We start from the raw sequence: 144,179 nt of genomic DNA, 5'->3' as shown, positions 1-144,179 counted from the left end.
GTTCTGAAACATAAAAGTCTGAAAACAAAGCGTTGGGAGGGAGAGTCATGCTTTCTCTGCTAGTTCTAGAGGGGAGAATCCCTCTCAGACACTTCAGACTTCTGGCAGGAGCAATATTTGGCCTTCCTGAGTTTGTAGATGGACCCCTCTCGACACGCAGCTGTCCCCTCCCTGCTCATCTCCACCTCATCTTCCTTCTGTACTTGTCCGTCTCTGTTTCCAAAGTTCCCCTTTTCTCATGATACCACTTCTACTGGATTAGAGCCCACTGTGATGTTCTCATCTTACATTGATTACCTCTTTTCAAACCCTGTTTACAGATAACATCACATTCTGAGGTACTAGGGGTTAGCACTTTGATGCTCCTTTGGGGGGATACAATTCACTTGATAACGTTTAGCTACTTTTGATACTACCTCTTAAAGGAGCCAAGTAACTTCAAATCCATCAAGCCAGAAGAGGTGTGTAAAAAGCTCATTTCTGAGAACCGTCCCTTGTACGTCCTACTTTTCTTTACCTAACTTCTCATCAAGCTACTGGCAGCCTCAATTGAGTTGCCTCTTGGGACTGGCTTAGTTGTTTTTCCTGGTCTAATTAGGGGACCACATGATGACCTGCAGCTTCTGTCCCCAGTAGGCTCCAAGTTCTGCTTTTCTTGCATCAATTTCTGCCTCGGGTGATATGACAGCTTCCCCTGGAGACTGACCTTGTCCTCATTTTACCTATATTAATCCTCTATTGACATAAATAATAGTAGTAATAGCTCATATTTATTGAAAGCTCTTTAGAGTTATATCATATATACCATAGGCATTGCCTCGTTTAATCCTCACTATAGTCCTTTATGGCCATTTTGCAGAATAGGTTCAGAGAGTTTAAGTTTTCCCACAGAGCACAACTGGGAAGATATAGCAGGGTCTTTCTGACCACACATGGCTTTCCTCAAGAGCATCAGGGACTTTTCCCTTTCCAATGACCCTCCTTTTTGCAGAATATGCACTGGTTGGCTTCCTGTTCTCTAGGGTCCTCAGGATCCCCCTGATCATGAGGTTAAGTGACTTATAAGAGTTGAAGGGCCTTTAGAAGGGTTCAGTCACTCCTTGTATTCTGGCTGACCTTACATGGCAAGGGCCAAAATATTGACTGCTTTCCCCTGGGCCCTTTTATTTCCTTGGTTTTCGTCTCAAAGATTTGGTTTTAAACATCCAGTAGGCCAGTTTCACTGGTCTTGAAGTAGGAATACTGGGTTTTAACTTTAATGTCTATAATTTTATAGTTACCTTTTTTATTTACTTGGTGTCAGTATTAGTACTGAAAGCATTATATCCTATCTGTCCTATAATTGATGATTTATTTTCTTAAATTAACTCAGGTTATTGTGTTAGAAGTAGTAGTTTTTCAAAATACTAACAAGCAATTGTTATAAAGTTGTATGAGGATTTAGTTTGTATAATAGCTTTGAACCAAGAAATGTTACAGTAATATTTACAACAAAAATCTATCTTTTGAACATAACTTTAAATAAGCTTGATCTTAGCCTATTTTGGAGCCATTTTAATGTATACTAAGGTGAAAGGCAGAGCCTTATCTAACGTGAGGCTGGTCTCTTAACAAATCTTTTTTTTTTTAATCTTCTTATTTCCAGCTTTATTGCATTTCATTTTATTTTTTTTTTAATTTTTTATTGTGGGTTGTTCAAAACATTACAAATTTCTTCACATATCATATTCCACACTTTGATTCAAGTGGGTTATGAACTCCCACCTTCACCCCATACACAGATTGCAGAATCACATCAGTTACACATCCATTGATTTACAAATTGCCATACTAGTGTCTGTTGTGCTCCGCTGCCTTTCCCATCCTCCACCCTCCCCCCTCCCCACCTCTCCCCTCCCCTCCCCTCCTCTCTCTCTACCTCCTCCACTGTATAACCCTGAGGGTCTCCTTCCATTACCATGCAATTTCCCTTCTCTCTCCCTTTCCCTCCCACCTCTCACCCCTGTTAAATGTTAATCTTCTTCTCCTTCACTTCGTCCCTACTCTGTTCTTAGTTACTCTCCTTATATCAAAGAAGACATTTGGCATTTGTTTTTTAGGGATTGGCTAGCTTCACTTAGCATAATCTGCTCTAATGCCATCCATTTCCCTGTAAATTCTATGATTTTGTCATTTTTTAATGCAGAGTAATACTCCATTGTGTATAAATGCCACATTTTTTTTATCCATTCATCTATTGAAGGGCATCTAGGTTGGTTCCACAGTCTTGCTATTGTGAACTGTGCTGCTATGAACATCGATGTAGCAGTGTCCCTGTAGCATGCTCTTTTTAGGTCTTTAGGGAATAGACCAAGAAGGGGAATAGCTGGGTCAAATGGTGGCTCCATTCCCAGCTTTCCAAGAAATCTCCATACTGCTTTCCAAATTGGCTGCACCAATCTGCAGTCCCACCAGCAATGTACAAGTGTACCCTTTTCCCCACATCCTCGCCAGCACTTGTTGTTGTTTGACTTCATAATGGCTGCCAATCTTACTGGAGTGAGATGGTATCTTAGGGTGGTTTTGATTTGCATTTCTCTGACAGCTAGAGATGGTGAGCATTTTTTCATGTACTTGTTGATTGACTGTATGTCCTCCTCTGAGAAGTGTCTGTTCAGGTCCTTGGCCCATTTGTTGATTGGGTTGTTTGTTTTCTTATTGTTTAATTTTTTGAGTTCTTTGTATACTCTGGATATTAGGGCTCTATCTGAAGTGTGAGGAGTAAAGATTTGTTCCCAGGGTGTAGGCTCCCTATTTACCTCTCTTATTGTTTCTTTTGCTGAGAAAAAACTTTTTAGTTTGAGTAAGTCCCATTTGTTGATTCTAGTTATTAACTTTTGTGCTATGGGTGTCCTATTGAGGAATTTGGAGCCCGACCCCACCGACTGTAGATCGTAGCCAACTTTTTCTTCTATCAGATGGCGCGTCTCTGATTTGATATCAAGCTCCTTGATCCATTTTGAATTCACTTTTGTGCATGGCAAGAGAAAGGGATTCAGTTTCATTTTGTTGCATATGGATTTCCAGTTTTCCCAGCACCATTTGTTGAAGATGCTATCCTTCCTCCATTGCATGCTTTTAGCCCCTTTATCAAATATAAGATAGTTGTAGTTTTGTGGATTGGTTTCTGTGTCCTCTATTCTGTACCATTGGTCCACCCGCCTATTTTGGTACCAGTACCATGCTGTTTTTGTTACTATTGCTCTGTAGTATAGTTTGAAGTCTGGTATCGCTATACCGCCTGATTCACACTTCTTGCTTAGCATTGTTTTTGCTATTCTGGGTCTTTTATTTTTCCATATGAATTTCATGATAGCTTTCTCTATTTCTACAAGAAATGCCATTGGGATTTTGATTGGCATTGCATTAAACCTATAGAGAACTTTTGGTAATATCGCCATTTTGATGATGTTAGTTGTGCCTATCCATAAACAGGGTATATTTTTCCATCTTCTAAGGTCTTCTTCTATTTCTCTCTTTAGGGTTCTGTAGTTTTCATTGTATAAGTCTTTCACCTCTTTTGTTAGGTTGATTCCCAAGTATTTTATTTTTTTGAAGATATTTTGAATGGAGTGGTTGTCCTCATTTCCATTTCAGAGGATTTGTCGCTGATATACAGGAATGCCTTTGATTTATGCATGTTGATTTTATATCCTGCCACTTTGCTGAATTCATTTATTAGCTCTAACAGTTTCTTTGTAGACCCTTTTGGGTCTGCTAGGTATAGAATCATATCATCTGCAAATAGTGATAATTTAAGTTCTTCTTTTCCTATTTTTATGCCTTTAATTTCTTTCGTCTGTCTAATTGCTCTGGCCAGTGTTTCGAGAACTATGTTGAACAGAAGTGGAGAGAGAAGGCATCCCTGTCTTGTTCCAGATTTTAGAGGGAATGCCTTCAGTTTTTCTCCATTCAGAATGATGCTAGCCTGAGGCTTAGCATAGATTGCTTTTACAATATTGAGGTATGTTCCTGTTATCCCTAGTTTTTCTAGAGTTTTGAACATAAAGGGATGCTGTACTTTGTCGAATGCTTTTTCCGCATCTATCGAGATGATCATATGGTTCTTATTTTTAAGTCTATTGATGTGGTGAATAACATTTATTGATTTCCGTATATTGAACCAGCCTTGCATCCCAGGGATGAATCCTACTTGATCATGGTGTACAATTTTTTTGATATGTTTTTGTATCCGATTCACCAGAATTTTATTGAGGATTTTTGCATCTAGGTTCATTAGAGATATTGGTCTGTAGTTTTCTTTCTTTGAAGTGTCTTTGTCTGGTTTAGGTATCAGGGTGATGTTGGCCTCATAGAATGAATTTGGAAGTTCTCCCTCCTTTTCTATTTCCTGAAGTAGCTTGAAAAGTATTGGTATTAGTTCTTCTTTAAAGGTTTTGTAAAATTCTGCTGTATACCCATCCGGACCTGGGCTTTTCTTAGTTGGTAGTCTTTTTATGGTTTCTTCTATTTCCTCAATTGATATTGGTCTGTTTAGGTTTTCTATATCCTCCTGACTCAATCTGGGCAGATCATATGACTTAAGAAATTTATCTATGCCTTCACTATCTTCTAATTTATTGGAGTATAAGGATTCAAAATAGTTTTTGATTATCTTCTGTATTTCTGAAGTGTCTGTTGTGATATTGCCTATTTCATCCCGTATGCTAGTAATTTGAGTTCTCTCTCTTCTTCTCTTCGCTAGCATCGCTAAGGGTCTGTCGATTTTGTTTATTTTTTCAAAGAACCAACTTTTAGTTTTGTCAATTTTTTCAATTGTTTCTTTTGTTTCGATTTCATTAGTTTCAGCTCTGATTTTCATTATTTCTTGCCTTCTACTTCTTTTGCTGTTGTTTTGCTCTTCTTTTTCAAGGATTTTGAGATGAAGTATGAGATCATTTATTTGTTGGTTTTTTCTTTTTTTAAGGAATGAACTCCAAGCAATGAATTTTCCTCTTAGAACTGCTTTCAATGTGTCCCATAGATTCCGATATGTTGTGTCTGTGTTTTCATTAGTCTCTAAGAATTTTTTAATTTCTTCCTTGATGTCTTCTATAACCCATTGATCATTCAGTAACCTATTGTTCATTCTCCAAGTGATGTATGCTTTTTCTTTCCTTCTTTTATCGTTGATTTTCAGTTTCATTCCATTATGATCAGATAAGATGCATGGTATTATCTCTACTCCTTTATATTGTCTAAGAGTTGCCCTGTGACATAATATATGATCTATTTTTGAGAAGGATCCATGTGCTGCTGAGAAAAAAGTATAACTGCTTGATGTTGGGTGGTATACTCTATATATGTCAATTAGGTCTAGGTTATTAATTGTGTTATTGAGTTCTATAGTTTCCTTATTCAACTTTTGTTTGGAAGGTCTGTCCAGTGGTGAGAGAGGTGTGTTGAAGTCTCCCATGATTATGGTGTGGTGGTCTATTAGACTCTTGAACTTGAGAAGAGTTTGTTTGATGAACATAGCTGCACCATTGTTTGGGGCATAAATATTTATGATTGTTATGTCTTGTTGGTGTATGGTTCCCTTAAGCAGTATGTAGTGTCCCTCTTTATCTCTTTTGATTAACTTTGGCTTGAAATCTATTTTATTTGATATGAGTATGGACACGCCTGCTTGTTTCCGAAGTCCATATGAGTGATATGATTTTTCCCAACCTTTCACCTTCAGCCTATGTATGTCTTTTCCTATCAAGTGCGTCTCCTGTAGGCAGCATATTGTTGGGTCTTGTTTTGTGATCCATTCTACTAGCCTGTGTCTCTTAATTGGTGAGTTTAAGCCATTAACATTTAGGGTTATTATTGAGATATGGGTTGTTCTTCCAGCCATATTTGTTTATTTCTGTTACTAAACATGGTTTGTTTTCCTCTTTGATTACCCCCCCCCTTTACTGTCCTACCTCCCACTGTTGGTTTTCATTGTTATTTTCCATTTCCTCTTCCTGTAATGCTTTGGCAAGGATGTTTTGAAGAGATGGTTTTCTAGCTGCGAATTCTTTAAACTTTTGTTTATCGTGGAAGGTTTTAATTTCATCTTCCATCCTGAAGCTTAATTTCGCTGGATACACAATTCTTGGTTGGAACCCATTTTCTTTCAGTGTTTGAAATATGTTATTCCAGGATCTTCAAGCTTTCAGAGTCTGTGTTGAAAGATCAGCTGTTATCCTGATTGGCTTACCCCTAAATGTTCTTAACAAATCTTATGTATTTTATTTTTGAAGCAAAAGGAGGAATCCAGATGGGTTTGTATAGCATACAGGAGTTTGAAATGTTAAAGGTGACAGGTAGTGGAAATTAGACCAAGAGACTATTCTCATTAACCAGGGAAAGGACCCAATCTGTCCTCATTATGAAATTCACTCTGAAAGCAACATGGAGAGATTAGAGGGATATTCATCAAGAGAAAGGGATGTATCAGAGTCTATTGCCTGAAGTAGAAGGAATGAGACTTGACTGGAGATGGTGGCAGAGGGGACAGAGAGGAGGGAGAAGATTCAGGGAACAGATACAGTCATTGCACTGGGGACTGACTGAATGAGCGTGAAAAGGAGGAAACAAGAAAATGATCCCAGGCTTCCAGTAAAACACTTCATGCAATGATGATTTTCACACAATTTGGGGACAAGATGGAAAACCAGTCATGGGGAAGGCAGAAGAAAACATGGCTTCCATTTTGAATGTGTTGAGGTTGAGGTGCTGCAGGTCAGGTCAAGTGGTGGCATCCATCCAGCAGTTGGAAGCAGCCCTAGAGGCCAAGGGATTGTGGTAGTCACTTGGAACTGATCACCTTGCTTCTGCCTCTCCTCTCCAGGCCCCTGCAGTCTATTCTTTACATAGTAACTCCATGCTACTGCCCTGTTTCCTAACAGGGGCTTTGCATCTCAAGTAAAAACCCAAGTCTTGACCATGATCTACCAGAGGAGAGATAATTTGACCTGAGTCTCTGTCCGACCTCAACTCCTTCTACTCTCCCTCTCCACCCTAGCCACACCAGCCTCTCCATTCTTTGTCAAGTTAGAGGAGTTCTTCCTTCAGGGTTTCACTTGTTGGTTCTTCTGCCTGGAACATTCTTTTTCCCAGATATAACCTATGGTGAGTTTTCTTGCTTCCTCTAGATATTTACTCAAATGTCATCTTTCTCGGTGGGGCCTTCCTTGACTGTTGTATCTAAAATTTTAAATCTAAAACTTCAATCCTCACTTGGATTTCAAATCTCCCTTCTCAGCTTTATTTTTCTTCTTTGTGTTTATCTCTATGTAACCTATGCTAAATTTTACTTACAAATCAACTCCATAGGGGCCGACATTTGGTCTGCTTTACTCATTGCTCTATCCTGCGTGTCTAGATACAGGTACATGGTAGGCAGACTATGACTGCTTATGATTAAATGAATGAATGGAAAATTCTGATCAGCTAAGGGGTAGAGCACTTGAATAGCATGGGTGAGGCACTGGGTTTGATTCTCAGCACCCACATATAAACAAATAAAATAAAGGTCCATCAACAACTAAAAAATTAATTTTTTTAAAATTTAAAGAATTTCAAACAAATGAAAATGCATCAACCTTGGGGAAAAAACCCACAATAAAAATGTTTAGCTCTTTTCAGTGGTGGGCTGGTGATATAGCTTAGTGGTAGAATATTTACCTGCATGCCGGAGGCTCTCTGGGTTCCATGCCAGTAACACACACACACCAAGAAATAAATAAATAAATAAAAACCTGACTCTTCAGTGGTTATGTTATTTGTGTTAGTACTGATGTTTTTAGCTGCTGTTGTGCAATGCATAATAAAAACAGATGTGTAATTATGTTGGTGTTCTTGTATAGCATAATTCTCAGCAACTAAGAAATTATAGATATAAGACCAAAGAAATCTAGTATTCCTGACTTTGATTTAGAATGCCATTGTAAACTCATGACATGTTTTCTCTAAAAGAAAAAAAAATCTAGTTCTTACCACTAAAAAGGCCTACAAATGATAACCAACTGATAGCATCTGGCAACCTTTATTGGCCAGATTCGGCGAATAAAGATACATTTCCTCCTAAAAGGAACCAAAGCACCTTGGAAAGTTAGTGGGCTCTATGGGAAAAGCATGAAAAAGATGATTGTGGGACATCTTATACTGGAAGTAAGGAAGCTAGCTGTGATAGAGAGATGTGAAAAATGATCCAAGAACCAATGTGAAGAGGCTCTGAGTAGCTAAAAACAGGATGATTGGGGTATCTATCAATAAGAAAAACACTTTAAATACCTTTAAATTTTAAACTTGTAATTATATATATTATAACTAATAATAGTTATTATATTGTTGATAATTATAATAAATATATAATATATTTAAATATAATATTTTATATTAATGACTTAATTCTTATATTAATATTATATATTTAACATTTAATATTGTAATATTAAAATCTCACTGTTGGAGATTTATTGCCTAACAAATCTAGGCAATAATCACCAAGGGTTGATAATATTACTAATAGAGAAAAGCAAGTCAAAATCTTTTTAAATGCTGTTAACAGAATATATGCCAGTTGTTATATATATCCTAATGGAAGTAAATACGATGCCTGTGAAGTATTATTGTCAGAAAAACCAAATCTAGACTTGATCTTTTGATGCACAGAAATATAGGAGATGGGGAATATGTTAGTTGTCTGTATAGGGTTGCAATTACCAAAGTCTAGATTATGGGAACTCCATACTTCAAATGACTCATTCCTTCAATAAATGAGTCATTTGAATTATATAATGTTTGAAAAATTGAATGTTTGAAATATTAAATAATAATTCAAAGGAAAAACTTATAGATGGGGAACCTATAAATTAATGTAGCAATGAAACATAATAAAATTTGCATCTTTTTGAATACTTATTTGAACAACCTGTTAAAAAGACAATGGGAAAATTTGAATATTGAGCAATATTAATATTAGATTATTAAATAGTTAATATCAATTATTAAGTATAATTATTGTGTTATCTATATAAAAACACCTATTTAGAGATATGGTAAATTATTTATGAAGGAAATGACCAGTTGAATGTTTGCTTTCAATAAATCTGAGAGGAATGAAAGGGAAGAAGAAAGAGAAAATAAGACTGATGGTGAGGATATAATAACCAAAGGTGAATAATATGGACAGAAGGGTTTGCTTATCCTTTTTAGGTATGCTTTTGAAACTATAATTTAAAAAAAAATCTGGTGGGTTCAGACATGTCCAAAAATATCATTTCTGCACTTTTCTGAATGTTTAAAATGTTAAATAATAATACAAAAAAGTTGGATGATTAGGACAATACCTACCACATAAGAGATCTACAATTGCTAGTGCTATTCTTTTTAGCACACACTGAAAGTAACCAGCATCTCTCTATAACTCAATTTATTCATGCTTTTATGTTAAGAAGTTTATTTTAAGTTGATATTAATTTGTTGATTCAGGGAAAATTGTTGAATTCTCTTTCTCCTTTTGAACATCCATTTTTTTATGGGACAAATGGAAATTGATAATTAATATAGTTTATTTTTCTGTTCTTCAAGTTCCCTGTAAAAATAATTATTAAAATATAATTATTTTGAAACAAAAATTATATGTTATATATACACATATATAATCATTTTAAACATAGCCAATTTTGCCAGTGGTTGCTTTTGCCTTTTGTTTGTAAAACCAAAACTTTTTTACTCTATATTTGAAATGTTTTCACCTTTCTCATTGAAATAGGGGCAGGAAGCATAATAGAGTACTTATTTTCATTGATGAATGCTAGTTCTAGCTTTTCACTTGAAAACCCCATGAGATTTTCTCTTCGCCTTTCCCATGCCTTTCTGATTTGATGTGTCCCATGACTCAGTTCAGCCCCAGAACGTGGCACTGGATCAATCGGTGGATTTGGCACAACTTGAGCTGCTCTGATATAGGATTCTTTATACAGGAGCCATATTCATAAAATAGTTTAACTACTAAAAGAGAAAAATAGAAGTGTTTTGTGTCCTTGCTATTTTTCCCAAAGTGAAGGGAAAAAAAGGTGGTATGGGGGCTAGAGTGTGTCAAGAGAGCAGAGGATGTGTTTCCTAGAGACAGGATCTTGAAGTCTGCATTGTGAGTTTAGGATTAAACTTTTCTCTCATGGACACAATATTTTTATTTTATTTTATTTATTTTTGTGTGGTGTTGAGGATTGAACCCAGAACTTGCAAGGCAAGTGCTCTACCACTGAGCCCCTATCTTATACTTTAATTATAAAACTTTCTATAATCTTGGACTCTAGTGGAATAAAGCATGATATGTCTTAATTCCTTTGCATCATTTTGAACTAATCGAAGACAATCAGATATAGGAGATTAGAAGATGGATAGTCACTGTTTCTATTAATCCATGACCAGAAAGGGATGCCAATGTTCTCTGCCTTTCCACTCAATCCCCATATTTGAGGTTGAAAAGACCTATTCAATGAAAAATATTTTTATCCAGAATAGCTGCCTCCATTACCAAAAAGAGAGCTGAATCTGCAGACTTTTTCAGTATTTAAGTAGATAACATCTTCCCAGTGGAGAAAGGTGTCATTACCACTCAGGTAAATCACTGCTTTCACTTGAGCAGAAATGAGTAATATGCATGGTGAGTATTCCTTTGGTGGAAGTACCTCTGCAAGGAACTCTGAAGCTATATATACACACAATATAGGGTAATTTTCCTCTTTATTGTTTCAATTGTCATCATTTTTGTAGATAATTCCAAAGTCTGCATGTCCAAATCATTTGCATGTCTAAACTCTACAATGTTAAAATTATCCATTTCCTCCTCCCCCAGCCCCATGGCGTCCTCTGTTATAGTCCATGATACCACTACTCTCTGGTAATCATCTTTGATATCATCTTTTATTCGTCACTCTTCTTTTTTCCTACTGGTTCTTAAAATGTCTTTCATATTCATCCTTTCTGATTTGTACCTCTACCACCTTATTCCATACTTTATTTATTATGCATTTATTTAAAAGCTACCAATGCAGTGTAGACCAGTTGCTGGGAAATTATTTAGGAAGTGGAAATATAAAAATAAAGCATCCCTTCATTCCTCACAGGGCTTAGAAGAATAACTAAAGAGATATCAAATAGTAACCCAAACAATGATATCATCCCAATAGAGATGACTGCAATGCCTCAAAGGCACTTGGTGCCATATGTACTGATAAGAGGAACAGGGACATGGGAGACAACTTCTGAGGGAAGTGACACTTAAGTTCAAATGTAAAGTGTGAGTAGTCAGACAATGAGGGCCAGGAGGAGCACTCCACTAATCCACCACATGTGCAAATGCATTATGATCAGAGGGAGCATGGTGAACGGAGGCTGCAAGAAGCTAAGTGCAGAGTTGGGGGATACGGTAAGGTCAAAGCACTACAGAGGTAGGTAGGCACCATTTAGAGCCTTGAATCTCATGTTAAGGAACGTCGTCTCTGTGGTCAAAGAAAGCCATTGAAATGTTTAAACAATGGGGTAACATGATTTGATTAAATTTTGAAGATAATCTTGCATTTTTGGACCACTTTCTTTGTTTCCTAATTGATTGTATATGTCTCCTGTCCCTCTACCTTGTGAGTTATTATATAAAGCAATGTCAAGTCAGCCTTATGACATGTTGTTTGAACATTATTTCTTTTCTGATCAAACAGATGACTTCTTACTGTTTCTAGGATAAAGCTTAAACTATTGCATCTGTTTTGCTAAGGGTTACTACCAAATGGATCCATCTGCCTGTCTTAAATAATTCGCTACTTCTCCCCAGCACCCACTCTCTTCTTTGGCTAAACTGATCTTCTACTAACCGCCCCCCAAAAAAAACATCTGTCTCATTTCTGTCCTCCACTTTATTGTTTGAGACTCTTAAGTTTTTGAAACTCTCACCAACATCTTTCCTTTTACTAGAATTTAAAAATATTTGAGGTTCCACTCAGATGCTATCTCCTCTGTGAAATGTTCCCTAACCACTCTAGACCACTGTATGAGCTCACTTGTATTAAACTCCGAGAGAGGGGAGCATGAGGCAGTGGGAGGAGAGAAGGTGGGATACAATTTAGGCACCATCAACTTGGCTTCATGTGTCAATTTAGACATACAGTATGGACCTTTAGAGCAATTTTGTTTTTTGTTTCGTTTTGTTTATCTTTTCTAAATGCCATATTTTTTTCTAAAGAAAATTTTGGAAGATAGGGAAAAGGGCAGGTAGAATGAAAGAATTATAGTCCAACATAATAGAAAATTTTCAATGTTCTTAAAAATTCTTTCAAAATGCTTTTTTTTGCTATATGAGATATTATTGAGTTGCTCTTCTGTAATTTATTCAACCACATCTTGTTACTGGACATATAAAATTTTTCATTTTGTTGTGGCATAGATAATGTGATTAACCCATCATTTCTCTTCAAGTGTCAATTATTTTCATAGGATAGGCTTAGAAATATGCAGCTACTGCATCAAGTGGCCAATTATTATTACTTATCACCTAATAACTTTCCAACAAAGTCTTCCTACAAAGAGTGTAGTAAAATGTTTATTTCATCACATTCTCAGTAGCATATGTTCTTATCATTGCATATAACTTTTGTAATTTAATTTTTAAAGAAACAACATGGTATTATTTTGATTTGAATATGTATAATTAATGTGGTTTAACATTTGTCTTTACATTATCTGAGTGAGTGTTGGGAAAATTGTTATCACAAAGGGTTCAGTGAACCCCAGTAGCAAGAAGAGTTCTGGGTCTGAGACCGGATTCTTTCATGTAGGCTACAAATACATGTGATGTGAATTGCATCCCAGTCACTATGCTCAGTATCAGACCGACTTTTGAAATTTTGCTGCATGTTTGAATTGCATGGGAATTTTTTTAAAAATTATGACTCTCTTGTTCTCCACTCTAGAAATTCTGATTTAATTGGTATTGGGTGTGACCTGGTCAGCAAGAGGTTTAAACCTCCCCAGGTGATTCCAATGTGCATCAAAGTTTGGAAACCCTGTCAGGGTAAGAAAGGACAGACAGTGTCTCAGAATTGTCAGGGATGCAGGTCCTTTGTGGGGCATTTTAAGAGTGTGGTAGACTTCCTCTCCACTGGGTTATTCTAACAGTACCTTTGGACAGGTCTTCTGGGATGACTTCAAAAGGATAAGACTAAGATTTCACAGAATGAGACACTGATGATACATCAAAGAGCTATTTACTATCTGAATCTTAGTTTTTATTTGAGAAGCCTGATGGCCACAGATGCTCAAACATGACATCCTTTGTGTCATTTGTGAATCAGCTGGGAGGAGGGGAACTTATGCCTGAGAAAGTCATTGCTAAAACAGAATTCAGACCTTTACCAGCATGCCTGGGAAAAAGATATTCTATTCATGTAATGTTGTTGATGTACTTAATATTTTGATATATGTGAATTATGTTATTTCAAAATAGTCTATGCTTCCTTATTTCCCCTGTGAATTGCTTATTATAAAGTATCTCTCAAATATATGTAAAGTATGTGCAAAGAATTTTATCCATCTCATTTTGATTTAGTTATCAGAACATAAAACATCTGCTAAAGATGAAGCCCATAGTCTTAGGAATTTTTCTTTCGTTGCATTCTCAGTATGAGCATCATTAGTACAATTCAGATGGAAATTCTGTAGGGATGCAATATTGCTAGCAGATTGTACTTCCCCGGAAAATTTGACCCCAAAATTTGATTTACTTAACATATTTGCATTTTAATGGATTTTCCTGAAAGGGTAATCTCATCAAGATGGGATGCTATGGTTTTACTGAGTAATTCACAATTTTCAGCTCATTTATATCTTTATTAATGTGCAGTATGAATATTTACACAATGTGCAGACACATGGATTATGTTTACCTGAAATGCATGTTTAAACATTTGAAAGATGAGCATTTGGTATTTTGGTTACCTTACAGATGTTAATCCTCTAGTTTAATATATTCCATTGAGGTAGGCTCCCAGTTTCAAGGTTAATAATAAGTAATACCTCTATGTTACCCTACCACTCATAGGACTCTTTTCACATATATTAAAAACATGCAGAACTCTTGGAAAAGCTCCATTTGAACCATTTGAAGCTAGAAAACCACTTAAAGAGACAGTTCCTTCCTCCCCAACCTTTGTCACTAACCTTTAATGATACAAGTTCCTAAGTCAATCCTCACTAACCTATCAGATTTAGGTTTGACAAGTGGACATGCTCAATGGTGTAGTCGGATGGTAACCACTTTTTGATACTACCAGATAGAATTCTGGCACTCCCTCCTTCCTGCTGCCCCAGCCCCCTCCCAAACTCCATTTTTCTAGGCTCAAGTGGCACAAATCTGTTTGTTTGTTTTCCCCAATGTCTCAATGATTATTCCCAATCCTCTAGTTCTCTACAGGAATTAGTATACTTCTTCCTATTCTCTGGTCTTATTCCTGCTGTCAGAAGGAGGGAAAGTTAGGAGAAGGAAGGGCCTTCTCTACATTCTCTCCAAATGTTGGATGGAATTTTCTGTTTTGTGCATTGCTTCTTTTTCTGAGATATCCACAATACTTCTTATATTCCTTAGGATTAAAGAAATGTATGTATATTTTACCTGTGGTGCATCATTCAGTCCAGCTGGAGGGAAGAAGGCAAAACTTAAACTTAGAAGAGGTGTGAGTAGTTTGCACAGCTTTGCCAAAGCTCTCAGATGGAGCTGATTTTTGAGCATCTTTATCTCACTTGATACTGGACTCTATTACTTGTCAGTGATTGATTTGTTGTGATTCCTGGAGCATAGCACATAGTTTCTTATTCTGATGAGCTAGACAGAGCAACTAAATTTCTTATGCAAAGATTAAAAAAAATATGTGTGTGCTTATCCAAAATTCCAAATATGCATTCATTCTATACTTCTGGCTACATGAGTAAAATGGCCTTTCAGTCACCAACATTTATAGGATCAAAATCATGTTGTTGAGGAGGGCTTTAGTGTAGTTGCACTGCCAAGTAAATTGTTAAGGTTATGTGCCATTGACTCAGTTTTAACTCATGCTTTCTGACTTTTACAATGAGGTAATAAAATTAAATTCATTTGAAACATTAAGTAGTTCTACTGGAAATCTTTCAGATTGGAAGGTATAGACACCAATGAAAAGGAGTAAACAATCAATTGTTCTCCAGTTTTATAATTTATGAGATCATCAGCTGGATATTCCAGCAATAAAGAAATAATCAGTGACCTTGTGTGGGTTGATCCACTTGAAATTGCCAGCTGATGGAGAGAAAAAAATTGTTTTTCTCCTTCAGAAATGGCAATTTCCTATGGTTCAACCTAATAAAAACATTCATATATTGACTTGGGAGAGCACTTGGTGCTGTTGTGGATTGAATTGTACCCCAAATCCACATGTCAAAGCCCTAATGCCTCATTTGATTGTATTTGAAGATAGGGCCTTTAGAGAGGTAATTAAGTTTAAATTAGGTAATAAGAACATAGCCCTTGATGAGGTAGGATAAGAAGAGGAGGAGACACTCGAGTTCCTTTTCTCTGTACATGTGCAGAAGAAAGACTATATGACAACACAGCAACAAGGCAGGCATGTATAAACCAGGAAGAAAGGCCTTAACAGGAACCAGCCGAGTGGCCCTTGATCTGGGCTTCTAGGCTTCAATGCTGTGAGAAAATAAATTTCTGCTGTTTAATTCACCCAGTTTGCAGTATTTGGTTAGGGCAGCCCAAGTGGAACAATATGGGTCTCTATTCCCAGTCCTTTCCTAATTTCCTGGTTCAGTAACCAAGGCTGATTATCCAAAGTTGAAGGAATATGGGGAAACTATCCTTCAAGCCTATGGCTTCATCTCTAAATCCACTAAAAACCAAAGTGAGAACTCTGTCAGCAAAGACAGTTTCTATTTATGCTTCTGTAGAATTACAAACAGATTTTTACCATCAAAAGTCTACAGACTCAAGCTTCAAATTAACTGAGACCTCTGGACTGTATGATGTAACAACACTTAAAAGTCCTATGCCTATCCTGAATTTTGCCCTTTTTTTTCCCAAAACTCATTCTGTCACTGCCTGAAATGCCTTCATTAGTGATTTGGTGTTTGGAAGTTAGCAAGTCTTGAATGTGAAACTTCAAATGTGTCTTTGGTGGATCCCTTTGTGACATAAGTCGTAGTGTATATTTGTATAGCTTCACTTATATATTTCTCTCTACCCAACCACATGATTATTAGGCCCATTAGGCAAACTGAACTTCCCCACATAAATTCTTGTTCTGTAATATTTGTCTTTATATTAATCAGATAAACATGTAAAGAAGCATGTTTTATACTAGAAAATATTCAGCCTGAGATTCAGAAAACCTGGATTAAGGACATGGCTAAGTCCTTTTTAACAGGATGTCATTCAGAGTTAAAGATAAGAGGTATGAATGATAAAAGATCTAGATACTCTCAGTCAAAAAAAATAAGCCAGTTGATTATGATGAAACCATGACTTTGTCTCAGTGTGAAAAAAATAACAGGACCAAAATGGAATGGGAATCAGAAAACTGAGGTTTTCTTCCTTGCTCTGAAGCTATGTGACCTCAGAGAGTTCATAATTTGGGGGTTTGGTTTAATATGAATGGAATTCAAATCGTAGAATAATCTCAAGAGATGAGATTTAAAGAGCAGATCACTTCTGGCTCTTCTTGAGAATGAGAAAGGATTCAGGAGAAACAGGCTCCATTCATGAATTTTCTACTGTGTTCACCCTCAATTTCCAACAAGACACCATGCCATGAGGTGTATAAAGATGGGCAAATCACAATTGTTTCAGGTGTGTGTTTCCATGAACATTTCGGGTGATTTATCAGAACATGATTTTAGTGAAGGTGCAAAAGATATGGCTCTATTTCCCTGGCCTGTAATTCACTAGACTTGGATGGATTATTAAATTTCCTGAGCTTCTCTCCACATCCACCACTAAGTTACAATTATAAGAAAAACAGTTCTGTGTCAATGAAAAAGAAAATACCTTCATTGCTGAATTGAAAGATACTAAGTGGTAAAAACGTATAACCTTAAAAATGTGCATATTTATACTCTGTAAATAATATTTTTGAAAGAAAGGGAAAATATTTTGAAATGTGCATATTGTTTTGTTGCTTTTCTGAGGATCATTTTATTATTAAGTCAGTATTATTGATCATATTTGATTACTATCCATGCCATTGTTATAATCAATGCTTCAATGTGGAATGATATTTTCAATCAAATGCAATGGATGAGAATAAAATATTTTAGTTTGTTTTTTACTCACAATTTTTGCTTTAATACTTCTTTTGGTTCATATACATGTACAATAAAAATAGAAGTACATGAATAGTAAAATCTTAATTAACTTTCTAAAATAGGGTATCCTGGGGAATTATGGCTTTTATTAATAGAAATCTTTCACTTTCTCATCAGAACTTTTAAATTAATAACCAAACCAAAGAGTGCTGAATATACAGTATTTTTCTTTGATCTGGCATAGGGTCATTATTTTGAAGCTCAGCTCTTACAGTTCATTACTATAGGGATACACGGTATAGTAGACTGATTTTTCTAAGTGTTGATGGTAGGATAAACACTTGACATTTTGTGGGGGGAAAAATGCCTGAAGTAGATTTTGCAACAACACTATTTTTTAAATTGACTACTATAGGCCAGAAACAGAGGGAAGTGCTTTACTCACATTTATGATCCTCACTACTACCTCTAGTTTACTGAAGAAATATGTCAGCATCAGTCTTTGCTTCTCTTTCACAAAATGATGTGCAAAACCCTATGACTGAAAGGATTCTACCTAACTGAGGTCTTCAGTGTGAGTGGAGTATGGTTATGAATAACTCAGGCTTTTACTAATCAAGGTTATGAACTTGGACTTGTTCCTTTGCTCTTGATCCCAGTTTTTAAAGATGCTAAATTAATAGTTGATTGTAGTCTGGCTATGAACATAAGGAATCATTTTGAGTGTCTAGTTTCTGCCATGCTTTCATTTCAATCATTTATCTAGCACACGGAAAGGCAAGCAAACTTAGCTGATTAGCATTCACAATCTTTGTCTTTGACAATGGAGTTGCAGCTGTCATCAGCTTAATTTGTTGCACATGTTCCACATCACTGCTAAAGACCCTTTGTTTCTCAAAGTATTAGGATTTGCCATTTAGTTTAGGGTGGTCCTCATTTAGCACAGCACAAATAATGACTTTCAGGTATCTTCAAGGGACATGAAGTTACAAAGACAATTCAGCAAGATTTTATGCAGGCACATGTCCAAATGGATCAATGAAAGTTCTGCTGATCTAGCAGTGGCAGAATTATACTGGTGTAGTGAAGAATTATAATAGCAGTGATGATGATGGATTGTTGTAGATGGCTTGGGACCTGTTTCTTGGTTAAGGGGCAATATTATCCAAGGTTTAGGATACTATAGAAACTGAGAAATTAAAATGACTTGGCCAAGGCCAAGTAATCATGATTCTGCAGAAACAGACAGAAAGACAGGTCTGTGGAGTCCCCAGTCCTTGGGTTAAAACGCCACTCTTTCCTGTCTTACTCCTATGTCCATTTCCTTAATATTGCATGAAATTATTCTTAGGGAACATGTACACTTAGAAATTTCACTTAGCATTATGAATCTGTGAGTTGATATTTAACAAAACAGTGTGTTTTTTTATGAGTAAAACATATGATAAACAATACAATACCCACAGCCATGGCATGGAAACAGGCAGGCAGCGATTAATCTGAGGGGTTTTTTTTGTTTGTTTTTTGAGTTGGAACTCAGTGATGGGGAGGAGACCCCGGACCCACTTGGATGAGGTGTTCTCTATAACTGATCATTTGTTTTCCAATGTAGATTTCCCCAGTTCCTTAATATTTATAAATAATTTTACAAATATAAGCCTTCTAACATATTCTTATAGTTAAGATTCATTAACCTAGATGATAGATGAGGAAACTGAGACTCAGAGAAGCTTTCTAATTGCTGGGGCTACACATTGAATATGAATAGCATATTATTAAATTGAAATTTTTTACTTTAATCTGGAAATGTTCAGGTAATGATATTGATTAAATATTTCCATTCTTTCCTGGCCTTGATATTTTAAAACTATTTTGGATTTTTATACTCAGTCCATAAATTTCACATATGTACTTTTAGTTAGAAATAACTAATTTCACTAATATGTGCTTCATTGTGATAACTGTAGAAAGTGAAAATTGGCAATTTTGGAAATGTAGAAAAATAGAACAAGCTATAATATAGTCATGGAATGAGGCAGTTTAAAGACATCTCAGTGGTCCCAGCTGAAGAAAAGTATTGCTTGTCCAGTCAGAAGCATCTGGCCTTTGAGATAAACCTCCCATTATAGCTGGAATGTCAGAGATGGACACTTAAATTACCATTCTAGCTGCTTTTCTTTCTGTTTTCTTGAGAAAGCAGCTATCTCCTAAATCAAACACTGGAAAGTAGCATTTTGTGGGGATGCAGTATTCTATAACATCAACAGTAAGAATCAAATGTTCTGAACTCTTTCTTTTTTGATGTCACATCTCTGAATTATATTAATAGTTTTAAACAGCTCTATGCCTTTTTTCTCATTGAAACTTCAAGGTGTTCCCTGTACCAAGTAGTAGATGAGTTAGTATATTCGTGTATTTATTCATTCTCTAGATCCAGTTAACAATGAGCTGCTGGATACTACCTTTTGTAGTATACATTCAATAACTTTTTAATGAATTACCAGATGCCCTTATTTATTTTGAAAGCAGTTACATAATCTATTCTTTTTTTTTTTTTTTTTTTTGGTGCTGGGGATTGAACCCAGGGACTTGTACATGTAAGGCAAGCACTCTATCAACTGAGCTATATCCCCAGCCCCCATAATCTATTCTTTAAAAAAAAAATCTTTCCAAGTCTATTCTCATGAGATCTTAAATATGTGCTCATATTAAACTTCCTCATTAGTGAAAAGTGCAAAACTTTTCACACTCTCTCTTTAAAACATTTTAATTCAATTTTAGCATTATGAACATAAGCCTTGTTGTTTAAAGAAGAAATCCATTTTTCTTTTGGAGAAACATCTCTAATTTGTCTTATGTAAAGTATTCTGAGTCCTTCATATTTTACCACAAAGGACAGAATATGTATTGAGGGTCATGTGTTTCTTCCTCTCTCTCTCTCTTTCACATGAAATGTAAAAGTGTAAGGAAAATGACTGGATTTACACATTATTTACGTCAAATGGGTGGAAATGAACATTTAACATTCTGTATTTTGTTTGCAAATGCTATGTCTTTGACAAAAACATTTGGTCCACAAGCCTTTAGGATCAAATTCTTAGCCCTTGGCAGAAAATATCAATCTGACCCTTTCAGTAATAAAATATTTGTTTTATTGAACCCAATGGGTCAAAATCTTGAGGAGTCAGGAATAGTCTCCTGTACTTGTATTAATGAATGAGGAGAATACACTCACATATCTAGTCTTCCACAGGCATTCAATGCTTGTCTACCCAAGGACTAGGCAATTTATTCTTCCACTTTTTTTTTTTTTACCAACATAAATGTCCTCTCAACTTGACATTTTGTACACTTGTCTTCTATCTGTAGAAGAATAGTTATAAACCACAAGGACAAGGACTGTATCTTTGTGTGTGTGTGTGTGGTGCTGGGGATTGAACCTACGGCCTTGTGCATGCTACGCAAACAGTCTACCAATTGAGCTATATCTCCAGCCCCAAGGACTATATCTGTATGCTGGTATAGAACCTTACTCATTCTTACTAGAGCATATGGTATTGAGGTGGAAAGAAGGCAGGTAATGGTCTTGATAAATGATTCCCCCAAGATTTGTTTCAGTATTTTGTCATAGAGAAACACAGTAGAGGTATGAATGGTTGTTAAGTCATATGCATCTAAATATAATATGAATACTGGAAGTTGGAAGGAGCTGAGATGGGGAGAGTTCCAACAGTACAATGTTTTGTTAAGAAAGGCTGATTGCTCACTGGGTGCAGTGGTGCCGCCTGTAATCTCAGCGGCTCTGGAGGCTGAGACAGGAGGATCCTGAGTTCAAAGCAAGCCTCAGCAAAAGTAAGGCACTAAGCAACTCAGTGAGACCCTGTCTCTAAATAAAATACAAAGTAAGGCTGGGATGTGGCTCAGTAGTTGAGTGTCCCTGAGTTCAATCCCTGATACCAAAAAAAAAAAAAGACTGATTGTTGTAATAGATTTGAAAACACAATGATATCCTTAAGATTCAAATTAAATTAAGAATTAAGTCTTTGTTCCACAAGATTACACAGCAACAGGATGTTTTTAATCTAGAAAAAGCCAGAAACTTAAATAAAAATTGAGGAAGGATTTCAAAGGATTCTTTGCAGATGAAAAGATGTATTCTGGGAAAGAATTAGCTTAAATGATTTAAAACAAAATTAAGAAATACACTAAATAAGTTCCTTCTTTTGATCAGCTAATTTATATATTCTCATTTAATTGCCAAAATCAGCCCAGAGGTAAGAAAATTGAGTTCATTTTAGCTTAGAAGAAGCTCAAGCTTAGGAAGACAAAGTAAGTAGCCCAGGGGCATATAACTCATTCTCTCTCATCCACCTCAAACCATTTTCTATGAATATCCAGTCTACTCAAATATTTATGGAAGGTAAATTTAATGTTGATTTCCTTATAATGCATGTTAAGATTCAATATTAACTTTGAATTTCAGCACTGGATGTTCAATCAACCACGAATCAGTCAACAATGCCCTTTGACCATTTAAAATGACAAAATAATGGGGATATTAGATTCTGAAAAAAAAAAAAAAAACTTTAATGGTTTGGATCTGGAATATTTCTAAAGGTTCATGGTGTTGGAGACTTGGTCCCAAGTGCAGCAGTATTCTGAGGTGGAGCTTTTCTGAAGATGACTGGATCATGGACTCAAATCTCATCAGTGGATTAATCCACTGAGGGACCCATAATTTTATGGCAGTATTGAAAGGTGGTGGAAACTGTAGGAGGTGGACCTAGCTGGAGGAAGTAAGTCACTAAGAGTGTGTCCTGGAAGGGTATTTCTTGCCCTTGGTGTCCCTTCTGCATTTTTTCTTTCTTATTCATTCTCCTCCCCTCTCTCCTTGGTTCACCACCAACATGAAGTGAGCATGTCTCTGCTCCTCCATGCCGGTCCACCATGGTGTTCTGCCTCATCACAGGCCTGCAGCAATGGAGCCAGCTGATAATGTACTGAAACTTCTGAAACCATGAGCCAAAATAAATCTTTCTTCCTCTCAGTTAATTTCCCCAGGTATTTACTTACAGTGATAAAAAGCTCATACATATCTTGTTCCTGAGATTGACTGCATTTAAATAAAATATAGAATGAATACAATACTATAGGAAAGAAACGTGCACAACTACAAAAATATGAGCACACCCAGAGTCACGCTGTAAGCAATAATATGAGAAGGAAGTGACTAGTGATAGGTGTTGGGATTTCCCAAGTTACTTAAGGTAGGCTAGATAGTTGATTTTTGTAGAATCTAAACACTATTTATATATTCATTATGTGCCATATATAGTGAGCTGAGCATCATGTAATACTTATATCAACTGTGTATAGTGGTTACTCATATCATCTCAATTTTTCTGGTGATGAAACTAAAGCAGAAAACAGTCATGCATCTTGCTTAGGTTCACAGTTGTTAAGTGGCAGAGCTGGCATATGAACTATTGCAGTATCAGAGTGATGCTCTTATACTGAACTTCTATGTCGGTGTGACCATGCCAGTAGATGGGCTGTATTTATCTAGGGACATAAAGACTGTGATTTCCTAAACCTTGACAAATTTTATAAATGAAAACACTTTCCTGTTGTTGTTAGGGTAGTAACCTCATTAATTTATTCAATAAATATTAATTAAATATCCACCATGTGTCATACCCTGCTCATTCAGGAAATAGAGCAATGAAAGAAAATAAGGACTCCACTGCATTACATGTACAGTATGAAGCATTCAATACACATTAACAGTGAATTATAATATATTTCAATTTTGAAAATAATGCTTGTTTTTATTAGGTGGAACAAATGAGTTGACCTTAGTGATTAACATCGTTCTTCTAAAAATTATATTAAGTGGGAAATTTTGCACGATACCCTTTAGAACCAAAGAAGTGGTTTAAATTCCCTTATACTACAGTGATTGCAGTATAATGATTTTTCTGAATGAAACCTTAACCCATGCATTGTTATAATAGTTACATTTTTATAATACGGAAAATCACTTTTGTCCACCTAGGAACTATTTACTCCCACAGCCCCAAATTGCTTGTTATACACATCTCTTAGTGCACACTCTGAGAAATAAGTTTCTGAATGGTTTTTGTATAATGTGGAGGTATATGTGATATCCATTCAACATTAAATAAACCCACACTGTCTTTACTATCCCATTCCCAAACTACCAATCATTTGAACTGCTTGTTTTTTTTTAGCCTAACAATGTTGAATTTTCTTGATGATAAAGGCCCACCTTTTAAAAATCATTTACACCCATTAAAATGAATCAAGTTAGAAATTTGCGGAGGTAATTCTACATTTTAATGAGAAGGGCAGAGCTCTAAGAATATTCTCCTATCTTGCTTTGTATAAATGCTTTCTTACCTGCAGTGTCAGGTTTCCAAAGGGCCCTTTAGGAGTCTACTACATAAGCTTGCACAGAGGGACCTGCATGGCATCACAGAATCCATTCCTTGCATAAACGAATTCCATAGCACCCTACCTCCACGCACACGCGTGGACACCCACGTATGGGTGTACTTTGCATGTACTGTGAGCCTGCACTGGTCTGCCTCTCCTTTCACCTGAGCCTAGAGGAATTCCTGCAGATTCCTAAACTAGGGGAATACAGAGATGAATCAAATAGCCTTTTTTCTTTTCCTGGTGGCTGGTACCGCTGACTCCCAAGAATCTGCAAAGCCCCCTCTCACAAGCAGCTAATAAAAGGAGACTGAGAAGATGAGCAAAAGAATACATGGAAGAAGGAAGGAACCGGTGTACAAGAGATGATGCTTCTGGAGCTTCGAGCAATGATTTCTGTATTTTTACACACAAAGCCCTAGGAAGCTGCAGGGGAGGCAAAGAAACCCCGAAGCTAAAATCCTCTGAGATCATTTTTCTAATCGAACCTAGAAACCACTGCTCTGCTGGGGTCCTGTGCAGGGTTAAGGAATCCAAGGGAGCGCGGCTAAAGGCACACGCTGAAACTCGCGCCGCTTCGGACACTTTGCGCTTTGGTGGGATTTGCGCTCTGAAGACGTGTCCACGCACCATTTTCCCAGGCGTTGTGCGGGTTTCTTAAACAGCCCAGCTGGTGCCTAGAAAGGGAGTTTCTAGAAGCTCCATCTCTATTGCCTCTCCTCCCCTTTTTATTTTGGTTTCCCCCCCCGCCAGGAGCTCTCCAGCTCCACAGCCTCTGCCCTCAGAAGGGGGTACAGGTGCCGCTGTCCCGCTTGCTGCCGCCCGGTCCGCCGACACGGCTTTCTGCCTGCTGGCCCAAGGGCTTGACCCAGAACAGCGGTTTCGCGAATGGTCTCCTGCCAGGGTGCAGCGGCCACAGCCAGTCCCCGGGGACTCCCCGCCCTTCCGCGCGACCCCGCGCCGGGGCGGGCGGCGCTAGCATCGGGCAGGGGGCGGGCAGGGGAGCAGGGACTCGTCCGGGGGTAGCCGCCTCCTCTGCAGCCTGCTCGCGCCTCAAAACCCGGACTGCCTCCGCCTCTTCCTCCAGCGGCTCCATCCCTCCTCCCGCTCCGCGTCCTCCAGCCTCCCCCGCCGCCGCGCCCCCGGTGGCTGACTCGGCGGACCCGGGAGGGGGCCTGCCGCGTCGGCCGCCCGCTCGGCTTGGCTCGGCCCGGAGGCGTGCATGCCCCTGCTGCCCGCGGCGCTCACCAGCAGCATGCTCTATTTCCAGATGGTGATCATGGCAGGGACGGTGATGCTGGCTTACTACTTCGAATACACCGACACGTTCACCGTGAACGTGCAGGGCTTCTTCTGCCACGACAGTGCCTACCGCAAGCCCTACCCGGGCCCGGAGGATAGCAGCGCCGTGCCCCCCGTGCTCCTCTACTCTCTGGCCGCCGGGGTCCCCGTGCTCGTGGTAAGCCCGGGGGTGCTCGCCCTCGCCGCGGACTCTCTTCTTTCGCCCTCGCCTTCGGGGTTGCGGCCCCACCAAGGGTCGGGGCGCGGCAGCTTTGGCTTTCTAAGTTCCTCCAAGTTGTTGGCAGCCCCTTCCCCAGAGGACAGTCTTCTCTGGGTGCGTGAGGGGTGGGTGCGAAGGAAGCCCCCTCTCTCCCCACACGCCACCCCCGCACCCCCTGCGGTGGCTGCAGTGTTGGGTGACGCGGAGGCAACAGAAGGGAAGGGGGCTGTAGGAGGTAATGGGTGGGTGTCGGGGATGGGGAAGGGGCTTGCTTTTTTGGGTGAATCTGGACTTGATGGATTCTGTGGCCTTGCTTCACTGATCTCCTCTGTGCTCCTGGAAGATGAGCAGCAGCCAAGCTAGTGAGGACAGAGGGGGTCAATTGCTGGGGTGTGGAAGGTACCCCTGCTTCCCCAGTCGGGGCACACCGATAGTTTTACTACCTCCTTCCGTTTCAGATGAAAAAGCCAAGTGGACTAAGCTGACTAGAGACCAAATATCTAAAAAAAGAAATTGGGAATTTGTTAATGAAGAGGATTGGGCAACAGGGCTTTGCTGAGAAGGAGCTGTGCCTAAATCACAAGAGCACTTCAGATTTATTTAAGGCTGCTCCTTCCCTGGGGGGCTCAAATCCTTGTCTCTTTAAATCTGGCTGAGAATGCCTTCTGGATTTATAGACTGGGTGTGTGTGTGTGTGTCTGAGAGTGGGAAAGAGAGAGAGAGAGAGAGAGAGAGAGAGAGAGAGAGAGAGAGAGAGAGAGAGAGAGAGAGAGAGAAGGATAGGGACTATAAAGATACACTCACAAGTGTATATATACCCTTATATATAATTATTGGAATAATAATTACATCACAGTTTACATATGTGAATACAATGCAGACGTGTTTTTTTTTTGTATGAGAATAGATGGGATTTCTTTAGAAAACCTGACACATTATGGTTTCTTTAGACTGACAAAGTAGTAGAGATTCCCTTCCTATGATGTAGTCTCCCTCTCCCTCCCCCTCCCATCCCCCCTTTTCAGATAAAGAATGAAGAGGAAATTGGAAAATCAAGAGGACAGGGAAAGTGAAGTTTTATTTTCAATAGCTGAATGTATAAATTGCAATTATGACTGTTAAGAACATCTGCTGAATCCATTTGGCTTTGATATTCATCTTGGATTTTAAAGAACATGATTTTGTGATTTACAAAATAATGAAATGTTCCTGAAACACAAAATGGAATTTTGTGAACAAACCAAGCATCTTCTGATAACTTCAAAGTAACTTTATCACATACTGTGATAGTTGACTTCAAATTCAGTTCTAGCATAGTGGTTTGAAATGGGATATACCTTGCTCCAGAAAAATGCTTTGCCTTGTGTTTTGACATTTTAATTTGCTAATACATCAGAAGTCCCAATACAACTTCATGTTTGTGATCTTTCTCCTCCATTTCAAAAACTGGCAGAGGAAGCAATGGTCTGTTTCTTGGGGTCTTTTGACTTTGGGTGGAGTCTGGGTTTCCAGCCACCTGTTTTCCAGGGGACTAGCTCAGGGATTTTCTAAGGATAAAAAAAAAAAAAAAAAAAAAACAGTTAATTTCATGTCATTTATTTGGTCGCAACCATCATAAATACAGTAAACACTGTCTGTAACTTGTCTTGTGGTAAATGACATTCTGTGTCTTACTGAAATGAGGTAGCACCTTTTATCTGAACCAACCATCCATGGTGGCAGGTGGCAGTGAGAGAAAAAAACACATTGGTCCAAAGATTTTGATAATTCTCCACTTACGCAGAACCTAGGAAGGAGAAAGGGAATTAATTAGTCTCTACTGAGTGCCCACTGTGTTGGGTACTGAATAGTTGTAGTCACATATATTTTGTACAGCAGCCCTTCTAGGGGATCCAATTAACATTTGAGGAAACTTGAGATTCAGATAGTAAGTTGGGAACATCTGAAAAAAATTTTAAAAACTGACTATTGTGTTTATATGTTCATAGGACTGATGCCAAATGCCATATTCCTATTGCTTCCAAAGAACACGTTCTCTGAATGTTGGGGGTTGACTGATGGAGCAGGCATTGAGGATATAGTAGTCAGACTTTTTAAAGGGATGATCCAATTTGGGTTTCAGGTTTTGACCTTTAGTTCTTTAGGTTTAAGAGAATGGGTTTGTTTGCTGGTTTAAAGAGAAGTACTGGATTTTGGAGGAAAGATGTGATGCTGGCCTTTGTTTCTCTTGTGCTGGTAGGAATAATAGAGTATTCTGTCCTTACACGAGGAATTGAAATAGGAGTGGCAGCTGTACCTCTGCATCTTCTCAAGAAAACTGGAAAGGTTTTTTTTTATACTTTACCCAGGAAAATGTTTTGCTTTGTCTTTTGACTCTATAATTTGCTAAAATACATCAGAAGTCCCAATCCAGCTTCATGTATGTGTTCTTTCAAAAATAATCTATTCCCTATTAAAATAGGAAGTTTAAGTAGTGTGCCCAAAGACAAGAGCTACAATGTTACACTCAGAATTTTAACTCTAGTCCATCAAGCTTCTAAGCCTATGCTTTATTCTTTGTGCAAATTCAATTTATTCATAATCATTATTCTGAACGAATACCTCACACAAGAATATTTTCTCTCATCTCTTATAGTTCTTATACTGCAATGATAAAGGTTCTTTTTAATAAATATATTTTTAAGTTTTTAAACTCATTACTCTTGAGAGGTGCAGATTTGTTTCATACTCATTAAATTAATTTATCCAAAACTTAAAAACCATATATCTTATGCATTGTATCACTTTCATATAGAGTTCCCTTGGGCTCAGATTGAGAATCTTAACAAATTGGATTTTTGATTGAAGATATATTTGAGATGTTGAGTTGGGAACTCCACATGTTATGTAAACTTGAACAATTAATGTAAGCCTTAATTCCCTTGGTCACAGGATTTTGAATTTTAAATTAGTTATGTTAATGTCACTTTTGGCATGGTTGATGCTCCATAAGAGGTTCTATATCACTAGCATTATTTAATTTTTTGCAGTGTTTGATTGAACCCAGAAACTTGTGCATGCCAGGCAAGTGTTCTACTACAAAACCACACCCTCCATCCATCATTATTATTAATAAAATAGCAGTTCAGTAAGTGTTTATTGAATCCTTGTAGTGAAAATGGTTTCCTGGCAAAAGAGAGGTAATTGAGGCAACTGGAGAAATAAACCATGGTCACCAATCCTAAGAAATTTGCAGCCTAATTTGGGAAATTAGATAAACACATTGAAGATCATAATTCAAATAATAATGATAAAAGTTTTATGTATGTGTGTGTGTGTATATATATATATATATATATATATATATATATATATATTTCCTTCTGCATATATATACTTGTAGGTACCACAGAGCACAGACTCTGGTGATTCAGAAAAGGATAAGATCACTTTTGTTTGGTAGGATGGGGAGAGGATTCCTAGACGGGATGGTAGCATTTGAGATTTGTTTGAAAGGTGAGTCCAATTGGCAGTTGAGTTAAGACATCACAGCAGCAGCTTCCTTTACCAGCCCATGAGGGCAGAAAATGCTGAATTCACTCCTCAAACAACTATTGTTTTTTTTTTTTTTTTCATTTCAGAGAGTCATGTTTGGGGAAATGGGGGTTCATAGCTAAAGACAAAGGCTGGGATTGCATGAATAAGACTTGGAAGGCCAGACTGAGAGTTTAAATTAGTTTTCTAAGAACTGAGCAGGACATGGTCTGAGAGGTAGTGTCTAAGGACATATTTATTCATATATTTATTTATTTGCTTGGAGTGTAGAGGGATCTTCTGTTATCAAAATATCTACATAAGATCAACTTAAAGTCTGTCCCCAATATTTTATAATAATTATTTTAATTGTGCTTTCATTTTTACATGGATGATATGATTTATAAACCCTTTGAAAATAGGTAGTGTTCAGTTTGATCTGTATGGCATTTATCAAAGTGTCACATAAAGCATACACAGATAGAAATTTAATTACTGACCTTTGATTTTCATTGATTAAAAGAACTGGTGATGATAATAGCTTCTGCTCCCCAAATTTGGATTCATTAGTCATAGGACCTATTGTCCTTTAGATCTCTGAGCAGTCCAGATGATTCAAAGGAGTTTAAACTAGTCCATCCATCTTCATAGAGCCAGAATCAAGATAAAGAAAATCAGCACCAACCAAGGTAGCTACTGACACTACATGGGGAAGGTGGGAAGTTTATGCACATCTCAGATTCTTTATGTTTGCATCCTCAGGAAGCTCTCTGGACCTTGAGATCCAGAGTTGAGGAATGTAGCCACAGCTGCCATCCCATGGCTGCTGGCATCACTGAATGGAGTGAAGGTAGATGGTGACAGGAAGGCATCTTGTACCCAATGCTTTCCCATAAGACCTCTTCTCCTCCTAACCTTGCCTTGGGTATTCCCTCTCATCCTCATTCCTGGAACCCACTACTGGGGCTGGAATAGGAGATGAAGCACAGATATGGGTGTCAGACGTGTCTGGATTCTTATCCTGTTCTCCTCACTAGCCATATGCTTTTGCCAAAATCTTTTTCAAAAACTGGAGATAAAAACACCTGGCTCTTGGAGAGTCAGTGGTTGTAGAGGTAAAGATCACAAGCCTTAGAATCTGACTGCCTGGGTTGAATCCCATATCTGCCAGTTTTTTCACCTGTGAAATTTGAACCCATTTATCTCTCTATTTTTCTATGTCTTTGACTATTAAATGGAGATAATAAGGATACACTGTGAGTGTGAAATGAGTCAATACATATAAGTATCAGAGTAGTGCCCAGCTATGTATGTGACAGCTATCATTACTCCTTTTGAGGTTGGGATGATTAATCAAGCTAACCTCTATAAAGCACTTAGCAAAATACCTTTGTTAGTGGATTCCAAAGCTGAAAACCTATTTGAGAGAGGCAGAAGCCACTGAGTTCACTCCAACCTTCATAAATTAAGAGTCTGAATAGTAAGAAAAGTGCAGCAATCAGAATTCCATTCTTAAAACCAAGTTAATGATTCCTACCTTTGATGACACTTCAATTTCTTAAAGTACACTAACACTAATATTTATTATTCATTTCCTATGCACCAGATCCTATGTTAGATATATTTTATGCACTGCTTCATTTAATGCCCACAAAGATAGTACTTTCCTGAAATATACCATCATTAAATCTATTTCATTGATGAAATGTAATAAGTTCAGTAAGATTATTATGTCAGACTTAAGTTATTTAAATTCATTAATATTATTAATTTCCACGGTAAATTTATGGAAGAGACTTGGATGTAGAGAGGTTAGATGACCAGTTCAATGTCCACAATTACAGTGCCAGTTGTCAAAGCCTGTGCATTTAATTATTTTATCAAATATCTGAATCCTAACATGTTAACTGGTCTTTAAAGATTTTTAGTAATAGTAATTCAGTACAGGAAATTAAAAATTTTCTCAAACACTGTGTCCTTGATTTCAGTTTTCTTGGTTTGATGGGAAACTTTGTGTTCCACTGAAGTTAATGGTCTCAATGTGTGGTGTAGGATATTGTTTTGTTTCCTATTAAACTTGGAAATGTCGTGGAGAGGTGGGTGGCAGCAGAAGGGATTGAGAGTTCTGTTCTGATATGAAGGCATGTCTCTTGTCTCGGCAGCACACACAGTCATGGTGCTGCAGGCATCCACATTTCTGTAGAACCACCCTCTGGTTCTGGATGTGCAAACCACAGTACTCAGAGAGGTGAAGCTACCTCTGCTTTTAAGGCATGTTTCTTAAACTTGAACTTAGCACTAGATTTTGAAGTGCAGTGAATGAATGGAAATCGTGCATAAAATATTATGTGTGTACATGTACCATTTTTTTTTTAGTATGCCTCCATGGTTTAATCATACTGTCAAAGATGTCCAGATCCTCTAAAAAGCTACTCTTTGGGACTGTTTGAACCTCTCTTGGTGTCTCTTGGGACCTTGTTTTACTTGATGTTCTTATTCTTATTCATTTTTTCACATTGACACTTTTCCCCTTCTTTTCTCTTCCTCCGTTTAACATTCATTGTCGCTGTTTTTCCATTTGTCCTTCTTCTTTGTATTCTGATAAGGAGATGGTGATGCTGAGGGGAAACGAAAGACCCAGGAATCAGAACACTAACTAGCTTTTCCTCCTCCCTCTTCTCTTCCACTGCCCTCTCTTCTTTCCCTTTTTACTCTCTCCCTCCACCCGTCATCACTCATACCCATGTAGCTTCTCTGAGAGAGTTACTTTATCCAATAAATTTTGGCTTCCTCCTTCCCACATTGAAGAGATGTTGTGAGAATCAAATAGATGAGAAAGCACATTGGACACAGTAAATCACTTCATACCTGTAAGGGAAACATAAGATGAGGAGTTACGTGGATTGTGCAGCCACCTTCATCAGAGATGGTTAACACTACTGGCAGCAGTACTTTGCCAGCCTTATGTATTTACTCTGTGGTGTGGAAAAATAAGTATGATTTCTTTAACTTATTTTCTGATTTTCCTATAGAAAGAGTAGCAAAAATAGAAAGCCAACAGTATAAAATGGCCTCCTGATTATTACAGACCATTACTCTAATATTCAATTCTATTTTTCAATTTCTATTATTTCAACAAGCTTTGAGTATTGTAAACATTATTATAAAGAATCATTTCATTCCTTTCCATAATTTGAAGTAAATCATATTTCCAGGGAGCTCTGCTGATGCCATTTGTTAAGTATGTATTGTATCATGTTGATTTTTAAATTTTCACTGTGCTAAAAATACATTATTTGTTGAAGTTTTGAATGATACTATTGCATCTACTATGTACTAGGTAGCACTGCCATTGAATGGGCTTCTAAAATGAATAAGGCATATTTCAGAAGCTTCAACAGTTCAGATAATATGCATAAAATTATATCTCCAAACCTCAGATCTTATCTTTGTAAGACAGATAATAATAGTTAACATGATATCTTACAACAATTAAATACATGTCTGCACTCAGTGTTCAATAAGTGATAGCTGTTCTTTTAACATAAATGCTAATAATTTTTATTGATAGTGCAGAGTCAAATGACATCATGTGTACTTAATCATTTTGTTGAATGAATGAGGTAAGCCACTTACTGTTCACATTAATTCTTTCAGATAGTGCATGCAATAACAAATCTAGAGAGCTTTTGCAATTTGCTCCAGTTGGTAAATGACACATTGAGAATGTGAACTTATTACTTCAAGTCCAATGGTCTGTTGGCTACATGCAGTTGTTCACTAATTTGCTTCACAGCATAAATGATGGCATTCCTAGTAGGCAGGGGAGAGCTAAAGCATATTGATTATGTATCAGTATGCTATTTGTAGTGTCCATATGCTTCTTAGTCTTTAGGCTTAGTTATAAAAGAACATGAAAAAAGGAGTTTTAAGATCTTTGTGCAAACATAAAACTTCACTGGTTCGTAACACAGGTGGAATAGTCAATAGAACTTGATATTCTTATCCATGCAAGTTGAGAGGGCAAATTCTGATTTCAGAATTATGAACTTAACCTGTGGTTAGGAGGACTTGTTAATGGACTTTGGAAAACTAAGGACTATTATTTTGATGGAAGATATTTTAGAATATGTGAAATGGAGTTCTATATTCAGTGCTATTTAAACTATTTCTGAGAATGCCAGTTTCCACTCAGCAGGCTAGTTACATTTTTAGTCCTATTATGACAGATGTAGCTTGAGAATCACTGTCAGTAAAATTACCATATGGGGTAGGGGGTAAAAACACAACTCCAGAGATTGTTTTCCCAACCCAGGTACATTTAAAACGCTAATAACAGTTTTTTTGGTAGACATTTCTCAAATGAGAGAACATGTGTGAGTGAAAGTGTGTGTGTGTGTGTGTGTATGTATGTGTGTTTAGTGTATACATGCACACACATACATCTATAAACATTACTACATTTGTGATTTCTTGTATAAATCCATTTTTATCTTTCTGGATTCTAACCTCTATAAATTGCCCCCCCCACTTTCCCTTCCCCCCAAATTCACAGCTTTCTGGAATATTCTGACATATCCTTCTAGACCTAACACAAACTTTGCTAAATACACCACTTATATTTTCCCAGTTGAAATAGCTACATTGTTCTCTATGACCCTTTTGCCTCATATACAAATTTCAGCATTTAAATAACTTTATAGGTTTCTTTAGATTGCATTTTTATCTATGTTTCAATCACTAGACTTGAACGTCTCAATGTTAGGGCATTGTAAACTGACTTGACTTTTAGATTATTATTTTTTAGTTGTTTATGAACCTTTATTTTATTCATTTATTTACATGCAGTGGTGAGAATCAAATCCAGTGCCTCACACATGCTAGGCAAGTGCTCTACCACTGAGCCACAACCCCAGCCCTAGATTATTTTTGATAGACATGCTATCCAGGCACCCACTGAAGGTTTTTTTGATGAAGGTAAGGTGAATTTGAATTCAAGTATCAGACAAAATTTCGTTGAGCCCACCATTATTTAATAACCTTTCAATAAAACAAGTAGAGTAGTCCTGTGCTGTAAATTTAATAACTTCAAACATTCTGGTTTTTATAGCATTTTAGGTTTATGAAATTCTTCGTGAAGAGATATTCTGTGATCTCAGGTTGAGATACTTGAAGCTAAAATTCTCCCAAACCAACAATGGCTGGAATCTGGATCCGTCAAGAACAAGCCATTGAGTGTATGCTACTGGCCTTGCCAGAGTCTTGTACCTTGTTCATTCAGGCATGGGAAGTGTCTCAGAACTCTCTTAGATAATCCACGTAACTGGAAAATCTTTCCTTTCTCCAATAGGAGTCCATTTTTAGCATTCATCATGCTAATTAAAAGCCACTACTTATATCAATAAAAAAATCCTCTTTTTATATTCACAATGCTAATTAAGTCAGTTGTTAATTAACATGGGCATAGCAAAAAGACTTTTGGCAGCCTGTATGGAATGGTATATTTCTGATAAAATGTTAATGACGGCCTAAGACTTTGCATTTTAGTAGCATTTAGCAGATTATTCCTAGAATTGGAGCATGAACAAAGTGGTACATATATATCACACAGAATACATTGAAATAGCTTAAAGAAAATTGTAGACTTCTTAATTTAGGAACTGGGACTTCTATATCCTCATTACTTTGAGACTATACACCCAAAATATGTTAACTAAATTGATGACCTAAAATTTTTTTTGCCCTATTGTCAGATTCATGTTTTGCTAGTCTATTGAATTTTTTTATTAAGGGTGTACTTTGTGTTTGGTGTGGTATAAAAATATTCAAAACATTTGGAACTGGAACACTATAGAAAGAATGAATGTTTAAAAATTCCCTCCATTCTCTTCTGTACTCCTTCCATTCCTCCATCCCTCCTTCTCTGCTTTCCTCCTCTCATACTTTTTTTTCTCAACAAATATTTGGTGAGCACATTCCTTGTGCAGTATACCTTGAAATTAAGATTTAAAGAGGTTAAGTGACATGCTCAAAATCTCAAAACCCTTCCCCCACATTTCAAAGCAATGTTGGGAAATAAAAGGATGTGAAATTATACGGCAGCTAAGCATAAATGTACTCCTAACACATCTGCATATTATCAAAATATCGTGTGCTATTTTCTCTCTAAAGAAATTTGAAACCAGAACCTCTATGTGTTTCCTATGCAAGGATCCCATTTTTTAAAAGGGTGCTTTCAATAGCAACAGAAAAAACTGTACTTTTTTTTTATCTCCATTTCAGATTTAGTTTTTTCTCACACTGGGGTGCATAGAAGCACTTTTCACACTGAGAAACATCTTGTATTTCCAGAGACCTCATCAAAGCAGAATGCCATGTTCTCACAGACACCCAAATTGAGCAGCCTTGGATAGAGATAGTGCACCTGGGGATTCATCTTATAATTTAAAATGAACTCCTGACATTTCCAATTGATGTAAAAACTAAAAGAAAACAGTATCCTTGGGTTGGTGATAATGACCTCTTCCTTTGCATGTGCCTGGGCAGTGTTGGGTGTACTCAGTTTCTAAAATGAATGAAGAGACTTAATCAAAGCTACAACCCTGTTTGTCTTTCACAAAGAGACCTTTGTTTCCTCTTCTCTGACTCCTCACCACATGATTACTTGGGGTCCCCTTTTCATTCATTTATTTTTGGGGGCAAAGTCTAGAATACAGATATGGGATTCCAGTAGACACTTTATTCAAGCCATTCTATCAGCCTCACTCTGCCATTCCATTTTTGGAAATGATTTGTAAATTCATTATGAAAGAGAACATGCTTCTTCATAGCTAAAACTTTTTAATAATGAAAGAGGACCAAGGGTTCATATAGGTTTATCTTTTAATCTGTGCCCTGTGAGTTAAATGACTTGTCTGAGGCCATACAACTAGTGAGAAACCACACAGATCTTCACTTGGCATGGACTTGAATTTGTTCTACCATTTTGGCTGCCCAAGTCTGACTGAATTTGAAATATCTTACATTCTTATATTTAATGCTCACCACTGAAGAGGATATCTCAGGCATACTTTCAACTTTGGCAAGTTAGATCAGGCATTTTCCCTAGTTTGCACACTATTTTGTTCATTGAAGCATTAGTCTTAGTGGGTATTAAACCACCTTGTGGTCAGTTACCTCATCTATAAAGGGAATATTTTCCACCTCTTCCCACGTAGATACATCTTCCCACAGCAAGAAGATGTCCACTGGCTCCTCCAGTGACCACAATATACACTGCTGAGAGATCACAGAATTTTCCCTCTGTTTGAAACTGGTCTTGTCTTGGCTTCTTAATCCTAAAGACTGAACTCCAGGCAACTTCTTCTAATTGGATTTGTCATCTTGGAGTCTGATGATTATTAAACACTTTTAGTTATATGTAGCATATACATGTAGCATATTTCTGAATTGTTATGCAGTATCATTAATTGTGTACAAATATTTTGCCTATCAAAGGATCAAAAATTTATGTAGATTAGCAAATATGTCTTGTGTATCTTTGCCTCTTTCTCAGCGTATACTCCCAAATGTATTGCCTTCCATATGGTAGATATAAATGATAATTTGTGTATCTTAAAAGAATTAATAGAAATTAAAATAATTTTAGGTACTTTTACTTATTTAAGACTGTTATTAATTTCCTAGGCACTCTATTTTTTTATGAAAAAATATATTTATGTCACTTTCCATTCATAGATACTTAAGTTATAGAGTTTAAGTTATTTTTTCCCAAACCTGGGTATTTAATATTCTACTTTATCTTCTAGTCATCAATAATTTCAAGTGTTTTTTCAAGTATATTTACTTAATTTTTCATGTAGTCAGAGTTATACAGAATGTAGTGCAAAATAAGTCTCATTGATTTCAAATAGACACTCTTTCAAACGCCTGAAGTTTTGTGTAAAAAATCTTTAACATCATTATATTCGTAGTCTGTAATTATTTTTTCATTTTCTGTATCTTATCTTTACACAGCATATCTTTTTATAATTTTCTAACATCACTACTTTAACATTTGTATAGTATGTATTCTTTCTTCAACAAGTGTGACATTTTATATATTTCAATATCATTAGATTTTTTCCCCCAAATAAATCAGGTGACTTAAGAGCAAATCACTTTTCTTTCAGCTTTGTAAATTAAACCATCAGTGCATTTTACATGTGAAATGTGTATGGTAAAATTAGAAGACTTTTTTTATGTTGTTCTGATGTTGCATTCAGAGAGTTGGCAGTTTCTAAATGAGATGAGTCATGATTTTATTGTCACTCAGGATCTCTGAATCATTCTCTATACACTTTCATTAGTAATCATGGATCAAGAGTTGAAACGCTTGACTCAATACATGGGAATGTTCTTGAGAAGGGTTTCTTCCCACTGAGAGTGATAAAAATTAGTTGTAGTTTAGAGAATGACATTAATGAATAGAGGAAAGATTCAGGGCTGCTTGGGCAAGCAAATCACTTACAAGTTCAATTAACTTCAGGCAGAACAGGGAAATGAAATTAGGATTTTATTGTTTATGGATACTTTTCAATGAAATTCAAGATTTCCCAATTAGAGTGACATATCAAACAAGTGCAAATTAGCTCTTCACCTTATCAAATGGGTGCAAATGAAACAGCCCACTGAAGATCAAATTAAAGTAGGATGATCTTGTATTCAGGAATTCATCCCTTCATATGTTTATTAGGGAACATTTGCTGAGACCTTCCTAGAAAAACCAGTGTGTGTGATGGGTTCTAGATATTCCAAAGTGAATCATGATAAGAAGTGGGGGTGGGGTGGAGGAGTGAATCATGAAAATATGTTCCTAAAGGAGGGGTGTCAGCAAGTCAGGGAGGAAAGGAAAGGTGTTCCAGTCAAATAGCATGCAAAGTCTTTTAGGCTGGAGAAACCTTGTAGGTTGAAGGAACTACAAGAATGTCTGGAATGGGAAGTTGCAGAGCACAGAATTAGAGCACAGAGGAACTTACACTCTGTTGATACTCAGACTGATGTCCTGATTTCTTACCCTCTTGCAGAGGTAAAGCTATGATTCACATTCTAACCTTTCAGCTTCACTTTTTCTGCATTTTAAATCTGCCTTTCTCACTCAAATAATTTTATTTCTGCATTGATTTCAATTTAGTAAACTAGAGAAAAATAAAAAAATATTATTTCAGAGTTTTAAGCAGTGTAGGGCAGTTTAGCACACAGTTTGTCTGTCTCAGAATTCTTAAAGTTTTTCTCACTTTCAAATTAAAGTAGAATGATCTTGTACTCAGATTACTTTATTTTATTCAATTTGTTTCACCACTGTGAATTAGTTGGTTATTAATAAGTTAACTTCTGTGACACACATGCTAAGTGATTTGAAGTCATTTCAGGTATCCTGGACAATGCGAAGAGACCAATATTTGTACAACAATTTATGTTGAAAGTTTACGTGGGACATGCATAACTAAAATTCAAGTTGGAAAGGTTATTTTTATTACTTTTGCTGTTTTGCTCCTATAATTGAGTCATCTTGCCTTGCATTTTCTATATTGTATAACAGGTATGCTCACCTGTATAATATATGTTTTAGTCTTCTCATTATAAATTGGAAATTGAATGGAAATGCATACGTGAATTTGTTGCTCTAGAAATTGAAGATATTGCAGTTCTTTCTGAAAAAAAACCTGATTGAAATTAATGTGAAATTGAAAAGTACTATTCTTGGAAGGTGAAACTCATATTTTTCAGTTTGTAGTACCAAGGATTAAATGTGCTTGGTTTTCTTGCAAGAAGCACTATACTCCTAAATTTAGTCATCTCATTAAGATTTTCATTCATGGAAAATGACTTCAAAGAACACATAAGACAGGCTTTTCACAAACAAGCTTTGATTGGATTAATTGGATTTGCATAAATTTTATGATGTGAAAGTGTTTGCATCTTGGCTTCTTTCACTTAGAAGGGAGAACTTCAAGGAATTCGAAAGAGGAAACACATTAAAGTTTGCAAAGGAAGTATGTAAAAGCAGTCAGATTAATGACATGGCAAGAACAAACCAAAAGAAGCTAAAGTTATAGAAGCTTTAACAATCTGCAGGCAGGTAAAGCCAGGAAGACTGGGCATGGGAAAAAAGAGAGGCGAGAATTAGACCACAAGATTTTGATGTTTCTTTCAATGGAAAATGGGACTAGGGCAGCCCTGATACCTCAGATGGGTTTGATTACACACTGGGGGGAACCATGATACATTTAATACCAGAAAGACCAAGAGAACGATGGCTGCTTGGATGGTGGACAGGCAGGCTTCAGGCAAGCAGTTCTAAAAAAGGGTTTAATGGACAACAGACACCAGTGCTGAGCCAGAATTACAATGTATAATTATAATTCACTAAAAAAAAAACAACAAAGAAACAACAAAAAAGAATTAGAATCAAGAGGAGGCAAAGGATACAACAGGCAATGAGATGAGGTCCCAGGCGTACAGTCTGGGGTGCAAGGCTTGAGAGCCCACATTAGGATCGCCAGCAGCCAGGGATCAGAAACCATCCCATGAGGCAGAAATCAACAATCCAGGTGGTCAGAACTTGAATGTGGGCAAGTGGAAACAACAAATGAGAGATAACGTAACGACGGAAGTTTTGTATGGATCCACAGTTCTGATCTCACAGTTGCTAGTGCAGAAGCTATCTGTAGAATGAACATTCATTCTGACATCCATGTATTATGTAATGACTGATATTGACAGTACAATAACATGGCTTCTTACATTTATGTAGTCCTAAATCACTCAGAGAATGGTTCCCAATAATCACATGACATGGGTACTATAGTCATTTAAAGATGATAAACTGAGGCTCAGAGAAATTAGGATTGCTTAGTGTCATGCAGTTAAAATATTGGAAGAGCTTAAATTATATATATATATATATATATATATATACACATATATATATATACATATATATATATATATACATATATATATACATATATATATATATATATATATATATATATATATATTGGTACCAAGGTTTGAACTCGGGGGCACTCAACCACTGAGCCACATCCCCAGCCCTATTTTGTATTGTATTTAAAGACAGGGTCTCACTGAGTTGCTTAGTGACTCGCTTTTGCTGAGGTTGGCTTTGAACTCCTGATCCTCCTACCTCAGCCTTCTAAGCCGCTGAGCTTACAGGTGTGTGCCACCATGCCTGGCTTTTTTTCTGGCTTTTTAAACCTTTGCTAGGTATTTTGCAGTGAGTACAGAAAAGGGTAGTTGGGGTCAAGACAAATGACTGTTCTAACAGTAGGAAGTCACAGTAAGGATCCAGATGCATACAGAAAACCTTCAGAAGCTAAAATCTCAAAAACTTATTCCAGAACCTGGAGAGTACCTAGGACCTGGAAGGCAGCCATCCGCTGGTTAATGTATAAATGAATCCCATGTGCCATGCTCTTAGATCCTAGTGAACTCAGGCATGGAGAAGGTGTCTCTAGGAAGATGGCATTTTAGCCATATCAGGTGTATCTGGATTTGATTAGGAGGATATAAAAATTAATATTTACTGAGGCAAATTTAGAATCAGATATAGATGGGTTTGGATCTTGCCTCTGCCACTAATCAACTTGGTGTGGAAACTGTCCTCATTCATTCCTCATTCATTCTCAGTTTCCTCATAATAGGCGTTCATTGTATAACAGCTACTTCTTTTCAACATGTTAATTTTAGGGGGCAATTTAATTTTCATAACAGTTCTATCATTTTGTATTTTTATTACTCTTTTGAAGAAGAAACTGCAATTCAAATAACATTAAGTAATTTGCATAAAGTTAAGTAATTTGAAACCAATAGGTCTGCTAGGCTCCAAAATCCATTATTTTTCCATACTCTTCAGTGACAGCAAGGGATGTGTTCCTGGGGTCCAGGAGGATTTCTGGGAAAAGAAGTATTCTTGCTCCACTTAGTGCCTTTGATTGTACCACACTGGAAGTTTATAAAAGGAGAGAATTTTGAACAAGTCAAGAAAGCAATAATTTATGTGTTAATTGAAACAAGTCCCAAAGCAACATCAGATCATCACTAATAGAGAAGAAGATTAGAGGGTGGGATAAAAAAATCTATATTAAAATCAAGTGACTGATGCCATTTGGAAAATGCAGCTCTTATAAAGTAATGTGATAGGTCTTATCGATATAAACATATTCGACTCATGGTCTGAAATGAGAGTGAGTTGAAATAAACAGCCAGAGTATTTGTTCTGTGACTATTTTAAACTAGAAGAAAATAGCTTAATTTACTAACATTAAGTAGGATGGAGGTGACAGAAATAGTGGTTGTTAGTTCCTTCACAGAGCATTGTCCAGGATGTTTGTATTTAAATATCTCTTCATATGTCCTTTGTGAAGCCTACTTTTCCGAGTTACTCTCAGTTGATGTAGGATCCCAGATAAGTACAGATGATAAATATATAAGTATGAGGATTTGTGGATTCCAATAATACTGTAAAACAGGAGACCGTCCTGTGATGGGGCAGATGGAATGAATAAAGTTTCTTTAAGTATATTAATGTATTATTAAAAATATGAGCCACAGATTGTCTATATGTGGAAGGATGATGAAATACTGTCACTGGTGTTTTGTGCTTAGTATTGCATGGCTATAGTGTCAGGTATCCAAGTGAATCCAAGTAGATCCTGAATGTACCATAGCTAACACCATTCATTCAGGTGGCAGGTATTTAGTTTGATTATCAATACAACTAAAATGCTTTTCCTTTTTCTTATATTGGCCTTCCTTCCTTCCTTCCTTCCTTCCATCCATCCATCCATCCATCCTTCTTTCCCTTCCCTTCTTCCTTCCTTCCTTCCTTCCTTCCTGTCTTATCTTTCTTAAGCAATTCTTTGTTAATTGCCTTCACCATGCCAGGATTTGTGCAAAGTTCTAGTGATAAATAAAAACACCAGTAACTCATCACACCTTGTAGGGAAAAACTAACCTGATTAAAAGCATGCCAAGAAGGTACACTCAAATGATGTCAGCATGAGAAACTAGACAGTTCATAGAGAATTTATTGAACTTGCTGCATTCACATAACTTGTGTTTCTCAAAAGATGACTTAAGAATCCTAGGTTATAAGCAAAAAAAAAAAAAAAATCAGCATCAAGAAAAAGCAGGTTAGAAATTCTGGATACATTAGCATTTACCATAGAAACAGTGACAACCTTTGTTCAGGCAGTAGAAAAAAATCAGAGTACAAATTCTGTGAGTTCATTCCACAGTGATCTATTTGTTTTAGTTGGAACATAAAAGAATAATGAATGGCATATTGATTGTTGTACGTTAGACCTTAGATGTGATTGATATGGCAGAACTGGATCTAATTCAGAATCAAGACAGATGTCAGGAAAGTTGATTAAAATACCTGTCTGAGATTCTAGGGTTGGACATATCTTTTTTAAGATATCCACAAATGTATGCCCAGTTGCTTAGTGGAGTCAACATCATAGGGCCTTTTTATCTTTCAAAGACTAAGACATTGTAATAAAGAAACATGATGGATGGATAGTCTTCCAAAGCTCTTCTCATATTTAATTTTAGATTTATACCTTTGAAAATCAATCAAATATGCACACTAAATAAAGCCTCAAAAATCTATGTCCATGATACCCATGAACTCTCTCTCCTTAGTTCTTATTCCTTTCAAAACACAGAATCCATTAAATAACTGTGATTGTTGACCAATTACCTGCAGCTTTGGGTGTACCAGGGGCCATAAAAATAGAATCAAGACTCATGAGACACAATAGAAATATAATGCAAAGCATTTTAAATTTTATGGGAGCCACATTGAAAAATAAAAAGAGAAACAGGTAAAGTTAATATAAGTTATTTTCCATTCTTGTTTGTACTAAGTCTTCTAAATCCACTTAGACTTTTACACTTTTACTGAACTTCTCAATTTGGACCAGCTGTCTTCTGAGTGCTTAATAGGCAAGGGCTCAAGGCTAGATCCAATTACATTGGGTAGGGCAAATCTGGAATAATTTTTTCCCTGTGTTTTAAAGAAGCAGTAGTTTTGTGGCTACATTTTTTAAGAGTTTAGCAAATATCATTTCATTGATATGCACCTTTTGGATATGTATTGCCGAAGATGCCTGAATAGGTTTTTACAATTTCATCAAATTAATAGACATTTGATTTACCGTTTCAAGTATGATTTTTAAATCATGTTTTTAAAAATAAAATACACTTTTTTTCATCAAGCAGAAAAAATAGAGAAGTATGAGAAAATACTTGAATATTTTTGTAGTTCATACTTGGATCAGAGCATATCCTTTTTATGTGTTAAAGAAGTTGTGAAGAAAGGCTAATCATGGCATCATTTAGGCCTTCTTGCACTCTCTCTCTCTTTAAAGGAGATTATCTTGCTTTCAGTACACATCATGGCAGCAAGTGGCCTGAAGATTGTAGAACCTGTATATTTTCTGGATCCACAGCTGAGACTCTGGGCACAGTCCATTTAATGTAAGAATTAATTCATACAATTCTAATATGCCAGGAAGTTTGCAAGGCATAGGATTAAACAATGAAAAAAAAAATCCTCAAGGATCTCACACCATAATGGGAGAATAGTGTTTAAGAATATCACAAACATTGACCTCTATTGTGCAGCACTACCCTCAGCAAGACATATCATTTATTCTTTGTTAGTGTGGTAGAGCATGGGTCCAGATGTCCTGATATGCTGGAAATAGGAACTGTTCCTTGCTTCCTCACTTTTATTCAACGTCCCACTTATGTTAATGTTTAGGAGTTCCAGCCTCCCCATTTTCAAAGCAAATACCCCTATCAGAAGTTTATTTCTGTGTACTTAATTATCAGAGGCATCAGGTCAGGTGGGATAGATATAAGAAGTCACTACTTTATTATCTCTAAACACATATGTGGGGTATATTCATATTATTTAGATATTATCACAGAAATATCATTGCTGACAGCTTTATTCACAGTGCAAGTACTGGCAACAAAGATGGTACTGCGACCTTAAAAGACTTCAGTTCATCTGTATGCATGGATTAGTGCCTTTCACTGCTTTCTATAGATTTCCAAGTATATGAATCACATGCTGTGATTTTTTTTTTTTTTTTGTCAATGAAGGGACAATGCAAAATCTGTTTTCTTGTGCTTCCAATTTGCAAGTGCTCTTTTTGCCTGGATGCTTTTTTTGGCAAAGATGGGAATTAGATTTAAAAAAAAAAAGAAAAGAAAAACTATTCTACATCAGAACACGGTGAGGCAGAGACCCACTCTGTAACTTGGTGAAGTGAATTAATTTAGAAGGAGTTGGTGTAGGACATATCTGAGGAATGGACACAGTAAAGGAATGGAAAGTAGACTCCTTTGGAGGTGCTCAGGGGCTCTAGTCCTGCAACAAAACATGGGTTCTAGAAAGCACAGTTTCAGAAGACAGGTATTCCAGAAAATAGCCTGCATGGGTGGGGATCATGGTCTTCATGAGTAGTAATTGTATGTCTGGGAGGTGGTCACAACATAGCTCCCATGAATCCAGGAATAGGGGTGCACTGTTGAGAACATCCATCACAAAGCAAGAAAATAAGTGTCTAGGTCACCATATAGCTTAGCAGCAAAATCCTGGAGCTTGGAAAACATAAACACACAGTTTCAACCTTAGAGGAACTAGAGTGGTCAAAGCAGAAACTCAGGAACGGGGACACATTAACAGAAATCAGATGCAAAATAGAAACTGCATTTCAGGAATGATGCATAAATCTTATTATCAAATATGGGTCAGAATGTTCAACCTGAATTAGCAGAAATGAGACTTGATTCCCAAGCACAGAGCTGGGGTGATAGTGACATATCATGTCTTTCACAGTATCAGGGTTTTCAGTGATTAGGGAAGGCTGAGCTTATAGTTTGGGGAGAACTGGGAAAGGAATACCTTCAAGCGCCCTAACTTTGTGAAGAGGGTGGTACAGACGGGAAAAGGAAACTCTTACAGTCTGGCTTCAGAGCTTTCCCCTCCTCTACTCCTCACCTAATGGATTTAATCATTTAGTCAAACCTACTGTCCGGTCTTTTAAGGTCAGATTGTTTGTGTGGGGGGAGTTATTCTGTTGAGTCAATGATCCTGGTTTTCTGAAAGGCAAATGCAATGTGAAAAGAGGTTTTCTGTTTCTGTCATGTCAAGCTGCTTCCTGGAGCTCACCACCAACAACCTCCCTGCTTCCATTTGCTTCTTCTCCTTTGCTGCACTGAAGGTGGCTGGTCATGGTCCCTCCTCTTGAATTCTGTCTCCTCCTGGTGTCCATGGCACAATAATTTCCTTCCATCTCACTGCTTAGTGTCTTCTGTTGGCTTCTTTTTTATTTCCCACTCCCCAAATGTGGGTGATCTCTGAATTTGCCCTTGAGCCTCTCCCTCTGCCCTCCCCTCCTCAGTATCTGTATATATTCATTTGCTTTCCTATTGCTGCATCCCTGGTTCATCAGCTGGAAAATATTACTGCAGTAGCTACTTTCTGGGTTTTCCTCCTCTTGTCTCCCCTGCTTCCTTCCACTTTGATTTTTCTAAAGTGTAGTTGTGAGCTGCCCCCTTCCTTGCAAGGAAATTTCATGGCCTTCCACTGTGAATAGAATTAAATACTAGCTTCTCACCTGGATCCTAAAGCATTTTCATCATAGTCCCAAGGTAATCTCCCATCAGGTCCCCATATCAGGCTGCATGGCAGCCAAATCCAGACACTCCCTGTTTCTCAGGGACAACTTATACCTCACTTCCTCAGAGACTATTTCTCTTCTGTGCTATAATTGTGGTGACCCTATGTCCTGGTTTACCTGGGGCAGTCCCTGCTTGATCCTGTTGTCTTGTATCAGTAACACTAAGCTTGCCATTTCACACTTTAGTATAGGTTGCATGATCAATTATATGGTCATCCTGTCTAGAAAGCTGTCTCTCCTGCTCCTTTTCTCAGTCTTATTCCTCAGTCTCTAGTCTGTTTAATTAGCTTGTAAGCTTAGCTCTCTTTACAAATCATATGCCATATAAAAACCATGAACTTTCATGATGCTTACTCCCTCCCCCAACTATCACCAATTGAATATGTTCTCTTCCTACTTTCAATCTTACATTTACCAGCATGGTATTGCAGTAATTTGTACTCACATACAGTTATTCGTGTCTTTTAAATTTATCTTCATGGTACTGCCCCAATTCAGGGTCTTACTCTTTTTATCAATGAAAACTCTTTCATCTGCAAAGGACAGAAAACTCTGACTTAAACATTTAAACAATAAGAAAAATCTATTACTTCATGTAACAAGAATTAGCAAATCAGGGTTGCTCAAACACAAAATATCTGAGCATCAGATCGATGATCCAAGTGTCTTTTCCGTCTCCTCTTCTGTAATACATGTCTCCTCTACTCTTGGTGGCCCCCGCCCATTGTACAATGCCACCCTTGCTCTAGAAATCTTACCCAAATGTGATGATAACTAGCAGAAAAATAACATTTCTCTTATGCATCCTTTTTTTTAAAAAAAAAAAAAAAGCAAGAGCCCCTATTTCAGAAGTACCCATCTCTAGCAAAAATCCCATGCTTCATTGGACAAAGCTTCTTCACATATTCAGGACTAAAATAGCCACAGGTCTGGTGGACAGGGCCATTAGGACTTGACAAATAATTCATCCTTTGAGCCTGAGAATGGTCCTAAATCCCCTGACAATCATGCTCTTATGAAAAGGTTGACAACTGAACAAAACTAAAGCTCTTTTAGGAAGAGGGAGAGAGATCATTGTTTAGAAAAATGCATGTCTACTAATATAAGTTTTGGATCAATCAATAATTATTAAGTGGAATTTTAATTTTAAGTCAGGATATTAAGAATTTCAATTTATGTCAGTTTTTTAGTGGTACCCTGAGTTATAAAAGCTGATGTTAAATCTACTTAAAATTGTTTCAATACTGCCTATACTAGTTTCATTTTAATACCGTTTTGCTTAAGTTTATATGGAGAGATGATAATTACAATTTTGAAAGAAAACTTGATTGAGATTTTAATGGCCATCTAAAACTGCTGGCCAGCAAACTATGCTCAGAATTGCTCATTAAGGGGATTTGTTTCCTGTTTCTTTTTTTTTTGTTGTGTGTTTGTTTTTTTTATTGGATTGTTTCCTGTTTGTTTTTTCGTTTTTGAGGGAATGTTCATCCCCAGTATTTGAGTCCTCTAGGACTTAAATGTTCATAGGATTTCAAATATCTGTTATAAATTTACCTTTTGATAGTGAATTGCAGAATCCTCAAAATGTCTGCCGACTGTGAAATATGACAAACCATAGGTCAAAAAATCATGATTTTGAAATGTACTGTTGCACTCAGGGGAGCTTGTAGGGAAAGGCTGCTAAATGAGAATGCAGTCTGTCATGCCCCTTTAGGGACTCTCTCTCTTCCCATCCACTGTCAGTTTGGGCCCCACATCACTCAAGATCCTCCACAGTTAAGTCAGAGGTGGAGCCAGAGAATTTTTAGCCTTCCCACATTTCTTGCAAAGCATTTGCTACTATATAGTACAGATGGGGATCTGCTCAATCTTCTGAATTGTCGCCACCAGGCATCCACAAAGGCGTCCTAGTGGGGAGACCACAGGGGCTCAGCACCCTCTGGGCAGACATGAGAAGAACCCAATGCTATGAAGGTGAAAATATTCCACACAGTAAGAGCATAAGAGAAGTTTCTGTTTAGTTCTTTTGCCCATGTCCTCATTGGGTTACGTGTGTGCTCACACATGTGTATTATGTGTTTTGAGTTCTTTGCATATTCTGGATTTTAATCCCCTATCAGAACAGTATATCACCAAGATTTTCGTCCATTCTGTAGGCTCTCTTCATGCTCTTAATTGTTTTCTTCATGCTATGTAGAAACTTTTTAGTTTCATGGCATCCAACTTATTGATTCTTGGTTTTATTTCTTGTCCTTTTGGGGGTCTTGTTAAGGAAGTTGGTGCCAGAACCTATATGATGGAGTATTGACCCCATATCTTGTTCTAGCAGTTTTAAAATTTCTGGTCTAATTTCTAAGCCTTTAATGGATTTCAATTTGAGTTTTGTGTGGAGTGAGAAATAGGGTTCTAGTTTCATTTTTCTACATATAGCTATTCAGTTTTCCCAGCACCATTTGTTTAAAAGGCTGTATTTTGGGGTTTGTCTCTGTGTCTTCTATTCAGTTCTGTTGGTCTTCATGTCGAATTTGATACTAATATCATGCTGCTTTTATTACTACAGTTCTGTAGTATAATTTCAGATCCAGGATTGTGATGCCTCCTGTTTCACTTTTCTTTCTTACTTATCAAAGGAAGAAACACAAATGGCCAATAAATATATGAAAAAAATGTTGAACAACTCTAGCAATCAGGGAAATGCAAATTAAAACAACACTAAGATTTCATCTCACTCCAGTTAGAATGACAGTGATCAAGAATATGAATAAGAATAAATGGTGGTAAGGTTGTGGGGAAAAAGGTACACTTGTACACTATTGATGGAACTGCAGACTAGTACAATCACTCTGGAAGGCACTATGGAGACTTCTCAAAAAAACTAGGAATGGAACCACCATATGAACCAGCTATCCCACTCCTTGGTATTTTCCTAAAAGATCTAAAATCTGCTTACTACAGTGACCTAGCACATCAATTTTTATAGCAGCACAATTCTCAGTAGCTAAATTATGGAATCAACTCAAATGCCCATCATCAGATGAATGCATTAAGAAACTGTGGTATGTGTATACACACACACACACACACACACACACACAATGAAGTTCTACTCAGCTGCTAAAAGAGTTATGACACTTGCTGGCAAATGGATGAAAATGGAGAATATCATGCTAAGTGAAATTAGCCAAACTCAGAAACTCAAAGGTCATATGCAGAAACTAGAGTAAAGTATAGGAAAGGGGGACGGAAGGGTAGGATAACAAAAACACAAACAAATATAAATTAATAGATGAGCAAAAGAAAGTCTAGTAGACTAGAGGAAGGAAATGGAAGAGGGCAGGTAGGATGGAAGAGAAAAGGAGAGGGAAAAGGGGGAAATCATAAACTCCATGTATGTATAAGTTTGTCATAACTATGTATAACTATGTATAACTATGAAGCTCTAATAAAAAAAAATGAAAGGATAAGGTAGATGAATTTTTTCCCTGAATGATATAGAAAGAACAGACAGAGGAAAATCACATCTAAAACCTTCATTTGGTATTGCTGTACAAAATTATGAACCTGATGTCAGAGGGCTTAGAGTTGGTACTTTATGTTCTCAGCACACACTTGCTAACTGCTGAGTTATGATGACTCTAAATATTTTGACAACCCATAATATAGCTCAATAGACAAGCAGACACTAAGATTATGTATGATTGGGACATTTGGAGGGATATTCTGAAGGTTCGAAGGAGCTGCATAAGATTGATTTCCTTCCAAGTATAAAAGTCATGGAATCTTAGCAGAGGGTAATTTTCACATGTGTGTTCAAATGGAAATGCTAATCAGAATCTTGTCAGCAAGAGTTGTGGGGAAAATAGCATAGAAACTAAGTAATATATGAAAGAGATAATGGGCTTCAAAGATATCTTTTTCCCCTTAAAAATTAGAATTAAATCTTCTATATCACTTCTGTAATCTTCTGCTATGCTAGTCAACATCTGTAAAAAAATATTATTTGGGGAAATAGTATTAATTTATAACTTTTCTTCAAATTTTTCTTTTCCTTAAATGAATTTTCTGTTAACGTAATCTGAAATCATGTTAATTTCTTTACCTCCTACCAAACTGCCCCATCACCAACATTTTAAAAGGCATTTCAGAAGAATAGGCTGATTCTCAAAATAAGATGCAGTAGTCTAGGGACACATTGCAGAAATCAGTATTCTGAGCCCCATTATACTCTGCCCACAAATACAGACTCTGTCCTACTCTTTGTTTGATGAAATGCAACTTTTTGTTAGAGCCTCTTGTCAGATTTATTTAGCTTATTTAGAGAACATATTTCTTTGCCTTTGTTTGTAATTTATCCCAATTACAAGATAGGTAATTGGGGGAAACAATAAGTGCAAAGGGTGAGAAAATTTTTTTTCCCACATGTCTTCCTAAAAGAAAGCAAAATAATAAAATATTACAAGTCAAGTTTTTGGCATTTAGTAATAAAGTAGGTTAATTTGTATCTTATAAAGTTCTTTGACTCCATTATTACAAAAGTCCTTTATGATGAATATAACATTCACATTGGAGTCCTACTACCTGGGTTTGAATCTCAAGTCTGCCATTTACTACTAGTTATGAGAATTCAGGAAAATTCCTCTTTGTGTGTCAGTTTTCTTATCTGTGAATGAGGTAGTAATACTTACCTCATAGGGTAGTTGTGGGGACCAAATCAAATTGATACACATATGATGTTAGAACAGTAGCTCGTTTTTTTTTTTTTTTTTTTGATCCACGGCAAGTGTTTAATGCCACTTTTTTAAATGACAAAGGGAATATATTTATGAATTTATATAATAAATAAGTATATAGCACAAGCTGGTATTCAAAGTATTTGGGATAATAAATAATCATCTTTTAAAAATACATTTACCATTATCTATTGGAAAGACTTAAATGGCTTGCTTAATAAATTCAACTGATTCAGAGCTGGCAGGGTTTCGCATTTAAATTATAATTATACCTTTTCCTAATACACTGTGAGCAGTAATCTGGAATGTTGCACTTACACCAAATACAAATGAGTCCAGACGGCAAAATGAGTTGATGTTCCAAGATTCATCTCATTCATTTATTTTTGGGTTTCAATCATGCTCTTCTTTGTACATTCTCATCAAACATTTTTAATGACTTGGTAAGTATAAGGATTTCCTATGTAATCATCATTTACTGTTCTCGTGAAAGCATTTTAAAAATAAAGTCCTTCAAATGTCTGGTCCTTTTTTCAGTAAAATTGAATGGCCTTAAAAGACATTTGTTCTGGCAGTCTGTTTAAAGGCAGGAGAGATGAAAGCCAAGAAAACCGGAAGAAGATGGCCTCCAGGGAACGATCTGTATGATGAATTTGAAATTACAAGGAACAGTGTCTCTGCTTTCCCAGGCAGAGCTGTCACCTCGTAAGCCTATTTCCATGAAAAGGAGAGTGTTATTTGGGGGATCATGGATTAGTCTATTGAATACATATTGCCATGATGCTGCGGTAGGGCACTTGAAGGTGACCCCTAATAATTCAGTCCCCTTATACAACAGAAACCTGTATTTTGGTACAAAAGAAATCTCAACCGCACAGCAACATAAATTGAACCAGTAAAGAGAACAACAGAAATGCAGTTAAAGAAAAAGGGATAGAATTATGGTCTGCTACCAGGCAATAATAAAGAGCCGGCACACTGGCTCCAGTCCCTGATAATTCTCCCCAGATACAGTTGTCAGCAGACATCCCAAGAAGTCAAGTGGGGAAAAGTATAGCTCTCTGTGCTGTAAGAAAATAAAGTTGCTCTTTGTAAACCATGAATCTGAAAAGTAAGGTAAATCCCAGTGTGTTCCCCTGGCCACTTCCCACAGCACATCAATCTCAAAACACTACTCAAATGCCTTTTTATTTCCCACCTGTGTCACCTTTAGAGTAATATTTTTCCTTCCCATTGTGTTAGTTAATACTTGTTCTCTTTTGTGTTAAACTTTCCTCTCTCCTCTTTCTAATATCCAAGGAGGTGGTGAAGGAGTTCATTGCCACTTTTTTCCGCTTTACTTTTTCTTTCTCAAAAGCTCTGATTCTCTTTCTCCACTTGTCATATAATAGCTACACTAGCTGATCACCCTTCTTCAAATTTCTCTCCCCCAAGAAGGAAGATGACTTTTGCTCTTACCTATTCTCACTAGAGTTTTTGAGATACAAGCTCTACTAGATGCTTTAAGAAAGATGGTCCCTAGAATATAGATTTCCAAGATGAAATAAATTTGGAAAACAATGAGCAGTAACATTGACAATTTTCTTTAGCAGATTGTCAATCTTTTGGTTCATGCAGAAAAGTTAATTAGTAGGAAATTATACTCATAAACTAAGAAGGCCAGACAAGAAAACTTTAACTTGCTAGAGTTTTCTTCCTAACTAAAGTACAATAATAAAATATCACAGGATCAAGTAGAACCCCAGAACTCGATTGCATGGAATTAAGTCCTGGCTTAATGTCTCACTAGCTGAATAACCTTAGATACATGCCTCAGTTCTGGAGTGGTTTGAGTATGCCCCTCGAGGGTTCATGAGTTGGAAGCTTGGTCCTCAGTGTGCCAATCTTAATAGGTGTTGGGACCCTTAAGAGGTGGGGCCTAGTGGGAGGGGATCTTTGTTAAAAGCATTGCCCTTGGAAGGGATTAAGGTAGTTCCCATGAGACCCCTGAGTTAATTCTTCTGTGAGGGTTCTCAGGAAAGAACAAGCTTAGCCATTCCCCAGCCTCTTTGGCCTCCCTTCTTGCCTGTCTGAGCATGTGATATCTCCCTCTTTCTGGACTTGCCCTATGGTTCCATCTACCATGATGTGACATTAAAGCCAAAATGCTCAGTGGTTTTTTATACCTTTAGCTTCTAAAACTGTGAGCTAAACAAATCTTTCTTTTTTTTTTTTTAAGTTATCCAGCCTTAGGTATTTTGGTATAGCAATAGAAAATAGACTAATACAATAAGGCAGGCAGTATCTCTAAGCTTTGTATTCTTATCTATAAGATGAATATGATAAAATAGTGCCATTATGGAGCTTTTGGAAATTATGACTCTTGATGAGCTCATATGCATTTGAACTTTCAGGCGGTTATAGATGATTTTTGCTGCTTTTTCTTGACCGATAATCTATTTTTCCCCTTCAAAATATCATTTAACATCCTGCTAAGTATAGTTTGAGGAGCACTAACTAAGGACATTTAATTTTTTCCTGTGATTCAGACATTTCTAAAATTCTCCATCATCCCAAAGTCCCAAAGAATATTTACATTTTATAATGTTGCTCTTTTATTTTGATAAAGAAGAGAGGAAATGAATTCTAAAGTGTATTTTAGAAAAGATTGTTAATAGACTATCTATCAATTTTGCTTAATTATGAGGGAACTTTTTTGAGGACCTAATGGGTTCATGATAACAGTGTTGGCCTCCAGCAGATTTGTGAACATGGAGAAGTCAACCTCATATATTAAAATAATAATCATAATACTATAAGCATACAAAATGAGTTTGTATTACAGTGTTCTCATAATTCATTTTTCTTATTGCTTGTGCTCACCACATGTGTAAGAATGGTTGAGCAAAGCATAAAAATCATGTGAAGTTTAATCATCAACATTTATTTTAGCTAGGAAAGTATTTTAATGCTTTACATAAGTTATTGTCATTTTAAGAAAGGATTGTGCATAGTGTGTAAATGTATGCCTTCTTGTTAACAGAACACACCTCTTTTTTCTGTATCCTCTTACCTTCACTTCACCCACACATGCACCAAAATATTAGTGTCTGAACTTTAACAATATCCAAAAGTATCAAAGTACTCTAAGATTACCTATTCCTGGTATCCCAGCATAAAACTTGTATCTCATTGCAGATACAAGTTGGAGAGAATCTTCAAGGTCATCATCTAATGATGGCCAAAATTTACATAGGGCTTGCTCTGTGCCATCTCTTGGTCTAATAATTTTGACAATTAACTTATGTAATCCCCACAGCAGCCCCATGATGGCATCGTTTCTCCATCTTACAGGTGTGAACAGTAAGGTGAAGAGAGATTTTATGACTTACCCTTGGTCCTTCCTCTAGTGAGATGAGGCCAGTCCTCAGCCATGCTGGTTCTCAAGTTCTTGACAGTATTGCATGGGAGAAAGTAAGCCTTTCCAGTGTGGGCAAACATTCTAGGAAGCAAGTATTCTGTGCTCATATCCTCAGGCTCTGGAGGGTTACTGCTGACAACTCTATTTACATAGGGTTGAAGAATACTGGATGCATTTCTGCAAGGAATGTTCCAGAAAGGAATACCAAATTCCATTTTGTGCAGGTTTGGTCCCTTACATACCCGGTTCTCAGACATCACTTACCTCTGATGTCATCCTTTATTTATTTTCCAGCATTATCTGCACATTTGTCTACACTGGCAAATAAGTTGTTTCTTTGTGCCTTCTCCATTTTAGACAAAATGAACTGTGCAGTAAGTTCTGAGGCCATGGACATGAGTGAACTGGTCTGGTGCTGAGCATTGACTGAGTCTTTCTGGTTAGGAATCTTCTTCTCTTCAAGTCTCACTTAAAATATCTGGAAATTGAGTGTTTAATTTCTTTATACTTTAGAATCTATTTAACCTGTCTTTGTAGCATAGCTAGCACAAGTATATATAATACTTATTTGTTCAAATAAATATCTAAAATTCCTTTGAATATCTCCCTGACAAATTAAAAATGTGTGGTAATCAAGAGTTATAGACTCTTTGAAATATCCTGCTGCACTGAGAACCTAGATGGCTAGACCCCACCCCCAGAGTTGCTGAGTCAGTAGGACTGGGGTGGGTCCTGAGAGATACAAGTCCCAGGAACTGCTGCTGCTGCTGGTTCATAGACCACATTTGAGAACCACTGCCTGTGGAGCTCTGGAAATAGACAAATATTGTTCCACTGGTTTCCCAGTTAAGAAAAGAGTTAATAGGCTTATCTGACCTAGTGGTTGGGATGACAGTTTCATATATTTCTTATCCCCTAGTAGCTCCATTTTAGGGATGTTGATCTTTAAGACTGCCAGCCTAACTCAAAGGAATAAATTCAATTCTTGACTTCATCTTGTTCTATCTAAACTGGCTTTTTGATTCACCACTCCACTTAAACTGTCCTCTCCCCAGGACAATAGCCAGTAACGTATTGATTGTGCTTTATTTTCTTCTTATGTATCTGAATTTTAATAACACTGTTTACCTAATAAGTTTGAAGATTAAGTAGGTAAATACTTGAAAAGCAGCTAGAATACTGCATGAAACCTAGCAAATTCCAGTAATTTTATTTTTATTGTATGTTATATGTTTCCCAAATTCCCCCCTTAGAGTATCTCCTTCAGGATTTCTATCATGGACGCATACCACTCAGCTCTAATTTACTTTTCTTTATCCCATTTTCTGGCAAATTTTAATGAAAAGGATCTTTCATATCATTATGACTAATTAAAAACCAATACCACTTGATAAGCAGAGGGGAGTCTAGAATAAATACAATAAAAGCCAGTATTTTTCAACTCTAGCCAGTTATTTTTTTCTGCTAAAAACTATAAAACTGAGACTTACTCCATCTTAAAAAAAATAGTATAAAAATTAGCAAGTTCTAGATGCCATAACAAAAACTTCACATTTCACTGACATCATACATAAGAGTTATCTTTTACTTATCTAGGAGTCCAGTGCAGGTCTTATGACTGAGGGACCTCAGCCGCTTCCAACTTGTGGCAGCAGCAATTGCTGGAGCCCAAAGATCTCTGCTTCTGGCCAGCATCTGGGGAAGAGAAAATGGATAAAACACTCCCAATTTTTTTTTTTACCTCTTTGATCTGGAATTGACACACACACATCATTTATCCTAAGATTCCTTTGGGGAAAATTCATCTAGATTCAAATGTTCAAGGGATGTTGTTGAGATGAGGTAGCCACTTCCCATGAAGACTTTAGTTTGAAAGCAAGTATCTTTCAAAAAAGTTTGTGAGACTAAACATGTTATTTAGCTCAATTTAGTCATTCTATGATGTATACACTTTTCTGAACGTGTAGTATATAATGAATACATACTTTTGGTCAACTAAATTTGAATGAATTAATTAAAAACAAAGAAAGAATATGTTTTTGGTGGTCCAGTTATGAAATGCAGGTAGTTATAGGAAGATACAACCTCAGTTATTTAACTGCTGGAAAAGACTGTACAACTATTGTATAACCAACTATGTCACTTCTTCAGTTCAATTACTTCTCATCTATCCTCAGAAACCATGCTCAGAGAAATTAGCAACTGTATCGCTCAGCTATAATGATGAAATGTAAGAAGCTTTGGCTTTTCTGTATCAGGACACAAAGTTAATGAGGTAATACGCAGTGCAACTTTTTACCTCAGTATAGCTTAGAACTTTCCTTGGCTAACTTGAACTTGACAATGGGAAATGAGTTCTTTACATATGCCTTTGCCAAGTTGTCAAGAATACAAAATATGTTGGATAGGAACCTAAATTATCATCCACAACTATATTTTTACATATTATCATTATTTCTCAGATATTATTTCACTCACATCTGAAATCTGTGATGAAATATAATGCCAAATACTTACACACTGATGGCATGAGTTCTACTGATTCATTACATGTGAAATGGCTTTCTTGTACCAATTTCAAACCAATAATGCTTGGATATGTTAGAGTCACCCTCAGAGAGGAATTTATAATTGGGGTCTTACTAATGAAATCTTAAAGACTTTTGGTATTTAGCATTTGAAAAGGTCTATAAACATTCCATGTTTTTAAAACATCTTGCTTTGGTATTTTGTCATTAAGCAGTATAGATAGCAAAGGTTGAATGTCCAGGTTTGAGGTATGAGAGCAACATTTTGTGCTCATATTGGTGACACTTATACACTTATATCTGGGGATTTATAATTCATACCTGCAGTTTTGTGGGTTACTATTCATTAGCATGTTTGGGCTTTTTACTCACTGCCAGATGAGATCATGGATAAGAAACAAGGCTGAATGGAAAAATTGTCCTCAAAGACAGGACAGAATTGTAGACAGGTCATTAGAGGGGCAGTAGGTCCAAGATAATAGGCAAGGCAGGGTTAGAAGGACTCCGTAGTGTTTAACACTGAGTTATATAAAATCTAATATAGTGACCCAGCAAGGGGGTGGGGTTTAACAGGGAGCATGATGCTCAAGTTTGCAGAGCTCTGTGAATGTGGAGAATAGCATCTGCCTCTAGCCTGGGTTCAGGAGCAGAAGTCTTGCCTCCAAGGACACAGAGTCACCTCATCCCCAAGGAGAAGATTCTGACTCAAGGATCAATACCTTTGCTCAGACCCAGTCCTGGCTGGATGGGTAAATCAGTGTTGGTCCTGCATTATTAGCTCCTGAGCTGTTAGTGGGCATTTCTCCACATTCTGCATCAGGTAAGCAAGGAACATGAGCAGTCACTAACCTTCTACAGAATTATTCCAGAGTTTCATGCAGAGCTTGGAACAGGGAGGGATTTTGCCTCTCTTGCAAAGGAAGAGGGAGCATAGTTGAGGCTACAGCCCAGATGGGAGCATGGCTGGAAGGCAGATGCAAGGTGAATGAAGTGGGGACTTGACAGCTATGTACATGGTGTGCTAGCCCATGCTCTGTCTACCAGTAGAAACTTTTTCCTCCCTTTTCTTTTACATTCCAGTGCATAAAGAACTCTCATTGAGGTGAGGGAGGACTGCCCCCACAAAAGGCTGACCCTTGGGAGGCTGGTTGATACTCCCCACAAAGGCCACACATGTCCCTCCTGAGGTTCTGCTCCTTTCTCACTCTTGAAGGCAGCTGGTCCTTGTGGCAGCAGGTGAAGGGCCATGGCCCTGAGTTCATCTCAGCCAACATGGTTCATCACTTGAACTCTCTCTGGAAATAGCTTTTATTTGCTAGTTCGTGGAAGAAAGGAAATTTTATCAAAGAAAGCTGACAATGCTGTTAGCATTTTCATTGCTGATTTCTGTGCCCTTGGACTGTTGTGTTTCTAACTTTTTCACTTACAGGGAGAACAAAACTATGGCATTCTGTACCCAAGGCCTGCTTTGGGAACATAATCAGAATGGCAGCCAGTGACTCCAGAACTAAGAACCCCTTCTTTATAAGATAGAAAATGACTCAAAACCAGGTCCTCAGTTCCACATAATAGGCCAGGGTCTGCAGAGAAGATACAGAAGACCTCAAGAAATAACAGTGGAGTTGGGATGGGTGATGTGATGCTCTTTTGGCCTTTGCTAGAAGACCGGCATGTGTAACATGATCAGTAAAGTCATCTTTCTGTACTCAGTTGTCTTATACCTGGACATCTAAAGAATTTTGAAGGTGCTTATGAGATGTTGTGTACCCAAAACCTTCCCTTTAAAACTGTAAAACTGGTAGGATTATGGTGGAACTTCAAGGTGTGGGGAGCCAGGGAGTTGACCTCTCTTGACCTGGAAAAGCTGGAGGAAAAGTTTGCAAGTTCCTAGGTTGAGATTATGTTCAAAATAGCTCTGAACTTGGATTTGGATTCTGACTATGCACTGTGTGACTCAGGCATATATAACTTCCCTATTTACCTTTGAATAGATTTTCTTATATCTAAAATGAGTAGATTAAACTGGATTTCACTCATTGATAAGAGCATTCACATTTATTGTCAATCACTGAGCTTTAAAACTCCAAGTATAAACATTATACAGTCCCTGCCTCAGAGAAACTTCCAGCTGAGTGGAGGAGACAGATGTTACTGATACTTATAAAACCATATGGAAATCACCATAATAAATGTACTATGTGCTGTTGGTACACGGAGAAGGGACAGATGAATTGCACCGGAGATAGACATAAGCTTGCAATAGAGCAGGCAATATTTAAATCACGTCTTGCACACTCAGCAATGTCCTGCTTACCAAGCTATATTGAGCCATGGGCCAAGTATAAAAGCCTGGGTGTATGTAAATGCTGAGCATGTCTGTGGGCTGTGTAAGAAAGCAAAAGCTGAAAAGCATGGGTCTAAGCTCAGCTGTAAATGATCTGTTAGGACAAGTCCTGCTAATCCATAGGCTATAAGGACTTGAAATTATGCATAGGGCATTTGGATTGCACAAATTTTATTTTGAATAAATCAATCTGTCAGTAGACAGTCTGAACAAGGAAGGTGAATTCCAAGGATACTACAATGCAGGATAAAAGTAATGAGGCACTAGGTTTTAAAACAAAAATAGTGATAGAGGTGGAAATGAACAAACATGAAATAGAATTAAGGAATAAATTCATCATAGTTTAAGAATTAATTGAAATTCAGTTGGACCAGAGGAATAACTTTGAAAGATATCTTGCACAATGAGGTGACTATAGTTAATAACAATGTACTGTTTACTTAAAAATTGCCAAGAAAGTAGATTTCAAGTATTCTTGCCACAAAAATAAAATAGAATAAATATGTGAGGCAATACCCATGTTAATTAGCTTGATTTAGGCATTCCACAATGTATACATATTTTAAAAATCATATTGCACATTGCACACCATAAAATATACATTTTTTTTGGTACTTGGGATTAAACCCAGGAGCAGTTAACCACTGAGCCACATCCTCATCCCTTTTTATATTTTATTTTGAAACAGGGTCTCCATAAGTTGCTTAGGACCTCACTAAATTACTGAGACTGGCTTTGAACTTGCAAACCTCTTGCCTCAGCCTCCAGAAGCCACTTGAAAATATACATTTTTCTCAATTAAATGTAATTAAAGTAAAAGTGATTGGTAGAGAGAGGCCAATGAGGGAAGAAGGGTTAGCAGGATATATAATGACAGATAAGTTTATGAGAGAGGTGCTTGAGTGTCCAAGTGGAGGATGAGTGGACTCATTGAGGAGGTGACACGGAAGAGCAGGAGGTTTGGGGTGGGACCCATAGATTTGTTTGGGTGTGAGGACTATGAGGATTTTTAGTAGGTAGATCTGAACTTGTTGAGATATTGCCATTTAGTTGATGCATGAATTCCTGTATCTGGAGTTTAGGGGAGAGGTGAACATTTAGGATTCCCAAGAATAGCAAGGGTGGGAAAGCCTTCAGAGGGATGAAGTCTACCAGAGAGTGATTCTGGAAGGAGAAGAAAAGAGTCATCACAAAATACTGGGGAACATAGAATTTAGGTTTGTAATTCACTGACCAGAGCCTCTAATTCAAATTCAGGAGAGAGAAGTGTATGCGTTAGATTCAAAGTGACTTGATTTTATATCAGTCACAAGGAAGGACAGAAATAGGAGAAAAATAAACACCCAAAAGTCCCCTGTACCTCCTACTGCTGTGCTAAGAGGTTAGGAAGAAAAAGTAGATAAGAACATCAATTATTATTAATAGTAATATTACTAATTACAAATGATTATGTATATATGTCAGACTGAGTACTAATGCTATTGGTGTTAATAGCACTCTTATTGTTGCTAATAGTATTCTTGTTACCAAAAACTATGTCATTGATTATGATCATGGATAACATTTACCAAGTGCTATCTAAGGCCAAGATAATCTATTTGAGCTTCTAGGGGCTCGAACAGAGAGCTACCAGGAAAAGGCAACATCTGGGGACTTCCTGATGCTCTTCTGGTAGGGTTTGTTTCCAAATCCTTGGCTCACTTATCTAACCACCACTCTTCCTGTAAGTGTAGCCAGGATCACACAATGTCTTTCTTAAATGTTGTGTTAATTTACATTTTCTTAGAAGGAGGTAAAAAATAAGATCAAGTATGCAAAAGATCTATTAGAAAAGCAACTGTAAAAGACAAAGTTCGGAGGGTAATCTAGAGAAAACAGAGAAAGTCTCTAACCCAGATGATGATGGAGGCTTCACCTAGATTAGAGAATGGGAGGGGAGGAGAATTATGTGGAAGGTACCCCAGACTGTGAGGCACAATTCCAAGAAAGATTTGTCCAAACTCATGGGGAATCTAACAACCAAAATTGCCTGGTAGAGGTATCCCATGTCACAGAGAAATAGGCATGCCTGAGTGCTCCATTATGCTGTCATTGGTAGGACTAGTCTTTAGGAAGAGTGTCCTCAGCAGAGATACAGTAGTATGTCTAGAGTCGCAAGCCACCACAGATGCCCTCAGTCACTCATGACAATTCTTCCTAAGTGTTCTACTGGCAAATATCACCCAAACCAGTCAGCACGTGCATCCCTGTACCCTATTTAAGGTTTTTGTTTATGTCTTCCTTGAATATCATTGCCTCGCACTGTGTCCTAACTCAGAAGGCCTTTACTTAAATGCATTCATTATAATAATTATTTTATTTTCAACACTTAAATTTATTTAAGAAATATTAACAATGGGAGTTTTCATTCAGGAAGATGGGTGGGTAGATGATGTAAGAGAGAGTTTTATTTTGATGAGGAGTTCCATAGATGTCTCAATGAGTCCTAAAGGAAATGAGAACTAGAGCATATGAATTAGACAGACCCACTGGGTCCAAGAAGACACTAGGGTCCAAACATGTATGTTTGATGAGATGAAGTCCAAGTAGATGGACAGATCACAGTCTCCAGAGAACATGATGGAAAGGGCTGGTGCAGGCCAAGAACTGGCATAGGGATGTCCAGAGAGTATAATGGATATGAAAGCCATCAGGTTACAGTGAATTTCTTCTGAGAACTACCCTCTCTCCCCAGGAAGCTAGATTGTATAAACCATGACACACTTTCTTAACCTTGGTTCATTGAACCAAGGAAGAGCCCTGCCTGAAGCTGAGCCTCCTGGGAATTTGGCATTGGGGTTGAGTAGATGAGTCAGTTGAACCATTTCTTTAAACTAAGCTGAAATGTTCAATATAAGACTCAAGGCTGTTGGAACCATTGCGTAGGTTAGGAATCAGGAGAACTGGCTTGCAGAAAGATAAGAATAAGTCAGGCCCTCTAGGAGCTGATATGTGAGACAGTGTGACTCCAGGGCAACAGCGAGACTGAGACTGAGAGAGACCCTGTGCCTGGACCGCAGAGGACTTTCCATGGGTGGAGCTCATCTCCAAGACCCTTCCCTTGGGTTCTGAGATAATCCACCAACTCTGGAATTCAATTCTCTTTTCTTAATCCAATCTGAGTATCTTTCACTTTATTTATTTATTTATTTGCTTATTTATTTATTTATTTTTGAGTGGGTATCTTATAGTAGCAGCCAAATACCATTGACTGGGGTACTATTGTCGCAAACATTCTCAATACACAAACAAGAAGTTCAAAAAATGAAATGTGCTGAGATGCACCAAGCAAATGATTAGCTTGAGGAAAGAAGTACAATTATGAGGGAAGCATGATTATCAGAACTTCTAGCCAGAGCAGAAGGGAGAGATGGCATCACGCTGGCTCCCAGACAAAGGAGAGAACTAGTTTTATTCATGTGAAAGGGTGGTAGGGGAGGTCTAGAATGTAGGAACGTTTGTTGGCTTTAGGTACATTTCACTTCAACTTCTTGGGAGGCGTAATTAGCCTGTCATTATTCATCCTGGTCAAATGTTATCTCTTGTATTTCATATGGATTTGCATGCTATATAAACATCTTTGCCCTGTGATAAGGATGAGTCGCTATAGCTGTTTAGAGAACACATAGGTAGGGGGTGGAAGGAAACACATATGTGAGTAACAAGCTAAGGACCTTGGGAATTTGCTATTTGAGTGACTCCTCAACAGTTTTTTTTCCTATGTTTGTCTTTGGAGAGTCCTGGCAGGGTATCCTGGTTTTCATGCTATGCCTGGCTTCTGAAGCCCAGAGATTGTTGGAGAGTTAGTGAGCAAGGGGGTAGGGAAAGGCACATAATCCTCTCAATAGCTAGCAAGGTGGGACCCATAGGAAAGCACATACCATGCTTTAAAAGATAAGGAGCCCAGCAGTGCTTCGCCCTTTCCTGGGGATGATAGGTGTCTCATTTCTTCCTGACAGTTGTTATTTTCTTAATCTTAAGAGGTGCTGCTTTTTATGAGAATCCCTGACTGACTCACTGGGAATAGTTGTTTTGGAAAGAGTTGCCCACACAAGACAGTTCTCAATATGAAAGCAATCTTATAATGAAAAAAAATTATCAAGTTAGTGACTGCACATACAAGATCTGGTTATGGGAACTAAGAAATGGGATAAAGCCTTTGTCACAGGAACAAGGGAGAAGTTGGTTATTAGAAGTCAGGCACAAGGTCAAAATCAGACTAGGACATTGTGATCTATTGAACATGAGATCTATTGAAGATTGGATTTATTTAAGCATTCAATAAGAATTTTAGATATCATTCATATATATTTATGAATACACACACACATACATACACACACACACACATACACACACTGTATCATCAGCTTGAGTTGGTGTTCAGGGTGCTACGAGGTGAGGCTAGCCTGGAGTGGACACCCATGACAGCTGCTATGGAGAAGAGAAGGAGGGCTGCAGTTGTGTAGGGAATGGTAAGTCATGAAGTGGAATTCATAGTAGATTGTTAGAATTTGGAACATTCTATGGCAAAACAGATCAGGAAGGAGTGGAAATTGAAAACCCAGAAAGAATCATAGTGATTATTTATTTTGAGGGGCAAAAGAGAGGAGATAGGACATAAATGACTTATTCAGAAAGGAAAATAAGAAGGTGTCAAATATGTAGCTTGTTTATTTGTTAGTTTTTTTCCTAAGGCCCTGGTGACAGCTGATGTACCCATGAAAAATAATGCACCCCCCTCTTTTGACCAGATCATTTCATCACACAGCTGATTTGCTTCACCAAAGTCAAAATTAAAAGTTAGGAGGAACCAGGCACCATGATGCATGCCTGTAATCCCAGCTGTTTGGGAGATTGAGGCATGAGGATCTCGAGTTTAAAGCCAGCCTCAGCAAAAGCAAAACACTAAGCATCTCAGTGAGACCCTGTCTCTAAATAAAATACAAAATAAGGCTGAGGATGTGGCTCAATGGCTGAGTGCCCCTGAGTTCAATCCCTGGTACTAAAAAAAAAAAAAAGTCAGTAGGAATTTGGAAGTTTGAATCTTTCCTATTTCAATTCAGTCTCACCAGAAAGGCAACACCAGACTTTTAAAATATAGTTCAGCTCAATGTCTTCTGGTTTAACCTTGAACTTTGGCCTTCTTGGAAGAAGAGATATGGGTACTGGGGAACAAATGTGACCAAATTATATCATCATATTGTGTACAAGTATGAATATGTATCAATGAATTCCACTAATGTGTATAAGTATAATATACCAATAAAAAGGGTCAAAAATTAAAATAGAGAAAAATGCATATATAGTATATGTAAGAAAAATATAGTAAGAAAAAAGGTATATGTAATAAAAGTATAATATGAAAAGAGGAAAAGGAGATAGAAATAAAAATGAAAATTGGTAGGTGCCACATAATTTTTTGTTCACATTGGGGTAAAAGTAGGTTGAGCACCTAATCTCTATATCCCCCCTCTATTGTCACTTACTATTTTGAATATCTTGTAATCATAGATATTACTTTTTATGTAGACTCCAGAAACTTTTCCCTGATGTTTTAGTCTGTTTTCTACTGCTGTATCAAAATACCGGAGAAAGGGTAACAAATGAAAGTTTATTTAGCTCACAGTTTCAGAGGCTGAGAAGTTCAAGAGCATGATGCTAACATTTGCTCAGCATCTGGTGAGGATCTTCATGCTGCATCCTAACATGGTGGAAAGCATTGCATAACAAGACAGAGCAAGTGTAGCTTGGATCTTTCTTCCCCTTCATATAAAGCTGCTAATGCAATCACAGGGTCCTCAAGTTCATGATCTCATTAAATCCTAGTTATCTCCCAAAGGGCCCACTTCCAAATACCTCTAACAAACCTGACTTTGGGAATTAAATTTCTGCATGAATTCTGGGGAACTCATCGAACCATAGCACCTGGGGAGCGTCAAGGACTCCCTATACAGCATCTTAACAAAACTTACCAAAAACAAACTTAACAATGACAAAATTGCAGGCATTATTATTGACTTCACTTTCCTTTTCTCTTAATCTTATTTCTTATGCTGTTGTTCATGGTATTAAATAGAGTAATAGTTGTAAGGATGAGTGAGAGATTTCTCCTGGATTGACTGGCCTGAAGGGAAGTAAATATTTTTATCTCCTTTAAATTTCTACATCCTCATCTGTAAAATGAGATAATAACACATATTCTAATTATTTTACTGGTGATTTTAAAAGCCATATACAAAACCACTGCAAATGGTACAGAACAAAGTGGAAGATAGCCAGGTCCTTTAAGTCAGAAAATAGAGCAGAGAACCTATACCGGAACGCAGCCCAGCTCTCCTTACTGGCTGTTGAGCATTTCACTTGAGTTCTAAGTCTTGATTTCTTCACTGGTTATATTATTCCCTGTCTCATCTGGTTTTTATGAAGATTAAAATAAAAATTTATACTAAAATATAAAGAATATGTTACTCCTCAATATTTATCCAGAAGAACTAAAATCAGCATACTATAGCAATACAGCCACATCAATGTTTATAGTAACACAATTCACAATAGCCAAGTGACGGTGCCTGTCGTCAGATGAATGGATAAAGAAAATGTGATATATATACACAATGGAGTTTTACTCAGTCATAAAGAAGAATAAAAAATAATGACATTTGCTGGTAAATGGATAGAACTGGAGAACAACATGCTAAGTGAAATAAGCCAGATTCAGAAAGTCAAGGGTCATATATTTTCTTTCATATGCAGAAGCTAGAGAAAAATGAGAGGGAAAAAAGTGGTAGGTTCCTATGAAAATAGAAGAGAGATCAATAAAATAGAGGAAGAGGATTAAGAAGTAGGAAGAAAGGATAGGAAAATGGAGGAATGGTGGAATTAAATTGACCAAACTATCCTATGTACATATATGAATCTATCACAGTGAATTTCATCTTTATGTATATTCATAATTTACTAATTAAAAAAAAACTATAAATAAGTAGAAGGATGACCAGTAGAATAAAGGGAACAGGGGGAAGAAATGAAGAGGGAAAAAGAAATTACTAGGGACCAAGATGGAATAAATTATATTTTGTGCTTATATGATTATATCTAAATGAACCCTACTAGTATATATAGATATAATGTACTAATGAAAAAGAATATGTTAATCATTACAATTCTTAATGATGTATCAGATGAGAACACTCTTAAGGCAAAACATGTGGATTGCTTTTTTTTATTATAAAAGTATTACTGTGATTTCTAATTAGTATGTTTATACCGGATTTTTAAGTTTTTGCGAAAAGAATCTATTTTAATTCTACAGAAGACTTATATTTAAACAAGACACAGTCACTTATAAATCATAAAACTCAGTCACACACCAAAAATAACTGAGTACTTTAAAGATCCTTTCTATATTTCATTTTTAATGAAGGCTTTTAGAAAACAAAATCATTATAGTCTATTTTTATTCATAATTTATCATTTTAATACTCCCTTGAATTGAGAGAAATACGATTTTTATATATAGTGTCAAAGTTATAATGAAAGATATAAACACAAATGTGTCTCAGTTTTACATCAAGATTGTTACAAAAGGAGTGGCTTTTTGCATTTAAAAAAAAACACATTTATAATGGTTCCATTCTAATATCCTTTAATCTTTTATTTCTTTGCAAGATAATAGTTGGAGAAACTGCTGTGTTTTGCCTACAACTAGCCACAAGGGATTTTGAAAACCAGGAGAAAACAATTTTAACTGGAGACTGTTGCTATATAAACCCACTGGTGCGCCGAACTGTCCGATTTCTTGGTATGTGTTCACTGCATTGTTTTTATTCTTGCCAAAACATTGTTGATGTATAAGCTAATTTTTAAAATGACCCATGTCTTAACTGTATAAAAATATTAGGTTTTCTTTCTTGTGAAATATTTCAATTTGGTTTTATAAATGAACATCACATTCTACGTTCTCTCTAATGCTCCAAGATCCCTCTTCTGGGTATCATTTGCACATGAAGGAAGAAAAGAAAAACACTTGGATATTGGATATTTTTAAGAAACTAGCAGTTATATAATTAAATGATTTATTATAAAGTATCAGAAAGTGACTGTGGAGAAATGATATGGAGGTAGATTGTTCAACATCATAAAGGTAAAGACTGGCAACCTGGCAATTTCAAGAAATACTGCATTTCATAAGAAGTATTTCAGGCTCAAATTCTGAACTATTTATATATATATATATATATATATATATATATATATATAAAATATTTTATATTGGTGATCTTATTAGAGGACAAGACTCATTGATGTTTAACTTTCCATCTCAAATGCTAGCTCTAGTAAATATGAATGTTCACTGACGAATTACTGAACATTATTTCAATTCAATAAAAACTTGGCCAAGATCAATTCTTTAACTGACACCATAAAATTTAATATAAATTATTATTTTCTGGATTAATTATATAAAATGAGAATATATTGATATGCTATATATTTTAAGATAAATTCTGTACAGTATTAAGAGATACACTGAGGATAGTATAACACTTAAGTATTTATTAATCTCTCTAGGAGGGGATTGAGATGAAAACTTTGGAGATGTTAGATTAGATGACCTAATCTATATATAAACTCATTAGAGATAAACCAAATGCCATCATGGCTATAGATCTCTTTGAAGACAAAAGGTCTTCATATCCAAAGCTGTTCTTTTAATAACCGTCATACTATGTATCTCTACAGTCCTCATTTATCTTGGTGAAGAATAACTTTTTTATGAAAACTAAAAAGGTATTTTCACATGCATTAATACTGTGTTCTTAACTCATGTCTCTTTGTACAAGAAACACTTAATAATAAAATAAATAAGCAATAATATATGAAAAATGAAAGTATTTGATGGAATTGATGCTTTCCTAAAAACTGTTAAGAAAATTATATTGTGCCTATTTAACCAAATCACATTTGTGCATTTAAATACATGTTTCTCAAGAATTTGTGGCACAAAGTATGCTTTAGAGTCTCTGTAAAACATAGGAGAGCTTCATTTTTTTCTTGTTCCCTTATCATGATACCTGTGTTTCTGGTTTATTTTAATGAAATGAAAGTTTGTAACCAAGCATCACTGCATAAAAGAACCTCAGTTTGTGTAGTGACTTTATCCTTGAGGTCAAATCCCTCATGGGATCCCACTTTAATAATTATCTGTGTAGTCAACTACAACATTGACCTTGGGCGTGATACACTGATATTTCTGAAGGACATTTGGAAACTTCACAAGTATCAAGAGACTTTTCCATATGCTTATCAAATATTTCTATTTTAAACAGGAAGACCTATTACACTAGATAAAAAGAATGATTTAGTCAAATAAAATGAGTACATCTTAGCCTAGATTTCAAAGGAGTAAAGATGAAGAGAGCTTGTAATTTAGACTCCTGTGCTTGGCCCTGAGGTTTTGGAAGGAGAGATTGTGTACATTAGTATCTTATGGAGTTCTCTTATTTCTCTGCCTCTCTCAAAATTCTGCTTTTGATAGCCTTTCCTTTTTGAGATTCATGGAATGCTGATGAGATATAAAGAAAGGTATTCTTATTGTTTCCTTTCAGAAGTTCAGGATAAAAGGAGAACTAATGTCTTTGTGTCATTGACATTTGGATACACATACGAGATTTGCTATGTGCAGATTTTTGTGCATAAATTTTTAAGCATAAATCTTACATAATGTAAAAATTAAAAGGACCCAGCCATGTATCTAATACTGGAAAATTATTTGATCCTGCACAACTTTCATGATTTCCCACATGACAGTTAGTAATGATTAAAAGGTTTTGGAAACAAACAATCCAGAAATATGTGACTAAGAAGAAAAGCATCTAAATTTTATAATAAAATCAGATGACTTCTTAATGAGCCAACTGTTTTAGGAAGAATTTTGTCAAGTTTTAAGAGGTTCTCATGGATTTTATTTCCAAAATTATGAAAGAATGAATTACATCAGCATCACACCTTGAAAGTTGCATCTAAGTTTAATTGAAATAATTAGCAAAAAATTTATCTTGCCTAAGTAGAAAAATAAGTTTTGACAATAATGACGAATGACATTGAATTTAGAAAATGTTTTTGGTAATCAAGTAAATTGGCAAGTTCTTATAACAGGAGGGGAAAAAAATCTATGTACTTAATTTTATACCTCCTGGTGACCAGCGTAAATAAATTTTAATACTGTAAAGATAATTGGAAAATCATTATATTGATTTTTTTATTATTTACTAAATTGCCCCACAATTGATAAGTAGAAAGCCAATCCATAAAAGATAAGCTGTTCTGTACCTCTTAAAGTGTTTCTGAAGGCAATGCAAAGCTTCATCTGAAAGCATTCTGCTTTATTTAAGATTTTCCATGATATTTAAATGAAAACTGATGGCTTTGGATTTTACTGCTAATTGGCACCTCCAGCAGAGTTAATATCAGTTTGAATGGGCTGAAGAGACATAATCAAGGAAGACAACTGCTTTGCTTTATGTTAGTGAGATAAAAAAAAATGTTTTCAAAAGCAGGGAAAATATAAAGATTGGTAACATTAGTAAAACATGATAGACTATACCCTCTCAAGAGATACGTGGCTCCATTTAAAACTAGCATTACTCAAACAGTCTTAGAATATATTTTCTTCTTTTGTATCTTATAAACCTGTGAGGCATCAAAATATAGCCAGTGGTAGACAGCTCAATATGTTAAATAATTTAATACTTCCCACTAGTCCAGAAAGCCAAGGAAGAAACTAAGGAGGAGTGAAATGAATAGAACCAGGTGTATGTATATATGGAGAATTTTACTGTTTCTAAGATATTTCATCTTGGTTTATTGTAAATTGAGGTACAATAACAACAGCAAAAAAAAAAAAAAAAAAAAAAAAAAGCAGAGAGCTAAAATTGTTTGTTTTCTTCCTCAGGAATTTATACCTTTGGATTATTTGCTACAGATATCTTTGTAAATGCTGGACAAGTTGTTACAGGAAATCTGGCTCCACATTTTCTTGCCCTGTGTAAGCCTAACTACACAGCACTTGGATGCCAGCAGTACACACAGTTCATCAGTGGGGAAGAAGCTTGCACTGGCAACCCGGATCTCATCATGAGAGCAAGGAAAACATTCCCATCCAAAGAAGCAGCTCTCAGCGTCTATGCAGCCATGTATCTGACAGTAAGTAAGGATTAAAAACCTGTTTTAGTGTGTATTTCTGTTCATCCTTCCAATGCAGAAATTCTTTTCTTTGCCATAACAAAAGTCACTTAAAGACATTAATAGCTTTCTATTGGCCATTCAATTCATTTCTAATAATTGCTGTTTACACGGTGGATAAAATTAAGTCGGTTGACTCTCATGAGGCTGTGCGTGGGTAGTTGGTTGTATTAAAAAATATAGCCAGTAGCATTTCTATTTGTGCATATATTTGTCTTTGTGTTAAATAGGACTTAATGGAAACAAATTTGCTCTGTAGCACTTCCCATGAACTTGTAACAGTGCAATTAAGAGAACTATCTAGGCTCTTCACTGCCTACTCAAGCTCTCAAATTCCTTGGTTGGGTGAAGAAGGGATGCTTTTTTTTTTTTTAGAAAGCTCTTTTGTTGTTGGTAATTATTTCATCATAGTATCACAATCTGTGTTTTAGTATTTCCTCATAGCACTCACAAAAATATTTTTAGAAATTATGTTTCTCCTTTATTTTTGAGCATTTGCATCATTTTTGTGGTAAGAGCCAAGCCCAAGTGCAGCCATCTTAGGAACTTGAAGCAAAAATAAGTGGTCACAGCTGAGTGTGTTATTGATAGGCAAGATAAGGAAGCAGGAGCATCTTGACCCCCAATATTATTGTCATCTGCCTGTGCCTCTAGCAGCAGGATGTTCCATGCATCTTGCTGTTGGACACAAGGAGTTCTCCAGAGGATTTTCCATGAACTCCAAAAAGAAGTTAAGAGAATTTAAGTGCCTTCTGGTGTTCTTCCCAATGGTGCCATTATCTACTTCCTTCTGCTTTCAGCTTATTAACAAGAGGTTCGTTAAGACTCAGGCCCAATTTGAAACCAAATTTGATTATTTCTAATGATTTGGAAAAATTTAGGATTATTTTTAACCTCCAAGAGCTGTTTGATGATGGAGATGTTTCTAATGCAATCAAGTCAGCTACCACTAAAACAGAGAGAATTATAGCAGTGCCTGTAACATTTCTTCTAGAGATGGAAACAAATAAACAAATGTTGCAAAGCAGAAAGACAATTTAAAGGGGGGAATAAATCATTGAACATAACATTTACAATGGCAAGATAATGTTAGAGGCCATAGAGGATGCATTTTAACATTTTAAGGTTTTTAAATCAAGTTAATTCTATCCCTCACTTCCTGGATTTTTCCAGAGAGAGAGAGAGAGAGAGAGAGAGAGAGAGAGAGAGAGAGAGAGAGAGAGAGAGAGAGAGAAGAGTTGTGGAGATCCACTTCTTCTTCTAGTGCCTACTAACTTGTAAAGTTTGTCTCGCACAATTCCTCTTTTGCCTTCTCACTTCACTCTCTGGGTCTAATTGCTCTCATTGCCCTGGATTTCTCTCTCCTGTAAGCTCAGCTTTCTTCTCATGGTCTAAGGTGACTGTGATTCAATGTGAAATATGCTAACCCATGTACATTCTTTACTATTCACAAAGTTACTTAACTTCATGTTCTACCCCTGCTAGAATATAAAACACCCTGCCTTAAAATGAAGGTTTAAAAAGAAGCAAATCGGAAGTCACAAAATGCTTTTCCCTCATTGCCATCCCATCTAAATCCCATGTTTATATTTGTGTTTGTGCATGAATTGCAAATATATCTCTGCTTATAAATATGTGATCAAGCCAATAATGGAAGACAAATTCCAGAATGCTCTTTGACTCCAACTATTGTTGCATGAATATTTCAGCATGAGTAGAAATTAGATGTTACTGTGTAAACTAGCATTCACCATTGGTGGTTAAAATGTAACAAAAACAAAATACTTGGTATTTTTAGTTCATCAAAATAGTATTTAAAATATGTGATTGTGGGAGAAGACATTATCCTCCTATGTACTGGAAGAATCTTAATATTTTATCTTGCTCATGCCTGTTGCCCACCTGCAAGCATTTGTTTTAGCAACTTATGCATTATAAAACATACTGTTCTAGTCTGTAAGAAGACTTGGAGGTATTCATTGTAATGGTTAATTATAATTATTATAGCAAACATTTATTGAGCATTTACTATGTGTCCGGCATTAATTGCTTCACTGTTACTTTCATACTTTACTAATTCTTACATATTATTAAATTTTAAATTTTATTATTTGTCACTGTTACTTAATAATTGATCATTTATGCTAACTTATTGAATCCACATAAAACTTTCTTGAAACATGTGCTTTTATTACACCTATTTTATAGATGAATATATACCACAATTTTACTTGTGACAATGATTCTGAATGCTCCAGATAGGAAACATTAAATCAAGCTAGTCCTAATGTGTGCATGATCAACTAAGTTCCCTCCTCCTCCTGTACAATCCCAGCATCAGCAAAGTTTAAAGATGAAGGTGCAAAGTAGATGAGTTTAAAGAATAATCATTGAATAAACACTCCAACACTCAGAAACTTCTGTCTTTAAGTGTGGTTCAGATTGAAAGTTAGGATCCCTGCCTGTCATTACATTCATGGGTTCCTCTGTCTTGAACAATAGATTCTGTTCTCGTTTTTTTATTATTATTATTTTTAATTGGTTGTTCAAAACATTACAAAGCTCTTGACATATCATATTTCATACATTTGATTCAAGTGGGTTTTGAACTCCCAATTTTACCCCAAATACAGATTGCAGAATCACGTCGGTTACACATCCACATTTTTACATAATGCCCTATTAGTAACTGTTGTATTCTGCTACCTTTCCTATCCTCTACTATCTCCCCTCCCCTCCCCTCCCATCTTCTCTCTCTACCCAATCTACTGTAATTCATTTCTCTCCTTGTTTATTTTCCCATTCCCCTCACAACCTCTTATATGTAATTTTGTATAACAATGAGGATCTCCCTCCATTACCATGCAATTTCCCTTTTCTCTCCCTTTCCCTCCCACCTCATGTATCTGTTCTCTTCTGTTTTTCTCTCTTCCCTACCGTGTGTGTGTGTGTGTGTGTGTGTGTGTGTGAGAGAGAGAGAGAGAGAGAGAGAGAGAGAGAGAGAGAGAGAGGGAGAGAGGGAGAGAGAAAGAGAGAGAGTGGGTAGGTGGTTGGCTGCTATGGCAACTCTGATTGTAACTCCTGCTGCAAATGTAGGCTTTGTAGTCAGGTTTTGCCATTATATATATATTTTTTGCCATTATATTTGAACTTATACACAAATATATTTCTTCCAAGATTTAGTAGAAATACATTGGGAAAACTTCATAATAAAAATGTTGGGTGTTTCAAACTAATGTAGTTTCATGAAATAAAATTTGCTAGAATTTCGATGGGCAAGTCAATAGGAGAAAATAGCCATGTGGTCAGTATTCTTTGTGGAGATGGTCTTATGACTGTATTTGATATATATTAAATGCTGATGAAAAACGTATATAAACATAAATAAAAACAAATGAAACCTATGAAGATGCATTTGAATAAGAATTGAAGAATATTGTCTGGTGCTTCTGTATATGGATTACTAAATAAAATAAATGAATTGGAACTCTCCCTTAGCATCTGACTTTAATTAAGGCTTTGAGGATAATTTGATTGCAGAGCTTTCTTTTGCTTTCCTGAGAACTTGCAGGAAAATAAATCCCTATTCCTATTTTTGCAAATACTCTTGTTTTCCCAGGGAGAAAAAAAAAAACTTGAAGATTATTTAACCTTCAACTATCAAATTTATAATTCAATGTTAAATTACATTAGAATATTTAAAATTAGCTTTATGATATTTCTTTTCATATGAAACGAGTAATGTGTTTTCTAATTAAGAGCAAATGAATTTCAAAATTGCAAAATAACCCTGTTTGGTGGCTTTCCAGTTGACCCCCTGAATCACTAAGATGGAAAGACATAAAACCATCTCTTGGGTCACTTCCAACTCTGGCATTAGATTTTTTTTTTTAAAATTAAAAGAAAAGAAAGAGAGTCAGCTACATTTGCTGGCCTCTTTCCATTCTATGTCACTTCATTACCAATTGTCCTAAACCTCAAAAAATGGTCTCCTATCTTCAGAATTTTTTGGACAGACAGAATACAGTAATGGTGCTATTGCAGTTTTCCTGGTGGTCTATCTTGGTTTCTCTCCTTGGTCATTTGGCTGGAGTCCGGGTTCAGGTGGGGCAGCTGGAACAGCTGAGTTTCTCCATTCCTAGGAGGTCTTTCTTGCAGGTTGTTTTCCCTGATGGCCTCTCAGAGCTTCCTTAGAAGAGGGCAAAGGCCTAAGATGTAAGGTGTCTTGAGAGTTAGGCTCCTAAACTTCGTGGACAGCACCACTACTCTATTCTGTTTGTCCAAACCAATCTCAAGACTGCCCAAACTGTTTTGGGTGCAGACAGAGACTCCACCTCCAGTCATGACTGATTGTAAAGAGATGAATATACTGAAAGGGGAAGAGTTTATAGACATTAAAGAATTTATTTCAGTGTTTTCTAGAATATCAGTGGGGAGCTAAAACATCATTTCTCTCTGTCCTCCTAGTCACTGGGTAACTACTCATTAGCATCACCATACCTTTACTTCCCACATGGTCATCTTGTACAATAAGCTCTCAGGGTACCCTGTGCAACAACCACTGCTTACAGGCTGCTGAGTCAAGTGGTAAATCAGTACAACCAGCCTGGAGTCAGCTTACCCTTTCCTGTTAGTGATTTTTCCACTTAATTTTGTATAGGAGCATGAATGGCACAGATTCTGGGGCATAGGAATTTGGGGAATGCATGTCAGTTTTCTTGTAGCAATTCATTTCATGAGACTGGTTGGGGATTGTGTTTGGAGGAGAAGGATGGGTTGGTAAAAAGATACACTCTGGGTTACCTTTATGTGTTTGTCTTCCATGGCTAGTGAGATCCAGTGGTTATCACAGAGCCAAACTCTAAGGTTTTCCCACTTAGGAGCAATTCAATACTAAAGTGTATTTCAAATGAGAAAATTTGATTAAGTGTCTAGTAGGTGATCTATCAAAAATATTTATTGTGGGTTTACTCACAATATGACTACTGTACTATTAATGGAACTACTGGTGCTGATACCACTATTATTAGTCAACGAATGTCTCTCATGTCAATCTTTAGCTCAGTGTTATTGTTGGAAGTACAAAAAAGACATCTATGAAGTACCCACTGGTTCCAAATATATTCACTACCATGTACCCCTTTTATTATTCACCCTCCCTTGCCTCACATTCTTCCATGAACTCTTATGTTTTACAATTCTCTATCAAATACATTAGATTCCTACACCAACTTAGGCCTGTATATTACACAGTGACCCATAATAATAAAAATATAATGAGGCTGTTTTGAAATAGTGCACATAGAATTATTAAAATTGTAGAGATAGTAATTGACAGTTAAATTTATAATTAAAGACATATGGATACTCTGCATCTCTAATTTTACCACACTTCCATAAATGACACTTATATTTGGCAATTCTGTGATGGACATGTGACTTTGTAATGATATCAGGTTTTCTAGCTACATCACAGAAATTTCAGCCCTTTAGATAATGTATCAGAACCACTGAACAATCTGAGATAACCAGTGTTGTCAACTGATTTAATAGTCCTAGCTAAAAGCAAAGAGCATTGACATTTTAGTTAGTATATGTGGGCCCATGATGGGTAAATACACTATTCTATTAGGATCTTTGAAGAACTGAAAAATATGTCACAGAATTCCATTAATATGTCTGTATTTTCTTAGGTGTTAGCAAACTCCAGCATGAGGACTACTGGCAGCAACTCACACATTCTTTTTTTTTTAATTTTCTTTAATTGATTTTTTAAAAATAAATGACAGTGGAATGCATTCAATACTTATTACACATATACAGCACAATTTTTCATATCTCTGGTTATGAATAGACAAATTCTAGATAGGGCACACATTCTTTTTCTAACTAGAAAAAGAAGACATACTATTATAGGGCAATATAAGAGAGCCAGGGGGGGTTCATTATAACTTTTGTAGACCCTAGGTATACTATTCCTTCATGCACCCTTCCCTCTTAAAAAAAGAAATTTAAAATTATGTTTTACAATAGCCATGCTATAAAAGCAAATTCGAAATATTATAGAATAGATACTTTCTTCAGCCTAAAAAGTTCACATTTTCTTTCTGATTTTAAAATAATTGAAGACATTTTCAAAGATCCTAGATACTGTCCCTACCATACCCACTGGGTAAGTCTATCCTGAGTATGGTACATAATGAATGCTAGATCAAATGTGATTGCTAGTAGTGTTAGCTTTTTGTTGCTGTGATCTAAATACATGGCAAGAACAACTTAGAGGAGGAAAAGTTTTATTTTGGCTTACAGTTTGGGAGGTCTAGTCCATGGTTGGCAGGTTCCTTCATTTTGGGTGCAAGGTGAGACAGAACAGAATGGCAGAGGAACATGGTGGAGGAACACTGCCCTGTTCATGGCAGCCAGGAAGTGAAAAGAAAGAAAGGGGGAAAGGCCAAAAGGGAAGATGAGCCTTTCTAGAGCATGAGATGAGTCTTTCTCCAGTCATGTCCCACCTGCCCACAGTTGCCATACCTTAGTCCATTCAAAGTTGGATGGACTGATTCTGTTAAAACTCTCATAATCTGATCATTTCATCTCTGAATATTCCTGCATTAACAGGAGCTTTGGGGGGACACTCACAGCCAAACTATACCATTGGCTAATCTAGTGATGACAGTGAGAGCCACACATTGTCCACTATAGACAGGCAGCAGGGGTGAGGGCTAAGGGAATAAGTGGCACTTGGAATGGTTCTGGAAGGTAGATATGACTTGGATGGGTACATTATAGGTGAGGTAGGCCACAGAAGCAAAGGAAGAGAGCAAGAAACATGGAGACAATCAGGAACACACAACTGGGGGGACCTTTACAGTGGAAACGTATGTGGGGAGTTGTGGGATTTATGCATGAGCAAGAGTAGGTAAATGAGGAAGGCCTTGTAAACCACCCTGAGGATCCATGACTTGAGATAATAAGCAATGTGGAGCTGAAAAATGATGTGACAAAAGCTGTGCTTCAGAATGCTGGCATTTAATTCAATTCTGTGGAGAAACTGAATGCTTATAATGCATCAGGCCTCTATGTCCTGACATAAACTCCTAAAGTTTAAAAATCGTCTGCTAGGGAGTAAAGAGGGAATTAAAATGATGGAGAAACTAAAGCTGAAGGGAATCTTTAAGGAGATTGTCACAGAATCTCAAATTTGATAAAGATTTTGATTTAACCAGTTTCTTATAACTAGGAGCCCATGAGACCAGGGTCAGATTAAATTTATAGTTTCTAGGTAGGCAAGGAGCTGGGAATCTATGAACTGCTGAGCCACACCAGAGTGGTTAAAAGTTGGAGCTGTGCACAAATCTCTAGACAATCTCTTTTAAACCACAGAAATAAGAAAGTCAGGCTGACAGCTGGAACCTGTGTTCCCATGTGCACTTCAAGGTCTGAATATCATCACCAGGTGACCCAGACAATGTGGCTACATGTAGCCAAGTACATAGGCCTCATCATCATATTCAGTTCTGTGGCTCTGTTTCAAACCTCTGTCCCACAGCCCCATCTATTGAAAATCAACTGATTGCCTAACATTGTCTTAGGTCCTTTATATATGTGTATCTTCAGGGTGGCCAAAACAAAAGCATGGCTGTCTTTATTGTACAGGTAACAAAATTGAAGATATTAGAGGCTAATTAACTTGTTCAAAGTTGTTCAGGTACTATGCTTTAGACCCAGGAGGGCAACCCAGATCAGTGTGATTCCAAAGTCAACATTTGGTCTCTTACATCACACTACCTCCTGGGATATGCCCCCAGGAAAGAGAAGGCAGCCATATTTTGAGTGATCCTCAGGGGGTAGTGTCTCACACACAGTAGGTAAAGAAAATCTCTTAGTTGATTTTAATTGGATGTTACATAATATAAATGAGGAAGATAGTTATAAAAATGTATGCACTTCAAAAATTCCTGTCTCGTGTCCCACTTTCCAGGTAACCAAGTAGCTCAAGCGCTAAAAGTAATATAAATGATTTGGATTATTGGATTTTAATTGTACTTTGATCTTAAGTGAATGCATATTTTATTTTTATGATCCTTAATTTTTAATGTTCTGCCCATTATTTAAGGAGTTAAAGAAGCTTAATTGCTTTTTAAGATGACAACTAAGATATCTTTAATTTCTTTGCAATGTACAATAATTGGCAGCATAATTTAATTATAACAAGCATTCACAGTGCTTATAGTTAATTAGAGCTTCATGGTAGGTACTACCACTTTAACAGAGTCCAGCAGAACCCATTTTATAATGGGACAGCTCTGAATTCATGATCATTGATTATCTTGGACCAAGCAGCTCAGGTCAGATAGACCCAGTACCATGCTTAAGCCTGCTTTTCAAAAACCATGTAATTCTCTGCTGCAGGTGGCATGACCTTGCTCCTGCATTCCTGGGGCCTGCATTGTAAGTCGCTCCTGTACCATGAGCTACAGGCAGTGTTTTCCCACCACTGAAACCTCAAGTTTCAATGTCTGCTGGGTCACACTGTCTGCAGCAGGGCTGCATGCCTCACAGCCTGAGCCTTCTGCAAAGCCCTACCCTCCTCCAGGTCTCACAGTTCTTCATGTCACCACATATCTTAGCCCATTTGTATTGCCCTAACAAAATACCACACAGGTACCTTAACAACAATGGAAATGTATTTCTTATAGTTCTGAAGGCTGGGATTTCCAAGATCATCTCTGTCAGGCAGTGTCTGTTCAGGGCTGCTTCCTGGTTCATGGCTGTTACCTTCTTGCTGTGTCCTCACATGGCAGAAGGGATAAGCTGATTCTCTGGGGCCTCTTTATAATCAGAGCCTTTATGACCTCATCAAGGAACAACCTGCTAACACCATCATTTTGGGGGTTAGGTTTCAATATCTGAGTTGAGGAGCACAAATATTCAGACCAGAGCACCCAGTATATAGGCCAGAGTAGCATTCATGGCATGGGCTGTTTCCCCAAAAACCCAAAGGCCCTTACCATATGCTGCACTTTCTTCTTTGTGGTTGGGATACAAGATGCAGTCATTGTCTTTTACTTTGGAGGGAATGTCTAGCATGTTCCTGACAACTGGATCCTTAAAAATTTTGCTGAAGTCCTAGGGCCCTGAATACTGTAGGGTTTATCTCCCCAAACCTGACATGCATGTGAATTACCAGGGCCTCCAGTGTGCTAGCCATCATTTATTTATCTTGCCTCCTCAGCATGCTGTCTTCAATATTAAATGTCCAAGACACTCTTTGAGACATGCAAACTTTCATGTCTGTACAGATATATTATGGCAGAGAGTGGAGGAGTTAATATGGTATACACTGTGGCATAGGACCTTCCTCTTTCTGGTGCATCTGAGCTTTATCCCATCTGCTTTCTTTCTTGAGTGGGATACAGAAGACAAATGAGGCCACTATTACCTGACTCAAGATTTGACAGGCTACACTTGTTCTCCAGGACCTGTCCCATGTGGTGAATGGAAATGAGATAGGAACCACCACTGCTACATTCTTGAGACTTTAAACAGTAGCATTTAATAGTCACTGTCCTACCTCCCCTAACACAACATTGTGTTTGATTTATGCTCTTGCAGGGAATGGGAGGCGTCAGATTCAGGGGCTTCCAGTTGAATTTCCTCAATAAGGATTTATTCCATTTACTACTAGAGGTGTATTAACAGATGTGTTAACAAATTCAGTAAGCCCACTGTGAGTCACATGCTGGCCTGGACTCATTTATCACCTAGTCCACATATATTCCTACTCTAACAGGGGATTATGATGACACTGATTTAGGTATCCAGGTATCAATATCCACTTACTCCTTGTGTCCAGTAGTTCTCAAAATATATAGGTATTCTCTTTTACCCTACATATAAATGACTGAGTAAATGGTCATAGGTAATTTTGGGGAAATCATTGCAGTGTGTACCTCTGGGGACCTATTGCCTCTTCAGCTGATGAAGTCATTTGGGTTTGGCAACTGTGCAAAGCCTGAAACATTTTTCTTGAGGCATGTACCCTCAACTCATAAATTCTTATGATGATATATATTCAGTAGTCTTGTTGACTCCCTATATATTAGGAAATGATAATATTCTACAAACCATCTCTAGAACTTTCTATGGTTAACTCCTTTGGCTGTCACACTGGCCTTGGTCTTTCTTATGATGATTGATGACCCTAGTTTTTGGTTTCTGGTGGTTAAGCACTGACACTTGGCTTTCATTTCTTCAGAGACTCTGTAGACCCCATTAGTTTCAAGAAGCTCAGCTCTGTGATAGCCTCTCCTACCATTAGCTCTGACCTGCAGAGAAAAGCCCCCTGTGGACTTCTGAGTGATGCTGGTGTCCCTCTCACCATTATATTCCTGTGGCCTCAGTGAGCAGTGTGTCTACTAGGTATTCCCGTGACACATAATCCTCTGGTGGGTCTTCAAAATTCATGTGATATATACATTGCAGCAATGCACACTTCTCTGAGCCCTTTAATTCCTTCCTCCACCATCTGCCAATGCATTTTAGGCATTTCTACTTCATTCAGATAAAACCCTCTCTTTCCCCAGGCTTCTAGGAACCAGGCCAGCAGGGAGCTTTTACCAACCAAGAGAACTAACTATAGGTGAAAGCTCAGCTTATAGCAGAAGAACACCACTTCCCTTCTTTCCTTCTCTCCTTCTTTCCTTCCTCTTTTTTTTTGACACTATATTTCTAAGACGGAGATCAGAGCAACTTACTTCTGTGGCTGCCACACCATTTTCATCTAATTGTAACTAGAGAGGAGCTAATAAGTTAACGCACAGCAAGAGATTAATAGCATGATGTATTATTTTCTGTGAATCTCCCCATGTCACATACATTTGCATTTTTTAGTACCTTCAATATGTAGGAAACAAATTATAGCATTGTAACTTCAGTTATTAAACTCCTTCTTGGTTGAGGATGTAGTTGAAATCCAGGAGCTTTCTTGGCACCTCTTCTATTATATTACTATAAAGGTTACCTTTGCATGAACAGTCTGCATTGAGCTATTTGTTTGTTTATTCCATTTAAGGAAAATCTTGGAAGGGGAATGGAGAACTTCAAATAACAAGTTAAAATTCGTCTATAATAATACAGCAATTTAGTATATAAAATAATAATCATTATTTAGCACTTTGTGCTGAGCACTTTACAGACAATATTTTTAACTGCTTGCTTTCTTTCTCTTTGTGGGGCTTGTAATATTAGTGGATGCTATAAAGAAATATGTTCTCCTTAAAATTTCCACTGTCAAACACCAAAACAATCATGCAAAATTTTTCTGTTAGTTCAAGCTACTATCTCATCCTGAAAGGAAACCTCTAGAAAGACTAATTTATACTTCCTCACTTTATGAGCCAATTACAGCACAGGTTTATTTCTCTTCCCAAAACACACACTCACACTCTGCTGAAACCAATCCTCAAATTTAATCTACCAGTGATTTTATCAAGGGCCTTTTCAGATTCTTGTTTTGAGGGCCATCTCAATGGTATGAATAATCTGGGCCATTCATCTGCTATCTCTGCTTTTCTCTTTTTAAGATTTTGAAAACATTTTATACTAAAAGAATTTGCTTTCTCTCTCATTTAAATGCTTTGTTTCCATGTCAGAAAGAAAATTATCTACCAGTGTACAGAATTTCTATTCTTGACCTTCTTTTCTTGCCTGAGGACAATCTCATCCATCCCACTTTCATGTCTTTTCAAGTGAACCCTGAAAGTCCTTCACTGGCTTTAGTCTCTTTCCTGAGCTCTAGGCTTTATACCTAACTTGACATATCTATTTGGTTTTCCATCAGCTCTTTAAACCCAGAATTCAAAAACCAAAATTATGATCAAACCAAAATTATGATTTTGCCATTACTCCATGCTAGCCTTGCTTGTGTGTCCTCTGATTGGCATTCCTCCCCTCCCAGTTACCCAACCCTGAGATCTCTGAATCATTCTCAACTCCTCCCTTTTTCACACCCCCACATCCAGATGTCTGACTAATTCTGTTGGTTCCACACTTGAAATCTCTCACTCTCAGATTCTACTATCTCCCATATGTGCTTCTCCTGCTTGAACCCAGCTCTTTTAAATTATTGGCCTTGACTACTGCAGGAGTCTCTGAAATAAACTTCTTGACGTAGTTCTTTCCTCACCCTGCCCAGCCTACAGCCTGTAGCAGGAGTAATACTTTGGAAGAATAAGTTTTAATCACATGACACCTTGCATGAAAAATTCCTATAACCTTTCCTTGCCAGTCTTTCACACTCTGACATGTGGCCTATAAAGCAGGCCTGGCCCTGGATGAAATCTCATTTTGCTCTTGTTTTGGACTGAATTATGATCCCATAATTCATATGTGTGATAGTATTTTTTCAGGTGGGACTTTGTGAGGTAATTAGGATTTGATGAGGTAATGAGGGTGGGACCCTTATTATGGGATTAGTGCACTTATAAAAGAGAAACCAGAGAGCTTGTCTCCTATCTCTCTTTACCTTGAAGGGACATAGCAATAAAGTGGCCATCTGCAAGCCAAGATGGAAGTCTTCACCAGAACCTGACCTTGTTGACACTCTGATTTTGAATTTCCAGTATCCCAAACTATCGGAAAATAAATTTCTGTTGTCAAAGCCAGCCATCATATGGCATTTTTTTCTGGCAACCAGAACTGACTGGAACACCTCCTTTGTTTCAGAATACCCTTTTCAGGGACTCAGTTCTTAGTTCATGTGAACTCAGTTTATACTAAACCTCTACTAGTTCCTAAACACAATATATTTTTTAGATTTCTATACTTTTGCTTTCTCTCAGCCTACAATATTTCTCTTGTCTCCAACTTCTATATTCACCTTGTCAAGATTCTCTTCACTTTTTGCATATTAGTTTAAAGGTCTCTACTATAAATAACTGAAAGTGAATCAGGGTGATTTAGACAAAATTAGATAAGAGGACAAGCTGAAAAATGAGGCTCTGTGAATGAGCAGAAACCAGCAGAATCTAGGCAGAGAGAATCAGCCAGAAGCAAACCACAGGAAGGATGTGGCGAGGATACCCTGCCGTGACTACAGGGCCCTGGTACCTCTTCTCTCCCTGCCAGCATCTGTACTGCTACCACCCTACTGAGGGGAATGGATGCTTCACTTTTATCAACTTTGTGTCAATTGCAGGAGCATGGTTGATAGTGTGGATCACATGCCAGCAGCCTGCCTGCCAGCACTTTGGAGAAGGCCACATCCAGATTTCTTTTTACTTTGGTGGTACAATATATGTTTCCTATGTAGGAGGCATGTGTGTAGGAAATTTGCTAATTGCTGGGATTTTGGATGCTCTGGTATTAAAAAAGAAAAGAAAAAAGAATGTTCTTTTTGAAGAGAGTAAGATTGATCTTCTATTTGAAGTTTTGTCTCATCTTTGTAATTGAAATTAATCTTTCCATGTTCAATGATACAATCTAGTATATTTGACACCAGAGAAAATCGTTTTTAGTACCCCTTCTCTTAGATGAAAAATTTTTTTCAGTAAGTTATGCGATAATAATCATTACTTTATTTCTTCTTTTCAGTCTTAATATAGTTTCAGAATATGTGATCTTTAAAATGTTTCAAATAATAGTTTTTATATTTATATGACATTATAATATATTATAATGTAAAAGATATAAATTTTCAGTACAGAATTTCATGTATGAACTAAATATTGCACTTACTCAACAAAAATACTGTGCATTCACATGATTTCATTTATTTAAGTTTTAGACATAAATAAAAATTCCTTAGTAGTCACATAAATTGAAAGAATTGAAATAATTTGAGTTATCATTCTTTATCTTTACAATCATTATTCTATCCTATTTGTGTATTTCTCCTCAAACCACTGTTTAAATGCAGCTCCAGAGGGTTTGGAGATATTAACTTTATTTTTTTTTTTAATTTTTTATTGTTGGTTGTTCAAAACATTACAAATTTCTTGATATATCATATTTCACACTTTGATTCAAGTGGGTTATGAACTCCCATTTTTACCCCATATACAGATTGCAGAATTACATCAGTTACACATCCATTGATTTACATATTGCCATACTAGTGTCTGTTGTGTTCTGCTGCCTTTCCTATCCTCTACTATCCCCCCTCCCCTCCCCTCCCCTCCCCTCTTCTCTCTCTACCCCCTCTACTGTCATTCATTTCTCCCCCTTGTATTATTTTTGCCTTTCCCCTCACTTCCTCTTGTATGTACTTTTGTATAACCCTGAGGGTCTCCTTCCATTTCCATGCAATTTCCCCTTCTCTCTCCCTTTCCCTCCCACCTCTCATCCCTGTTTAATGTTAATCTTCTTCTCCTGCTCTTCGTCCCTACTCTGTTCTTAGTTACTCTCCTTATATCAAAGAAGACATTTGGCATTTGTTTTTTAGGGATTGGCTAGCTTCACTTAGCATAATCTGCTCTAATGCCATCCATTTCCCTGCAAATTCTATGATTTTGTCATTTTTTAATGCAGAGTAATACTCCATTGTGTATAAATGCCACATTTTTTTTATCCATTTGTCTATTGAAGGGCATCTAGGTTGGTTCCACAGTCTTGCTATTGTGAATTGTGCTGCTATGAACATCGATGTAGCAGTGTCCCTGTAGCATGCTCTTTTTAGGTCTTTAGGGAATAGACCGAGAAGGGGAATAGCTGGGTCAAATGGTGGCTCCATTCCCAGCTTTCCAAGAAATCTCCATACTGCTTTCCAAATTGGCTGCACCAATTTGCAGTCCCACCAGCAATGTACAAGTGTACCCTTTTCCCCACATCCTCGCCAGCACTTGTTGTTGTTTGACTTCCTAATGGCTGCCAATCTTACTGGAGTGAGATGGTATCTTAGGGTGGTTTTGATTTGCATTTCTCTGACAGCTAGAGATGTTGAGCATTTTTTCATGTACTTGTTGATTGACTGTATGTCCTCCTCTGAGAAGTGTCTGTTCAGGTCCTTGGCCCATTTGTTGATTGGGTTGTTTGTTCTCTTATTGTCTAATTTTTTGAGTTCTTTGTATACTCTGGATATTAGGGCTCTATCTGAAGTGTGAGGAGTAAAGATTTGTTCCCAGGGTGTAGGCTCCCTATTTACCTCTCTTATTGTTTCTTTTGCTGAGAAAAAACTTTTTAGTTTGAGTAAGTCCCATTTGTTGATTCTAGTTATTAACTTTTGTGCTATGGGTGTCCTATTGAGGAATTTGGAGCCCAACCCCACCGACTGTAGATCGTAGCCAACTTTTTCTTCTATCAGACGGCGTGTCTCTGATTTGATATCAAGCTCCTTGATCCATTTTGAATTCACTTTTGTGCATGGCGAGAGAAAGGGATTCAGTTTCATTTTGTTGCATATGGATTTCCAGTTTTCCCAGCACCATTTGTTGAAGATGTTATCCTTCCTCCATTGCATGCTTTTAGCCCCTTTATCAAATATAAGATAGTTGTAGTTTTGTGGATTGGTTTCTGTGTCCTCTATTCTGTACCATTGGTCCACCCGCCTGTTTTGGTACCAGTACCATGCTGTTTTTGTTACTATTTCTCTGTAGTATAGTTTGAAGTCTGGTATTGCTATACCGCCTGATTCACACTTCCTGCTTAGCATTGTTTTTGCTATTCTGGGTCTTTTATTTTTCCATATGAATTTCATGATTGCTTTCTCTATTTCTACAAGAAATGCCGTTGGGATTTTGATTGGCATTGCATTAACCCTATAGAGAACTTTTGGTAATATCGCCATTTTGATGATGTTAGCATTCGACAAAGTACAGCATCCCTTTATGTTCAAAACTCTAGAAAAACTAGGGATAACAGGAACATACCTCAATATTGTAAAAGCAATTTATGCTAAGCCTCAGGCTAGCATCATTCTGAATGGAGAAAAATTGAAGGCATTCCCTCTAAAATCTGGAACAAGACAGGGATGCCCTCTCTCTCCACTTCTGTTCAACATAGTTCTCGAAACACTGGCCAGAGCAATTAGACAGACGAAAGAAATTAAAGGCATAAAAATAGGGAAAGAAGAACTTAAATTATCACTATTTGCAGATGACATGATTCTATACCTAGCAGACCCAAAAGGGTCTACAAAGAAACTATTAGAGCTAATAAATGAATTCAGCAAAGTGGCAGGATATAAAATCAACACGCATAAATCAAAGGCATTCCTGTATATCAGCGACAAATCCTCTGAAATGGAAATGAGAACAACCACTCCATTCACAACATCTTCAAAAAAAATAAAATACTTGGGAATCAACCTAACAAAAGAGGTGAAAGACTTATACAATGAAAACTACAGAACCCTAAAGAGAGAAATAGAAGAAGATCTTAGAAGATGGAAAAATATACCCTGTTCATGGATAGGCAGAACTAACATCATCAAAATGGCGAGATATTAACTTTAGCCAAAAACTACTCTAGTGGTTCCCAACCTCTCCATAAACCTGCTCTTAAGACAGATATGCATAGATGAGTCCATGTGCTAAGGACAAATGTATGGTTGGGAGCTCTTTGGATTGACTTCCATGTATAATGCAAAATATATGAAGATTATATATAAAAATATACTAATCTGAATCTTGTAACACTCAGTAATTGCAATAATTATTTCAACTTAAAGTAATGTTCCATTTACTATTACTCCCTAACAAACCACCCCAAAGTTGTCTTGAAACACTATTTTATTATACTCACAGACTCTGTAGGTCAAATAATTGGAAAAGGCACAGTGTGGCTGCATCTCATCTCTGCTCTATGATGTTTCTAGTCTCAATTGAGAAAAGTCAAAAGCTGATTCAAAACAAACAAAAAAGCTAGGGCCGGGCGTCCACTGAAGGATTGGTCATTCACCCTTCCTTCTACATCTGGACTAGGAGGAGGTGAAGACTGAGACTGCCTACACATAACATTTTCATGGCTTTCTTGCAGAATGGCAACCCTAGGGAGTCTGACTTCCTGCAAGACTCCAAGCACAAGTGTTCCAGTGACCTAGACAGAAATTCATTTGCTGTGAGCTCATAGTGTCACATTTACTGCATTTTGTTGGTTACAAAGAGCTCATAAGACTGCACAGTTTGAAAAGAAGGGGTTTAACTCAACCTCTCCCTGGAGGAGTGATAAGGGGTGGGAGTGGGGGCTGTAGCATCTCTCCTCAAAGAATGTGTTCTGCCAAAACCAATGAAAAGGAGGGCAGGAAAGTGTTATCATGAATGGTGTTTAGAATTGCCAACTGTGGTAACAATGGAGAGCAGATATACGTTTAGTAGTTTTTACTACTATGTTTCTTTAGTGCCTGCACCTAGAAAGGAAACCATCTTTAATGTGCCACTACCCTTATTCTGATCCCCAAAGGCCTGGGTAATGTACTACTTTAAAAGGTTAAAAATGAGCCTGATTTTATTAGTATTTGTGCATCCTTATCTCACCTCCATTATAAATCTTATCACATATAAATTTTAGCTACCTCATTGCTATAAAGCATGAACATAATAGGAGTCAAGAAACTGTATTTATTGGTTGAAATGACTACAGCTATATATTAAATGCTTATTATTTAAAGCTAAGAGTTTTAAATAAATGCCTTATTCTTGTCCTTTAATAGATCTATAGTCTCAAAGTACACCTATTCATAAAAAGAAATACTCAAGATTAAGCACTGACTGATGGTTCTGAATAAAAAGCTCTAGTTTGTTAAATAAATCAAGCATGTGTACTGTTTCTGATCATTCTAATAGAACTAAGAGAAATAATGGGGACACACTTTGACATTTAGCTAGAAGCCACCTGACCTCCTTCTAAGCCCCTTCATCACTCTAATATTAACTTGAGAAAATTTTTACTCTTATGGTTGGAGATGCTGCCTGAAGGGGATCCACACACATCCTGAAGATTAGGAAGTCATGCTGCACACCATGAACAAGCCCACGTCCCTGTCATGCATGTGGACATGGAGGCAACTGAGTTGGATTCATAGATGTTGTCTGGTAGGGTCCTGTCCCTAGCTGAGTCTGTGGCTTCTCATGTCCTCAGTATTCTGTATAGCACAGCTGTAGAATCCTGAGCAGCCAACTTCAGTACAATCCTTACATACTTTTTAAAACCCATAAACTCAAGAGACTATTGTTATTTTTCATTAAAAGAGTACACTTTATTTGTGCAAACAGTTGAATATTAATTGATTTCCTTCTACTATATGTGCCAGGACTGAGAACATAGATTACATTTAATCTTCAGAGTTCATAGTTGTATGTCATGGATACTATTATAATTTCCTAAATAAAAGATGAGAAAATGGAAGCTCAGAGAAGTGTAATAACTTGGCCAGAGTCACACAATTGGTATACTGGAGCCAGGGATGCTCCTCAGGTGTACTCTCTGGCCTGCTCTGACTCACTGCCCACCCCACCAGCCCCCCAGTGCAGCCAGCAAATTAAAGAGCATGCCTGGGCTGCCTGACAATGCAGAATTTCAGATCCCGTAACCTAGGCCCTTTGTTTGGGGTATTTGAGATCTCTTTAGTTTCCCAGAAGTGTAATGTTGATTTTCAGCATGGTCCTTTGCCATTCAAGTAGCCATGGCATAATTCAAGTACTAATGGCTTTTTAAGAAGGAAAAGGAAGTCATAGTGCACCCGTCAGACAACAAGCACTACAGGAAGCCACCACACAAAAATCAGGCATATTTCTTATATTTAAGGGTTCCTAATGGTCTCTGTATTCTTATATTTGTTGCTATTAGGTTTAACTTCGTGGCACCCACTAATTCAGTTGGGCTATTTTTAACAGAATTGCAAGCACTTTAACCTATTCTTGTAATTTTTTTTCCTTACCCTATAAAGTTTTCTTATTGGGTCTCTTTTATTTCATGAAGCCTTATGGTGTTTCAAATAAAACTTTAAGATTCTTACAAATACAATTAAAATAGAGAAGATTAAACAGTAAAATTGAATGATCATATGAAGTGTTACTTAAGGATGATAAAACTTTACTCCCATTTACAAGAACTTAGCGCAGGCCCCCATCGTTGCTAGACTGCAGTACTAATAAAAAAATTTCTTATTAACCTCTTATTAAGCCAGTTGTGATCCATTCATTCTTTATGTCATTGCCCAAGTAACTTTCTAAAATGGAGCTCCTACCATGAAGGGCCAGCTTCATGCATGTGTACCTTGTAATCACACAGGGCCCCAGACTGGGTTTTTTACTGCTGTCATGGCCTCGTAAATCTTAATGAATCTTAACATGGAGCTCCATGCATTCATTTTGCACTAGGCTCTAAATTAAGTAACCAGCCCTATAACATACAATCAAATAATGCACTACTGCCTCCACACATTCCTCCCATAAAGGCACTAGAAGCTCTCTGCAATTTCCTAAGAATTCATGGAATATAGTTTAGAAGCAGCTGGGATTTCTGTAAGCTTTCTTCAACTTTTAAAATTCTGTAATTGTATGAACCATGAAGTGCTTTCCTAATAGAGTTATTAAAGTATATCAAAGAGAGAATACCTACACAAGCACCTCAGCATTAATCCAGAGATAATGAACCATGCACTGTGTCACTTCCTGTGTGTTTACTTCTTCATTGATCCTTTGTTTGGTGGTTTGTTTTATCAGGCACATCACACTATTGACTTTTATTGACCTGATGGTTAGACACAAATCCCTGCATTTTTCTTCAGCAGTGACCATAAGCTTCTTCTTTAAAGGCATAAATCTAGATTGGAGTTTTTAGTCATTTTCATGGTCATTAGTTGTCTTAGTGTCCAGTAACATTTCTAGAACATAAAAAATATAAGTTTTTATTTCACTATACTTTTATATTAATTTACAGCTCTTGGACCATGTGCTAGAGAAGAAATGTATGTCATAAAAATAACTATGAATAGGTGAACTTTCAAACATCGAAAATAACAATCAATTCAGACAACTTCACAAACAACTACTGAGCATGTGGGGCACATAGGGGTTCCGAGGATCTGAGACAAAGTTGCTGTCTTTACTGTGAGGGTGCTTAACACTCAGGTGCTGCTTCGAGTGAAGGGCCGAAAACCACCCAATAACATGTTTAGTAAGTGCTTTCACAGACAGGCACAGGGTGATGGGGCGGCCAGTAGGTTGCCAGGAGACAGATGTGGAACGTTGGGAGAGGAAGCCAGGCAAGGATGGCCAGTGGTTAAGGAGTTCATTGATTTCCTAGGGTTGCCATACAATTACTACTAATGTGGTGGCCCCAAATCACAGAAATGTATTCTCTTATAGTTATGGGGGCCAGAAGCCAGCAAGGCTTCCTGAGGGCCAAGCTCCCTCTGAAGACTCGCGGTGAGAATCTTTCTTTGCAACTTTGAGCATCTGGTGATTCTAGATTTTCCTTGGCCTGTGGCAGCAGAACTCCAAGCTCTGTCTCCACGAGGCCACATTTGCAGCGTTCCCTGTGTATTCCCCTCCTTTTCTCTTTCTTCAAAGATACTTTCTATTGGGATTTAGGGCCCACCCCAAATCCAAGACGATCTCATTTTGAGAGTCTTAACTACAACCACAGTGACCCTTTTTCCAAAAAAAGGAATATTTACTTGTTCCAGGGACTAAAACTTGGACATATCCTTTGAAGGGGCACTACTCAACTCACTGCAAGGAACCAGAGAGATGAAGTGACAGAATGTGGGTCTCTTGAAGTAAATTGTAAGCAGTCAGCGTGAATAGAGCATCAATTCTGGGGAGAGAGTGGTAGATTGAGGATGGAGAAATATGAAAGGCCACATCAGGAGGGTGTTTTCTATCATGCTTAGAAGCTGGACCCTTTTCCTGAATGCAGTAGGGACTTGACATTGGCCTTCCTGAGAGCTTTCCACACTCTTGCTCACCCCATAGGGAGGTGAACTGGTGATGCATGCCCAATCCACTAAGCAAATCTGGTAGTATTTGTCTTAACACATTTTAAATTTTAATTAGTTAGCAACCTTTTAAAATTGGTGAATTTTATATTAGAATTTTGTGTGTGCTTATTCTTGAAATGTGAGTACTGTGGCGGCACTGGGTGTATGTTCACTAATGGCAAGACGGTGGGGGCTGAGGACTGCTGTCCCCTCTCTAAAAGCAGTTGTTCCCTCCTGCTGGCCTCATCCTCATTTACTACCTCCTCAACATGAGACTGGGGCCAGTTACATATGTCACCATGCTTTTGCTGTTAGCTTTCTCTACTTAGACTACTTGGCTCATTTATATTACTTTATTTGTCCTTAAAGTAAATGAATTTACACCTCTCTCTTTAAGGTTCTATAAAGGTATTTCCTCTTTTCCCTCTGCCTAAAATCTCCTTCCTGTTCCTCTTCTCCTGCCCCTTCATCTTTCAGCTTTTCATGGAAAGAGCCCCCACAAGAAGCTTTGCCCACCCCTCCCCATGTTTGGGTTGGCTTTTGCTTCAATTTTTTTTTTCTTTTGTTTGAGGCAAGGAGAAGGTCTTTGTATACTTGAGGCCTAGAAAAAAAAAAAAACATTGATCAATCTGACTTCTATTTTCTGAAAATTCTTCCTATGATTTGTGCTCCTGAATATCTATTCACATGTCCCAGGATACACCTTACCCCATGAACCTCAGTGCCCTTGCTGTCTTCACTACATGCGTTGAAGGCAACCCCAGTCCTGGTCACCTCTTCACAAGAAAAGGCTTTCCCAATTCAACCAAAACATTTCTGAATTGATCGATATAGCTTCAGGACTCACTCAGCTCCTCATTATCCATACTTGCTTCTTGAGTGGCATTATCTCATCCTGTCCTCAAAACAGCTGTTTTGCAATTCTTTTCTCTCAATTCTGAAATCTCAAAGCGAACAAAGCATGATGAAACAAAAAATTACCCTCTCAAAGTAGGTCTATTCACTTTTTGTTTGTTTATTTGTAGATAGAAAAGCCTAATCTGACCTGATTTATTTGGTACATTCATGCGAGGCTATTTATCAGTTCTTTGCTGTTTTGGTGTAGAGATATGAGTGGAGTTTATCATGGGGCATATCATGCAATGCCCTGAAGGTGTCATTGAAAGAATGAGCAGTTTGTGGGTTATGATTTGGAGGTGAGATGTCCCCCAAAAGTTCATGTGTGAGACAATGCAAGATGGTTCAGAGGAAAAATTATTGGGTTGTGAGAGTCTTAACCAACTCAGTGATTTAATTCCCTGATGAGGATTAAGTGAGTGGTAACTGAAGTGGTAGAGTGTGGCCGAAGAAGGTGGGAATTAGGGCATGGCTTCGGTGTATATGTTTGTATCTGGAGGGTGGAGTCTCTCTCTGCTTCTTGCTAATCATGATGTGAACTGCTTCCCTCTGCCACACACTCCGCCATGATGTTCAGCCTCATCTTCAGCCCCGAGGAATGGAGCCAGCCTTCTATGGACTAAGACCTCTGAAACCATGAGCCCTCAAATAAACTTTTCCTCCTCTATAATTGTTCTGGTCAGATACTTTAGTCACAGCAGAGAAAAAGCTGACAAAAACAGTGTTCATTATATTACCTCTGAAGATCTGCACATTCTGAATTCTGGAATGCTTCCCAGCTCCAGGGTTCAGGGTTATAGAGCTGTAGCAGAACAAACATTGCTGGTTTCCACATTGACCAATGGGGAAACTAGGGCTCAGTGGACATAAGCCACTCAGCTTACAGCATAACCCTGATGAACCCATATTAGGACTGAGACTTAGATTCTCTGATTCTACCTGGGGCATGATCCACTCCCAACAGGCACTTAATGTGGACGCTTCCTGCAGGGTGGAAAGAGATGAGAAAGTGGATTCCCTTACCCCAAGCCATTAAATTTATTAATTTTTCAAAGAGAAATAGATTCCTGGAAAATATGAAATTTTTTAGAGTGATATACACACATAGATAATAACTTATATAGTACTTAAGGCCCAAAAGCCATGAAATTATATATATTGTGGAATTTGTTATAAATTTTATATATATTTCTGTTCTACTTAGATATTACCCCTCTAACACAGATCCGAGTTGAGTTCTCCAAAGCAGTGTTTCCATTCTTTCATTCAATGAGTGCTTTTTGTATTCCTTAAATGTGCTGGGACTAAACATAGAGTAGGGGACAAGACAATTATCACCCTGCCTTATGGAAGTCCACGCCAGTGTTTTAACTCAGTTATTGGAAACTGGTAACACATCAGACATGAAGATTTGGCACCTGGCTCAGGTTTGAAAAGTCTATTTAACCCATTATGCATTTAAAATGTATTATTAACAGTGCCATGGTTCTACCATGGGTGTACTATTTCAATGAGAAGACAGGTCAGTTCTTAGTATATGTCTGAACATAGTTGTCCATTTGGATGAGAATAGAAATGCCCTGACCAGAAGCTGCTTTTACTAGTTATGAATAGAACTAGGACTAGTCATGCTTTACTTCTCCCTCACCGTGGTACTTTCTTCTTCCACCAATGGTGTCCACTCAGTTCACACTCATGGACACATGCAAGCATACATCCAATTATAAGACAAATCCTAGTGATTCAATTTCTTTAATATTTCAATCTGCTCATAACTGCAGCCATTACTCTAGTTCAGGTTGTGACAACCCAACACTTGGAACCACTTCAGCCAAATTATTATTTTAAAATTCAAGTGTTCTTATCACGCACACCAAAAAATGATAAATTGGTGAGTAGTGGACAGGTCAATTGACTTGACTGAATTTTTGTATAATGTATACATAAATCAAAATATTGCTCTCTACTCCACAAATATACATGATTATTATTTGTTAATTTATTAGAGTGGTTTTTAAAAACTCCCCAATGTCATTTTCTTGTAACCCTTTAATGTTGTCCCACTTTCCTTTTAATGAAAATCCAAACTCCTTCACTCAACACACAAAATCTTTTGAAACCTGGTCCCATCAATCTTCCTGGACTGATTTCCTGCCACTCTTTTCTCTGTATCACCCACAGCCACCTCCCACACAGCCTTCAGTCTGACACACTCAGTTATTTTCGGGTCCCCCAGTTCCTCCTTAGAGCATGCTCTTACCTCTACTCAAGGAGTCCTCATGCCCTTCCTGCCTCAAGACTGAAGCAGAAATGGCTTCTCTGACTTCTGTACTATGTGCAGCATTCTGACAGAGCATGGGCTTTGTCGCCAAACTGCTTGAGTTTGAATCCCTTGTTCACCACCTATTAGCCTTAATTTAATAGGTGAGTTACTTAACCTTCCTGTGACTAGTTGTAAGTACCAACATCATGACATTATTTGGATGACTGAATTGCATACATATAAAGCACTTAGCCCATCCCTGGACTCTTACAAAGCATTCAGAAATATTAATATTTTTAAGGATTAACTAGCTATTGAGAGTGAACCAATTCCATGCTAGGCACATAAACAAAGTGCAAAGGACGTTTCTATCCCTTATAAGCTAGCAAAGGAGAAGGAGATATATTATTAAAATATAAAAATGACAACTCTTTTCATGATAGGAACAAAATACTGGGTAGCAAAATGAGAAGGATCTATCCCTCTGCCCCAACAGCTGGCCTGAGGCTGATTATATGATTTGAGAGGCAGGAAAGCAGAGGTATCTTTTGACTTCTTGACAGCCTGGGTCCTCTGAACCCATAGCTTTTTGGTGTGAGAGGTAGAAGGTGGTGGGTGTAGAAGAAGAGGTTATTGGAGTTCATCCTCTCCCACATTCTCATTCTTAAGAGGAGTAGGAAACTAGGTGAAGGCTCATAGGTGGATCTAAGCAACTTTCAGTTGAATGAAAATTGGGAAATAGAAGAGGGAAATCTCAAGCCCTTAGAGGGAAAGTAGAGCCCCTCCAGAAACCCCAATCAGAAAACCATCTAACCTTTACTTATTACCCAGTTAGGATTAGGAATAAGGTCAGAAATATCTATAAGCAGACTCTCAAATCTGAAGACTTCCTATAAACTGTCACACCATAGTTAATATGTATGATACTTATAGTAATGATTAGAGGATCGATGAAGTACTTCTTGCTGATTTCAAACCTGCATTTGGCACTATTCAGATGTACTCCACAGTAACCATGAGACTCAAAGCCTTGTAGCACACACTTCTCTTCCCTGTTACAATAGTATATTTATCATCTCAAGATTTGATTTTTTCTCATTATTTTATAATTTAAGACAGTATTCAGAATCTAAAATCCAGTTTCTCTGATTCTAGGTGACATATGGATATGTATTATATATTATACAGTATATTTCATTCAAAGATCATGTATAAAGGTAATCACAACATAATTAACTATAGTTTTTTTTCTTAATGACAAACATCTGAGAAATATTTTGAGTCCTAAAGATTTAACTGCAAATTCAAACAATTTTGAGAATTAGTCAGAAGTACTTGAAATATACTTTCCCAGGTTCACCACTAGTTTCTTGTCCTCAACATTCAAATGAAATTTTTGGCTTACATGCTTTAATAGTTTTTCAGGTTCTACTTATTTCATTTGCCTTTATAGTAAGCCAAAACTAATCCCTCAATTCATCCAATTGTCTAGCGCATATTTTTATACTATTTACAGATTTACAGATTGGTTTTTTGCATGTTAATTTTAGTTCCTTACTTGCTAGTCAGGGTATTTAAAATCTCAGAGGTGATAGTCTTGATATCATAGCAATCAAATATATTTTGCTTGCACGTAACTCCTCACATTCACAGAGCTTGCTTTTTATTCCATCAGAAGTAGAAATAAGACAGCAGCCTATTTTTATGTAAATCTCAGCTTACTTTTTATCTGGTGTATGAAAAATGAATGTTAAGTGGTAAATAAGTGTAATTCTTGATTTCATAGATGACAATGTCCAGTGAAAGTGTTTTTGCTCTTCTTCCTGATGAATGAAGTGCCATATACTTATCAGGTGTGCAATATACTTATCAGGGGGTCATGCTGGAGAGAAATGGTCTCCATGTGAAATCAGCTGGGGCTGCACTTCAAGGATAAGGTAAATGAGGCAGTGATGAAGGAGCTGTTATTCACAGCCAAACCATCAATTGGCCATTGTGCTGAGGGCAGCTGAGTTACTGAGCGTATTCTGATCTTAACTGCATGTACCAGCTGGTCCAGAACACTGAGGCTGTTGTTACTTACATCACATTTGTGACTCCCTAATGTTACCCATTCAAGGACGTCAACTACAGGATAAATTCTGTGTTCCTGTTGATGTAATCTTTTGTTGGGTACCCATCAAGGATATTGTAAAGAAAATGGATGTTTGTGCTTCATTTTTCAAATACAATAAGCACCATTATCTCCATGCCCATGTTATGCAATTGAATTTATTATTTCTCTCAGCAAATACCTATTTTTAATACAAATAAATCATTTCAATTCTTTATGTTTATTCTAGTCACAGAGAAAACAAAAGTCTTCACATACCCTATGACAGTAATAAAGTGGACACTCCTTCTATGATTTCTATGCCAAATCCCACAAAGCGAATGTTATGATTATTTTCATTTTACCAATGATATATCTAAGATTCTCAGAAGTTTAGCAATTTGATTAAGGTCTCCATCTAGACCCCTGTGTTGTTCTGCCAGAAAAGGAACAGTGAGAAAAAGAGAAAAACTGAGAATGTATTCGGGATTCTTCCTTTCCCATGCTGTTCCTACTCTGAAAGGTAGGTGCTCACAATGAAGCTTAGATCCACTATGGAAAATAGAGTAGCTTCAGGCTTTATATAATCCAGAATGTAGTAAATTAAATTAATGACTTCTGAGGGGGCAAAAATATGTGATACTTTTCTTCACCTATCGTAAGGCCCATGACAGTGCTCCTATAACAAAGGAGAGGCTCACAAAAAGAAAAGCATAAAAATTGTATTGAACCAAAGTTTTAAGTTACATGGGAGACTTCGGAACTGAGGACCCAGTGATTCAGGGAAAACAGTCTATTTTTATGCTCAGATTCAGTGCAGAATAAACAACCATGTAGATGAGATTGCATAGAGGGGTATGATCTAATGTGACAGACTCTGTTAGATTCTTCTTGGTTTCAGCAGTATTCCTTTCTCTATGGTATTGGCCAGGACCCCTTTGTAAGGAGGGTTTCACAGTATAAGGGGGATAATGACTTTTCTAGGTTTTATGACCCACCTTGAGGAAGAAAAATTCTGATTTCTATGAATTGTTTCAGGGGTAGGGGGAAGCAGAGGGGAGTCGGGAGGGCAGGAAAAGGTCAGAGAGAAATCATGCTTCTGAAACCTTCTAATTTCCTTTACTTCAAAGTATTAAGAATGCCAAAATGCTATGCTTTGGTGTATAATTTTCTGAACCCTAACACTTCAATATACTATCACTTATTATACTACTATCACCACCTCCCCTGAGAGGTCTGAATTATGTGAATATAAATATGTTTTCTAAAATCCTTGGTCTTTCCACTACTGCAGGGCCTTCCATCATAACTGTTATTACATGCACTACCAGATACCTTTGATAGCAGTCTGGAAAACCTAGCAATGTGGATAAGAATATCAGGTATGAATGCAATGATAAGACGTTCAGAACACTGCACATTGGCTTGGTAAATAAACCCCTCATTTTTTTTTTTTTTTACTGTCACTTTACCAAGTTGCATACAGATCTCTTCTGGAGTGCCAGAGGATCACATCCTTGAAGTTGTCTTATTTGGGGGAAATCTGTCTATAAACCAGAAAACTAATATGACAGATATCAATGTAAAAATTGAAAGTGATCTTGACAGGGTGGGATGTTGTTTTGAATGCAATAGGAAATTTCAATTTTTGAAGAGTCTCAGAAGTCCAGGATAAGGGAAAATAGGTAGGCATTGATCCATGTAAACAAGTCATGGAAGACTTAGTTTCTTTTTACCACCATAGATATAAATATAATATGACCAATAATGTTTTGAGGTTATGTTTTAAAAAATAAGTTATGTGCTTTATTAGATTGTATTAATCAAAGTTATCAATTTAAGAGATCAGTATAAAGATAATCCAGTCCTAACCTGGCTAAGATATTGAGTAAAGTACAGAGTGCAATACGGAACAGTCCACCTGACTCTGGGTGGGGTAGAGGATCTGTATTCTGCAGAGCTTAATTTGGGGCTCTGAATTTTTGGAGAAGAATGAGCATATGTTAAAGTCTCTATTTTGCCGAAGAATCTGGCCACTGCATTATTCTCACATCAGTAGATGAAATCTAACTTGTGAATCTGTAGGAAGAAAGAGGTAAATGATAAAAGTGTACATAATAATCACCAGCAAATAAACAATTATGGATAATTTCAGTTGCAGTATTTAAAAAAGGAGAAAAATGTCAAAATAACATAGTGAAAAATGAAGTAGCATGAAAACAAGAGAAGGAATAAAGTCCTCCAAATGCTCAGCTACAGGACCATCTTAAACCTACCAATCTTCATTCACCAGGTTCTGCCCCCAGTATGAAGATTCTGGGCCTGTTATGTTTTCATGTTCTGGCTCTGACTTAACCCCTACAGTTCCTGAGAACTCACTGTAGATATTACTGCACTCAGTACTCTACCTTTGCCCTAGAATTTAATCCTTCCAACACCATGTGGCAGTATTATAATGATCACTTGCATTTGATACCTAGATAACCTTACATGAGTTGAACACTTCACACCGTGGCAGTGCTGGGATTCAAACCCAAATCCTTCTGGTTCCAAAGCAGAGTTCCTAATCACTATGCCATGGTTATCTCTTCCTATGGAACATTTTTATAAATATTAATTCAGTTACACATTAAATAGATATTGAGTGTAATAGTTTTCTATTGACATAATGACAAATTACCACAAATGTAGTGATTTGAAACATCACAGATTTATAAGAGTTCTGTATCTCAGAGTCCATCATGGGTCTCCCTGGACTAAAGTCAAGTTGTCATCCAGCTGCAAACCTCAGGGTGTTCTGAGGAAGAATTCATTGGTCACCTTTTCCAGCTCTAGAGCTATCTCTGCATTCTTCCCTCCATCTTCACAGGCAGTACCATTGCATATCCATATCTCTTTCTGACTACAGCCAGGGAAGAATCTGTACTTTGAAGGACTCGTTTGATTAGAGAACACATTCAAAGGAAATAGTATGGAACCCAAAATAGGTTCCTAGGATGAATGCATGGACATCTTTAGGGGGCTGACATTCTTCCTAGCACAAGTGCCTACTCTGTAACAAGCATTGCTCCTGACAAAGAGGACAAAGACAAGCTAGTGCATTAGTCAGCTTTTTATTGTTGTGACCAAAGGATCTTCCAATAAAAACTCAGAGGAGGAAAAAAACTTATCTTAGCTTACAGTTTTAGAGGTTTAGTCCAATGGGGACCAGCTCCATTGCTCTAGGCCCAAAGTGAGCCAGAACATTATGGTGGAAGGGCCTGGCAGAGGAAAGCTGCTCCAGTCATGGTGACCAGGAAGCAGAGAGAGAAGGTGGAAGGGCCATAGGGAAGATGAACCTTTCCAGGGTACACCCCCAGTGACCCACCTCCTTCACCTTCAGCCATGCCCCATTTCCCTACAAGTTACCACCCAGTCAGTCCACTTGAACTAAGATGGACTGATGGATTACTGCTCTCATAATCCAATCATTTCATCTCTGAATATTCCTGCATTAACACAGGAACTTTGGATGACACATCATATCCAAATCATAACAGCAAGTAAAAAAATACGTTTGCAAGATAATAACAGTGATAAGTACTTTCAGACAATAAGTACTTTCAAAAGTGATATGTACTTTCAGACAATCAGAGTTCAAAATTTATTTTCACCCATCCACGCCATTCATGCTTCATTCATTTAATAATTTTTGAGTGGCTCCTGTGTAGAAGATCTTCTATGTATATCAGGGAGAGTAATGACTGGATAGAAGTTCTGTGCTAATTGGCTATTCTAGTGGAGAGAATGATTAAACATAGGTACATGCAAATGGAAAACATGATTCAGGTAGTAACAAATGAAACAAAGAAAGTATTCTATGCTCTGTCCCTTGAATATCTGCATTTACCTTAATTCATGCTTTTGTTTAATAAATCTAGTGTTTATCTAGTGTTTACTATGGGTCAGGCACAGTGCAAAACACAAGGCATACAGTGAAGAACCCAGACTTGGTTTATATATCCTCACTCTAATGAAGAAAACAACTAAAATTAATAATAACCACAGATGGTGGGAAGCACTCTGACAGAAGACAGACAGAGTTCTTTGAGAGCACATTATAGGATTACCTATGTTGTCCTGTGTCTAAGATAGCTCCCGTGGCCCTCTTTTCCCTTACCTGGAGCTGTAGTATTTATTCTTCAAAATCAAGCCTTAGCTGCCTTCTTGAAGAAACTCAACACTGATGCACAGGAGATGCTTAACAAACATTTGGGTTTTTAAAAAATTTATTTTAATAATAGTATTGTTTTATAAATAGTATAATAGATTCTCAATCTATTCAAAATATAGATCTTTATTATAACAAGTGAGTTAACTCACATGACAGATATAATTTGGGCATAATGATTATATTTTAGTCAAAGTAAACAAATATGCAAAATATGTATGTTAATTATTGTATATTTGTATAAACAAAGAGAAAATGTGCAAGAATATATACCAGGTTATTAACAAGCAGCAAATGATCAACTTTATCCTTCTGCACCTTAGTGCTAACAGTTATTTATGGAATAGGTGCCTGAGAACTATTAATATGGCTAAATGAGTTGGCCTGTAAGGCAGTGAGCTTCCACTGACCCTTGAGGACTGAGTGAATGCTGTCCTGCTCAAATCATATCATCTTTCTGTTTGTGTTTATTTAAGCTACATTTTGACATCTGCTTAATCAAGATGGTTTCATAAGTGAATTAAAAACCAAGAAAGCATAAATAATAAATTCCTGTCCTGTATCCAGCTCACTTAATAGATTATTATGCCATAATTTCCTCTTCTGCAAATTAGTAATAATAGACTTTCTGTAAAGATAACACAATTAGCCTGGTTAAAATGCACTTGGTTTCATAAAGTACTACAGAGTTGCCAAGTACAAGTGAAAACTCTAATTTTTCTTTTGTTATATCCATGCTAGCTGATTATGCTCCAGAAAAATCTGTGCATTATAAATAACTGCTATGATCTGCCTTCAAGTTAAATCTTTCTTTATACATTCTTATGTTGACAGGCATCTATGCTGATTTAATAATTTATATGCACAATGAAACCCATTACTCTGTATAATTGAAATGCACTAATAAAAAAAATCTGTAACTTGAAATTCTCATAACCCTGGAAATTAAGTCACCTTCTCGTCTTCCCTTTGCATCTGGACATGAAGTGGGATCTGATAGAGAAAAAAAAAAAACATCAAATTCCAGGATTTTTCTGATACAAAATCTTTTTCATTAGTTTTGAAAGTGGCCATATGGTGTCTTTGGGTCCCATATAAGCCTTGTTTAAATCATTAAGGTAGTTTAGGAGAAACTTCAGCACATTATAGTACAAGCTCACAGGTTACTATGAGTCTCCACAGTTTGAACAGGTAAAGGCTGAGCTGTATCTGAGATGGCCTTTGGGGATAAGGCAAAGCAAGCCTTTATCAAAGTCATATAGATTCTGTAGGAGGTTTTGTACATGAACCACACTTACCCTACTTTCCCATTTCTCGCTAAGGGTGGAGTATAAATGTAACCTCACTCCTGTGATATTATCGTGGCTTTGTTTCTCCTGTCTTTAATTCCAACTCTCTTATGTTTACTGATATTCAGTTTTTGTCCATCAACCATTGCTCTCAACAATAAATCAAGAAGAAAGGAAAAGTAAGAAATACTTAGGTGCTTAAGTACCTAAATATCTTCCCCTTAATTTCCATTTATATCTCTTCTTTCTCAACAATGCCATCCCAATAATCAAGCTGTATACTCTTCATAACAAGCTTTACCTTGGTTCTGTTTTCCCATTTTTGAGATGAAGAAGGTAACAATGGTAACTAAATTTCAGGGATTTTTTTTAAAAGAATTTAATAAGATAATGTAATATATTTAGAAATTTTCCCTGCATAGTGATCACTCATTAAATGATGACTATAACTAATATTAGTGGTATTAATATTATTCCACTGTACCATATTTGTTTTGTCTTAGTAAGGATAGGCAATCTTTAGAGTTCTGACAGATGTGAAAAAAGGCTAAGGTAAGGAACTATCAATCAGTCCTCTAACTATATTAAAGGAAATCTTACAAGCAGTCCAAATACCACTCTCCCTTCATACAGAGGAGACATCCAAGGAATAACTAACTGCCTTTGCTGCATCACTGGAAACCTGATGTGGCACAATACCCCTGCCTTGGTAGTCATGAAGGCAGAACTCTTGAATACATTTAGAATGACAAAACCATCTTTTTCTCTTTCTCATCTCTTCCTATTTCCCTGTCCTATGTGCTGATCCTTGTAACTGAAATTATTAAGCTCTACTGAGCACTGGCTTTGAATATACAGAACTAATTTTGAAGATCACAGGCCAACATGGGGACTATTTAGTTTTTTAGGGTTTTTTTTTCCCTTTAAAATATTGGGACTTACTTAAACTGAAAAGTTTTTTCTCAGCAAGAGAAACAATAAAAGAGGTAAATAGGGAGCCTACATCATGGGAACAAATTTTTACTCCTCACACTTCAGATAGAGCCCTAATATCCAGAGTATACAAAGAACTCAAAAAATTAAACAATAAGAAAACAAATAACCCAATCAACAAATGGGCCAAGGACCTGAACAGACACTTCTCAGAGGAGGACATACAATCAATCAACAAGTACATGAAAAAATGCTCACCATCTCTAGCAGTCAGAGAAATGCAAATCAAAACCACCCTAAGATACCATCTCACTCCAGTAAGATTGGCAGCCATTATGAAGTCAAACAACAACAAGTGCTGGAGAGGATGTGGGGAAAAGGGTACTCTTGTACATTGCTGGTGGGACTGCAAACTGGTGCGGCCAATCTGGAAAACAGTATGGAGACTCCTGGGAAAGCTGGGAATGGAACCACCATTTGACCCAGCTATTGCCCTTCTTGGACTTTTCCCTGAAGACCTTAAAAGAGCGTACTACAGGGATACTGCTACATCGATGTTCATAGCAGCACAATTCACAATTGCTAGACTGTGGAACCAACCCAGATGCCCTTCAATAGATGAATGGATAAAAAAAATGTGGCATTTATACACCATGGAGTATTACGCAGCACTAAAAAATGACAAAATCATAGAATTTGCAGGGAAATGGATGGCACTAGAGCAGATTATGCTTAGTGAAGCTAGCCAATCCCTAAAAAACAAATGCCAAATGTCTTCTTTGATATAATGAGAGCAACTAAGAACAGAGCAGGGAGGAAGAGCAGGAAGAAAAGATTAACATTAAACAGATACATGAGGTGGGATGGAAAGGGAGAGAAAAGGGAAATTGCATGGTAATGGAGGGAGACCCTCATTGTTATACAAAATTACATATAAGAGGTTGTGAGGGGAATGGGAAAATAAACAAGGAGAGATATGAATTACAGTGGATGGGGTAGAGAGAGAAGATGGGAGGGGAGGGAGGGGGGATGGTAGAGGATAGGAAAGGTAGCAGAATACAACAGTTACTAATAGGGCATTATGTAAAAATGTGGATGTGTAACCGATGTGATTCTGCAATCCGTATTTGGGGTAAAATTGGGAGTTCATAACCAACTTGAATCTAATGTATGAAATATGATATGTCAAGAGCTTTATAATGTTTTGAACAACCAATAAAAAAATAAAATAAAATAAAATATTGGGAACCAGGATAGATTGCAAAGGGTTAGGACTTGGCTAGAGACAAAAATTGTATCATTTGTACTCTTTAAATATTCATACTGCCTCTTCTGGCAGCTAACAGGGCTTCACACTTTGCCTAGAGAGGGGAAAAACACAAAAAAGATAATTACAAAAGTTCGTAGTGTTCTAAAATGGTTGCTGTGATCTAAAAACTTAAATATTTTGGTCTACTCCCCTAGGCAAATGCATTTTTTATTCAACTCATGGCAATAGTCAGGTGATTATATACATTTCTAGGTATCTTTCTGGGAATATTATCATTACTGCATACTTACTGACATTAAAACCATAAAATTTGATTGTGCTGGTAAAGCTATCTCTTTTGTAATTACTTTCCTATTGACTATAATAATAATTGACACCTTTAATCGTCACATTTGCTTATGAAGTAATACATGATTTAAATATGAGCAGGTGAACTCTAGAGCAAGTCAGATTAGGAATAGGAACAAATGATTCTTGAGTATGGTGGCACATAATTTTTCATTCAGTACAATCAAATAACACTACATAGTCTTCATTAATGTGTGTGAACATGCCAAAAATATAAGTATCTATTTATTAGCTGATACATTTCCATCATATTTTTTTGTTATTGTCGTCCTAATTTTTGGCTGATAAATTTACAGAAAGTAATTTCACCATTTCAGATAAAAACATAAAAATAGACCTTGGCACTGTATTGACTCTTAAATTCCTTCTTCAAAGTAATATCTGTTTGTTGGAAATTGCTCCATTTTATTTTTTTAAGCAATATTCACAGTTCTTATTTTATCCAGCATGCGTCCTGCCATTATGACATATAACAGTGAAAACATTATAGACATTATCAGTTTTCCCCTTCTAAAAATATTGTTAAGATCACGCTAAAATGTAAATTCAAATAATACAAGAAAAGGTATGTTAACAATTTTTTTCTTTTCAAAAAGGCTACCTAGAATATCTGTGCTCATTGTTCCTAGGTGATAATAATTGGCCAATAGTAAGAAATGGTCACAGCGAGTAAGTAAAATTAAATAATATCTAATCTTAAATTGTGCTTTAATGAAACTTCAGTCAAAAAAATTCTTAAACTACATTAATTGAGCCATATAGTTGTATATATGTCTGTAATATTTATGTGTACATACATGTAATATGCTATGCATAGAAAAAAAGAAAATACCATCAAGGAAGGTCATGTTTTTTTACTCTTTCAGATGTACATTACCAACACAATCAAAGCCAAAGGAACCAGACTTGCCAAGCCAGTTCTATGCTTGGGATTAATGTGTTTGGCTTTTCTTACTGGACTCAACAGAGTAGCAGAATATCGAAATCATTGGTCAGATGTGATAGCAGGCTTTCTGGTTGGAATATCTATAGCAGTATTTCTGGTAAGTCAAATTTATGTAGATACTATTGGGTTTTAATTAACATGAAAAACTGCCTATAAGAAAATACAAGAGAGAATTACTGAGTTTGTCTAAATGTGGCATATCACATGATCATACTTAATATTTTAAGTCATTCATTTCTTTTTCCTCTGACATATGTTCTGCTTAATGTCAGGTTGGGGGATGAACAAATTAATTCTACACTTAAAGATGAATAAAGTATTTTCAGATAAAATGTATCAGGGCTAAAACCAGTCCTCCCTGGATAGATATAAAACTGGACTGACCGTATGGATATTTAAACAATTTCCTCTGGGCAGTTTATGTCTGGAGTATCTGAACAGTGCCTATTTGAATAATCTAGTGCCTTGCCCCATGCTTTCCAGGAACCAACAAGTCACAGGTGCTCTGACAGTGCCCGCTTGTGAGAAGGGTCATTTCATTTCGATAACTAAAAATTTGTGGAGAGCTTCCAAGGAAATGCCACCTCAAGTCATATTTCACCATATAGGGCAGAGAATTCTCACGAAGTGAGCCTGCCATCCATATTCCTATTTTAAAGTAACCTTGGAATATTTCTATAAGTTCTGGTGGTTGAAAAAACGTATTTGAGTCCAATATTAGAGTGTATCAATCCATTATAATTGTAGGTATATAACTTTCACCTGGATGACAAATTGTAGAGACTATAAATCAAAGCATATTTTTGCATGGACACATTATAATTTATAAGAAATACTTTATTTCCATTTTGATTGCATTTGAATTGCTTCTCACTCTAACCTGTCCTTCCTCAATCTCCTTCCACTATTCAATAACCAGTAAGTAACCAAAAAATGTATTTGAATCTTTCTAGTGAGCAAATGTTTAAGCACAACTTATGCACCTGCATATTTATTAGGTTATTTCTTCTGGAATCTCTTGTGGTAAAATGGTGACCATAATCTCATCTCTATTCTACATCCTGTGCATGTGTGGGTTTTGTTTGTTTTTGTTTTTCTGTTTTTTGGTGATTTCACTCACTCTGAATCTCAAGGTCTGGGAGTCTTAGGACCATCCTCTGTTAAGAAAAAAAAAATCTGTGTTAAAATTAACCAAGCTTATTTGAGAAAAAAAAAAGAAGTACTAAAACTGGATAGCATCTCAGAACAAAGTTGGTTCAGAATGCCCCAACATACCATGGGTACAGGTTATATTTACACCCAGGGAACAGGAAGTGAACAGTGCCTTGGTCATGTTTTGGCAGTGTTCAGCCTCTGATTGGCTGGAGGTTCAGCTGTTGTGAATGGTTAGATTCCATTCCTTGGTACAGTCCTATAGATTACATTGCAATTTGTTTATATATCAAGATAGGCTACAGTTCACTAAATCCAGAGGCCACTTTGGGTCAAATTTTATCCAAGTACCGAAAAAGCCTTAAGCTGAATTTATCAATTTAACACCTTTCTCTTGCTCTTAGAGACATCCTGTGGCCTCCTGAAAAAGAGCCCACACTTGAGCCAAAACCTTTTCCTCGCTTTCATTCACCGCATTTTTAAACTAACGTTTCAAAGAAACAAACCAAACAAAAAAACCACCTTAAGCAAATCTTAAAGTATTCCCAGGCAAGGCAAAGAACACACCAACAGTCAAAATTTCAGAGCACAGGAACCAGATGTGACTGCTGTGCTTCAGCTTCTCAGGCCAGATCATCTTCTCCAGCATCTCATTAGCCTTCCTATTGACCTTACTGTGGCTGCTGCCATCTTCCCTCTAGTCTCTAGCAAACTTCCTAACACCTTGCAAAGTCAAAACAGGAACCCTGGCACCTTCCTAGCTACCTACCAGGTAGAGAACCCTGTGGTGAGGGTTGAGCTCTATAGTGGATCCTCCTTGTGTTCAAGACCTTTGTGTTGTACAGACTCAGAACATTCCAAGAGGGCTCATGGAACATTCCCCCATGCCCAGGAAAAGGACTTCATGAAAAAGTCATGCAAAATCAATACTTTCACCATATAATAACTACACATACATTTATGTGTTTATTCACAGTAGTTTGTGAGTGTGAGTGCCTACAGGTAACAACCACTGTGCCAAGAACTGGAGATACAAGGAAGTTCAAATAAACATGGCCTATCTCTAGTAGGAGTTAACAGTCTGGTTTAGGAGAAAGACAATAACAGTCCTATTATTCCCTTAAACATCTTCTCCCTTTCTTCCATCATAAAATAAACATTTACTGAGTCTCTGTTCTAATCCAGGCATTGTTCTTGGTGCAGGAAACAAATATCCAAAAAAATAAATCATCCATGTACTTAAATAGATAACAAGTCAAAAAAAAAAAAAGAAAAAGAAAAACAGGCAAAGAGTTTTGCAGAGGGTCAAAGGTAATGATATAAGTACCAGTACTCAGGAGATAAAGTTTGGGATGAAACATAAATCCAAAAAGGGAAGGTGGTATTTCAACTTGAAAAATTTTGGAATGAGAGTCAAAGAGCACAGTGCACAAAAGCAACATGAAATGCTTCAAAACATTGGCTGCATGGAGCCCAACTCTGCCCTAGACACAGGGTGCAGCTTGTTTCTGAAAGAGCATGACCTCCTAGAATGGTACCGGTCCTCCAGCACATGTAACAAGAGGCGGGGTGGAACAGGACACAGACAGTGTATCCTGAATGGCCTTGTATGTTACAAGAAAAATCTGGGCTTTTGCTTAAAAATGTGAGCGATTTAGGATCTACTGTCAGACTTTGAGTTAACTGAAACAAAAACACAGCATGATTGAAGCCCAGTTTCTTCATGAGCTTAATTTGTATCCTTAAGTAATTTTATTCTTTCTGAGCCTTAGTGTCTCCTTTCAATGAGGTGAATCAGAGCCTCCCTAAAGATCAGTCTTTGGATTTACAAAGATTAAATGAGATAGAATATGTTCAGTGAATGGCCACGTGAATGAATGACATAAGTTCCATACATGATAGTTTGTCTTCTCACATTTCCTTTCACCTTGTGATAAAATTTGTGCTATGAAAATATATTTACTGAAAAAGAAAACTCCAGGTGAGGATAGAGAAGAAAGTTTATGCAGACCCAGGAAAATAACATGGCAAAAGTTGGACCTCAATGGCACAGAGAGAGGAGAGCATCTCCAGGAGGGATCGGGGAGGTGGGATGTTTTGGAGCCTGAGGGAACACTGGAGTTGATATGGCCAAGGCACAGGGAGCAATCTGTGATGATTCCTGAGTTTCTCATTTGGGCAACTCAGTAGAACATTTATTTTGAGCAATGACTCCAGCTCTCGTTTGTAATATCCTGGGGAGCTTCCAGTTATCTTGCAGTGTGTGCAGGATTATAAAATGATTCCAAAACAAAATTAACATTAACCCGCTCCAAGCCTCTGACTCTTGGTTAAAAGAGCCCCCGCCCCCTCCAATCACCCAGACTCCATGTCTAGCATTTGCCTTGACTCATTCTCCTGGTTCTTCTCCCACAACCAGTGATTCATCTAGTTCAAGTTCCTTTCCACTACAAACAGTATTTCTTCCATATCTTATATCTTTGCCCTTTTAACCAGAACCTCTCAATCTAGAGATTATTGCTTCTCACCTCTGTTTTATCAGTAGGTTCCTAGCCGCCTCCTCCCTTCAGGCTTTCTGCCAGTACCACTCCCATTTTACTTCTGTAGACTTATAACAACTCACTGCCAATAACAAGACAAAAACAAAACCTCTTTCCTGCAGCATCAAATCCACACTTCCATCACCTGCTCTCTTCCTAGTGAAATTTATTATCCTCTATTTACTGAGTACAGAAAGCCTGCACCTTGAATCCAATCAGCTTCCTGCTTTCTCAGAAGCAAGCTTTGACCATCCTACGTATATGCCTTTGTGGGCAAAGCAAAGAGTTGTAAGTCAGAAAAACCTACATCTGAGTCCAGCCTTGGCCACTTGTTGTATGACCTTGTGCAAGTCATTGAGCCCCTGGTGACCTCTAAAACAGCAAGGTCTTCCCTGAACCATGTTTAAAACATGACTCCTCCCTTATTTTTGATAAAACAGTATTAATCAATTGACAATTATTATTCAACTAGCATTTTTTTTGTATGTTGCTAGACATAGGGATTCTACTCATTACCCTTGAAAAAAATGTTTGTTTGTTTTTTTTCCTACAGCACTCCAATTCTTATGTCACATCTAATGTTTTGTTTTGTTTTGTTTTGTTTTTGTTTTGCTACCAGTCACTGGAGAATGTAAGCTCCCCAGGGAGAAGTCTGTTTGCTTTGTTCATTGCATATCCTCCATGGCTAGAACAGGATTGGGTACCAAGGAGGTGCTCAGGAAACAGGTGATAGATGGATGAATGAGAAACTGTTTTATCTGCTTCTCAGGGCTCTTTTAAAGGTCAAGTGAAATCCTACATGTTGCAGGTGCAGCCCAGTGCCTGTTAACAGACCAAGTGCTGAGTGTCATGGTCCTCATCTTGGACAGCTATATTCAAGTCTTTTACATGCCTGAGATTTGGCTTAGGCAAGTCCCAATTTCTCTAGGCAATATTCCTGATTACTTGGTTTTCCCATTTTTTTCTTGATTTTTGCCATACTCTAAGTCTGTTTTACATCTTACAAGGAATTATGTTGCAATCTAAATTTGTTCCCATCTTATGTGCATTTTGCTTAAGAGTAATGAGTAGAATCCCATGTTTAGCAACATGCAAAGAAACTGTTAGTTGAATAATAGTTGTTGATTGATTAATATTATTTTATACAAATGCATGATTCAAAACACTTATGAAAATTATATATGTTTCAGTGTTAGTAAGAATAGTTCAGATTTATTGAGCACAACAATAGTATGTCATATTATCTTACATAATAATAAAAATAATAGTTATGTTTGTGATCTTTGCTACATTAGTTTCATTATACCTCACAATAACTCATTGAGATGTGGCTATTGTCCTCATTATGCAGATTAAAAAAAAACAAGCCTTAGTTATATTAAATATCCTGTACATGTTTTAAAAGTTAGAATATGAAAGTGTCCAGAATTAAGATTGAAGACTATTTGACCCCAAAGCCCAGGAACTTCATCTCAAGCAATAATGATATTTTGTTGCTATGGGAAGGGAAAAAATGAACACAAATAAATCATATCAATTTATTATCACTACTGGATGAAGAAAACAAATATATGTGTGTGTGTGTATATATATATATACACACACACACACACACACACACACATATATTCTTTATAGGAAAAGGTAGACTTATACATGTGGAAGTCACAAATACAAAAGTTGAATCTTTCAAAGGAAATTAAATTATATACACACATTGGAAAATTTGAGAGTATTTGGCCTGAATGTGGCTCATGCATTAATCTTTTCATTTACTGTAGCAGTGGAAATACAGCAGGAGATGAAAGCCAGTATCTCTGATTTGTGGAACATATATAGTCTTGGAACAGGCATATATTAATCAAAGTACTAGTCTAACTAATATATAATTTCTTACTGATGTAGATGCTCTGATAAAAAAAAAAGAAGCATGGTTTCACATGAGCACAAAGCAAAACAACAAACACACAAAACCAAAATAAGTTGTTCTAGTCAGAGATTCAGGAAAGACTTCTGTGAGTTAGAGATGCTAAAGGGATAGACCATGACTGAGTTAAAAATGGAATTCAAAGAAGGTAGAGCTGAGGAGTATTTCAAATAGAAGGAAGTGAAAAGGAGCAAAGGTGTTTGGAAAACCGAGAGAAGGAAGGTTGCAAAGTGGTTAGCATTTACATTTTAGGATAAATGGGAAGCTAAGCCAAAAGATTGTTCTAACTGGATGATATAATTCAATTTGCATTTGGAATCATCATTTTCACATCATTATACAAAATAGAAGATGACCAAGACTGGATTTAGGGGGATAATTTAGAAAACTTTGCAGGAATCTGGAAGAAGTGATGGTTGCTTAGTCTTTGGAGTTGTTGATGATAGACATAGACTCAAACAGATAGAAATAATCAACATGTTTAGAAAGTAAAATTGAGCATATTCAATAAGTGGTTGAGTATAGGAAGTGTAAAAGATAAATTTAAATTTTAAGCCTCCTGTAGCTGCACTGGGCTGGGAGAAGATATGTGTGGGGATGTTGCCTTTCCTGAGAGAGTCTAGGGGTAGGTCAGAAGATGGGTGAAGTTTGAACTTAGTCTTGAATATTTGTTGAATTTGTCACACCTTTGCCAAAAAAAAAAGAATTGGAGTTACTTTGGTGATCACTTTCTAATTGAGAAAATGGACCCAAAGAATGAAGAATGTCAGTTTTCAGTTTTGAACTCAGGATCAGCCAGATCTCTTGTTTTTTTTTTTTTTTTCTTTTTCTTATTATTTTTATGAACAGTAAATCAAGACTTGTGAATGTTAGCAGATAAGACTTATTAAATATTTCAATATGACTGTAAAGAAGATTTGGTAATTTCCTTTCTTAAAATTTAAATAACAAGAGTAAAGAAGAATAATTATTATGCTAATAGATAACATTTAATAAGTGTCTAATTCGTGTTATGTGCTTATGAATTTCATATATGAATTTTCAGCTGCTTCAGTGGTATTAACCTGTAATTTAATAAAAGCAGGTATAAACAGTAAATCTTTTCACTGAGTTTTCCAAACCTAAATAATATCAAAAACAATTATACTAATTTTAGAAGCCCAAATTAACTCTAGGTGAATTTCATCTCATGAGTTCCTTATGGCTTTGTACATAGTTATTTAATTTCATCAAATTTTTATTCAGAAGATTCATCTGCAGTTTTTTCCCATCTGCCCTGTTTTCCAATAATTTATAATACTAATAGAATGGGAAGAATGTCTGTCCCTGTATGTATGTATCATATGTATCATGAGATAGATATGAAATTGCTAATTTGTTTTGTTGTGATTGTTAGCTAAAATTCTTGATTATATCCTTTATATTCCAGAGCAGTGGTCAGCAAATTACAGCCGATAGACCAAATTTGACCTGCTGCCTATTTTTTTTTAAAGAAATTTTTTTGGAACACTAATAAGCCATTTATGAACTATCAGTGACTACTTTTGCATCAGAGTGGCAGAGTTTTAGTAGTTCCTACAGAAACTTTATCCCATATAATCAATGATTTTTATCACTTTCCCTCTCCAGATAAAATTTGCTAACTCTGTCTCCTGGGCAGTCAGTATCTATGAGTCTTTTTTGGGGTTGTGAAGCTAGAAACATCATTTGACAGTAGATTTATGAAGTACCCATCTTCAAGCCTTTACCATCCATTACTTTAAAGATCTTGGTGGCATTGGTAAAGCTGAGGTATCAAATTATCAGAATTTGATATTAGATATCAAATTATCAGGTTTTTAACCTGTAATTTTTCTAGGAAATGGAAGGATAAGAGATAAGTAAGAGTTTGCAAGGAAACTTATTTTTTCTGAAGGAAAATCTCATAGTATGTTATGATTTTTAAAGATTTGTAATTTGTATTTAAAAATTGAGAGTAACAAGTTGTAGTTGGCCATTGAAAATATTCAATAATAAATTCTACTAAAGAAAAGACATTGTGATGGAGCATTTGTGAAAATATGCAATGTTAATGTATTATTATAAAGTATTACTAAAAATGAATATTGGCTTATACCTATAAGACCTGCATTTTGACTTATAGAGTTCCATAAATCCAGAAAAACAAAGCCCAGTACATTACTCACTAGTTATTATAAATGAACAATAGCAAATAATTTTACTGTGTTGTTTAATTTACTACTTCTTAAGTATGATCCACTTCCATCCAGAAATTCTGGAACATGTTTAAAAATGCCAACTCCCAGGTGCCGCAGTCCGGCTGCAGCAAAATAACGGGGGGGGGGGGGGGGGGGGTGACGAATAACTTATGTATGTTGATACAGCAGGAGAGGGAGCCGTTTATTGCAGGACAGGAGCAGTATTTATACATTCCACACAGCTTATCTAATTAGCATAAACTAGATACATCAGTCAACCAATAAGGAATCTCTACACTTAATGGCTCGCTTTTGTTACTTCTCAAACCACTCCCTCTGGCATTTTGCCAGGCACCATCCAGACTTGTTTATGAACTCTAACATTCCCCTGGCTAAATGCCAGGTGTTATTTTGACTTGTTTACAGACTCTAACATTTCCCCCTTTTGTTTAATTTAAATAACAACCATAGTGGTTTTTACACAAACACCATAAATAATCTGCTACAAGCAGAAGGGGAGGATACAAAATGTCACAATACCAGGCCAATTGATGGCTCCATGCAAGAAGCCCTTGGAAAAATTATACCAGCAATGACACCGTTAGCAAAGATACCGAGTTACAATTTGTTGTAGATTACAGTTTGTTGTCTCAGTCCAGATAAAGCAGTGTCTCAATAGATTAACTCACAGTCCAGGTAAATCACAGTCCAGGTAAGTTCTGCAGGCAGCTAGCTTAAATCACAGTCCAGGTAAGTTCTGCAGGTAGCTAGCCTAAGCTGTAGTAGCAGAAACAGCAACAGCTCCAAAGTCTCCTCCGTTTTTCAGCCGAAGTCTCCTCCGGTTTTCAGCAACACTGGAAATTCTTCCACTTTCGTTTTCACCGGCACTGGGACAAAGGCAGGAACTCCGGATGGCTAAAGAAAATCCTGTAGTATTCCACTAAGAAAACAACCTTCTGAACAATTTAGTACATTATCTCAAGGTTTTTTACATTTAAATAAGCCTTAATGGTGCTCATTACTCATTAGCTTCCAGGTGTGGGAGAACCATTGTAGCTTAGTTATTGGCATTGAAAATGACCAAACATCAGGGACACCAGTAGTGTCTTCTGAGGCTGTAGCGTCCCGGGTAGCCCCAGATGGCCCTGGGGAGAGTCCCGGTCTCAAACTGCTACTGGGCACAGGGAGCAAGAGCCTGCGAGACTGTGCCTCCAGGTCAGGTCTAGATTTGGGCTCGCGGCAGTGGAAGAGCTAGCTCCCCGGCCAGGAGGCGGGGAAGGGCCAGTCGCCGCCGCCTCTTGGAAAATCCTTGCTGCGCTGTGACCGGCTTGCACACTCGGCAGCCGCCTCTCCGCTTCACGCACCCTCCGGTAACGAAAAGTATTTAGTAATAGCCTTTTGCTGCAACTTTTTTCCTGATAATCCTTCTTCTTCTGAACTTTCTTTTTCTTTCTGACTAGAGTTCCTGGGCTCTTATCAACACATGCCCTAACTATTCTTGGTTCCACTGGGGTGCCTTCTTCCCTTAGTAATTTATTTCTCACCCCTTCCATATTTTCATCATAAAGACAATACAATACACTGAGACAAAACAAGACACAAACATACTGTATCAATCTTCTCCATTTTCTCAAAATGGCCATTTTTCCTCTCGCCCTATCTGCCTAGGGACGAGCAGATTGCTCCCGTCCTATCTATGGACGGGCAGCTTTTTTCGTCACTTACCCCCGAGTGTCCCGGGGCTCCCCGTAACGGGCCACCATCTGCCGCAGTCCGGCTGCAGCAAAATAACCGGGGGGGTGACGAATAACTTGTGTATGTTGATACAGCAGGAGAGGGAGCCGTTTATTGCAGGACAGGAGCAGTATTTATACATTCCACACAGCTTATCTAATTAGCATAAACTAGATACATCAGTCAACCAATAAGGAATCTCTACACTTAATGGCTCGCTTTTGTTACTTCTCAAACCACTCCCTCTGGCATTTTGCCAGGCACCATCCAGACTTGTTTATGAACTCTAACATTCCCCTGGCTAAATGCCAGGTGTTATTTTGACTTGTTTACAGACTCTAACACCCAGGCCTCATTCTTCACCCATATTCTACTTCAGAAATTTTAGGGGCAGGCTTAGGAATGTGCATTTTTAACAGTGCCAGAACTTTATTTTTAGGCATACAAAAATATGAGAACCTTTGGTTTAGTTCAAATTCTTTTATCTCTGGGATCTAATCAATTGAAACCAAGGTCAATTTCCTTTATGTAAAGGGTCTTCTATTTCATTAGTAGCCCCGGTATTCTATTGTTGAAATACCAAGTACATATGCAACAAAAATAATAGACAATAAATGAGATTAATTAAAAGGATGTTACTAAATTAGATAGTGCCAATTGTAGAAGGTTTATTATGAATGCAATAATCTTGAAGCAATGGAAAATAATTAGCATTTAAATTAAGTTGTAGGTTAGCCACATTAGGGAAAGGTTAGCTTGCTATGAATTTTTATAAGGTTATGGTGTTATTTTTGGATTGATTTGAGCATTAAGTATACTTTAATGAAAAATTTGGAATAATAAATTTTCATTATTAATTGAGCTACATATTAAATGGTGAATTTCTCGAACCTATCTGCATCAAAGTAGTTGTTAAAATATATATGAGATAAATATGGGTGTAAAGTTTTATGCATGTAATATTTAAGTTATTTTAATTCTTTATTACTATATTTGGATCTATTAAAGTGTTCAAAAAGGCAACAGTCATATGATATATAGTTTCACTATCTATAGTAACTATAACTGTTTGAAATTTTAGGTCGTGTGTGTGGTAAACAATTTCAAAGGAAGACAACCAGAAAATGAGCATATACACATGGATAATCTGGCCCAGATGCCAATGATCAGCATTCCTCGAGTAGAAAGTCCTTTGGAAAAGGTACCATCTGTACAGGTAATTCACAATTTAAATTCTAAAATGTAATTGTTATCTACAGCAAATTAACAATTATTCCTGTGTATGTATCTGGAAAGTGCCTGCACAGTTATTGTTAATTTACTTAACCTCAAAGTCTAATGGTTTAGCAAGAATTTAGCCATTGAAAAGATCATCTTAAAAAATGCATATTGTATTTAAAGTGTCTCTGTATCCCTCATGCTAAAAGCTGAGAACCTATAGATGGAATCTGTTAAGTATTCTGCTACAGTTTCTATATAAGGAATGCTGTGCACTGGTCTCACACATAGACAAAGTAGTAAGATGCTTTTACTTGGGAATATATGCATTTTTCATCAAATAGATTCCATTTCTTTCATATTCCGTTTCTATGAGAAAGTGCTGTGTTCAATTCCTGGCACATAATCAGGTCTTAATAAATATGTGTTGAATCTCATTCTCAAAGTTCTGGCAGCAGGAAAATACTAGTCGTGCTTTCCTGAAAGGAGGCAGTGAAGGCAGGCTGGGCTGAATACAGCCAGACTACGAAGAACATTGAACAGCAGATCAAGACCTCAGCAGGCCTGGCAGCAAGCACAGAAATCAAGTTCTTAAGACAAGCTGCTCTTGAGATTCTTGTGATGAACCGGATAGGATGATATTTCCTAAATGTTGACGCAGTTGTATGCATTTGTAACTAGCTGATTGCTCGGAGAGTTACTAGTGTCTTCTGAATCAGCCTGATCCACTTTCACATTTTTGTCAGTATCTTAGAAAAATTTACTCACGTGCTAATCAGGAGTGGAGATGGTGAGAATCTGTGAGTGATAATTGGGTGAAAGAATAAAATGTCTTAAGAAACTGTAAGAAGAGACAATAATCTAGATAGAAATAAAATGTTTTATATTTGAATTTGAAAATTGTGTAGGGTAGGGAGCATTTAGGTTAAATGCACAAATGAAAAAAGCTCAGTGGGACCTCAAGTTGGCATGTGCCAACAGCATGATACCCCTGTCAAAATAATTCATAGGATCTTTAAGTCTCACTTAAGGAAAATGAATCCCTGACTGAGCAGACTGATGATTTGCTGTGCTCATCCTGGTCAGGATAACATGGAATATCGTGCAATGCTCTTGGCAACACAGTTCAATGGTGGAGACCAACAAAATAGAATATTCAGTATTCCAAAAATAAACATTAAATGAGTTAGTGAATATGTCCAGGATGCTGAGTGGACTCAAAGTCATGGACAATGAGAGATTATTGGAGCAAAGATGATCAGAGACAAAGAAAACTCATGAAAGAAGCAATAATTTCCCATGAGTGTCTAATAAATGGTAGATGTATGAGATTGGTTCTGTAGGACCTCAGAGATCACAAGTAGGGTGAACACAAGGAATAGAAGTAGGAAAATAAACGATGACCAGAGAGAGGAAATCCTTTCTGAAAATGGAATGACTGCATTAGGAGAGGTTATTTCTTTTTACTATAAGGATTCCAGAATAGCTAAATAATCACTTACCTACAATACTTTGGAGGGAATTAAGTATTTAGATGTTAGAGATCCTAAATACTAATATTAATATCAGCTACCATTTAATAATCCTTAGTATGCATCAAGTTTTGTACTAATGGTTTTTATAAATTCTATAAAACACTTCGCTTTACAACTATATTTAGTCCCCACAACAATTTTTAAACTGGGTCTTTTTATAGTGGCAGAGACTGCCAGGAGTCTACTGATATTCATTCTCCCCATCTTCCTTCAAATTTTTGCTATATCCATGGCTGCCCAGTTTTAGTCTGTACTTTTCAGCTTCTCTTGCAGTTAGTTGAATGTGACCAAGTTTAGAGCAATGAAATATGAGTAAAGGAATAAGTGCAACCTCTAGCATATCTCTTCAAAGACTCTTGCTCTGGGCATTCTCTACCCCTTATCATCAAATGGAAAATATAGACTGGAGAAATCTTGGAAACAGGTCTGTAAAATGACTGATCAACCTTGCCAATCTGTGTCCCTGGATGACCTCCTGGAGCAGAGCCCACATAACCATTGCACTCTAGATGGTTCCAAAAAGGAAATGAACAGCTTTCTCTCTGAGTCATTGGATTGTTTTAATTTCTGTTCTTTAGGGGTTTAGCTGATGTTTTATTATAATAAATTTCCGATGTTTATCCACAAAAGTCCACATCATTGATAAGCCACAGAGAAACATTATACAGTATAATGTTTTGAGATACATACTTATATAAATAAGTACACATTTTAAAAACTGAATTATATCTACAAATTAGATTTTGTGTAACTTAATAAATAAGCATAGGAAACAATGGAATTGAGAAAAAGATCTTAAACACATTTTAAAGAAAATGGTCAGGGTAACAATCAGAGTCTTTTCACTTTGTATACCTCCGAAATCACCATAGGTAATCATCACAGACTTCTGCTGTTGAACATATTTGTTTGCATGGGAGTTCTTTAGTAGTTCCCTAGCATTGCAAATATTCTTATGTACTACTATGTCATTCTCTATATTAAAGGATTGAAAATTCCTATTGTTGATTTTATGTGGATTCATTGTTATTTAGAGTGCCTTTAAAAAATATAAAATGATAAAAGCAAAAATATTATATTAGACTCTGAATTGCCAGAGAGAATGTTTATTAACGTCTTTCTATCATTATTGTATTTGTTTGTTGTCCATATCAAATCCGTGTACTTTTCTTTAGTTTGTGGTTGGGGAATAAAGATGGTTTGAAGCTGATTCAGTTCTCCCCTCACTCACTGGAGTGTCTGTACATGATGCTGGCTCTGCTCTTTTTTTTTTTTTTTTTTCCCTGGTCCCAGGCAGAATACTTCCTGCATAGGGCCTGGTTTATTCTTTTACTACATAGACATGTAAACAGAGGAAGATGGGATGTACTAGGAATATATCTCAGACTCTCCTTTGAAACTGTTAAAAGGACGTGCATTTATGCTTATCAGCCAGAATGAAAGCAAGACCATCACTGTGGCTGCGCTTTATTTTTGTGATGAGGAATAAATGAAGTAAACATATTGCTTTTTACTTTTGTTCACATTGGCAAAAAAATGCAAAATTCTTCCAGTAATTGATTTTAATAATTGATATTTATATAGTGAGAAATATCACTATATAAATATCATTTGTTCATTTGTTACTATACAAATATACAAATAATTGATATTTGTATAGTGTATATATTAGTTTCTTAAAGCTGGCCCTCTGAGGAGATAGGGACCCTGTGTTAAAGTTTGGCCTGCAGACATGTCCAGTAGGCTTAGCGTTATTACACCAAACTGTCATTTTCTTGTTGTCACTTTCATGTGGGAAAAGCACAGGGTTTCTTCCAGAAGTTATGTACTTATATAACCTCTTATGTTCAGAGTGCATGTTTGATAAACTATAAGCTACAGAGTAATTATAGCATGCAAGCGTGCTTTATTTTTATGCCAGCAATTTATCCCTTAATTATAGGGAGTTTGTCATATGGTTAATTACCATAGTTTATGAGAAAAACTCATGATTTTTCTGAATACTAAGTAAATCTGAACATTCATTACATTTGGTTTTATGAAAAGAATTAGTCATCTGTGGAAACTGGCCCATCATATTCCAATGTCCACTAAGTATTCAAGTTACCAATAACTCATTACAGCTCTTACTCATATCAGATCAGGAGAAGTCTAATTGTACATCAGCAGTGAATTGTTAAATCAATGGTGCCACATTCCTACAATGGGATCCAGTATGTTATAGTATGGTACTTCTGCTTATAAATCCTGGAGGTAGACTGCTTGGGATTTTGGGCAATTTTGAACTCAGGCAAATCTCTTAAATACCCAGGGACTCAGTTTTCTCTTTCATAGATTGGTCATTATAGTAAAATACTTAGAACAGCATCTGGAACACATGTGTTGAGGTGCTAGGGATGTACCAAGAATATATCATCAAAATGATGATATAAAACTACTTTGTCCAGCTCCTCTACTCAGAATCTTTGTGGAGGATTTCCTAAAAGATCATCAATGAGTCCTTTCTCCCTTGTTTTAGGAAAATAAACTGAGCTAAGTCTATCCTGCTTCAAGCATAAATAATCAAGACAAGAACTTAAATCCCTTAAAATGATTTTTGTGACACAGAAGAAAGATAAAACACATCTTTAAAAAATGTTTAATAATATGAATTTTAATTACATTTATTATAGATAGCATCTTCTTTCCAGCCAAGGAAATTAAAGGAAACATGAAATGAGAGGGAAAAGATAACTGTACAAGTAGAAATTAATGTAAGAAAAAAAATAATGCCCTGCAAGGATTTAAACCAATACTAGAAACCTTGAGGAAGAAAATTCACACTGGAGAAACTCAAAGCACATACATTAAAAGCAAGTTTTGCAATAGAAGAACAGGAGAATAAAAGTGATCTCAGAAAAGATAATAGATTCAGAAAAGATAATAGATTCAGAAAAGATAGTAGATATAGAACATACCACAGAAAAATAACATGGGTCATTGTATGTCCTAAAGAAGAGAATAAATGGAGCAGCAATAGTATTCAGATACAAGGTAAAGTTGAAATACATATCAGAAATTAGATATTTCTCACTGAAGTTCTTAGCTACCAAATCTGAAGAATCTTCTAAATACTGAGGGATAGCATTGTTCTCAATTATTAAGTACTTCCTTCTTTGGGTAAACATCCTTCCTTCAATGGTTATTTGGGCTTGACCAATGACATGTGCATAGAACTTATAGGACGCATATCAGCCAGAGACTCAGAGGGTCATCAGAGGCATTGATCCCGTGCCTTCCTCCAGGAGAAGCTCCTTTCTAGATCAGGACTGCTCCCTCAGCCTCAACCCCAGAATGGGAAGACAGCAGAAGCCAACCAGCATCTAACCTGCAACCTCAACAAATAATAGAACCTGGCTGCCAAACTGTGGTACCAGAAATAAATATTTGTTGGGAGCTTCTGAGTTTTTGAGGTTGTCATAATGTGTACTTAGTGAAATATGCAAACACTAAATTAGAGAAAGTTAGTTACTTCCCAAGAATAAGAGCAGGCTGGGTCAGACTTCTCCCTCCACATTAGACATATAATCAATGGAGTAATGTCTTCAAGGTTTTCAAGGAGTAAGTTTGTGATATAAGAGTTCTGTTCCCACTCAAAAGGTCATGTAAGGGTTAACATAACCATAAAATATCAGCTTTGTCAGAATTTGCAAATCATGCTTCTCATTAAAAGTTACCAGAAAATGTTTGCCAACTGAGTAATACACCACTGTCCAGAGCTTTTAATTTAGGAAAGTCATTAGATGAATGGGTTGGGAGAAAGAGTGAAAGCTATTTACATGTAGAATTAAATGGAATTAACTATGGCAAAACATAGAAATAGAAATATTGCAAAATCATAAAATTTATTTAAAGACAAGATTTATAGCAAAAGAAATAATGAAAAATGAAACAGAAACCCTAGATAGTACCATAAAAGTATGAAATCTGAGCATTTCCAGGTTTTATAAGGAGGTACTATTCTTTAGTGCTTCATTCTTGGCTTTGCTAACCAGAAAAAAAGTTCAAGTGTTTTGAAAAACAGAAGTTACCAAGAGTATTTTAAAAACAGTTTTTAAAAGCCTGATGAAAAAGTGTAAAATATAAATAATGTATAGATCAAAAGTTCGATGTCTTTAGTATATAAAACATGCTACTTGAAAAAATGGGTAAAGTTCATGAATAGGCAGATCATTGGGGGTCAAATACATGGAAAAGCATTCTGTGATTGTGGATGAAAATTTGTGAAGGGTTTCTTATGTGACATTAAACAGTCGAGTCTTAATGAATCTCCATTGTTCATTAAGGAAGAACCTTCCCCACCTGAAAAAGCTTGCTTATTTCTCCTCTGTGGTATTTTTCTGTTCTCTCATCAGAGATTTCTCTTCTTCACAACTCTAATGGGTAAGGTGTACATTGGTATTCCTTCTCAGTGAGCCTCTTGGGTCACGCTGCATTCATTCCAGTGGCAAAGCAGTGAGCTCTTTGTTGTCAACCATTGAAACTTTACCACTCTCTTGCCCCTACTTGCTGTCATTCTGAAGCCTGATGCTGATGCTCAGGTTGGCACAGGTAAATACATGGAAAATGATGTATGCATGATGGATCTTAACTGATTCCCCATGGAAAATAAAAGGAAAGAGGCATTTTATCTGACAAGGGAAGAGAAATATTTAAAATTTAATAGATAAGATTTGAAAGAAAATGGAATATTTCCAATAGAACTAAGAGAAATTAATATCCACATTATTTTATTAAGGCAGTTATCACAGGCCACTATAGGCACACATGGCTGATATGGAATAATTTTGAAAGGTAAAGTGAATAGACTCAAGGATAAAAAGTGCTTTTTTGGGAAAATATATTTTTCATCTAAACCCAAGCATTGTGTTCTCTTTGATTGATGTGATATTAATCAGTTGAATCAAAGAGGATTTTCTCTTGCCAACAAGAAACAGAAGGTAATGTCAGAAATAGTTTACAATAGAAGAGTTTGCATATACCTAGGTTAAAGGGCTTTTCACTAGCCAATGAAGCTCATGATGTGAAAGCATACCCTACTTAACTGAAGCATTAACTAAATGAAAGTGATAGGCAGTAATGACAATTCCAAAAATCTAGAAATATCATAATGAGTATGTACTATTACAGATGGAAATTACCATATTTAATTCCCATGGCAACGGCAAAGTCAAATTATATGGATAGCAAAATTCTAAGAGAACTCACAATGACCCAGGCAACCATATGCATTGACCTTTACATGTTCTCCTTTGCAGATTATTGGATTTCAGGAATCCAAGGGAAGCAAGGGTTGAAATTTAGTCAGGGAAGGGGGTAGAAGGAGAGCTAGGTTTTAGCAGCTGGAAATCCTTGGTTTGAAACCCAATTCTTCTATGTAATAAGTAGGTGGAGTTAGACACCTTCCTTCTTGCAAAAATTAGGAATTCTCTCTTACTTCAGACAAGGATACCTCTATGAATGTATTTCATAGATTTAAAAGTTTATGCAATGTCTACCTCATGCATGAGCACATGTGGCCAAAAATACGACGGTATTAAATATTGCATACATTAGGGCCCTAGCAACAGCAAAACAATATTGTGATTTCTTGTCAAGACAAATATGACTATACGTTACCATGTACCCTGTGATAAATTTCTTTGAGGCTTCAGAATGCTCTGCATGAATAACTCTGGCAATCTATTTAAGATTCAGTTGCTTTCCTATGATACAAATCTTTGTTTTACAGGGCTGCTGGACTGTAATATAAATGTTATACAGGACCATATCAAAAACAACTTTATTAGTAATTAGTTATTGGAATATTTAGTGGAACTAAACATAGTCATATTTTAGGCATTTTCCCTTAATCTAAGCTCTGAGCATTTATGCCAAATATTTGAAGTAAATCAACATTTATGTGCCATACTCTGTTCTCACTTGTTAAATTTAATTTTGCTTTAAAACAGTGCATTGAAAATGGAAGCTTAAAGATTTCAACAAGCATTTAACATTTTTTTAGGTTAAAAAGAGTAGCACATTTAGTTACTCCTTTGCCATATGTCATTTTTCCAGTTTGTGCATCCATATATTTAGTATTTAGTTTTTCACACTATTTATGAATCAGAATGTACCACACGAAGAATAAAAGCCAGATTTTTTTCCAGTTATCCAACAGTCCTTTTATAAATGCATATTTCAGCAATTTACTTTGGAATATAGACAACAAGCATTCTCATCTCATTTGTGTGAATAAATAGAGTTGATGTCTGCATCTTAAAGTGACATGATTCAGCCATTAGTTAAGGAGAGAATAAACAATGATGGATTAAAAAATCATTCCTAATGCCTACATAATTAGCTGTGCACAGGAAACTGCTCCTGGCTGCTCATCCCCTCTTCCCTCAAATCTGCTTTTTTGGGATGCACTATCCTAGAAGCACTAAGAGTCCTTGGAATCAATCAGAGGCACCATGATACCATGAAAACTTTCTGCAGTGAAACTGTAAAATGTTAACCAAAACTAGGAAAATAAACTAAACAATGACATGTCTTATGAAAGAACCAACCATTGTTTTTTGTGTGGTTCTTAAAGAAGGAATCAAAGAGTAAACAATTCAAGTCAATGTTTAAAATTTGAATATTCAGGGTTGAGTGTATAGTTCAGTGGTACAGTGCTTGCTCAGCATACTCCAACTCTTGGTTCAATCCCCAGCACCACAAAAAATAAAATAAAATATAAAATTCAATAAACAAAACAAAAAATTAATGGGAAGTACCTGTATCTCACCAGAGTAATCACTGGAAATATTTTCTTAATGTAGCTTTCAAGAACCTGTGAGTTGGGGGGCTGGAGGAGGTTGTGCACAACCAGCAGCGATTCCGTGTATGATCCCTTTCATAGCCTGCTTTTACTCACTTAAAAATACACCATAGTATAGATCAGTAAATACAATAATCGGATATCAAGCATAACAGTAAAAGCTAATCTTCAATTAGAGTTTAATGTGAGTCTCAAATTACAGCGAACCTCACACGTAAAATATTTTGAGTTTTTATAGATATCATATGAGTGCTTCTTTCTCCCACATTACAAAGAAAGTGACTAAAAAGGGGTAAGTAACATGCCCAAGGTCACACAGCTGACGTGGCCTGTGTTTTAAATCAAGAATACAAATCTGTATTTTTCATTTTCATGGAAATATATTGCATCTTTGTCATTTTGGATACCAAACTCATAATCATATGCCACACAATAATACGTTGAAAAAGATTATAAACCATATCAAATTATATAACCATTACTTTTGATAGGCATAAGAGATTGCTTCTACTTCCAATTTTCCACAATCATATACAAATACTAAGGTAAACAGCCATAATACATTTATATTTGTAAATCAAATAATAACAAGATAAATTTATAAGAGGAAATTCTAAAACAAAGAGAATGAATACTATTCAGACTTTTGGTTTAATGCAAATGTCCTCGCCAACAATGGAGACTATTGTTCATAATCTTCACCCGTGTTAGAGATCACTTATTTTTAAGTGAGGTATCTCATTTTGATCAATGTTGTTTGAATATTTTCTAGTAAATTTATTTTATATATATTTTTTTTAACAATCAGGTGTTAAAACAACAATTCAATAACTGACACACTAAATTATGGACACTACTGGGCCTTTACATTTAGTTTATGACTGGCCATCCTAATGTTTTAAAGTTTGGGCACACTGAGCACAATTTATTCCCTAAGTTTCATTTTAAAAACTGTGCACTCAATGAGTTCTGATAGACACATACCATCATGTAATCATCACCATTACCAAGTTATAGAACATTTCTGTCACCCCAAAATGTTTCTTCCCCTTTTGCCACCAGCTACCTCCTTCAACCCCCACTCCCTAGCAACCTGTGATCTATTTTCAGTTCTTTCAGCTTTGCTGGTCCCAGGTTGTCATATACATGGACTGATACAGCACGTGGCCTTTTGAGTCTGATTTGTCCTGCATGCATCAACAGGCCTCCCCCACCTTCCTTCCTATTATTGAATAGGATTCTGTCCTGTGAAGGTACCACAGCTTGTTTACCCATTAACCAATTGAAGGACATTTGGGGCAATAATGAAGAATGCTGATAAGCACACATGTACAGGTTTTTGTATGAATCTGTATTTTTTTTTTCTTTTGTATATATACCTAAGAGTAGAGGGTATATGGCACTGGGAGATTATATGGTTTGTATGGTAAATGTATATTTACCTTTAAAAAAGATTTTATAGATTATCTTAGTTCAGAGCCCTCGTGGTTTGGAATGGCTCTGAAATGTATCTTGATTTGGCTTGTCTAATTTTTTACAACTGGTGTTTCTTCGTGAAAATAGGCAAATTTTAAATGAGGAATTTTAATCAGGTCCTGATCATGCAAGAATTCATTATGCAGTTTGTCCATTAGCCACTTCTCCAGTTCTTCTCTGTCATATAACATTGGCCTGCTTATTTAAGAAATCTAAACTATCTCCAAAAGTCAAAATGAAATAAAATAAATAAGAATCCAGTTACTTAAAATACTAGTGTAAAAGAAGGCCTATAGGCTATTTATGAATGAATTACCTTATCATCAGTTATTACATACAGCAAAATTTTGTATGTAGTCAGTTTTGTAATTAATGAAACAAACATCAAATAAGAAACACTGAGATATATTTTCCAGAACTCATCAGCTTACAGTGTAGAAGGGAGAAAGACCATTTTGTAGGCACATACAGAAGACTGTGATGATGGATATGCTAAAGAAGCTACTACAGGGGACTTAACTAAATTTAGAATGCTTGCAACATTAACTAAAGGGAGACCTCAAGGATCATTATGCGAAAGAGGAGGGGAAAGAAGAATGTTCCAGATAGACAAACCAACTCATGCAAAGGTTGTGTTTGGCAGGATACTGATGAGTTTTCAGATGATCAAGCATAGGGTCCAGAATGAATGAGAAAGAAATGGAATTCATAGGAGCAAGAGAGACTGAAGCAGATGGATAAATTAGCAGTCAGGAAATATCCACATGGCTCAGGAAACTTCATAGTGTGAGGCAGACCGGACAGGAGATAAATTGGAATTTTTTACTCCTAACATGCTTGATTATTGAGAATATAGCTAGGACTATTAGATAAAAAGGGGCCATGGGACCTAAGATACTTAGATAAGAAACTCAGAATGCAGAGTACATGGATTCCCACATCCATCAGGTACCATAAACACATGAGCATTAGTGGACTTCCATGAAATGTCTTGTCAGTGCATTTGGAAAACGTGGAGTTGAAATAAAGCAGCCCTTCACAACCTAGAGGTGTTGTGAGGCTCTGGGCAAGGCATCTGATGTGCAACTGATCTGCAGTATTTTGAACACGAGGGACTTCTTTTTATAATCATTCACTATTGCTGCTTTTTTTTAAAGGCAGTACTCTTTTACAGTGATTACATTTTAAAAAAGAACTAATTTCATATGCCTGGCAATGCCTACTTCACTAACCAATCACTGTACTATACCTTCAGGCAGTGGTACTCAGACTCATGTAAAAGAAGGGGATTCCATTGCTTATAAGCACTTGCAAATATGGTAAACTTTGAGGATGCAAGCCCAAAGAATCTGATCCAGTGTGCCCTTATTTGGGTCTGGGGATCTGAAATGTATCAGGCAACTCAGGTGAGTTGGATGTGGGGCAAGACATGGCCTGGATCTAGCTGGGCCAGCAGAGCCTCTAATGTAGTGGTTCTCAATGCTGGCTGCACATTCGAATCATCCAGAGAGCCTTTAAAATTTCCAGCTATCATGCCATGCCTCAGACCAATTAAATCCAGGTCTCAGGAGTTGCATCAGTATTTTCTTAAAGCTCCTAACATGAAACCGTGAATGAGAACCAGTGTCCCTAAAGATTTGGTGTAGAAAGCTGTTTACTTCTTTGGCATCTCAGGACTTGAAAATACTTTATAAGATCTGTAGCTAATGCTCCAGTAAAAACTGGGCTTGCCTTTGGCTTAATTAGCTTATCAGAGAAAGCCGCCTAGAGAGTTCCTCCTTCTTTGGGGAGAAACGATTCTCTCAGAAAATAGCTTTTAGCCCCTCTTCTCTCAAGAGTACAAAAGGAAATTCCTGAATGGAAATAAAACTCCAAACTGATACAAAATCCTGCACTGAAACGTAACCACTGTATGGAGAGAAATGGTCCCCAAGACTTTTCTTTTCCAAGGAAACTCCTGTTCTGTCACATTTTAGTTTTTGTGCTTGTTTCCATACCCCAAATCCTTAAAATGAAAATAAATTACATAACATGAATTCTACAACCAATTTCACAGCTTTAAGTCTGAACTTCTCTAATAGTTTCTTCTTACATGGACCTGTCTTTATTTCTGTTTACTGAAATACTCTCACCAATTTCACAGTGTACCATACCAGGAGGAAAATTTAAACAAAGTCAGGTTGTAGAGGACTATGTACTCTATTCACTCTTCATAGTAAAAGTGCTTTTTCTGTTCTCTCTTCACCCATACAATGAATAAAGTAAGGAAGCAAATAGCAACAATAAAGAGCAACAATACTTGGGATTATGTTAGCCATCTAGCTTTCCTGATAAAATGTGGGCTACATCAGTATAACACCAGAATCATTGACTGGTTTCATCATAGGACAGTGATTCCTTATCCTAAATCCTCAGGAGTTTTTCAGGATGCAAAATATTTTATATTTCAAATATTTGTGGATTCTGTTACAGAAACAGGGTTTAGAGGATCACTTTGTAATCAAAGATGGTAATTTATGCAGCAAAATAGCACAAATTGTTTTGTATCAGTTATGTTTTTGCTACCCATTAAGTTTGCACCAAGTCTTGTGAGAAACATTTGACCTTTAAATTTTGCTTAGATATTAGAAATGTAGACTTGTAGAATTATATACTATAAGATCAAATGAACAAATGGTGATTTTATTTCTAAAATTCTAGCCATTTTTAAAAATTCTTGATTTCTTTCATTATTTTTTTTTCTTTTCTTTCTTCTCCTAGTCCCTCCTCTTCTTTCACATCCTTCTTATTCTGTCTTTTTACCTTTTTTTTAGCTTGTTTCTATGATTCTTATAAATTTAAATTAATGGTGGATATATTTGAGTAGGGATAAGGATCAATATGTCTAAAATATCATATATACAAATAGGATAAAGTCCATTCAAATAGGATTATCTGTTATTTTACATAGGAGAAAGCTGGTTCTTCAGGTTAAATTATTTGTGAAAACTTCCCAGTGTTGGAAGGCACATCCAAACACTGGACATTGAAACTACCTGACTGCAGAATGCCCAATGACACATCTCCCCAACCAACAGGGTCAAAGTTACAAATCATTGAATTAAAGGCATTATATGCATGGATCCTATTTTATGTTCAGGTTAAAAACCTAACCTGATTGATGACAATCTCTTACTAAAACACAAAGTCCAGTCTTTTTGTAATGAAGCATTTTCAAAGAAAGAACTGGAAAAATATTTAACCTCAGCTTTTGATCTAGCAGCGTTAGCAACCTAGAACGTAAACTGGTGCTTTTCCTACATAAAGAAGTAAATATTTAAATAATATGTAAAACACATTTTGTAGGTGTCTGAAAACCAACCTTCTGAGAATGGCCAAGAAGAAAGTTCACAGGAAAGGTCCTTTAAAGACTGTCTGGCCAGGTTGTTCAGCTGGATAATAGGAGTAAGCCACTGTGAACACCTTCACTTAAGGCAATAAACGTATGTGCGCTAGAGCGCACTGGAATTGGAGTTGGGTTGCAAAGCAAAAGCAAATACGGAAAAATGTGTCCTTCTGTGCAGAATTCCATTACAACCAAAAGAGGCCTAGACACTATAGATTGCTTGTAATTATTGTTAATTTTTCAAATGTTTTCATTTTTCACTTATTAATGAGAATTTAAAATTCCTTAACTAAATAGCTCCTTAATAATGGCTTTTCACATTTTGTTTTTATATAGCTTTAATTCGGCATACTTTTCTAGAGTAATGTTTTTATTTTTTCTCCCCTCATTTCCCCTATTTTTTTAAAAGGAAGTGGTGAGTGGCAAATCTCAGGTGGCAAGTCATCACCAATTGTTTATGCCATAAATAAATGATAGTTTGGTTTAAATAGCACTTTAAATTCATTGCAGAGCATAATTTCTGTAAATGGGGAGGGGGAAAAATAAATAGTAAAATAGATTTTCATCTAGAATTTAGAGCATTAAAAATGGACATGCTATAGGTTTTAGAATTTTCCAAATTTATGAATCCAAAAGATGTCTTAGAAATGAAGTACCTGCTTTTCCATGGGATCCCTGCACTCAAGGACTGGACTCAGTATTTTGCTCCATGCTTTCTGTTGATCTGAGTGAATACTTTCTAATGGATAGTTCATGTATCATATTCCAAACTTTACCTACTTGGGTTGCAGTTCTATCATCTTCACTTTAAGCCTCTGGCATGTGTAATTGTGAACAGCACCAGAAATTGTGCTGATAAATTATAAGACCACTTACTTCTATGCATGAGATTTTGGTTTGCCTACTGCTTGTTTGTACTGTCTTCCAGAAACAAGATTTAGTATTGCATAATTAAGATTTCACACAGATTTACCTGGGTACAGTGGCACACACCTCTAATCCTAGCAGCATTGGAGGCTGAAGCAGGAGGATCCTGAGTTCAAGGGCAGATTCAGTGAGACCCTGTCTTTAAATAAAATATTAAAAGGGTTTGGGATGTGGCTCAGTGGTTAATTGCCCCTGGGTTCAATCCCGGTAGCAACAACAAAAAAACAATTCACACAAAAGGAAAAATTCGTTGTCATTTGGCTTGCTTCATACTGAGCCCAATGCTCATCAAGATACATGATATGGAAATAGTAAATGCAGTTGTTTTTTTTTTTTTTTGTATTACTGAGAAAAACATCAGTGGGGAAGTGAGAAATATCATAATTTCTTTCATGTGAATTATTACATCTGTATATTTCAAAGTGTGTATTTACATACCTTATTGATGAATATTGTGTAATATAAAATCTCAGATGGTAACATAAAGATCGTAACATAATTTTCTTGTTATATAATAATCTGGTCCCTTCTCTAGATTCCTACAGGGGAAATCACCCTTGTGCTAGAAAAAAATAATCTTATTTTTAAAAGCCTGCAATAAGCAAGAAGATAATCCATCTCCTTCATTTTAGATTATAGATTCATTTGCTTTTAAACAATGAAGTTGATAAAGAGACCCCTGTCCTCTCTGTGCAATTTTTTTATGTACTGAGATCATATTAAATTTCCCTTTCTTCCCTATGCACACTTCAGTGTTTTATTTTCATATGTTTAGCTCTCTGCTAACCACAGCCAACTTAAATGATGAGCCCCAAGTGGGATCCTTCTAATTCCTGTCAAATAGGAAAATCATCTCAGATGTTAAAACTTACATGTGATATGAAATGGAAAGAGTGTTAATTAAGAGGAAAGCATAAGAGTTCCCCCTGAACTCTGGGATCTAAAAATGTAGTCAGTCTGAAAATAAACTGTTACCCTTGTAGTTAAAATTGATAATGACTTGGCATGGAGGAAAGGGTAATATTCCTTGGTTTGGAATAGCCACCGAAGCATGTGATTTTTAAATCACAACCTTGAATCCCAGCATTTTCTGGATCTCAATAGCACACTTAGAGTTGTATGTTCAACATCTCATTACTAAGGCATCTATACAAAAATTCTAAAGACCAGTTAGTTTATAATAAACAAAAATCTGTTGGCTTACAGTCCTGGAAGCTGGGAAATCCAGGATCAAGAGGCCAGCATCTGGAAAGTGCCTTCAAGTGGCATCATCCTATGTTGGAAGCAAAGAGAAAGAGAAGGAAGAGAGAAGGGATCTGAACTCGCCCTTTTATAACCAGCTCACTGCCACAATAATCACATTAATCCATGCATGAAGGCTCTACCCTTGTGACCTAATTACCTCATTAGGCTCCACCTCCCAGTGCTGTTGTATTGAGGATAAATCTCCAACTCCTATTTTTTGGGTGACACATTCAAATCATAGCATATTGTGATTTTACATTCTTTTTTTGAGATGGTCCCAATTTAGGTCTGCTCTTGCTGATTATGTTCAGCCCCCTTTTACCTTTCATCACATCCAGGTTAAATGATAACCTACATTTATGTGGCCCCCTACAGTGACCACACCCTTCAAGTACTCTCTCCAGCTGACACTTGTGAACTTGGCTTTTCTCTGCTTCTGTCAAGCTTTGCATTGCTCATCCATGGCTTGTTTCTAATGATTTCTGTGCCTTGTTAAGATCACCAGACATCTAATTCTACCCACTAGAGTGTTGTTGTCATCTTCACTTAGAATTATCCTCAGCAATTTTAATGAGCCTGTGGCCCCCTCTTTATTTGGGTCAACAGCAGGAACACTAAGGGCCTATACCAGTGGCCTCAGAACACTATTTTCTGTTCATTTTTATGTCTTTTCCTCTCTCTTCGTGTCTCTTCTTTACTCCTTCCCTACTCATCATTTGCCACTGATTGATTAATCTTCAATTTTTATCTTAACTTTCGAGCAATTATTTAATTCTAGGTCCTGTCCAGAGGTGTAACACTAATGTCAGTTTTGTACTGAAACACTCTATATCAGATTGTATTTTCTCAGTTCACTGATTTCAAGTTCCCACAGGGACACTAGAAATAAAGCGAAGATGTATTCTTTCCACAATTCTTATGGTTTTTATTCAATCATAGTGGATTATATAACTCTGAAAACTGTTTCTCGTCCCAAAGTCATGCCTGCACTTTTGGAAGGAAAACGTGGCAATAAATTCCTGAATTTCCCAACCTTTTTATCATGCATTATCTAAATGGAAAATTAAAATTTCTAAAATGTTATCAGGACTCCGTGAAGCAGCCAGCATGCTCTGCTTACTTCTGACTTCTGCTAATATTGTTTTTCTCTAGCATTAAATGGGTCAAGTCTAGAAAACAATGCCTTAAATTATAGTCAGTCACATTCTTGCTGTTTATTATGCCTAAATTCAATGAAAATACATATTCATCTTCACATACATTTTAAGTGTGTTTTAGCTGGTTAAAACACTTTAACTGGAAATGAACTAAATTTATGCTGAAGACATTTCATGGCATGCATTCATTATATAAAATTCTGTTTATGATACCATTGTATTATAAAGAGCCAATGTGACAACTACTATTAAAAGCATTCCAAATGGGTAATGTGATGGTGGAGCCCTTTTGTCATGTTGCTGTTTTCTGTAAAAGTTGTCATTCGTGTTAGATCTTGACATAATCCCAAATGTGGCATGATTAATTATGTAATATCAATTTTCACTGCAATATTCCAGCAGCCATGACCTGGCCTATTGCATGCCTGATGCTATTTAAATATTAGTCATTCCTCAGGTTTTCTCCATATAGAATTTGTTGCTTTAAAAAAAAAAACAAGTTCTATCAAGAATTTTATGGATGAAGTAAAAAACAGATATTGCAGTCTGGAATCTAAATTCAAGCATCAAAAATAAGATATTTAAGTAGATTTTTGTCAACTAACAAATGCCACTTCAGTCTGAGCATTTCACCACCTCACTCTACGCCATCTGTCTCACAGGGAGCAATTAATCTGAAACTCCAACAGGCAGCATTAAAATTCCATTAACACTGAACAGAATATTAACGTGTCTGGCATTGCCATTTTTATCTCTCCAAATTTCGGTGTTAATTTTGAATAAAGCAGGTATAACATTTTAATCTATTCAGTTAATTAAGAATATTGAATAAAATATATAATTAACAGCTAAATTACGTAATAATACACAGATTTTAGTTGAATAACACTGTACGTTTTGGCAAGCTAAACATCCTCGGGCTGCAGTTTTGTATTAGGCTAATGATGATTAGTAAAAGCTCTAAATATTTTACAGAACCAGTTTTCCCAAGACTGACTTTGTAATTTCTTCTTTTTGCAGAACCACATCACCGCCTTCGCAGAAGTCACATGATATTGAAGCAGATGGTTTTTCCCTGCATTGGACATCATCCCTTTTTACCATCCATTCGTAACACCCAAAGTTTGTTTGATTACAATAGAAGTTTATAAAGTTGTCTAATAATTTTTATAATTTTAAAATCAACGTCAACCTATCTGTTTCCCCCACTAGACTGTGAGCTCCTCGAGGGCAGGACTGTGTCTTTCTTTTCTGTATCTCCAACATCTGCAACAAAGCCTAGCAGCACACATTAGGTGCTCAATAAAAAATGAAATGATCAGATGAAAAATTAATTCTTAAATAAAATATTCACTTTAGTTTCTCAAAGAATCTCTGCAACTATGTGAAGAAGAAACTTCTACATGAGTCATATTTGTATAAGAAAACCCTCTATTTTGAGCTTGTTAAGCCTTTTAATTTTCATATATCTATTCAGCAGTATACCATATTTAATTTGATTTTTGGCTAGTTAAGCTTTTTAATTTTTTATATATCTCTTCAGCAGTATACCATATTTAATTTGAAGTGGACTTTGAAAGTCATGGGGGTTTTTATTTTATTATTCAGCATGACATTCTTTCCATTCTAACAGAATTCAGTGTGTGAAATTACTTTTAGAAAGTATGTCTTATACTAAAATAATGTTTGCACATTATATTATAATATATTTCACTTAAAATACCATTCATGCATACATTCTAAGACTGGTGCTTCTGCTTTTGAAGGGGAAAATGCCAATTTTTACTGTAATAAGTAATGTATCATAATTAAAAATTATTTATTTGGACTTTTTCTCCTGACAGCTGTGGTTTAATTGTTGACTAATAGTTTTTGATGGCAGGTAGTAATTAGGATAAACTACATGAGTAAATCCAGCATTGATAACTTCTTATTGAGTAATTTTCCATTGGTAACAATGTCCTCAAATGGTTATATGCTCCCTCCTTAGATTATTTTTTACTGGCCAAGATTCCACATAATTTAAATAGGAAATAACCACATACTGATACACAATTTTAATGATATAAATTCTAGAAATATGATTAACATATTTCAATTTGCATTTGTGTAGTGCTTTAAAATGAAAAAATACATTAACAGTAATTGTCTCATCCAATTTCATAATATCTCCATGTACATGTTAAAAGTATGGCTTTGTTTTATAGATGAGAAAAATGAAGCCAAGACAGGGTAAACAAACATGTCCAATTCCACGCAACTAGAAAGAGGCAGAGTTAAAACTTAAATTCAGATCTTTGGACCCCAGACTTATATTTCTTTCAAATATGCCACCATGGCCATGCCATTTTGAATGCTGAATCCATTCAGAGGTCAGTAGAGTTCTTTGCAACAACCTCTGTTTTAAAAATACAGACATGCCAAAAGAGGGTCACAAAAGCTCTGCCGTATTTTAAATGTTTACTTTTTAAGAATGAACACTTTTCAAAAACAACCCTATAGTAACCTATTTTAAAACAAAATATCAGATTTTTCATGAATGTGAAGCCTGAATCAAATGTGTCTCCTGAGCCCTCTCCCATAGGCCCCCGGGGTCTGCAGGACATCTTTGACACCGAGCATGTGAACGTCACTATAATCTAAGGAAGAGGTGCTTCTTGGCAGCGACTTCACAATCTTTAAAGCTAACCTGAGTTACTTTGGCTCCCTTGAGCAGGTGTTGAATTGGCTGAAGCAAATCTTGAAAGAAAGTGAGTTTTAATTGACTCCATAATTTGACAGAAATCCGCAAATAAGGATAATCAAAGACTTGTTCATTGTTCCCCAAATGGATGTCACTCGCCCATTTCCAACGTTGTAGGAGTTAAAAACCCTTCTATTAGGGCCAAATAAAGAAAAATCTCTATTTTTTACCAGTTTAGATCTCTGTAGTGATTCATTTCTGCTGGAAATTTAGAGCATGAACAGCTTTAAATGTCTGACTGTCTTCAAAGACTTAGGCAATGGCAGCAGTGGGATTTACTTACTGGGAATGGGAGTAAGGGGGATGGTCCTAATTTTTTAGAAGCAGGATTACCAGCAAGGCTTCCAGAGTGTGGTTATTTCCTTTGGTTCCTTATTAGCTTCCCAAGGATCCAAGCAGGCATGTTTTTCTGGTGGAAGCCTTGGCTATATGAGTATGTCAGTATTGTATATTTGCACCTTGCTAAACCTGTCTGAATGTAGGAGTTATAAATTCTCAAAACTCAGATATAACCCAGAGTCAGAGTAAAGTCATTTCTAATATTTATATATCATAGGCCCATGCTTGTGTGATGAATGATCAAAAAAAAAAAAAGAACAAAAAAGGTACATGCAAATAGGGCAAAGGCCAGAAAAGAGACCTTAACCTGATGCTATTACTTAGAATAATGAAAAATACCTTTATGAAAGTATTAATATGTAAATATGTACATACATAATCTAGCAAAAGCAGACAAACACATGTCTTTCAGATAAAGACATTTCCTTTTTATTCTACTCACTTGGGGCCCAGGTCAGTATAAATTGGTCAACCTGAAAATTTCAGTAGTCTCTGTTTGCATGGCAGAAATTCTGCACATGTTTTATCTGATTCCTAAGATAACTTAAAAGGCTCTTTTATGTTAAAAGAGAGGTGAACCTTCTTTGACAGACTTTGTCTATTCCACTTCTAGCTGGGCCTCTCTTTTCTCAGGATCTATCCTAGCCAAATATCTCAGTTACATTTACCATATAGTTTCTTTTGTGAAAAGAGCAGTAGGGGAGAAAATAATTCTCTGCTGTGTATTGTATTTTTCAAATAAAATTTTAAAAATTGAATTTTGAAAATGAGTTTTTTTTTTCCTTGTGTGTTGGTCCTCATTGGGGGTGGAGGACTGAAGAATGCTGGCTAATGTGCATGGAAGTCAGAATCCTCAGATTAACTGGGCAGAATTTGGAAATGGCTCACAAAGGGTCAGATTAAACCAGTTTTTTGGGCAACAAATGGCCCTCTGATCCCTAGGGCCATCCTGGCATCTTACCAATTCCTCATTTACAAACCACCAACCCCAGGAAACTCTGAGTCACTGGGCAGGCATATAATCCACTCTATAATCATCCTCCTATGAATGGCAAAGCACTAAAGAAAGAATGTAAAATATCTCGACCTGCCTATAGGGCACCATTTATTAAAATTTGATTTTATGTTCTAGAGAGTTGCCCTGGACTTATACCAAATGGTTCCATTTATACCTTGTAAAAATTGACCTCACAATTTGCCTGGCATTGCCTTTCTAATATCTTTATGAATTAAAATTCTTTGAAAATATCAGTTACAGATTACAAGTGAGTGGATCTTTTTGAAGAAGGAAAATAAGATATTCAGATTCTTCTTTTCTGCCCCTTTCAGTTAAGATTCTAGGCAGTTGCTAGTCCAGTAGGGACATAGCTGCATTTATGTAAAACATGTCTGCTCCTCCAATCCCAATTCTTGTGAGTCCAGAATGCATCCTAGGGTTTAAATTCTAAGCTCAGGTTGCCATCTTTCAAATCTGTTCCCTCAGTCATAAAGAGCTACAAACAAGAAAATATAGATGACTGGACATATATAATCATACCTAGCATTCAATGAAAACTCCCAAGTTCATGACATCATTCTAAAGATGTCATTCTTAAGAAAAAAAATGACGCTACCAGATGCCATTCCTTCATATTATTGCATGTATAAATGTATTTCTGTTTTCCTTTTTTTTTACTGAAACACCATGACTTGTAGAAAAGGAGGAGTTATTTTTCTCCTCAAGAGGAAAAAAAACATTTTAATTGAATTCTTTTAAAATTTGTTTTAATTAGTTACAAATGACAGTATAATGACCTTGACATATCATACATTTGAATCAGAAGGGATATAATTTCTCATTTTTCTGAGTGTACAGGTTGCAGAATCATATTGGTCATGCAGTCACATATATACACACAGTAATAATAATGTGTGTTTTATTCTACTATCCTTCCTATCCCCCCATTCCCTCCCCTCCCCTCCCATCACTTCTCTCTTCTTAATCTAAGGTAATGCTATTCTTTTTTTTTCATACATGTATTTTGTATAACAATGAGGGTCTCCTTCCACCATTCATGCAATTTCCCTTCTCCCTCCCTTTCCCTCCCACCTCTCTTCCCTATCTAGAGGTAATCTTCTTCCCATGCTCTTCCTCCCTACACCATTTTGAGTCATCCCCCTCCCTTATATCAGAGAAGACATTCGGCATTTGTTTTTTGGGGATTGGGTAACTTCACTCAGCATAATCTGCTCCAATGCCATCCATTTCCTTGCACATGCCATGATCTTACTATTTTTTAGTACTGAGTAATATTCCATTGTGTATATATGCTGCTTTTTTTATCCATTTATTCATTGAAGGGCATCTAGATTGGCTCCACAGTCTAGCTATTGTGAATTGTGGTGCTATAAACATTGATGTGGCTGTGTCCCTGTAGTATGCTGTTTTTAGGTCCTTTGGGTATAGTCTGAGAAGAGGAATAGCTGGGTCAAATGGTGGTCACATTCCCTGCTTTCCAAGGAATCTCCATACTGCTTTCCAAATTGGCTGCACCAATTTGCAGTCCCACTAGCAGTGTAAGAGTGTACCTTTTCCCCCACATCCTCGCCAGCACTTGTTGTTTGTCTTCATCATGGCTGCCATTCTGACTGAAGTGAGATGGTATCTTAGAGTAGTTTTAATTTGCATTTCTCTGATTGCTAGAGATGGTGAGCATTTTTTCGTATATATGTTGATTGATTTTATATCCTCTTCTGAGAAGCGTCTGTTCAGGTCCTTTTTATTAAAAAGGAGAACTTTCCAAAATAGTGAGACACTTTCAATATCAATCAGGTTTCCTTAGAGGCATTGCTCCTTATCCATAAGAACTTTTAGCTTTCGTTCATTTAGCATAATTATCCAGTGATTCTGTATACCAGATAATTTGTAATGTGCCGACTCATCAGTAATTGGAAAGATAGGCATGACCCCGCCCTTCTTAATTGTATGGTTCAGAAGTTACAATGATGGAGCTCTAAAAGGTTTATTTAAAGTTAAAGTGAGAGAGTGGTCTAGGAGCTAATCTGATCTTTACTCTGGGGCTGAGCAAAGGACATTTTTATAGATTACAGCAATGGCTAAGATTAAAAAAAAAAGAATCACTGGCTCCATAAACAACATTGTATTTTTCAATGATTGCTGCATTTTAAAGCCCTAAAATGCTATATGTAATAAGCACTTACGATCCTTCACAGGATATGCTTCAGCCAACCCATTTTGTGTGTGTGAGCTGAGCTCATTCAGGCATCCACAGTTGGGTTGATGGCTGTGCTGATCTTGACTAGACTCTGTCACATATGTAGTGTTCACTTGGCTGTCTATTGGTCTGGGATAGCTTTGCCAGGGACAATTGAGTTCTTCTTTATGTAATCCCTAAAATCTCATCAGACTAGCTCAGCTCCTGGACAGAGTGAGAGAGCAGAAGTGTACAAGGTCCTGGCACACCACCCCTTAGCCACCTCATCAGTTGGCCAAGGCAAGTCCCAAGGCTAAGATTCAAGGATTGAGAGAGGAACTATGGTCTTATTACACAGGGTGGATCGAGAAACAGAGGAAAATAGGAGTATTTTTATGTCAAATTTATCACAAAATTTTACTGCTGCTAAGTATTCAAGTGCTATCCCCAACTTGAGTTCCTCAACTTTTGAGTATTCATGGATTCTAGTAAACATAAGAAATCCACAAATGATGACAGAAAGCAAGTTTATTACATGTGAGTAATGATGACCACCCCACCAGTCACCAGCTACAGCCCCATAATGCCCTTGTGATAGACTGGCTAGAGAACTATCTATTCTGTATTTAACTAAGAGTTTTAGGGAAACTGCTGAGACTTTTATTTAGAGATAAACTCTCTAAGTCTTCTCCTATATGTATTAATAAGGGGAAGAGACATAATTTTATATGCAAAAACAAAATAAAGAAGAAGAAGAAACATCTAGGCCAAAAGAATAGGAAAATAAGATATAAGGCTATGATATATTGATAATACATATGCTGTGAAGTGTGTGAGTGTGGGTATATGTGTATGCACATTTGATTTAAGCAACTCTGATTTTCAGAGCTTTCAGTTACCAGAGTCTAACCTAAAAATATCACTTCCACAACAATAGGATTCAAATAATAATTATGATACAGTAACTGTGGTTAATTGCATAAGGAAAAACTCTGCTACCAACTCTTCAGTCTACCAATCACTAGGTAAATAATATATGCACATATGTTCAGGGACCAATCATGTGACTTCATTCAGATTGATCACTGAACACTTATCATTCTGTGCACACACACAGCCAAGAATGTGGTTTTGTTGACTCCTTGTCTCGTAGAAGTGTGAAATCCACATGACATTTTACAAAGTTCATAATTTAAAGAGGATTTGATCAACAAAGGTAGAACATCGGCAAAGGAAAAAGTGATAAAGCTAAAAATGAAACTGAAATAGAACATAGACTTCTAGAAGATACAGCTAACCGTGGGAATGTCTGCACCATCACCACTATCTGAAAAACTTGAAGTGCAGCCAGTGAGACATGAAAGCTAATGAAAGTGAGTGAGGAAAGGGGCCATGGTGAACAAGAAGATGATGTCCTGCGGGAAGTGAGTCTGAAGGAAACTTCCATTGGTGAAACTCTTGGAGATACTTCACAACACTCAAAGTGCAAGGAATGAAACATTGGTAGCTGATCTGAATTTACAGAGGAATGTGACAATTAGCCAAGACATAAAAAAGACACTTGCTCCATATTGTAAGTTTTATGATAGGAAGGCAGCAAATATTGTTCCAACCTGCTTCAGCTTGGGATGCTAAAACAGAATGCCATAGATGTGGTTTAAATAACAGACATTTATTTCTCACAGTTATGGAGGCTGGAAGTTCAAAATTGGGGTGCCAGACAGCATAACTGAACTCAAGTGATGGTCATTCTGTTATATATTCAAATGGTGGAGATAAAGGGAGAAGACAGAAAGGGAGAGAGACAGAGCACTTAAGCTTTGGTCTCTTTCCCTTCCTAGAAAGGCATTAACTCCATTCTGAGAGACCCACTGTCATGAACTCTCATAAATTCTCCTAAGCCTAATTCCCTCCCAAGGATCCACTTCCAAACACCATCACACTAGGGACTGGAGCTTCAACATGAGTTAGAGGGAGGGGCACAAACATCAAATCCATAACAGAACTAATTAATATTTTGGAGGGGGAAAGAAATGAAATGTTTAATTCTTTTTTTAAGTTGAAGCGTATTGAATAAATAATAGCATTTTTTTCATTTGCCAAATTTAAAACGGTCAATAAGAGAGTTTTTAATGTTTTGAACAAAATTTTTTTAAAGGTAATAGATTAATTGTATTTCCATTGCTTATTAGGATCACTTTGCATTATTTCAGCTTGTGTAGTCATTTTTATGGTCCCATACTACTGTACGAAGTGAGAACTAATCTATGTGTGTATATAGGGATGTTTATATACACACACAAAAGCATTCACAGAACCCTGTGTGTGTACAAAACTTCATATATACATAAAAATTATTTTTAAAAGAAATGTTATCTATATAACATTATTACTAGTAATAATGAACAATTAGTAATACAGAACAATTAGAACTTCACATCTCCTGTCAGTGTTTTAAATTTTTTAAAATATATTTTTTATTTGTTCTAATTAGTTATACATGACAGTAGAATGCATTTTGACACATCATGCATCAATGGAGTATAACTTCTTGTTCATCTGGCTGTACATGATGTGGAGTTACACAGGTCATGTAATCCTATATGTATAAAGGGTAATAATGTCCAGTTCATTCTACTATATATTAATTCCTATCACCTGCCACCTCTTCTCCCTTTAGTTTCCTCTCTCTAGTCCAAGATAGCTCTATTCTCCCCATCCCTTGCCCTTAATGTGAATTAGCATATGTATATCTGAGAAAATATTTGGCCTTTGGTTCTTTGGGATTGGCTTATTATGCTTAGCATAATATTTTCCAGTTCTGTTCATTTACCTGCAAATGCTATAATTTCATTCTTCTTTATTTGATCACTTATTTTTTTATTGCCCAATCAAGAAATACTGGTCTTACTAATAGTTTAAAAATATTTGTATTCAAGTATCATCTCATTTATTCAGATAATTCATTGGAAAGAGATGAATGGGAATTAGGAAAAATATTTTTTCCCAGATAAGTTAATATTTAACAACCTTTTAAAATGATATTGCTCACATTCTGTTCTAGCACGTACACATGTGGAATCTAACCAGCCCAGCCTTTCAAATATGAATCATTTCTTTTGGTACTCTAATAAACTAAAGCTCTTTGGAGTTATAAAGAGCTCTATGGAGGAGTTTATTCCCATGACTTAAAAATAAATAAATAAATAAAAATCGCAGAAGATGTGTTTATTTGATTTTTTTTCAGTATTCACCTTCTACTGACATTCTCTACCCTCTGCTGTTTATTCCCATTATTTTTTGTTTTGAAAACTGTCTATCCTAGAAACTTCCTCACCTGCCTCCAGTCTGCTATTGCATTAGTCAGCTTGGGTGTCACAACAGAATAAAACACACTGCTGGACTTACCCAATAGATATTTATTTTTTCACAGTTCTGGAACTGGAAGACCAATTTCAAAGTATGAGCAGTCACAGTTTCATTCAACACTCCCTGCTTGAGTTGCACACAATTGACTTCTCTGTGTGCAAACAAAGAGAGAAAATCTCTGGTGTCTCTTCCTCTTTTTATAAACACCTCAATTTTATGGGATTAAGGCCCCACTTGCATGACTTCATTGAACTCTAATTGCTCCCTAAAAGATCTACCTCCCATCACAGTCACACTGTAGGTTATGGCTTTGAATGCATGTATTTGGGTGAGCAGAAGAGGCCAAATTCATTCCATAAATACCCTGTCTTGAAATTTCATCTCCTATGTTCATGTCCCATGAAAGAACTAAAAGATGCCAAAAGATCACAGATAACAATGGCAACTTAAGTCACTTAGGGTAAAGTGCACACTTCTCTCATGAAATTAAATGTTTGGTCTTTGTGATAAATGCTTTTGCTGCTGTTACTGTAGATTTGTATGTAATACTTCTGATTCCAAACAGTCCCCAATGTGGGACCATGACTATGTATCTGCTGGGTAAGTATATTTTGAAGTCGAATATTTTTTTTCCTCACTACTACCAGTAAAAACATGAAACATTAGATTTACAAATGTCTTGTTGGAGTAAAATCTGCAAGAACCCCTATAGAAAGAGCCCAAATAATTACGTTTGCTCTCTTGCAGAATGATATTAACATATGGGTGAATTTTAAAACTGTTTTATTGTAAACCTAAACTTTGGGGATCCTAAATTGCAATGACTGTGCAAGTTCAATGCAATGAGAATTTCAAGCTCTTTTGGCTAGCTTCCTTTATTTGAAGTTCAGTGCTTTGTGTTATAGGCCAGCAACTTGTGTATTAGATCAATAAGTCAAATGATATGAACCTGGTAGTTTTAAATGGGAAATTCATAAGACATATGGTGATAGTATCTGGGATTATAGCCATACCATTTCAAACGCCTTTATATTTATTCCGAATACTCAGTGCTAATCATGAAATACTGAAGACATATGTACACAACAGCTGTCATCATCAATTGAAACTCCAATACTGTTCATTTTAACAATATATATATTCAAAAAATAACATTGCTATTTTCACTCCCATTTTTTGCATTATCACTTACTGTTTCTAATTCCACAAATTTCCAGGAACACTGTCAGGATATCAGAAGCAATAGTAAGCTAAATTATCTTATAAATGTTGTCACATAAATGTTATAGACTGTTTATATCCTACATAAACTCATGGTACCTTGTTTATGTTTATATATATATATATCTGTATATATATATCTGTATATATATATATATATCTGTATATATATGCATATGTATGTGTATATAGATGATTTCATGCTGAGTTATAGAATAAGCACTTTTATTCCTATTTCATATGTTGAACTTTTCCCCTCTAAGTTCATATGTTGAAGTCCTAATCCTCAGTACCTTAAGTCATAGCTGTGAAGAAAGCTGACTAAAACAGTGAGATAATAAATTTCTGTTGTCTATGCCACCTAATTTGTGGTACTTAGCCCTGGAAAACTAATGCACCTATTTAACCTGAAAGTATTCAGGAATAATGGGGAAGACACAAACAGAGTCCTATCTGAATCTTAGTTTCTCCATGGCCAGCTCTGTGATTTTAGACCACATTCTTTAAACCTACTAATCTATAGCAGTGAGGTTATACTAAATTATGTTATAGTAACAGACAACCCCAAAATCTCAGCCCCAAGGAATTAGTGTGTATTTGGGGTTCATACTCCATATGTCTCCAGTGTCATTCAAAGGTATTGATCTCTTTAATATCTATTCTAAATTGAGATCCAGACTGGCAGAGAAGCAACTGTTTGGAACTTACGTACTATTTGTGGCAGGGACAGAAAGACCTGTGTGGAGGTATGCTTGGCTCCTAAATAGTACACCCCCCAAAAGACACACATCCCTTCTGCTCACCTTTCATTTACCAAATCAAATTGCATGAACCTGCTTGAATGCAATGGAGTGGGGAAGGAAGGGGCGAGACATCTGAAAAATAGCCCCAATGACCATCTGTCAGAATTGATATGGTCATAAATCAAAAT

At 36.7% G+C, this 144,179-nt stretch overlaps 1 protein-coding gene across 1 annotated transcript; it reads left to right on the top strand.

Moving 5' to 3' along the window:
• Nucleotides 1-24,998: 24,998 nt before the first annotated feature.
• Nucleotides 24,999-134,210, top strand: Plppr5 (phospholipid phosphatase related 5). The gene is made up of 6 exons (XM_046462652.2): nucleotides 24,999-25,270; nucleotides 66,301-66,433; nucleotides 69,587-69,837; nucleotides 104,965-105,141; nucleotides 115,677-115,811; nucleotides 133,403-134,210. Exons 1-6 carry the CDS (start codon nucleotides 25,034-25,036, stop codon nucleotides 133,433-133,435), a joined length of 966 nt encoding a protein of 321 aa, XP_046318608.1. The 5' UTR covers nucleotides 24,999-25,033; the 3' UTR covers nucleotides 133,436-134,210.
• Nucleotides 134,211-144,179: the final 9,969 nt, after the last annotated feature.

Source organism: Marmota monax, unplaced genomic scaffold (assembly GCF_021218885.2).
Source record: "Marmota monax isolate L192 unplaced genomic scaffold, Marmota_monax_Labrador192_F-V1.1 WCK01_AAM20220418_F8-fsc00070, whole genome shotgun sequence".
NCBI lineage: Eukaryota > Metazoa > Chordata > Mammalia > Rodentia > Sciuridae > Marmota > Marmota monax.
The sequence above is the reverse complement of the archived record's forward strand: the minus strand, read 5'-3'. Positions and strand labels throughout refer to the sequence as shown.

Coding starts and splice junctions, on each gene's coding strand:
- Plppr5 (XM_046462652.2), top strand. CDS start 25,034: ATGCCCCTGCTGCCCGCGGCGCTCACCAGCAGCATGCTCTATTTCCAG. Junction 105,142..115,676: donor TATCTATAGCAGTATTTCTG/GTAAGTCAAATT, acceptor TTGAAATTTTAG/GTCGTGTGTGTGGTAAACAA. Junction 115,812..133,402: donor AAAAGGTACCATCTGTACAG/GTAATTCACAAT, acceptor TTCTTTTTGCAG/AACCACATCACCGCCTTCGC.